At 40.7% G+C, this 115,725-nt stretch overlaps 12 protein-coding genes and 1 non-coding gene across 17 annotated transcripts; 4 read left to right on the top strand and 9 right to left on the bottom strand.

The window, feature by feature from the left end:
• The first annotated feature begins 885 nt into the window (after positions 1 to 885).
• On the top strand, positions 886 to 12,540 carry LOC116247174 (uncharacterized). 3 transcript variants are annotated; one of them, XR_004170827.2, is made up of 5 exons: positions 886 to 4,556; positions 5,105 to 5,379; positions 6,994 to 7,572; positions 8,490 to 11,337; positions 11,470 to 12,540. XR_004170827.2 is itself a non-coding variant. In XM_031619182.2 (4 exons), the coding sequence occupies exons 1-4, from the start codon at positions 1,131 to 1,133 to the stop codon at positions 11,038 to 11,040; spliced, it is 6,831 nt and encodes a 2,276-aa protein (XP_031475042.1). In that variant the 5' UTR covers positions 886 to 1,130; the 3' UTR covers positions 11,041 to 12,540. The 3 variants fall into 3 exon arrangements, 1 of the variants encoding a protein (XP_031475042.1); XR_004170826.2 differs by having other exon boundaries at positions 8,490 to 11,361; XM_031619182.2 differs by having other exon boundaries at positions 8,490 to 12,540.
• A 565-nt stretch (positions 12,541 to 13,105) lies between these two features.
• Positions 13,106 to 19,346, top strand: LOC116246788 (uncharacterized). Its single transcript, XM_031618651.2, has 13 exons — positions 13,106 to 13,453; positions 13,627 to 13,709; positions 14,476 to 14,533; positions 14,839 to 14,898; positions 14,989 to 15,118; positions 15,922 to 16,148; positions 16,691 to 16,783; positions 16,870 to 16,941; positions 17,240 to 17,272; positions 17,749 to 17,889; positions 18,015 to 18,071; positions 18,735 to 18,824; positions 18,900 to 19,346. The coding sequence occupies exons 1-13, from the start codon at positions 13,355 to 13,357 to the stop codon at positions 18,954 to 18,956; spliced, it is 1,200 nt and encodes a 399-aa protein (XP_031474511.1). The 5' UTR covers positions 13,106 to 13,354; the 3' UTR covers positions 18,957 to 19,346.
• A 2,189-nt stretch (positions 19,347 to 21,535) lies between these two features.
• On the bottom strand, positions 21,536 to 30,961 carry LOC116248148 (uncharacterized). Of its 2 annotated transcripts, XR_004170970.2 has the most exons (10): positions 30,844 to 30,912; positions 29,570 to 29,692; positions 28,875 to 29,072; positions 28,110 to 28,188; positions 26,604 to 26,749; positions 25,830 to 25,943; positions 23,993 to 24,124; positions 22,894 to 23,007; positions 21,919 to 22,089; positions 21,536 to 21,845 (listed from the first exon to the last, which is right to left on the bottom strand). XR_004170970.2 is itself a non-coding variant. In XM_031620770.2 (9 exons), the coding sequence occupies exons 1-9, from the start codon at positions 30,895 to 30,897 to the stop codon at positions 22,039 to 22,041; spliced, it is 1,011 nt and encodes a 336-aa protein (XP_031476630.1). In that variant the 5' UTR covers positions 30,898 to 30,961; the 3' UTR covers positions 21,536 to 22,038. The 2 variants fall into 2 exon arrangements, 1 of the variants encoding a protein (XP_031476630.1); XM_031620770.2 differs by having other exon boundaries at positions 21,536 to 22,089; positions 30,844 to 30,961.
• Positions 30,962 to 31,024: 63 nt separating this feature from the next.
• On the top strand, positions 31,025 to 31,098 carry TRNAE-UUC (transfer RNA glutamic acid (anticodon UUC)). Its single transcript has one exon. It is a non-coding gene; the product is annotated as a tRNA-Glu (tRNA).
• A 1,112-nt stretch (positions 31,099 to 32,210) lies between these two features.
• LOC116248595 (glutamyl-tRNA(Gln) amidotransferase subunit A, chloroplastic/mitochondrial) lies at positions 32,211 to 38,118 on the bottom strand. The gene is made up of 11 exons (XM_031621477.2): positions 37,400 to 38,118; positions 36,549 to 36,860; positions 36,082 to 36,261; positions 35,828 to 35,922; positions 35,566 to 35,641; positions 35,345 to 35,422; positions 35,127 to 35,220; positions 34,979 to 35,028; positions 34,007 to 34,120; positions 32,841 to 32,992; positions 32,211 to 32,706 (listed from the first exon to the last, which is right to left on the bottom strand). Exons 1-10 carry the CDS (start codon positions 38,033 to 38,035, stop codon positions 32,900 to 32,902), a joined length of 1,728 nt encoding a protein of 575 aa, XP_031477337.1. The 5' UTR covers positions 38,036 to 38,118; the 3' UTR covers positions 32,211 to 32,706; positions 32,841 to 32,899.
• A 2,303-nt stretch (positions 38,119 to 40,421) lies between these two features.
• LOC116247096 (protein PHYTOCHROME KINASE SUBSTRATE 4) lies at positions 40,422 to 41,996 on the top strand. Its single transcript, XM_031619055.2, has one exon. It carries the CDS (start codon positions 40,561 to 40,563, stop codon positions 41,839 to 41,841), a length of 1,281 nt encoding a protein of 426 aa, XP_031474915.1. The 5' UTR covers positions 40,422 to 40,560; the 3' UTR covers positions 41,842 to 41,996.
• An 8,657-nt stretch (positions 41,997 to 50,653) lies between these two features.
• Positions 50,654 to 54,823, bottom strand: LOC116248508 (sphinganine C4-monooxygenase 1). Its single transcript, XM_031621342.2, has 2 exons — positions 54,238 to 54,823; positions 50,654 to 51,368 (listed from the first exon to the last, which is right to left on the bottom strand). The coding sequence occupies exons 1-2, from the start codon at positions 54,457 to 54,459 to the stop codon at positions 50,829 to 50,831; spliced, it is 762 nt and encodes a 253-aa protein (XP_031477202.1). The 5' UTR covers positions 54,460 to 54,823; the 3' UTR covers positions 50,654 to 50,828.
• Positions 54,824 to 58,685: 3,862 nt separating this feature from the next.
• Positions 58,686 to 63,681, bottom strand: LOC116248763 (uncharacterized). The gene is made up of 2 exons (XM_031621728.2): positions 63,580 to 63,681; positions 58,686 to 62,721 (listed from the first exon to the last, which is right to left on the bottom strand). Exon 2 carries the CDS (start codon positions 62,665 to 62,667, stop codon positions 58,861 to 58,863), a length of 3,807 nt encoding a protein of 1,268 aa, XP_031477588.1. The 5' UTR covers positions 62,668 to 62,721; positions 63,580 to 63,681; the 3' UTR covers positions 58,686 to 58,860.
• A 2,219-nt stretch (positions 63,682 to 65,900) lies between these two features.
• On the bottom strand, positions 65,901 to 69,777 carry LOC116248764 (DExH-box ATP-dependent RNA helicase DExH18, mitochondrial). Its single transcript, XM_031621730.2, has 2 exons — positions 67,284 to 69,777; positions 65,901 to 66,652 (listed from the first exon to the last, which is right to left on the bottom strand). The coding sequence occupies exons 1-2, from the start codon at positions 69,494 to 69,496 to the stop codon at positions 66,598 to 66,600; spliced, it is 2,268 nt and encodes a 755-aa protein (XP_031477590.1). The 5' UTR covers positions 69,497 to 69,777; the 3' UTR covers positions 65,901 to 66,597.
• Positions 69,778 to 76,128: 6,351 nt separating this feature from the next.
• Positions 76,129 to 76,718, bottom strand: LOC126409766 (protein LATE FLOWERING-like). Its single transcript, XM_050075907.1, has 2 exons — positions 76,452 to 76,718; positions 76,129 to 76,404 (listed from the first exon to the last, which is right to left on the bottom strand). The coding sequence occupies exons 1-2, from the start codon at positions 76,716 to 76,718 to the stop codon at positions 76,129 to 76,131; spliced, it is 543 nt and encodes a 180-aa protein (XP_049931864.1).
• A 7-nt stretch (positions 76,719 to 76,725) lies between these two features.
• LOC116247535 (uncharacterized) lies at positions 76,726 to 84,150 on the bottom strand. Its single transcript, XM_050075946.1, has 6 exons — positions 83,643 to 84,150; positions 82,765 to 82,932; positions 82,551 to 82,640; positions 80,313 to 80,465; positions 78,906 to 78,970; positions 76,726 to 77,794 (listed from the first exon to the last, which is right to left on the bottom strand). The coding sequence occupies exons 1-4, from the start codon at positions 83,817 to 83,819 to the stop codon at positions 80,415 to 80,417; spliced, it is 486 nt and encodes a 161-aa protein (XP_049931903.1). The 5' UTR covers positions 83,820 to 84,150; the 3' UTR covers positions 76,726 to 77,794; positions 78,906 to 78,970; positions 80,313 to 80,414.
• A 108-nt stretch (positions 84,151 to 84,258) lies between these two features.
• Positions 84,259 to 103,155, bottom strand: LOC126409189 (uncharacterized). Its single transcript, XM_050075906.1, has 3 exons — positions 103,144 to 103,155; positions 102,525 to 103,059; positions 84,259 to 84,931 (listed from the first exon to the last, which is right to left on the bottom strand). The coding sequence occupies exons 1-3, from the start codon at positions 103,153 to 103,155 to the stop codon at positions 84,411 to 84,413; spliced, it is 1,068 nt and encodes a 355-aa protein (XP_049931863.1). The 3' UTR covers positions 84,259 to 84,410.
• A 1,188-nt stretch (positions 103,156 to 104,343) lies between these two features.
• LOC116247694 (probable methyltransferase PMT2) lies at positions 104,344 to 111,952 on the bottom strand. 2 transcript variants are annotated; one of them, XM_031619951.2, is made up of 7 exons: positions 111,502 to 111,952; positions 108,994 to 109,663; positions 108,405 to 108,615; positions 107,869 to 108,163; positions 105,944 to 106,333; positions 105,722 to 105,799; positions 104,344 to 104,925 (listed from the first exon to the last, which is right to left on the bottom strand). In XM_031619951.2, exons 2-7 carry the CDS (start codon positions 109,615 to 109,617, stop codon positions 104,700 to 104,702), a joined length of 1,824 nt encoding a protein of 607 aa, XP_031475811.1. In that variant the 5' UTR covers positions 109,618 to 109,663; positions 111,502 to 111,952; the 3' UTR covers positions 104,344 to 104,699. The 2 variants fall into 2 exon arrangements, with proteins under 2 accessions (XP_031475811.1, XP_031475810.1); XM_031619950.2 differs by having other exon boundaries at positions 108,994 to 109,635; positions 111,502 to 111,951.
• Positions 111,953 to 115,725: the final 3,773 nt, after the last annotated feature.

Raw genomic sequence — 115,725 nt, 5'->3', positions numbered from 1 at the left:
AAAAATAAAAAGACTAAAAACATTGTTCTTGAAAAACTGCTAAAATGTCGATATGCACTTTAAGGCGTATATGAGTTGCATGCCCAGCGCAAACATAATGGCTCACACAACTCACTCTCGTTTTAAGTGATCGATGCGGTACTTGAGTTGAAAGGCGCATCGCTGTCATTGTTGATATTTGATAATAATACAATCAAATGTCCCATAGACAGGGAAAACGAGAAGAAGGAGGGCATGCGGACTTGAGACTTATTTCCTCGAAGAATGAATCATAATCCTCTCTTCTTGGACATGAACTAATCTGCCAAACAAAGCACCACATAATGCACCCAAGTTAAAAAGAGACATTTTTAAGAGCTTTGATGGTTTGCATGGAGATTGAAACAGTGAAACTAAAAATGTTCAGTAACTTTTTGGATGATACACTAAAAATAATGGTCTTGCAAAAAATTCATTTTTCCAAAAGTTCATTTTTAATCAATTCTATAAATTGGTTTTTATGATTAAATAATGAAACCAAAACACTTTTTTTTTGTGTGAATAACTTTAGGGTGAGGGGTTATTCACACCCTTCTGCAAAAAAATAAAAATAAAAATGAGTTTATGTAATAGTGTCTCGTTTTTTATTTTTTTTGTTTTTATAATTTTAACGATTGTGGTTCATTTAACAACCCTGACCCATCCCCATTCAGCCGATAAAACTCGTTGTTTGGCTGGGTGTGGCAAAGCAATATCCAGAAAGTGTATGATATTATTATTGTTATATAAGTGCTTACATGTAAATATTTTGAATTCAAGTGCGTTTGTGAAAATATTCATTATTTTCAAACCCTAACCGTTCTTTCTGTCTCTTGGAGGGAGTTTTTTTCCCTCCGTTGCTAAAACCCTAAACCCAAAGCTCTTTGGCGTTCGGTTGGTAATTCCATCTGAATTCGTGGTTACACAGACTACCGATCCAACATTGGCTTCTTCTTCTTCCCCCTCCTTGAATTTTTCTTAGATTTAGGTCGAAGCGCTCATTTTATTTGTTGTAGCAAGAACAGGTAGAAAATTGAGCTCCTGAGCGGATTTGCTCGCCGGATTGCTGGAGTTTTCTTCTTTCTTTTCTGATCGTTTCCTGATTAGATGCGATGTCGGCGAAATGGAGGGCGATGCAGCATCGCCATAAATGGACTTACGGCGTTGTGAATTTCCCATCTCGCATACTGGAAATACTCCGGGATTCGGAATTCTCTGATTCGGCGTTCTTCCAGAGATTGAGGGAGTTCGCGTCTCTGAACTCCACTTATCTTCAGGTGAATGCGGCGAAAGACGTCGCTTCGGCGTTCCTTGAGCTTGTCTCCGGTGGCGGAAATCATCCTGCGGGTCTCGTTGATTTGGCCATCCGCTTGTATCTTGAGATCCTGTTTTTAGATAATTCTCTTCCCGTGCATCGAGCTCTCATTTCTGTCCTAGCGAAGAACCGCTCGTTGTCGAGCCATCGACCAGCTATCGGGCGGTGTTTTAAGTTGCTCTGTGGTGAATATGGTGTTGCGGGCAGGCGGTTCTCGATTGCCCGGGCATCGTTGTCGCTGATTAGTTACCCAGGAGTTGGGTTTCTCGCAGAGACGGTCGGAAATTGTTGCGGGGAAGTGGCGTCCGATATCTGTAACGGGTTGAAATCGGTTTTTCAAGAGATTAGAGATGGTTCCAGACCGTCGCCGGTGGTCATGGAGCAATGCCAAGATGCCATGTCTTGCTTGTATTATGTACTCCAACGCTTTCCATCACAATTTGCTAGTTTGGAAGGAGCCGAAGAATCCTCAGGGGTTTTTGATGTTGTAGTTAATGCTGTTTTCAATGTTCTCAAATCGTCTGAGTTCTCGAGAGATTGTTTGGTGGGTGCGGGGGTGAGTTTATGTGCTGCTTTGCAAGCTTGTATGAGCCATTGGGAGCTAGCCATCTGTATATCCTCTGGGGTTTTTGGTCGCCCTGGTTACAGTTTTAATGCCGTCTCCAAGCAGGAGACTTTGGAGAATAACCATTCTGATAGTGCGAAATTGGTGGGTTATGGTCGTAAAATGAAGGAGAGGTTGACTTCTGACATCCAATCTCTATCTGTTTTAAGTAGGATGTGTTTGCTTAGAGGCATTCTTACCACCGTTCCTCGACCTGTTCTCAATATGCAATTTATTCTCTCTGCTGATGGCTATGGATCAAATGATGCGGTAGTGTGGACTATCCTTTTTGATGGTGTTCTCTCCGAACTTTGCGAGTATTGTGAGAACCCAAGCGATAGTCATTTCAATTTCCATGCTCTAACCGTGACGCAGATAGCTTTGCAGCAGGTAAAAACTTCTTTCATCTCAGGCCTTCTAAACACATCGTCCGACTATGTTCCATTTTCGGATTCGTTGGCTAATCGTATGCTGAGGATAATCTGGAACAATTTAGAGGACCCCCTGAATCAGACGGTAAAACAGGTTCATCTCATATTCGATCTTTTCTTGGATATCCAATCGGTGGTTTTTAGTCGTTTGAAGCTGGATATAAAATCGTTTTACTCCAAGATTGCTGGTGATCTATTGAATCTAAGTGGTCGTTGCAAGGGAAGATACGTGCCCTTAGCATCCCTTACGAAGCGTTTGGGTGCAAAAGCTCTCCTTAACATGTCTCCAAAAGAACTACTCTCTGAGACAATTCAAGCTTATATAGATGACGATGTATGTTGTGCTGCGACTTCATTCTTGAAATGCTTCCTTGAGTTGCTGAGAGATGAATGCTGGCAGAGTGATGGTATAGAGGGAGGATACATGTCTTTTAGGCGGTTTTCGTTGCCTCCTATTTTACGGGGGCTTGTATCTGGTTTGCGTAAGTTGCGATCTAATTTGAACACCTACGCACTTCCCTTGATACTTGATGTTGATGTGGACAGCATATTCCCCATGCTGGACTTTGTGTGTGATGGACGCAGCACGCAGGAGCACGGAATTGTTACGCACGGTGAACTTCTGGCTGAACTCCCCTTACATCTTAATGAAGACCAGCGCGTAACTTCATTAGTCTCTCTGCTGAAGGTAGCTAGGTCACTTGCTTTAATTGAAGGAGACATAAATTGGTGGTGCAACTCTCTATCAAATGGTACGGAAGAAGAAAACGAGCATGAATTTGCAGTCATTCACATTAAAGGAATAGAAATCAAGGTTCTGGTGAAGTGGCTTGAGTCTGCACTCTCTCATGTTGATGACATCCTCCGTATAGATGCTGCAGAATCTTTGTTTCTAAATCCTAAAACTTCCAGTTTACCATCTCCATTAGAACTGAGCCTCATGAGGAAAACGATTCCTTTGAATATGCGATGTTCTTCAACTGCTTTTCAGATGAAATGGACAAGTCTGTTTAGGAAGTTCTTCTCTCGTGTGAAAACTGCCCTAGAGAAGCAGGTAAAGATAGGTTGCTGGAAACCTCTTTTACAATTGAAAGTTAAATCAGACACATTAGAATCAGAGTCTTCTATAGTCTGTCACATCAATGGCAGTACAGAAATGGTAGAGCAAAAAGCTTATGATCTGTTTTGCTTTATGAAGTGGTTGAGCCGCTTCCTGTTCTTCTCATGCTATCCCTCTGCTCCATATGAGAGGAAGATGATGGCAATGGATCTGCTTGTTATAATGATGAACGTTTGGCCTATTACGCCTTCAGGAAATTCTCTTAATGATCCTTCCTCAACTTGCACCAACTCTCTTTATCCATATAGTGGGGAGCTTGTTTGGTCAGATTCAACTTTGTCATTAGTTGGGTCAATAGTTGATAGCTGGGATAGATTACGGGAGAGTTCCTTTCACATCCTTCTGGATTTTCCAACACCTCTACCTGGGATTTCCAATGAAGATAAAGTCAAGGAAGTGATTGTGTGGGCGAAGAGACTTGTGTGTAGTCCACGTGTTAGGGAGAGTGATGCTGGGGCTTTGACCCTGAGGCTTATTTTTAAGAAGTATGTTTTGGATCTTGGATGGGTCGTAAAGGTTTCAGATAATGTTGTTGTTTCGCAGAATCACTTTGCAGATGGTTTCACAAAAGCTTCTATTCCTGACAGGTCTGTTCACTGGAGTCATACTTGCAAATCTAAGAGTCCTCTGTCAGAATATGTCCTGTCACTTGTTGAATGGTTGCAAATTGGTGTTGAGGCAGGTGAAAAAGATCTATCTGAAGCATGCCAGAGTAGTTTTGTCCATGGAATACTGCTTTCTCTACGTTACACCTTTGAGGAGCTAGATTGGAATTCAGAAGTGGTAACAGGGATTAATTCTGACATGAAGGTAGCGTTGGAGAAGCTCCTAAAATTGGTTACGAGGATAACTTCCTTGTCACTCTGGGTAGTATCTTCAGATGCATGGTATATGGCTGATGACCTCGATGATCAAGTTGAAGATGGCTCTCTTCTTTTGGATTTGACAGGTAAGGTTGGGTCAGGTGAGTCATTGTCAGTAATGCAGAATGAGGAGTTGAAACATGTAGATGACTCCGGGCCAGCAGAACACATTGTTATGGTGGGGTGTTGGCTTGCTATGAAAGAGGTACGCTTATTTTTTTGTCCTCCTTGGTGGTAGTTTATTTCTTTACTTATATTGCTCCTTACATAAATCTTGTACATTGATTTTTTAATCCTTCTTTTAGTGCAATATGTCTACTTGGCTTTGACAGTATACACGTTTTGGGTCCTCTGCAAACTCATAGTATTTCTGTTTCTTTTATGGTTTTCTAGTTTCATTACCCTTTGGTAAAGAAGGGTCCTGCCACATTTTTCACATTTGTATGCTGATTGTGTTATAATATGATATGATTAAAAAGTTGAGGAAAGGGCACCATACTTGTTTTCCTTTGAAGATTGTAATTATCCTTAGCTGTGTCATTTATCCACATATACAATATGATATGGTAAAAATTGTCATGGCCGTGTGTTAAGACTTGAGACTTAAGAGACCACAGAAGCTAAAGGGTGATTCCACCTTAGTATGAAACCCACCAAAGGTCCGTGGTAGAATTGTACTGAACATAATTTTCTTAAGAATCTTGTTTTCATTTGAGTGTCCATATTTTTGAGTTATAATGCTGTGGTTCACAGGTCAGTCTTCTTCTGGGAACCATCACAAGGAAGATCCCACTGCCAAGCTGTGTTTCTTGTTTTTCAGATGCATCTGATAGGACAGACAAGTTTTCTGTAGCTGTTGACATGAAGGAGACATCATTCGATGGGATTCTTGATGCGAAACAACTAGAGAGCATAGGCATGAATTTCTTGCAGGTTCTTTTGAAGATGAAACACAATGGTGCCATTGATAAGACCAGGGCTGGATTTACAGCACTTTGTAATAGACTTCTTTGTTCAAATAATCCAAGGTAGGTCCCAGTTTAGACCTGTCTTTTGGTTGTGCTGCCTTTAGGGCTTCAATTTTTTTTACAGTCTAGGTTGTTGGTTTCCCCAACAAAATTGAATAGTGTTGATTACTCGCCTTTGCATAACCAAATTGTTTTTGAATATCTATATGAAGTTATCTACAGGATCATTTTTCACGGAAGATGCAAATTTTATTAGTGATAACTGCTACACCATATCTTCAGTTCATATTTGTCAGCTACTTTTCAAAGCGGAAAAATGCAGTTTGTCTCACATGCCATCTCAAGTGCATAGATGAATTGGTCCCACATCACAAACTCTCAAATTTGCCAATTGCAATGATAGAAGGATAATTTTTTTCTTAGTTTCTGTTAGGAAGTAGCTATCTGAAACATGACATCAACCACTGCCAGTGAAAAATGAAAAATAATGAGAATTAGTAAACTGGGGTACATGTGTACTTCACTAATCAACATCAGGGCAATCACAGCATTTATTGTGATCTGGCATACACACACACACACACACACACACAAATATCAGGTTTGGTGGTACTTTTATTTGTCTTTGAAGTTCATTTTTATCTGAACAACTGTACTAGCAGTCAGAGAAAAGAGCAGCTTTGTCTCTCTTCTCTCTCTCTAACACACAACAACTGTAAGAAACCAAAAAGGTAACTTGTTCTGTTACTTCTGTATAATCACTGTAATGGTAACTATGCCAATACATGTTTAGGTCCTACCATCACAATTTTACTTTCAAATGGTTGAAGCATGGGGACAAAATTATGAACCTTTGCATTTGACCACAATTTTCTTAACAGAACTACCTTCATTGAATAACATAGGGGAGGGGGGAAGTATCTTGTACCATCTCAAACTCTGATTTTTTGGATATTCTAATAATTTTTCTGGAGATCACTGTGAAATAAGAGTTTTATATGACTTCTAAAGGAACGAAATAGTTCATCATTGGACACGGGCAAAAAATGCATGATGAATAATTCATGAGCTTTCACCATGCGCTCTGGTGCAGCAGAATTGACAAGCTATGGCTGGTGGTTAAACATCTTTGCCCCTGTTCATGAATACCTGAATATTCATTGAACTAATTCCTATTACTAGGAAAAGTATCTGGCAGTCATTTCTGCCGTGGTGGGATAATTTGGGAACTCTTGTTATTCGAGAGATCCTCTGACAGCTGATCAGTTATTGAAACTACGTATGTTAAACATTCAGCACTTTGTTAGTCATTCATAGCTCTGGTTAAGCGGAGGTGTATATATTTGCGCCGGTCCTTTGTATACATAAGGATCTCTAGAAAATTGTCTACCTGAGTTTCATCATGTTAGCCTTAGTGCTTTCTTGGTCCAAAAGTTCTAATTAATACCTGGAGATGATACAGTATGTGGTCTGCATCAAATGTGTAACATGGCTCAGAATTGTGGAATATTAATTTGATTTTTTTTTTTTTGATATTTTGGATTCAAAGCGTATACTACTGGCTGTATCTGAATCACATGCACCATGGTTTTTGGTGTTGATCCTTGAATGAAGAATAATGAAATCAGTTATTGTGATTTGCCACTGATATTGAGGTTGCTTTTCTTTTTCTAGACTTTGCAAGATGACAGAGTGCTGGATGGAGCAGCTGATGCAAAGAACTATATCCAAGGGGCAAACTGTGGATGACTTGTTGAGGAGGAGTGCTGGGATTCCTGCTGCCTTTATTGCCCTTTTCCTTGCGGAGCCAGAAGGAACACCAAAGAAGCTTCTCCCTCGAGCACTTAGGTGGTTGACTGATGTGGCGAATACTTCACTTGCTGCTGTAGGTGAAGATAGTCACTTAAATGGGAACCCAAGAAATGTGTTTTGCATGGTGGATCAAGTCTCCTCTTCATCAGAAGAATGTGGAAGAGCCTCCAAGATCCGAGATGAGGGTGTGATCCCTACAGTTCACGCATTCAATGTCCTTAGAGCTGCATTTAATGATACAAACCTTGCAACTGATACTTCAGGCTTCTGTGCTGCAGCTTTGATTGCTTCTATATGTGCATTCTCTTCACCATACTGGGAGATTCGAAATAGTGCTTGTCTTGCATATACTGCCTTGGTTCGTCGGATGATTGGATTTCTTAATGTGCACAAACGTGAATCAGCAAGGCGTGCGCTAACTGGTTTGGAGTTTTTCCATAGGTAAGCTTCTTGTGCCACATTTGGCACCTTCTAGGTCTCCATTTTGCTGGCTTAGTAAGTAAAATATTTGTCTTTTTCTTTGGGCATTCCACAATGTTTGCCAGCACAAGATGTGCATATTTTTCATCCATTGTTCTGCCTGTTCTTTCATGTGAAAGTTTCCTGGCTACTCATCTCTTGCTCATGAGGAAGGTTTCCTGTCCTGTTGACCAAATGGCAAGGGATGCAGAAACAAATTTATCGAACTTGACATGTTCTTGAATATCATGGGCCAACTGCCTTTGCCTTCTATACAAAACCTTTCCGATGCAGTATTCTATTTATTCATAAAGACATACACTAAAAATGTTGTCTGCTTAAATTATGTAGGGACTACAACTCGCAGGTGAGCTTGTAGTTTGTGTGGCCATGGGTACCATTTCTGGAGGAACTGGAGCTATAGTGGAAGTTCTCCCACACAGACCTGCACATACCCTATAGGATGTTGCAGGGAAAGAAAAAACTTCGATCAAGGGAATGCATAAGGATCTGTATTTAGTGTACTCAAACACACACAGCACTCTTTAATAGTGTTCTATTAATTTTCAAAGCCAGAAACTGCTGGTGCATTTCCTTCTTAAAGGATGTAATTGTCTCTGCCAGTTTCTAGGCTCACACTGGTTGGGAACCTATGATGCCATGCACTTTGCACCCAAAAAAAAAAAAGAAGTCCTCATTTAAGTGCGCAAAAAAAATGGTCTCGTTACAACGTCCTTCTGGATGGGAGGATAAAAATGATAGTGTGGCTGCCTGCTCCAATAGTCAAATGACTGCAGATCATCTGTCATTCTAATTGATCTTTAATATTTCTTCATGTATTTGTAGCTTAGCAATTTCTTCTGAAGCTTACTAACTTGAGCATAATGTGGTTCTTGAAGGTACCCAATCTTGCATTCATTCATATTCGACAAACTAAAGGCTGCAACCGATTGGATTGGAGATGTTAACCAACAGCATCCAGGACATAATATGGCAGCGGTTGTGCACCCGAGCTTGTGCCCTATCTTGATTCTCTTATCCAGACTGAAGCCTTCTGTGATTGGATCTGATAGCAGTAGTTCATTAGATCCTTTTGTCTTTATGCCATTTGTCAGGCAGTGTGCAACTCAGAATAATCAGCGCATACGTGTTCTTGCATCAAAAGCTTTAAGTGGCTTGGTATCCAATGAGAGACTGCCTGCCGTACTCTTGTATGTTGCAAGTGGGCTACCTTGCGGGAAAAGTGTAACATCAGTGTCAGGATGCACCTGCATAGGTCCCGTTAGCTTTGGTATGAACAAATTGATTGAGGTTGGGAAGCCACACGTTGCTTCTGCAAATGCAATCCATGGGATACTTTTGCAGTTGTGTTCACTTATTAATGTTAATTGTAGGAACTTGACAGATGATAACAAGAAGGATCAGCTCCTAGGTGAGTTATTTGCAGTACTTGTCAATTGCGCATGGATTGGCAGGGTTAAGTCATGCTTATGCCCCACACTGACGGCAGCTTATTTGGAACTTTTAGCTCATATGCTTGATATTGCAAGAAATTGCCAGACAAGTAACCATTTGTTTATCCTCCAGAGGCTTTTGACAGAGTTAAGTAGTCAGTGCTTGGGAGCATGGGCTCAGTGCCAGGCTGGTTCAACATTTTTTGATCCCACATTAGCAGAATTGCATCGAAAAGCAACTGGTTTCTATTTTGACTGTGTGCTTGGAAGTTGTCCAGGGGCCCCAGATGATGGTCTGTCCTTAAAATTGAATGGAGATGCCCTGAATTCTTTAAGTTTGCCAGGGATTTTGGAGAGGGAGATATCTGACATATTTTGTGTTAGATTTGAATTTTGTATTTCAAATGCATCACATGAGGTTAGGCTTGCAGCCTTGAAAGGGCTTCTGCGCTTCTTGAAATCAATAGCATCTAAGATTATCCATATCGATCATGGAGACCATATTGACAATATTGTTAATTGGTTTAATATCAATCTTCATCCTACATTGATGCGGCTTTTAGATGTTGAAGATAATCCAAAGTGTGTCTGCTACATTCTTAAGATTATTTTCTGCTGGAGCTGCTTGCAGTTTCTAAAGTCAAATGAGTTCTACTACCAACAAAGCACTGGTATTGACAATATGAACTTGGGATCTTTGTCACAGTTATGGGACAAACTGATATCTATCAAGGAAACTGCAAAACATATCAAGACTCAGGAAATCTTAATATGTTGTATGGGTGTATGTGTGAAGAAATGGACAATGTTGTTCAGGAACTTGATGCAATTTAATGGTGCGGAACTGATCGACTCTTCTATTGCTGATAAGGATGAAGCCTGTACAATAATTTTCAATGCCATTCATTATTTTGTAATGCAAGTGAAACATTGTAGTTCATCATCCAAGCCTGTAAACATGAGGAAGGCAGCAGCTGATGCCTTGGTGGCTTCTGGGCTGCTCGAGGAAGCTGTATGGGTCAGTTCTGTCATCTCCAACAACCAAATGGTTACAAAAGTACATGAGCGAGCCACTTGTGATGATAGAACTTTGATGGAGCAATCAAATGCTTTAAATCTTTATGCCATCGATATTTTGGATTCATGGTTCACATGCGTTGCATTACTTGAGGATGAGGATGTTGGCCTTAGGCAGACACTTGCCATGGCAGTCCAAAAGTGTGTCCAGCCCAGGGGTACTGTAGAAAGTGACCAAACTGAGGCTGTTCCGATACAAGTTGAAAAAGTGATTGAATTAAGTTTTCATTTTCTGTCTTCCATTTTTGGTCACTGGCTTCCTTATATTGATTGTTTGTTAAAATGGGCTTCAGTTGACCCAGGAAGCTACCCTCTAGGATGTGGAAATCTTGTTCGTCGTGTATTTGACAAGGAGATTGATAATCACCATGAAGAAAAGCTTCTGGTATGTCAGATTTGCTTCTTTCATTTGGAAAGGCTCTTGGGTCACAAGTCTGTTCTGAAGGCAAATGAGGGAATTGAGGAAAGTTGCATGCATGCTCATTCTTGTACAGCCATTCCGAGCTTCTTGTGTAAGCGAAGGATGGAAATACTTGATCAGACATTGTCTTTAATAAACGATCTCATTAAAACTGAGACTGGTGCTAACTGGATTGGTGGCATAGGTAATCACAAAGATGTGTTTATACCACTGTATTCAAGTTTACTTGGCCTTTATGCTTTGTCCCATGTGAAAGGGAAAGGCCAAGGCCAATTGGATGGAGAAACGGACCAGCAATCTCCTCTAATGGCTGGCATAATAGCACTCGACGAGATTATTTCTCCATTGCTAAGGAATCCATTGATAGCTAACATGTACCTTTTAGTGCATCAGTCATATGAAAAATTGTTAGGCATTGCATTGGATACCTCAGAATACAAAAAGAAGGTCGGACACTTGGCTTGGGAAGGGTTTGATCCTTACTTTTTGTTGAGATGATATTCATATTTTATGGTCAAAAGCTACGATGATGGGGGCTAACCTGTGGAGATGGGGAGGGCGGCTGCTGATGACGGCTGCTTGAGAAAGCTGTATGGATTAGTTCTATCGTCTCCAACAACCAAATCCTTGCAGAAGAAATGCATCAGTGAGCCAATAGTGATGATAGAACTCTAACAGAGCCATCAAATGCTTTGAATCTCTATGCTGTTGATATTCTGGATTCACGGTTCACATGTACTTGAGGATGATGAGGTTGGCCTCCAGGAAGCGACTAGCCATGGCAGTCCAAAGGAGGTAACAAAACTGTGTTGTTCTACTGTAAGTTGAACGACTGAATTGATCTTTCGAGTTTTGGTTGCTGGCTTCCTTATATTGATTGTTTCCAAAATGGGCTTCAGTTGATCTGGATAACTACTCTATACGCAGTGTAAATCTTCTTTCTCGTATCTTTGACAAGGAGGTTGATTGAAGAAAAAGCTTCTGGTGTACAAGATACACTTCTTCCGTTTGGAAAGGCTCCGGGGTCACCGCCTTTACCGTAGGAGGATAAGAAAACTGAGGAATGCTGTATATCTATTTAATCAGGCACGATAATTCTATATTATTACGTAATTGAGCGGCGAGTATGGGACGGAAGACTCAACTCTGCCTGAAGATTAAAGATGGTCATGTCTGCGGGGGCAGCTGAGACCTCGCTTTGCATCTTGCCGCAACAGTGTGGACCATTCCTGTCATGGTGATCCATCCACGTCCACCATCACTTTCAACTTCAAGGCGGTGACAGGCCAACGGCATCAGCCATGCACCACTCTCTATTTCACCGTGTTCAAGAACAACTGTAACGACAATCAGGGCCAGGGTAAATGCAGAATTACTAGGAGCATCAGATAGTCTAAAGGCACCATCTTCCTCTGAGCTATGAAGGCCCCTCATCAATTCTTCGGAGATATTCTTAGTGCGTCCATGTGATCCATCGCCATAAAAAGGATTGCGGATTTTGGTCTCCTTTTAAATTCAAGTGCACTAATGTAAGCATTACGTTTCCTACCTTCCTAGTGAGCGGAACGACGAGGCCCTGTGGCCCAAAGCTATATTGGTATTAGGGTAAGTTTAAGTTTACGGTACACCTGTCAAATGGGAATGCTGTGTCTACCACCATTTGCAGTTCAAGAAGTAGCACTTATGAAAATTGAATTGGCGATGTGCGACTGTCCACTTTACCAGATATACTATACTCTTCATGACAATGGCTGCCTATATCAAAATGTTGAAGAAAACCATCTGTTGTAAGGGCTTCACGGCTTAGAAACCTAAGGCCACTTCCTGTAGGGGCATCTTTGTTATTCCAAAAAGTTTTTGTATACATTAAGTTAAGTCGGATCTTCCTAGGTCTGACTGAAAGCCCAAGCAAACCCTTGGCAGCTGCGCTCAATTCAGAAAGGAGATTTAAGATGTTTTAATTATATTTGAATGGGTATTGTGGAGGCAAGTTGGTTATATGCTCAGCTGGAACACGTTCGGTGCTCGAATTTACAAATGACCTTGCTCTACGAGTAAGGATGGATGTGAACAGATCAAATACGAATTAGATATACTTTAATCATATTTGTTTTTTAAATGTTTATATATTCAAAATTTGAATATGAACAAACATAATTCATTTTATGTTTGAATTTGTATACATATTCATGATCTGAGTCCGTTATGGTTTGTAATCTATCTTTTAAATTGAGTTGAGAACCGATTTTCAAAGTGTATATGAACATTAGATATAGACTATTTAGCTGAATCCACATCTTAATCCAATCGGTTATTTATTTATATCTGAATTCAAATTTGATCGGATTTTATTTCTAAACTCTGAATTCGATCCAATTCTACAATCGGATGTTAAATTGATTTTGTTTGAAGCAGGTCAGTGGGATATCAGATCCAAATTGTATTTATTCACATCATTGTTTACAAGGACAAAAAATAAGAATACGAAGTTGTTTTTCATTTTGACCTCACGGGGGGCCAATTTAGTCACTTGAATTATGAATATATAACGAAAATAAATGGCAGATCTCAGACTTCTCTCTCCGGCATCGAGGACTCTCTGCGCGCAACTTTCAAACTTCTAGACACCCTTCAAACTTCACGACACTCCGGCTTAGGCTGGGTAAGCTACCATGTCCGGGTTCAGAGGGGTCCGTCCGAACTTGGCGCCCGCACACTCGAGAAAGTTCCGCGAGGAAATTTGATGTAGGAAGGAGAAGGAGTGGCTCAAGTACTCGCCGTTGCCGGAGTTCTCCCTCTCTCCGATTGAGAAATGATGGATGCTGAGACGGCGATGGAGCTGGTGAAGAAGGGAGCGACGCTGCTGCTCCTCAACGTTCCTCAGCACACCCTTATCGGCGTCGATACTCAGGCATGTATGAAGTACCCACCACTCCTCTTCAGTCCCTCCCTTTTCAGTCTGATTGTCGATATGGTGCCCTCATATATTTGCTTTTGTTTGCTTCTCTTATTCAGTAACCACTAGAAATGGAAAACCCATTTATTCCCTCTCTCTCTCTCTCTGATGTACGTTGATGAATCCAGGTTTTCACTGCGGGGCCTAAGTTCTGTGGGATAAAAATGATACCACCTGGGCCTCACTTCATATATTACAGTGCTGCGGACAGGTCAGGCTTTTCTCTGTAACATCTGCTTTTTCTGTCAAACTGTTCGTTTTATTCAGACTGTTCGGCTGTCAAATCCACTGATACTTATAGTGTACGTCTTATGTTTGCACTTGCGCACAGTTCTGAATTAGCAGGCTTGTATCAATGAACGTAAACCGCTCGTTAAGGATTCAATGACCTTTTTCCGTTGGCAAAAATTGCGACATAGATATTTCAGTTTTTAGAAAGTTATCTTCTCTGTTAATAGCATATGCGTCGTCTAAAGGCCAATTCGTATTTGATCACCGTTGCTGATTCTAAACATTGTTATGTTCTGTGAACTTTATAAACGAAAAAGCGGTAAAATATTGTTTTCTCGGGTGACGTAATTCGAACAACTGTAAGATACACCTTTCGATATGTGCTCCTGCTTTTGAATTTTGAAGTTTATTAGCGTATTTTACTAGTCAGAGCCAATGCAATTTATTTATTTATTTTTTTTTTAAGAACGACTTGAGCTATTGCAAGAGAATATGAAGTAAACAATGTCTTATAAGGTTTTCGGGATTTTTTAAATAATAATTAGTGTGGAGTACTAAAAAATAATTAAACAGTGGCTACTGATTGACTCACCCAGAACACCGTTTTCTAATCAATTATTTAGAGCGGTTTGAAATGATGACACTGGTTAGAACTCCCCGTTTGTTGTCTTAATTGATCTAAGGATCTTTTTTTTTTTTTTTTGTTTACATTCATTACCACTTGGAACATTCTGTTTCTTGTGCAGAGCTGGCAATACTTTCTCGCCAATAACTGGATTCTTTATTGATGCTTCTGCATCCCAGGTATACAAGTGTCATAAGCCACCTTTCTTCCATACATACTTCTAAATGTACCTTGAATCTTGCATCATTTCTCATAAATACAAATTTAAGGAGAAAGAGAAAGAACTAGGGGAAGGATTCTGTAAGCCGGAACTCCAGATTTGTTTTATTGGAGGCAATTTCTCCTGACAATCTACTATTTCTTTTACACCATGTGTCATTCATCTTCGTTTTTCTAATTGTTAACAATGGCTTCACATGATTCAGAATCTTTGGTTTGTGATGCTGGCTTACATGTTAACTTAATCATCTGGTTTCATCCTTAGGTTATTGTTCGTAAATGGAATGGAACAGAAGAAAAGCTTGTCAAGCTTTTGGAAGACGAGGTTTGTGTCTTTACTACTTATTTTGAACATGGCTTGAATAATCTATTCGCTTAACAGTAGGGGCTAGTTGATAAACTTTAATTATTTTAGGAGGAGAGATATTACACGGCTGTGAAAAAATTTGAATTTGATCAGCAACTTGGACCTTATGCCTTGGAACATTTCCGTGAATGGAAGCAGATATCAGGTTATATTAACAAAGATGTCATCAAACGTATTGGTAAGTTAAGGATAATGATCACTCTGTTCATCTGGTGTATCTGAGACTCTGAATAGGGTTCTTGTTCAATTTCCTTTTGTGCTACTGTCAGGTTCTTGTTTATATGGCATATTTGGCCTCCTTGTACATCACATCTGTGGATGCTTGCACAACTCATGCTTGTGTACTTAAAAGTCCGAGATTAAAATGTCAGCATGCAGCAAACACCGAATAGTCTGATCTGAACATGTCACTGACTCACTATGAATGAAAAGTGTTATGAAGTAAACTGGAACCACTAGGGGGTGCTTAGGTTTTAAATGGCTGTGATGGTCTGGAAGCATATTCTCATGGGACTACACTTCTCATTATGAGCCTTCAGCAAAATCTTGTTGAAGGTATAGCATGGTCCAATTGTAAATGATTAACCTTGTCACACATATTAAAATGCTTCTGGGAGCTTTAGGAGAGGAGAATTTTTGTACCATGTATGTGAATAGAACTTCTTATTAGGTTGATTAAATCAAACTCTCAAGTTCTGCATCAATGAAGGACTGTTAACTTAGTTATTCATGTAGTTGGAGATCACTTGCCGAACAAAGAATATTCTGCAGCACAAGTGACTACTGTAAGAATTTAGAAATTATCCTTCGAGTTAATTGCAAAGTTGACCTAAGAGATGCACGTTGCCTTTCATTATCCGTTCTCTAGAAATGATCTAATTCTCATGCATGTTAGGTTAAAATTTCGTGCAAGAATGAGGCCATGCTATTTCATGAGACCTGATAGAAACACATTTGACTTTGAACCTTTATGAATCGTAGAGCCAGTCGGAGGTGAAATATCAATAATATATGAATCTGAGCTGCTTGACACCAATCCTAAGACAACCATGGAAAAGCGCTTGCTAGAACAGCTAAAATATGATGGAAAATTTCGTTGTTCTGTTGAAGAATCCTGCAAGAGGAGATGTTACTACACTTCAATTCCCTCTGCTGTGAAGCGTAAGGGTATTTCAGGTGAAGAACTGACTGCTATGAACCTTGACAAGGTATATCTCTTCTATTTATTTCTTTGCATGATTATAAATATAGTATCTTATGAACTCATTAGGCTGTTTTTGATTTCTTTTAGTTTTAGGTTATTGCACTTGGTTGTGCAATTCATGTGAAGAATTTGATTTATCTAGTTCTCTGTTACTAGTTTCTTCTAGGAAACGTAATATTTCTTCCACAAGGAATATTTTAGTTTGATGTCTTTTTCTTTTGTTGTTTCCATCAGTGGGCACATCAAACTTGCAAGAGAAAATAGATGCGACACCATGTCTCTAACATCCATCTTTGTGTTTTCTCTTGAAACCTAATGCTTGATCGTACATTCAACTGCACATCTTCTGCAGTCATGGTAACGGCTCGAGCTTGAGTCCAAGTAGTTCTGAGTCAAGTGCAAGATTTTGACATGTTTTAGCTTGATTTCATATAGCAGATTGGAGCAGGCTAGATCTTGGCCATCTTAGCGTTTGTCACAGGAGATTTTTCATTCATCAATGGTACTTCATTTTTACAGTGGAGTTACTTATGCTCATTTTCGCAGACGAAACTCTTAGAAAGTATTCTATTTAAGGATTTTGGAGGTGCTGAAGATATGCTTCTTGGGGAGCTACAATTTGCCTTTATTGCTTTCTTGGTATGAGGATCTTATGACAATTACTTGACTAGTTTTTTCTGTTCTCTCCTTTGGCAAATTATATCTTTTCAAACGGAACTGTGCAGATGGGCCAGTCACTCGAGGCATTTTTCCAGTGGAAAGCATTAGTTACTCTTCTGCTTGGCTGTACAGACGCAGTATGTGTCCATCACTCTATTGTTGTAAAAGTGCAGTTTCTGTGCTTTATTTTGGTAGTGTTTGTTTGAAATAGTAATTTCTATTTCCAAGTTCTTAATTACTAAAGAGCTTTGGTCGGTCATTTTTTCTGGTTTTAGTAGGCTTCCCATTTTTGGGTGCATATTGGAGTAAAGCTTTCCATTGTTAGGATATCGGTCATCCCATGCGGATCATTTTGCCTTGATTACCGTTACTGGCAAAATCTTCTCTTTTACACCTTCTATTGTGTTGTCTAAACATGCTATTCTACATTTGCAGCCATTCCACACGAGGAGTCAACTTTATGTGAAGGTAAATGTTTCAGTTGGACTAATTCTTGTGTGTGAAAGATTTGATGCATACCTATGCGTATAAAAGCATGCTTTGCATTCGAGATTTCCTTAAATTATGACCTGAAATTCAGTCATGTTCTGCAAACAATAAACTGATACTGGCTACATCTGTTTGTCATCAATTGCTATTAGCTTTTGAATGGGTGTGTTTCACTTGAAATTTTTTGTTTAGAACCATTCTGTGCATACAAGTTATTCTCTATATTACTGTAATCTACCTTTTTCCTGTATTACCGGCAAAGATGATTGTTTAGGACCATCTTGTATGTTTTGTATTACTGCCATGTACACTCTTGCTGTATTATAGAGATTGTTCTTAAACTTCTTGATGCTTATGTTGCTGCAATATTTATAGCTTTTTCTGCAAATAGTTGTTTATGTATATTCACAATATAATCTATGTATACATATTCATGGAAGTAATGTATTGTGTAGTTCATCAAGGTTCTCTATTTCCAATTAAAGCATGGCTTCTGCAAGAAAGATGGAAGTGCAACTAGTTCTGAAAGGGGGGCTTCTGTACTTTTAGATGATTCATGGCTTTCGATGAACAATTTTCTGTACCATCTTTGCAAGGTAAAACATGATGGCTTGCTGACTGTAACTCTCTCTCTCTCTCTCTATATATATATATATATATATATAGACACGTACACACTAACTCGCCCGCTCCCACTAATGATGTTTTGCCATGACTGCAGGATTTTTTCTCCATTGTAGAGGAAGCATCTGTTGTTGATGGCGATCTTCTTACATGGGTATGCCAGAAAGTATTTGCTGTTATATTCAGTTTGAGGATTTCCCTTTTCTGATATTAATCCTAACTTTATATCCAAGAACAGTGATTCATCTTGTATGAAATTTGCAGAGAACGGTGAAAGTATAATCCTTTTATAATCTGGGCTCAATATTCGTTGAATACCCTGCCGTTTCACCTATTAGCATTCAATAAAAACAAGAACTTATAACTTTGAGAATTGGTGTGCGTTAAAGTCAGATTTGCATTTTTAATCCTGTTAGTCAAATTTATATTAATCACATGATCGTAGCCCTTCTCCCATGTACTTAGAGGTCAGTAATCAGCGCCAACCAAGGTGACCAATACATGCTCCAACCAAGCTGGTTCCGGTTTTTTAATGCAACTATCCTACTGAATCTGGAAATTTTTTTTGAAAACTCAGTGAGGTCTCGTTTGGATCCTACTGAAGTTGCTGACAGATTCTGCTAACCAGTCCCGAGTATGTTAAGGCTGTAACCTGTGTTCCTTTTGCCCGTCCCATTTTTGCACACATCAACGTACGTCAACTAAATGGTTCTCATAGTATTGGTTTAGATTTTTAGCATAGCTAATGATGAGTCTATGTTACTGTTCAGAATGCGTACACAACCATGTTCTAAAGTGACCTGGATTTCTTTTTCAGGTGAAGAAGGCAAAGGAACTGCTTGAAACTAATCTTGGATGGAATTTTGAGACCAAATATTCAGCTGGGATGGATATGGGAGATGACGAGGTCAGTTGGGGTCACGAGTTTCTTGAATTGCTTCTTTTACAACACTTATAATCTACATACGGAACTCTTCTGCAGTATGCACCTGTCATTGAGATGATCGAGGAGCCAAGTGCCAGTAACGATAAATTTTGAAAGCTTCATGCGACAAGCACAAAAGAAACCATACAAGTTTTGCTCCCCAACCTTTCCAGTGATGAGATGTAGAATAAGTTTATCAAGAGGATAATTCTTCTAACTCTCCTATTTGTCAATAGCAGCAATGTCTTGGGAAAATTAGATCCGATTCTGTTTCTTGGAGTTGTTTCATGCCACAGTTGCAGAATCCGGTACCTTGGCAGGAAAGGGATCTTCTCTAAGACTTTTGCTTTCAGAGAAAAACGAAATGTACTGCTTCTGTAAAAAAGTCTTCAGCGTGAAGAAACATTTGGTCATTGATGAAAATCTGTTAATTTCTCTCTGTATCGTTCCAATTTTATCGGATATCTCCGAAGAGACAATGAAAAGCTGTTAATTTGCATCTTAGATGCAGAGTGCACCCTGTATAAATCACTTGACTTTCTTTGGAACAGTATAAAGCTTCACAAACCGCTAAAATTGACTGAGATAACTGGATTGGATTATTCGGTTAGATATCTTTCAAAAAGAAACTTCGAATTCAAAATCAGAAATTTCGGTGTATACTTCAGGAATCAAGCCCCATAAAATCGACCTCTAATTCGCCATAGTTAGTCTTATAATTGAATACTCTCAAACACTGGAAAAATAAACTTCTGTAAATAGAATACAAGGATATTTCATTTTGAACAATTTGATCCAAGAATGCCATCTACTAAAGACCAATAATAGCACAAGATAAATTACTTTTAAGCAAAATATTTCGGCAGCCTTGAAACTTGAAGCCACAATGAAACTGAGTAGGACAGGGTAACAGCAATACGTGTGTGCGTGCGTGCTACGTGTGTGTATATACGGAGAGAGAAAACTTTCATGTTTGTATATATACACGGGAGAGAGAAAGCTTTCATGTTTCATGGAGTTGCACCATGTTATCTGGGAGTCACTCTCATCACATCTGGTGAACCCTGAAACTACATACATATGACGTTTAGCATTCTTCGAAGGAGAAGAACAGCAAAGTAACATATGGTAATCAATGCATGGCTCTGCTGCACTCCTTGCACCCTTTAGAGAACGTAGTTGCAAAGCAACCATCAAATATGAGCTCATTTGTCCAAGACAAGGTGCCCAAGTCCAGACACCATGGCTACTTTTCCGAATCACAGAGCCGCTGTATTCCATGAAAACTTATTCAGAAAAGCAGAGAGGCAATATAAAGAACAAACCCAGCAAACCTTTCCAGTCGTTGCTTCATCTCCGCCACTTCGGAAGCGGAAACGTCAGGCCTGCTTTCACGCTTAACTCGAGAATGTCAACATCTCCTATGCTCGTGTCCGCCTCATCGAAGAGCAAGCCCATTAAATCTGCGAGTCCCTCAGCGCGTGCTTCCTCAGGGCTCTCCTCGGCCAACTCCTTTCCCTTATCCACGATCGACGCAGGCAATCTTCTGCTTCTCTTCGACCCTACAGCAGAACCTCTCTTTTCGGTCGTCTCGCGGGCTGTCTTGAGTCCTAGGGTTGCATTAGCGACCTGGAGAGGCGATCCACTCGCGCGGCCGCCGGAAGTCGCAGCGGGGCGAGCCTTAGAGGTAGACTTTGGCCAACTGAGCTCCACCTCCTGTTCTCTGCCTTCCCAGAAGGACCTGATGAGGTTAACAATCGGGCGAACCCTCGGGTCGCGGGGAGGATCATCGTTTGTGGAGGGGGAATCTACGGCCACGGGAGGGGGAACGCTCTGTGGCGGGGTGGCGTGGGGGGTGTCAGGAGGTGAGCACATGAAGATTCCATCGACGGGCTGGGATTGAACGGAAGGCGAACGGTCGGATGGCGAGGAGAAGCCGAGGCAGTCCGGCGGTACCGGCGGGGGATCACCGAGAAGCTTACGCTGAGAGTCGGAGATGACGCAATGGGCTGCGATGGAGGCGTATGGATCTTCCATGGCGTCGAATTGCGGGAAAGCAAAGGGAGGAAGGGAGGGAGGAGAGCGCCCTTTTCTTAGGCCTCCGGTGGCGAGGGGATTCGATTCGAACCTTTAAACGGCAGTTGTTTGGGTCGAGTCCGACGAGCCTTTAAACACTCGCCCTTTGGCCATAACTCAAAAATGGGCATATCATGATTTTCAATTTCCCTATAGAAGAGCTTAGTTTGTTGCTGGCAACATAAGAGTTTTAGTGAAACGCAGCTGAATTGAAGTGAAATATTATTAATTTTTTTGCATCAAAGTAAATTAAAAACTTTGACAATATTACAAAGACCCGCCCAACAAATGGCCTAACCTTTTCATTAAGAAAACAAACTATGGAAACTATAACTTTCACATGTTTTCAAGGTGACAATCTTAAGATCAGCTGGCATCAAACATTTTAGCAACAACGTAGATAGAGTTTTGTGATTATGGTAACAAAAAAAAAAGCCTACAAAGTGGATTTATGATTAGCAAATATAATCGACCCGCACTAAAAAATAGACTTATTCATTTTGAAATATTATACTCATTTGGGAAGTCATAGACACTTTAGGCTTGGATCCAACATAAATGGGATATTGCGCAAACAGATTAGGATGGAGCATGCTCATGCCAAATCGTAGTACACGTTTAAATAGTTAACCAAGCAATCGATTTGACACGGATTTGAAGATAAAACAGTGTACTAAATCAATATACATATTTACTTCGAATTCTCTACCAGGCTCGAACCAAATTCAAAAATGAAAGTAGAACTTCAAACAAGTCCACCTGCAACCAGATTCTACTTGCCCACATGAATTCAGAGCCAGACAACATACACCTGACCAATGTTTTATTGTAAAATTGAATATGAAGTTCAGCGTCCTCCAGATCCAGCATCAACCCTTGATGAAGCAAGCTGATGACTGGTGTTGGTACACCGAAGTTCCTCATAACCTATTTAAAATGGCAAGCCTCTTCTCTTCATTTGAATTTCTAAAACAACGAGAAAAGCAACGGCCATTTTTACCGGTTGAAGTCAGCAGCCAATCCACTTCCACCTGGTTCTCTGTTCTGATTTCACAGCTATAGAACTATGAGCCTCCTGCATGCATTCGTTTTGGTTTCCGAGAGCTTTCACGCGTCTGTGCTAGGTCGACGCCTGTGTATCCAACTCAGAATCGGTGTTCCCATGAACAAGCTGTCAAAAGGGGGGCAACAAAAGGAAAATATATGAGCTCGTTGTTTAATAAGGGGAAACACAGTTTATTTATTCTTCTTCAAATGCAGATACACATTACTGCTTGTCAATACCGCTTGAAAATCAGGGACACTCTATCTAGGAATGGAGATCAGACAAACCAGAGTTATATGCAAAATACCATCTGAACCATGTTTCCCTGGTCGGTTGGGTTATTGTGTTAATGGAGATCAGACAAACCGGTGTTATATGTGAAATACCGTATGAAATCATGTTTCCATGGTCGGTTTGTTATTGTGCTGCTGATTGTACACCAACCAGGAATTGTGTGGTCCTGGAGGCCTTGCTTAATCACAAGGTAAAACTTCCATCAGGTGACCTGATCTGCACTCTCTTACTCAAAAACTAGCTCTCCATTCTCTCTCCCCCCACCATGTACAGATGTATGTGTAAACACGCATGCTGTTACTTCATCTGAATGTACCACGTTTTCAAAGCTTTTTCTCATGAATATCAAACTGAGTACTTAGCACTTACACAATACAAATTGTAAATCGAAGATAAATCCTCTAAAAGATAAACCACAAGACTATTCCTAAAAGCATTTAAAAGGCCATTGAACCTCCTAAAGGGGAAAACAGAAAAAGAAAAAGGATGTGACTGTCAAGGTCCACATATTGACTTTTGAAATACTTGAAGATAAGAAAACAAAAGAAAGTTTGAGCAGAACCAGTAGAGGACGGATTTAACTAGATTGAATAACATGTAACAGATATCATGCAAAAGAACAGGGATGGTACACACCAAGGCACCTAATCTTTCATATGCTTCCATGACCTTTGGGTCTTCTTCATCTTCATACCCTACTTGTAGTATGCGCGGACCATTGACAGACCAAAGAGCTCTTAGGCCTGCTTCCTGCAAGAAGAAAATGGCAACTTAGTTTGTAATTTGTGCATACTTGAATGAATGGGCACAGCTGTATGCTTGCAGAGAAAACAATTGATTAATTATAAATACTTAAGATAGGTGACCCAGTGTTACATATCTCTGTTAGACAATCTCAATATCTTAAAATTGTTCTCTAGGAGTCTAGATGTACACCATCTCATCTGTATAGGCATCAGTATATGAAATTCTTCTATTTTTTTGTTTGGGCTACAGAAGTGTTTAGTTTTCACGATTGGATCATCAATTGTGTCTACTGGTATAATCCCTCAACAGAATGTACATGACCTCTAACAAGCGGACATCTTAATGCCAATTATCCCTTAAGGAACATCTTACGACGTTGAAACTAATTATAGCTAAGGCAGTCTATCTGAGGCTTGCCATATGCCACCAAGGTGGTTAAGTTTGGCGCATTTCAGCCAAGGATGCACGGTGGCATGTAGAAGGATCGGAAACCGTCCTAAACCCAGCCCAAGATGGGATGGATTGGCCATGCTCATCCCTATCAACTTGTCACAAAAGCTGGACCTTGTTCCTTCTGTGCCTCACTGTGACCCAATGCAAGCACAACCCAACTTTAATTTCACATCCGCCTTCAAGCTTAGAGTTATATGCTAATAGTTCCTTTTAATACAAAAATTATATTAATAGTTTTTACCACTTAATTCATTCATTTACACTTTTTTCGTTTGAAACACCTCAAGGCCTATCTGTCAACTCCAAATTACTGAGACCTCTATATCTGGACCCTTGAAACTCCCTCACACGGACCTTCAATTATATACTCCTCCGTCCGTAATATATCCGTCATTCAAGTCACTGGTCACAATTGATGACTGCCTCATGTGTCTGATGACAGTATATCATTTTGCTGATGCTTGACGTGAAGATAACACAATCAAAAGTCTAAACAACTCTATTTGCAATATGAGCAAAAAGTACATCCTCCGACCTGAACTGCTATCATGTAAATGGCTTCTGCAGCCTCTAAACGAATTTCTGGATCATCAACTGGTTCTCGTTCATGGGAAAGTGCACTTGCAAGTTCAGGTGGCATTTTGGATGTGTCTGCTTCATTATACAACTGTTGCATCTCAACCAGAATAATAGAATAAGAAGGCTAAAAAAAAGTAGCATGAGATAAACAGAGAATCAATTATATTACTGAAAAATCTCAGTTCACAAGACAACTGAAGCCTGAAAGCAGGGTATACCTCAACCATTGAAAAAATACATCTTGATGCGTGAACTTTTGAGAAGTACAAGAAAGGTTACTATCTATCACTTCAAGAGCAATAGGTCCCACTTAATAGACAAGGAAACTAAGCATGAGTACAATACGTGCCAATTGTGCATGGATGTTCTATATCTTGCAAAAAACAAGACCGCTGCACTGTTAAGAGCTCATTCAGAAGTACTGAACAATCTGAGTTGTTGTTTGGACCTCAAACCACAGTTCAGTTCCCTCAATTTTTTATGGGAAAACACTAAACCAGAAGGTAAAGTATTAAATTTCAATAAACCATATTGACAGATTTATTCTCTCGGTTTTTATTAAGTTTTGAAAGACTCGAAACTTGGTCATTACTAGTGGATTTTCCAGACACAGACCTGGTTTGCAGGTACCATATCCAACCTGCCATGGGCCATAGTTGATCAAAAGGACCTGAGAAACTGGGTCTACATCAACCCTGCTCAAAATGGTCAGGTAAAGCAACCCATCTTTTTGTCCCAGACCCATCTTGGGTACCTGGGATAGTTTTAACTTTTAAGAAGAAAACCCCAGGTTTTCTAAAAAGTACTAGTGTCAGTCCCTTATCTTTGAACGCAACTTCCTCCAGTGAGGCTGTGAATGAGCGAAACATCCTCAACCAAATTTGCTGCCAGCCATCCCGAGATTGGAATGGGTCAAAAGCCTCTCTCTCTCTCTCTCTCTTTCTCTCTCTCTAACTGGTCAAACTGGGTCAAAGAAAGCTGCCTGCACCTGAGAAATGGATCTCAACCCAACCTGGTTATAAATGGATTAGGTCCAAGACCTAAACGTGTTTACCAGGTGCTTACAGATCTTTCGTTTTGGCGGACCTTGCCTCACCCATTGTCCAGGTCTAACCAAACCCTTCTATCTTGGAAAAAGTCCCAGAATTTCAGGTTCAACTACACAAATAACTCCACAAGCAAGACATAGTAGAACAATATATCAGAATGGTCAAATTATCCTCACACAAATAGCTATAGCCTATTCTTCTCCTACTACATGACTTGTTTTAGTTTATCTCAGATGACAGAAACTATCAGTAAATAATAACAAAAAATATATATATATCATTATCATATAAATTTTTTATATGAGGACAAGAAGTTCAGGCATAAGATAATTGGCCGCTAATGCTCCTCATACACTAGAGAATAGGTGAATCAAACAGGGTAGTGTATGGAACCATTGTCAGTTGATCACTCTTTCCACTTCCTTTGACACTTACTCAATACCCTCCTTGTTTCCTTATTGGGTGTCAACTTCTCTCTTTGGGATCTAAACTTTAACCCAAAGGAAACCCCCAAAATAAGCATGATGGGGTAAGTGGGTAAATTTAGATCCAAATAAAGGGGTGAGATTCAACAAGGAAACAAGCAATATCATCTGAAAGAAGGTTTGGCAAGCATCTGAAATATTCCCAGGGTAGATAGTACTACTCCAAACTATTTGCTGTTGCTCCAGCGTTCAGGAAAGACATTAATATCCAGAAGCTTCAGCAGTGATGTACATCTTGGGTACAAATTCAACCAATCACCTTCTTTCCAGCAACAGGAAGGAGAAGAGCCGGCCAAAGAAATTCAGATATCAAAAGCAAATTTTGCAGTTGATTTTCTGCATCAAAACAACAATTCCGAATTGTCCCCAAAACCTGTCAACAAGGTATTATAGCATGAAATGAAATTCATTAGAAGAAAAACAAGGGAAAAATACACAAAATCATGACGAATTCTATACATAATATAAATGCAACAGCATTTTAAAGGTACAGCTTCAAAGATTTTCAGATTCAGAGACAAAGAAATGTTTTTACAAATCAATGTGCATTCTCACAAAATTTGTTACCAAATTAATGTGGTTAATTGAAGATTGCATGCTGTACAAAAGAGTTGCACAAGTTCACCGATTATGCCTTTACAGCTTAAAAACTGTAATTGTTTTCAAAGCAATTGTTGAGAAGTGCATTAAAGGTAAATTCAATTACAAAAAATGAAAAATGCCAAGCTAACTAAATAAAATAGAGAATATTAGCATTTATAGAGAGGTTTTAGGTGGAAGAAGACAATAACCATCCAGGAGACTTTTAAGAAAACCTCAATTTCCAACAGAAGAAAGAAAATATTACTGGAAAACAAAAGTACTTTATAAGTACATAGACCACTCAGCAAAGGAAGATAGAACAAATAGGCCATCACAATGTAATCCCCTTGTTATCCTAGAAAATCAGCATAGTGCATAAGCAAGACTTTTTCCATAGTGCCTAAAAGGAGGATTCTTCAGAAATATTAAGAAAATCCTCTCTTGACCTTACCCCTTTCTTGCGCAACAAACTTGTTGAATCAAACTGTGGAATGATTTGCTTTAGAAGTCTTCTCTTAGGGTCCAATAACAGATTTCTTCCAGCTTCTGTCCTTGATACATTAACAAGAATGGAACTAACATGCTCAAAGGGATCATCTGTCAGCAAAAGAAGTAACAATTTACTGACCTTTCTAGAATAGTAAAGCTTGATTTACCTGTATTTTGTAGCCACTTACATTTATACTTGCGGGTCATTATGGCATTCCTGAACAATCATTACCTTCGGTAGCTTATAATCTACATGTATATCATATTCACATTTGTGTAGACACCTATTTTATGTAGGAAAATCAACCACAAACTAATCCAAGGCAACTTGAATATTTGATGAAATTTAAAGCAAAGTGCGTTCATATTTTCTATACACTTCAACATTCATTCTGTTTTTCATCTTCACTTCCAAAATTTATTTCCTTGAATTCCCGCTTCCTACTTCAGACAAACTTATAGAAGTTTTGTTTCTTGCCGCCACTTTAACCTTGCAGCAGAACCATCTCCTTTAGGAGAACTACTACAATGCTTATGGTCAAATATTGAAATCATTTTGAACCATCCATCTCTCTTGAGATGAGAAAATGCAGACTGGATACAAATGCATATTGGGCATTTGATTGGTAACTAATCAAGGGGTAACAAAAAGCAGATTAACTACTTGATGATTTTCATGAAAAAATGTAACCAATAGAAGATGAAAAATCTTGTCAACTTTTACACCCATTTCCAGTTTACTGAAAGTGGAAGATAAACAATTCATACTGCAGTCAGATCACATACAATTTCAGATCCACATGAATAAGAATGTCTGGATACAAATGTATATTGGGCACTTGATTGGTAACTAATCAAGGGGTAACAAAAAGCAGATTAACTACTTGATGATTTTCTTGAAAAAATGTAACCAATAGAAGATGAAAAATCTTGTCAACTTTCTCACCATTTCCAGTTTACTGAAAGTGGAAGATAAACAATTCATATTGCAGTCATATCACACACAATTTCAGATCCACATGAATAAGAATGTCAGATTCATTCAGATAATTTGTCACTGTTCAACACATTGTCACATATATCGTGTATGGGTATCATACAGCGAGGAATTTCTCGGGTATAATACGGTAAAATTGTATACCTCAGGAATATCTCGGGAAAATCTCAGCAAATTTTTAAAAATCTAAACCATTTAATAAATCTTGAAAATTATAAAACATAAAAAATAATAAACAATACAAAAAAACGCGAAAAAACGGATATAATTTGTGAGTTTTCTTCACGTTTTTTTATTTTCCAGCGTTTTTTTAAAGAAAGACGCGTCTAATTGCCGTTTTATACAGCTGACTTATTGTTCAGGTATTATACGCGTTTTTTTCGAATAATACACGTTTTATGTGACCATGCAACACATACTGCATCTTCATAGATCAATCATTGTACAGGCAGTGGGATGATATTCAAATACCTTTTGTGTCGTTATGTGATTGACAGAAAGACCTAACAAGCTTTAAAAGATTTAGCCCTTCAATTTTTGCATCCCCAATCTGCAAAAAATTGCAATCCTTGTAAGTTATAACTACTATAACTATAAAAAGCTCAATCGTCTTAACATGATTTTACAAACTCGATGAATAAGAAAAAAAAACAATACTTCAAATGAACAATTTTCAGAAAGCAAAAAGCATCTAAGTTAAGGTCCTGCAAACCAACAATAAAATGATGCTTGGAGTCAATTCAAAAGAGGCTTTCTGGTTTAGCCCCTGTGGCGCTGGATTCAGAGGGTCAAAACTGGTTGTCTGTGGCAAGCAAATCTATAGAGCAATAGCACAAGTTTGGCCTTTTTTCTCCTACTATAGAAATGACAAAGACCTGACAAAGGTTCCTGCATATTGATGGCATGTTTCTTTTTAACACACTATGGCTAGGTGTCAACCAAAAGCATGCTGGTCTCAAAGATGACCTTTCCTTGCACTCACGTTTATGAATTTAGCTCTTGGAAAAAGCCAATTTTACCCTTATGCAGGTTTTGCTATTCTTGGTTTCCTATTTCCCTTTTCTCTGTCCATCCAGAATGACTCATGTTCCATTTTCCTGGACAGCAGGATCTTCCATTTTCTCCCACTAAAAGGGATGATGCCTTAGGAACCCCATTTTGACCACTAACAACGAAGGTTCATGCTGAGGGATGTGTGGCTCTGCGTGTGTGTGGAGAGAAAGAGAGAGAGAGCACCTGGAGCAATGAAGAGATACCAGCATCCAATCGTGTAAGGTTAGCAAGCAACATCACTGATAACCGTGAGAGAGATGGATCTTTTCTAGATAGCATCTCCATAGCTTTTCCAACCATACCTGCCACAACCATCTTTTCTGAAAGTTCCGAGTTTTGTGACATATTTACAAGTGCTTCAGCTGCAGGCTCTGCAACCTCCTATCACAAAGTATTGGGCTACAACTTAAAAAAGGGTTCATCCATAAGAAGTGAAAACAACAAAATGCCAGATTAAGTAAAACAAAAGTTCACTAATGCCTAGTACTTAATTTTCAAGTTCTAAGAACTAGAAACAAGAATGGACCCAGTGGTTGAAACTAACAGTTGTTTATGCAGAAATAAAAGTCCATAGCCATCATAGAATACTAACAGGCACAGCAAGTGGTGCACACAGCAAAACATTATCATCAAGCTTGTTCTGGTTTTCTGTTTTTGGATAGTCCTAAATTTGCATAATTGTGGTTGTCTTATACAATGGAAGCAACAGGAGAAGAAAGCCTACTCCTACTGTCAGTTAACGAGTATACCGTATACATATAATATATATATATATATATATATATTCATCTCCTGTTGCATCATTCAACATCATTAATAGAAGAAAATTAGGAAACAACTCCAGAAACAAATAGAAATACCGTACAAATTGTCCAGACCTTATTTTCTACTAAAAGCCGGGAAAGAGCAGCCACGGCTTTGTCTGAATTTTGAGCAAAAGTTTGCAATCCATCATCTGTACCAGTCAAGCCTCGAACAATATCAACAGCTGCTCTCCTTAACTGAATTTGCAACAGCAAAAAGAAACAAGTTAATGATAGCTTGTTACAGGAATCAATATTACACGCTCATTGGCAAGAGCAAAAAAAATAATTAAATAAGCAAATGAAAACAGGTACGTGAGCTTCATCATGCACAAGGGAACCATAACGACATTATCTAACCTCCTAGTTCACTTTACGCGCTCCGAGTTACTAGCAGATTCTTGTGATTTGAAACAAGTGTAGTCACAGAAACGCGATGTGATAATCTTTGTACTTAAAACGTCACAAGATCATCAAAATGCGTGATATAGAATATAGTAAAGTTCTACTGCAATAAAACAAGTCGTGAACGGCGACAGTCCTTAAGAAAAAACGTCTTTGGGTATTCTATTGAGAAAGATAAAAACGTGCATTCTTGATTGACCACCCATCCGAGCGAAATTCACGAGAACAATAACGACTATGCACTAAGCCCTCCAACATCCGTATTATGATAAAAAAAAAATGCACCGTGGTCGTCGAGACAAGTCCTCACAATACCACATCAACAAGCTATTCTCCTAACTTATTCATTCCTTACTTCTGCTACAAGGTCTGCAATTCTAGTTTTCCACTGTTGAGCTCACAACCTGATCTTCATAACTTCAGTTCAAATGGTGCAGCTACAACATCGTCGTCGAAATTTCGTCGTCTTCCGACCGAAGTTATGCAACAACTTCCTAGTCTGGCCACCAACAAGAAGATAACATGTCCACGGTGTCCAGCGAGACTCCGTGCTTCTGGTTGGAACTGCCAAATACCAATAAGGGGAAGTACAGATATGATGAGGGCACACAAGAAGGATTGGTGACCACCATCAAGACAAATCCTCGTTTATATTTCACTAGAAATAAGGGCTGAGAGGGTTCCCATCATATTATTAGTGGCTCGAACTCATCTTCCAGCCATAAATAACGATCCCCTACAATAGGATTTTTAGCCATGGACCTTGTCTTTCCTACCTGCAAGACTTTTTTTTTTTTCCTTGTTCTGATACCATAGATTTGTGGCAGAAAGAAAATGTTCAACGAGAGAAAGAAAGAGGGAGAAGTCAAGAGTAGACGATGGTAATGAATTGGGTAAGAAACAGAGAAAAAAGAAGACAACAGATGAAGTTCGAGAAAGCTCACTTGGGGAGATGGGGAGGATAAAAACCCAAAAAGTTCTTCGAGTTCGCTGGCCATTGCCGCAGAGGGATCACCGAAGTTTCTGAAACGGCAGCGCTACCCGGGAACGGGTGAATAAAACCGAGGGAAGACAGAATCCGTAGACACATAATATCAAGAATGTGTTTCGGCCTTAGCTCAACAATCCATTGTCGTCTAGTCCGGTTAGGATACCTGGCTTTCACCCAGGCGACCCGGGTTCAAATCCCGGCAATGGAACCTTTTTATCTTTGCCTTAACCTTTTTTTTCTTTGCCTTATTCAACTCTTCTCATTTCTTCCCAATAAAACGTTCCTTCATCATCGTGCTTTGTAGGTGACGGAAGTTTCCTTTTGTTCTTGCTTTTTGGTGAAGCCAAACGGGCTGGATTTAGTTTGTGTAGTTACTGAACTTTGTGACTTCCTATAGCTGGATTACGTCGTAGAAGATAAAACGTAAGAAAATAGTTTCATGAGCAAAGACATACAAAGTGGCCTTTGTTCTTATTCTCCTCTTAGCAACAAAATGTAAAATACTATAAATATATATATATATATATATATATATATATATATATATATATATATATATATATATATATATATACACACACATGTGAGACCATGTTATTGTACTATACAGCTAAATTTTCATTGACTTTAATTTTACTTTTTTGTTGAGTTATTGAAATTTTGTGTTTTACCACTTCCACTTACATCCTATTTTACTTATATAACTGTTTTATAAACATTTTTCTCTTGTCACTTCCTATCAAATTTTTCGAGGCTCTTTCCTTGTCCTCTTTCCTTCATTTGGCACCCAACCATGCTTGTCCCCTTTCTTCTTCACTAGCATTAGAACAACAACTTAGCATTAGGGATTTGGATGAATTATCTTAAAGAATGACTACCAGAGACTAGCTCCTCAAAATTCCTTACGGTTACTTCATTGGAATCACCCGAAGAAAGGGAGGAAAAAAAGTGTTCCAAGCAGTTCCTCAAAATTCCTGACGGTTACTTCATTGAATTCAAATCTGTAGAGCCTCAAGCGAGAATTAAGTTGTCTCAACGTTAATTAGTAGCATCAAAACATTTAGCATCTAAGCCTGAGCATTCCTGATTGGAGACTTCATGAGAACGAAGAGTGTTCGGCCTCATTGTAGCCGTTGCTGCAGAGACCTCTAAAGACACACACGACCCCACAAAGTGCCCTTACAAGTTACTTTCACCTGAAATGTTACTAAGAACTCCGAAACCTCACTGCACTTAGTGATTTAAAAAATTAACTTCAAGTTTACAGGATTTATTTGTGGAAGTACCTGGCATGTAATACAGTAGATGGACATGGAGAAATGCCAAATTTACCCTCTCAATTTCAACTCCAAATAAAATCATACACTGGCCTTATACGGCAAAGTTAAGGCGTACAGAAAGAATTTCGAAAATGGCAACAAGAATCTGAATCAACCTACTGAGTATGGCATCTCCTAATCTTAACCTCAACCCACCACAAAAAGGTGGTAATTCTAGCGCTTCATGACTCAAAACCATGGCCATTTCCCTTATTGCGCAGGAAGAGCTTACACTGTTAGGTTGATATAACTAAAACCGATCAAGGCATCATAAAAGCAATAGCTGATCAAATGCAGAAATGAAGACTAAACTAAATAAGCCACTAAAATGGCACCTGCCTAACGAGACCCTGTACAATCTTAACGAAAATGCTGAATCTCTAGTTTGAGCAGCTTCCTGAAGTAGGTTCATTCAAACAGGTGTTCAGCCAAAAGTCCATCTTCGAGCACTTTTGGTTTCCATTCTTTGGATAATAAGGTGCCAGTAGATGACAGACCTGATAAAACCAATGAAGTGGCAAACTTTCAGGGTTGAAGAGGATGGTACAAGTTATTGAGGAATTAGGGTTGAAGAGCATGCAAGTCCACCGAGGAATTCTTAGAAAGCCAAAAAAAAAAAAAAAAAACTCACCTTCGCCAAAGTTTCATTATGGTGTATCAGGCTTCGCCACCCTTCTAGACATGCAGGTGTTAGGATACAAAATCATCTGCCAACATAGGCGGGATAAATTGTGAGCTCTGACGTGTCTGTTCGAATATGTGTCCAACTCTCAATAATGTTGCCTGGAACAACAATGTAATTGGTTTAGACTTTAGAGTAGATAAGCGTACATAGAACCCGACTCAGTTCATCAAACAAAAAAATCATCTAATCGGCTAGGCAAGCTACTTCTTAAACTCCACTGCAACTTTCTTTCCTTCTTGACAAGAAGGAACGGCATAGCAAGAAAGCCCATACAGGAAGAGACCAGAACACTAGGCAAGGCAATACAACACCCACTCATGACTTAACTGCAGTAAGCCTTGCATATACATCAAAAGCTTCACTTTTCACATGCACATATGAGCCAGAGATTATGCAATTTCTGGTCATAGTGTTTAGCATTAGCATTTCTTTCCTTCCAAATACCCATCCAGCCACCAATAACAGACCGTCTTTGGAATAACAGTGGTCCTGTATAAAACCCAAACTACCAGTCCTACTTATATTTAATCTAGCTTGCAGTGCTCCAAAAAAAATATAAACGGACAGGATAATTGGAAGAAAATGGAAGCATTTATTGCATTTGTTATGGTTTGAAGTCAGAAATACGGTGCCATAAGTAGCCTTTTGATGTTCGAACAACAAAGAACCATCGAGTTTCAGCAAAGGGTGCATCATCCAACCTCATATAAGCTCCAATACTATGTGACTTTGCTAAACTGAAAGCATGATTTCCAGGTGAGCGGGGTCATCCACTGCCCGGACGAGGTCCCTCCCCCTGCCTTTGGGGTCCTAGACTGCATCAGAGCCTGGGTGAAGGCAACATTTACAGGTAAAGTTTTCTGATAATAACTCTGACATATTCATGCTGGTCCACTTTATCCCCCTTGCCTTTGGGGTCCAGGACCACGTCGGAGCCTGGGTGAAGTGAAGGCATGATTTACAGGTAAAGTTTCTAATAATAACTCTGACATATTCGTGCTGCTCCACTTTAAAAATCAAACATACTACATACCATCACAAAGATCCTTTCTTCTTCCAGGCCATAATAAAAAGGTTTCACTTAAGCATAAAAAACTTAAAAAAGATGTTACCTCATCAAATCCTGCACCAATCATCTGAAGACCTACAGGAAGACTTGTGTTGTTGACTTCAACCAGCCCACATGGCAGGACCAAAGCAGGCAATCCAGCCAAATTCACATTTACCTGATTGAAAAAAGTCAAGTCAGAAGACACCAGATGTACTCAGAATGTAAGGAAGGTGCAGTCAGATCCCATTAGGCACCATAAATAAATTCATGAATGATATTTTCACAAGGCATAACTTCATCAGTTATACCATTCCTATTCCCAGCACATGATATATAAGAAAAGACTGACCCTAATCTGCTTGTTCATCTTTAGATGGGAAAATTGAAAGATTCTTGGCATTAGAGTGGATTCCCTTATGCTAACGAGTAGCTCTCTCACCATACTCATGATCCACGTGTCCAAAACTTGGCTAGTGGTAACAGGAGCTGGCATTTCCATTTTTCAGAAAAGAAACCATAAAGAGGCTGCTTGAGCGCAGAAAATTAATTTTGGAGTGAACTCGGGTCATCAAGCAGACTATGGGTTCAAGGTTAGTAGATTACTATGGAAGCTCAAGCTCAACAGGGTACTAATTGAAACTCCGGCAATAAAACAAGTTGGATCACAAAGAAGTGGAAAAAAGAAAACAAACAGGAAGTCTGGCTATCTAACATGTAAGCACTTTGTACCATTAGATGTACCATTAAGTGATCAAAATTTCTATTAAGAAATCTGGAGCAGACTAAATTTTAGAAGCAGAAAAGCTAACACCTTTTATTCTTCTTGAATTAAAAACTGAAAATTACAAGAGACTGCAAGTTCCACCTAAATTTGTGGTAAAGAACAACCCACTGAAATCGGTGACTTGTACTGCTCTTTTCAGAATATAATCATCTTAGACCAGCCAATCCCATTCATACCATATACTAGCATAGATACATTGCAGCACATATCTGAATACGAAGACTGCTAAGAGCGTCTAAAAGAACTTACTGTCATGATATCACCAGCATACATTGCCAAAGGGTCATTCGCTTTTTCACCTGTCAAAACATTACAATATGACTTCCAGTTTGGCACATAAGGATGAACCGCACACAGCTAGAACTTCATGCAAAGGAACAGAAAGATCGTCTGCTACCTATTTTATATGCAACTGTTGGAGCAGCAGGGGAAACAAGTAGGTCATTTTCATCTAACGCTGCCTTGAAGCTTTTCTGGACGAGAGTCCTTACCTAAGACACCAATGAGTTCATGAATTCTTCTTCACGCACATAAAAATGAAGGAGAACTAATCCAAGGTTAATATCTATATCCAAGCATCTCAATATGTTAGACAACACAGACAGTATCTCATACCTTCTGTGCCCGTTTGTAGTATGCATCAAAATATCCAGCAGAAAGAGCATATGTTCCCATCAATATTCGCCTTTTGACCTGAAGAAACATCATAAACTCATTTCAAGACATGGTGCAAAACCTAGAGATAAGCATTATCTGATGTCAATACATAAGACATTACAAGGAACAAAGTTGATTCTCAAATATGTCTTGATGACAGATATCTAAACGAAACTCACCTCAGGACCAAATCCATTGGCCCGTGAATTTCCATAGACAGAACGAAGCTCACCAGCTGAAACCTGATTTCCATATCTGCCACAATGAAACACTACAGAACATTCAGATATACAGGTGTGAAAATCTTGTCAACTACCAGAATCATTCTATCTGACAAGCTGAATTTTGCAGCTTTATTAGACCAGCACAATCGTTGCACAAGTAAAAGGATAGAACCATGAAATTCAGAACAAGTATATCTCAAGCTTCCTAGGCAAGCACCTTACACCATCATAACGTGACAAATTAGAAGAAGCTTCAGATGATGCCAAGATGTAATATGCCGGTAACCCAAGATCAAAAGAGGGCACAGATACCTGCACATTGTTTGAAGAAGCCACAAAATGTAATACTTGCTTGAATTGTCTCTAAAATACATCATAAGGACATTGAATCAGATCCAGGAAACGAATAACAAAATAAAGGTAGATCTGGACAAGATGTGTAAGCAATGATGGTGCAGGATAGAAGTAAACCTCCCTTACTGCAGCTCCAAGCTCTTCCAAGTGTGAAACAGCACCCTGAACTGAGGATGCTACACTTAAATCCACACCCTCCCCTAACGTTTCACGGATGACACCAACTCTTAATCCCTTCAAAGGTTTCGATTCCAGGTACTCTTTAGGTGAAAGCTCAGATGCATATTTGGGAACATCCTGAAGCAGTCATGCAACGACAAGACAAAGAATAATCAAATTTTGATGCCCTATGAGTTTGTCCATGTCATATTTGCCTACCTAAGAAATCTTGTAATGCAAATTGAAATATGAAGAAAGTGACGCAGTTAACTAGGAACAAAGGAACAATCAAACAAGCAAGACTGACTATCTGAAATCCAACAATTTCCTATGAAACTTTGAAGAACGGTCTCTGTTAAAGCATGCATTTCCTTAATTGGTGCAGTCGTGAAAAGAAAAGGGAAGTCAAGCACAAGACCACCCACATGCTTACTACTCGTGGCATCCATCTTGTCATGGCCAGATATCACCTGGAGAAGGATTGCACTGTCAACAACTGAAGAACCAAAACACCCAACAACATCCAGTGACGATGCATATGCCATGAGCCCAAAGCGAGAAACTCGTCCATACGTTGGTTTTATTCCCACAACGCCACAAAAGGATGCAGGCTGTCTGACACTTCCACCAGTGTCACTTCCCAAAGAAATGACACATTGTCGTGCAGCAACAGCAGCAGCAGATCCACCGGATGATCCGCCAGGAACACGAGATGTATCCCAAGGGTTCAGAGTTGCCTATCAGGAAACAACGGAACCAAACAAGAACAAGAAGAGATTAAGCTGAGATCAAATTAGACATTACTTAATCAAAAAACTTTCCCATCAAGAGTATAAGTTGATTTACGGCATGTACAGTAAATTGCTTTCAATTAATCATACAGTGATCAAATTAGCATTAGAAGGGAGAAAAGAAAGAACATGGAGAACGCAGTTGCTTTTCCAATTGTAAGTGAAAAACAGTGTAGTTGCAGAAGAAGGATTCTGACTTACGAACTGGGAGAGCAGCTCCATTCGAAAAAGGACAGGACCTCTCAAATTTGTTGTTTCCGTTGCATTTTCACTATTCGCCATTTTTTATGTAAAATACGAGACAACTTTAGTCACTATGGAAACTACGATGGTCTGAACAATTCAACTCAAGTAAACAAATTTATGACAAACTGATGCAGCCCCAGATGCATATCTCCTCATTCGTTTAGTTTCACATTTCTGGTGAATTCACACCCAAATTCAAAATCCAATTCTTGAAGGGAGGAAAGGTGAACAAACAAGACCTGGAAAGCGGAGCCCTCTGTGCTGCTCCCCATCCCGAACTCATCCATATTCGTCTTTCCAACCACAATAGCTCCGCGCTCCCGCATCCTCCGCACAGCAGTAGCATCGAAAGGGGGGCGGTAACCCTCAAGGATCCTCGACCCTGCCGTGGACGGCATATTCGCAGTGCAGAGGTTGTCCTTCACAGCGACGACAACGCCGGCCAGCTCCCCGACCTCCTCGCCCCCGGCGATTCTCCGGTCGAGGTCCTCCGCCTCCCGGAGGGCGGCCTCGGTGGCGACGTGGAGGAAGCATCGGAGAAGGGGCTCCGTCCGCCGCAGCCTGTCCAGGTACTCCTCCACGACCTCGACGGCCGTCTTCTGGCGGGAGACGAGGGCTTCCCTGGTCCGAAGAATCTCGGAGGAGGGGTGGGGGCTAGAGCTCGCGCTTGAGGAGGAAGAGACGAGTGTTTGAGTGTCGGGCAGGGAGTGAGACGCCCTGACCCAAGAGTGGGAGGGAGGAGGCCTTCTGGGGAGACGACGGCGGGAGTGGAGAGCGTCTGAAGCGGAGGGGAGTGGGAAACGCCATTGGTGGCGGTGGTGGTGATGATGGTGGTGGAGGAGGAATCGGGGCGTTTGGATAACGGAAGGAGGCATTCGGATTGCCTCTCTCAGAGACGCAGAGGAGAGAGGGAGGCCGCCACAGGTTTGCCGCCGCTTACGAAATGATCCAATCGAGCCAACCAATGGCAGGTTCATCTGGATCCCTGTCAGAATAGTAAGCTCGCTGGCTGGATCGTAGGCGTCCAATTGTGAGATCGCTGGTAATGAGATCCAACATGTGTTTGTTTCATTATCATTGGGTTGTGTTTGTTTGGTTAGTATTTTGGGTTGTGTTCGTGGATCTTCTGAGATTCTTATGGATTTAAGTTTGAATTTTCTACCGACCTTAAATCTGCATATTGGATTTAAAATCTTTGTTGTCTATCAAAATATACTTTTTAATGTAGCTTTGAATCTGAGATCCAAACTATCAAACACAACTGCAAGAGCAACAAAAACAAATGTGCTAGATAGATTTTTGAAATCCTATATTAGATATGAAAGAAAAAAAATTAGTTTTTTTTTTTTTTTTTTTGGAAATGAACTGTTACCAGCTTGCATATTAAAAAGTTGGAGTTAAAATAACACAAAATTGCCTTAAAGTTTTAAAAAAAATTACAAATGACTACTTAACTTTTTAGGTATTCACAAATATTGATGTAATGTATAAGAAATTACAAATAACCACCGAGAAAATAATTCAGAAACACTCAGAAAAAATAGAGTCTATCTATGAAGGCCATCTAAAGCTTTTTCCACAACAAAGTAACTGCAATAAAAGTTTATATAGACAAAAAAGAAAGAGGGAGAAATTGTCTTTAAAATGTTAAAAATGTTGTACCAATTAGGCGTTATATATATTAGAGAGAGAGAGAGAGAGAGAGAGAGAGCCGATAAAATGGGAATATATAACAAAATTTAAGGACAAGAGGTCTCCTACATACAAAAACAAGAGAGAGAGAGAGAAAGAGAAACAAAAAGAGAGGATCTTTTGGCACACATATAGTATGAAAGAAAGCATTATATGAAGTGAAATGTGGAGTGTTTGTTACATAGGTATTAACGGAAGTGAAAGGGAAATGTGGGGCAGCTAACTAGCAGCATAAGTGATGAAAATGGCTGGTCGAGGACGCCAACCCTCGCTCTCATGCATTGATGCGGTGGCCGTGACTGCGTCCAACCAACCACGCCCTTTCCTTCACCAAGCTACCGTGAACCCACTTTTTTAAGGACCACCCTCCCAGCCCTTGCACGTTAATATCGGGGAAAAATTCCCCTCATTCATAATCACCTTTTCCATTTCATTAAAGTGTGGAAAGTGCTTGGTGGTTTATATAATGTCACATCTGCTTCATGGTCCCCTTTTCTTTTTTCACACATCCGAAAACATTATTTTAATATCAAGTAACTTGATATTAAGAAATACTGGAGGGGGATGAGGAACATTAAGCATTTTTTATTTTATTAAATATTGTATAGTGCTTCTTGATTAATTTTCATACACAAAATAGAAAGTCGCCCAAATAGAGAACAATGGGAACACTATTGGTGGTGTATATCATGTTTTGTAAATTTTACCTAAACATTAATCAGAGCAGAGTCAGTAGTAAACTGAAATTATCGCAGTTTGGTACCTGCAACTTGCAAATATCATTAAGTTGAGACGTCGGTCAGGGTGTCCAGAACTTACTTTTTGATTTATTACCGTGGAAACATCCAGTTTTTTGGTTGTATAACAAGAAAGACCTAATTTAACAACTTCTTTGATGTGTAAATCAGGCAGTCAAATTTAACATATTCAAAATGTGAACATGCTTTTGGATGCCCTTTCAGAAATCAAAGCGTGTTCTTGTAAAATTATCTTCTCAACATTTACAGTAAAAAATTAGGAAAAATCAAAGTTCTTGGCATCTGACTACATAGCCAAAAATTGGTCTTCAACATGTTTACTTTGTTCTTATCATTTTGTGGAGTTTATCATTATGTGGAATGCTGATGGGGAAACCAGCTGGAATAACTCGAGATTTCAAGGTTAGTTGCCTCTTTACCTTGAGATCAATCTGACTTGATCTAATTTCAGCAATACAAATTATATATATATATATATATGCACACACATGACATGACAGCAATTTGAATCCAAAATGTAGACAACAAAAATGCAAAATAACAAATTTTAACTGATTAAAATTTCAAAAGCAAAACCCACGTCCTAGATCGGGGGCGAACAGCACGAATCCAACCCATTTTACAGGAGCTCGATCAAGACCATGAATATTGAATGGGCTCTACATTTTCACCCTGTGCGCTCCCCTTCTGTCTCGTAACTCAGCGCCATTAAATCTTCTCCTAATCGCTTCCCTAATGTTCCATGCAACGTCACTCTTCTATTTATATCTCTCCCACTGTGTTGTTCCATCACCTCCTCTCTCTCCCTCCCTCCCTCCCTCTCTCTCTAGCTGTGAATCACTGAGTTGTGCCATCAGACTACAATCTCTCTGATCTCTCTCTCTCTGTGCGAGGAACTGTGTTGTGCCATCAAACTAAATTCTCGTTGTCTGTCTTTCTCTATAAAAACTATGACCACCCTCAGGATCACAGCCGACGGCAACGGAACTCTGGTTCCGAGTTACAGCAAGGCCATCACGCCCGGCATCTCCCAGTTGCACCTCCGAGACTCGCCCGCCTTCCGGCATCGCCAGCACCATCGAGTCGACGGCCCTGCTGTCGTCTTGAAGCTTGCCGACTCGGTCGGCATCGCCGGCACATCTCCGAGTCTCTTCAGCCCTGGCAACCCCTTCCTTCCCAGCCTCAAGCCCAAGGACGAGGAGATCGGCGTCTTCGGCGCCGAGAAGTACTTCAAAGGGGAGGACGACGGCCAGTTGCGTCTCGGGATTCTGAGTCCGCGGGTCTACAAACCGGTGACCCCCAGTCGCAGCTCCGAGTCGAGCGCCAACAGCCAGGCCGCGCTCCTTCGGAGCCACCAGCCGAGGACCGAACCGCGACCCAACGGGAAGCGTCAGAAGAACAGAATAGTGTTCATGGGATGCCCTTGCTCTGGGATGAAATCGGTTCGGACCGACGACGTGAAGGTCCAAGAAACTCGAAAACCGATCTTCGACATCCGATCCGGTTACACTGAGTCGTTGTCGAAACGTATCGTCTTAGGCATATCGGATCCTGCGGACCGGATCCTCAAGCTCCCTCCAGAACTCCTGCTGAGATCCGGCAGGTTCGAGAGGGCAAGGAAAGAGACCGGTACATTTCCGACCGCTAATTTGCCGGGAAAGATCCCCGCTAAAGTCGGGTCTGATGTTCAGAAGCCTCGAATATCCATAGAGGTATTCAGGTCAGAGGACGTGGGCCCTAGAGTTTCCAGCGGCCGGAGGTTGTCCTCACGCCGTGCGGACGTGGTGTCGCCGGGCGCCGGACCGCGCGACGATGATGCAGCCAGCGATGCGAGCTCGGACCTGTTTGAGCTCGACGTGGTGTCGAGCCAAGTCGGGTCATACCTGCGGCGCGCCATGTCCAGCACTGCGTCGCCGTCTTGCTACGAGCCCAGCGAGGCTAGCATCGAGTGGAGCGTAGCGACTGCAAGCATGGCCGACGGGTCAGAGTTGGTCGGCCGGCTGTCAGGCGCTGATGGTAGGGGCATGGGCTTGGGCTTGGGTTCGGGTCCGGGACTGCCGATACCAGAAGGCGCGAACAAGAGGAGGCCGAGCCTTCTAGGTTGCCGGAGCGAAAGGGCGGTCAACATCGCGGCCGACTCGTTGATCAAACCGCCGGCCGATAAATGTGGGCCGTGCCTGGAACCTTTACAGGCGCAGCCCTATCACCCCAAGCCCGTAAACGTGCTTTAGTTCCCCTGTTGTGAACATATGATAGTTGTCTCAATTTCAAGATTTTACAAGTTTGTGGTGGATTTCACGATTCAGTTTGTGTATTCGTGTAAGAACTGGTGTTCTGTTTCATTAATTGTATCACTTTTTTGTGTCATAAACGCGATTGTTGTCAAGCAATTATTCTGCTGATCAGCTGATGTTATTCAGAATCTTACGAGCAAATTTCATTCCGGGAATCCTTGTGATAGCTTTATAATTTGCAGAAAAATTAGGGAAAAGTTTGCTTGTGTGAAATATATCTATGATTACAAGTAAATAAATGTAAGTTATCATTATTTTTCGGTTGACGTTGTAATAAGAATATGAAAGGGTTAACAACGAACTTGGTTTTAGCAGCCCACATTATTTTTTCTTTTTTAGATGCTTTTAGCTTCGTGGAAGCCTGTGCAGCAAGGTATTGCTACATTTTAAACATCTTTAACAACTTCATCCACTCCCCAATGACTGAGCGAATATGTATGAAGTCCTTTTTGGGTGAAAGAGTGCTACTATCCACCGCCGGAAAAGAGTTCAAGCCTTCCCTTTTTGTCACCGGAAGATTGAGGGCTACATCGGTGCTTGGTTACCTTCATCTTGAGACCACACTCCCATCTTTTTCGTCGCCGGAAGGTTGAGGGCTACGTCGGTGCTTGGTCGGGGCCGGATATTGTACCTTCAACTTGATATCATGCTTTCCCAGCCAGATGAACTATCTTACGCCTCTCAGCAACAAAAACTTAGTTATGTCAGTTAATCATACACGTTGGGCTGAACCTTTTTACTGACGAAGCACAAGTGGATCCACAAGTTGCTCCTTTCGTAACATTAGGTGTGTTTTAAGTACTATAGATAATTTAGTTTAGGGTCTCAACCACGACAAGGACCGGACCACCAAACAGTTGTGTCTGTAAGAGGTCAACTCAGCTCAGTGAGTTGAGCGCCGCCCACAATCTTGTAAGGACAACGCCATGGAAGAGCTCAAGTTACAAGGTTTCAGCCCCAACTCTTAACACCTTTAAGTGGGCAATGAACATCTTTAAAATTAGATGACCAAACCAGGACGCCATGTTTGAAGCTGCCAGTGCTGGCCTCGGTTTTATCATCCATCTTAATCTAAAACAGATGCGTACTTTGTGGACCCATAATCATAATTTACATTAAATGGATAAATTCTTCTGCAGGAATGAATGGCTACAGAGTTCTAATGCTTGTTGTAGCAGAAACTCTGTGTCTGTCTGTCGGTGTGTGCGTGCACACACCCACCTGCGCTGCTAGCATGCCACATGTGTGTGTGCGTGTGAGCGCGAACGAGAGCGAGAGAGAGAGAGAGCTGTAATCTCTTGAGCATTTGAATGTCCCCATCATATGAGCAGGCCAAGCTCCCCCACATTCATTTTGATTTATTTTCAGCTTGACTCCCATCATTATAAAACACATGCACCACACAAAATCAAGCAAGCGAAGGAATAAATGAATAAATCATTTATGCATAGGAAGGAATGATCATATTCCTCCTCTGTAATGGATGCCAACATCTTGCTACCTCGTAGTGACATCACAACTGTATTGGCAACTCGGCTTTAAATTCTTGCTTATCAACTTGAGCCTTAGTCTCCCTTTCTTGAAAGGAACCCCAATGGCTGAAATGAAACGGGTGTCCTGCAGCTGCAGTATATGGGGCCATGCCCCTGTAGCTAATCATCAATGCCATTCAATAGGAAAGGAAGATATGATCACAGAATCTGCAAGAATGTCGCTCATGACTGAAAGTGATTACTAGAGTGATTGAATTTGGGCCATCGTTTCCGACGATCGAGCCATCTGCGTTCACACACGTTTACGTGGACCAACGATCATAAGAGCAAGCCGCGATTGCTGACTTCGAAGTTGAGAGCCAGTTGATCCATTGTGGGGGCAACTGTATATCTCAGGGTATCATCCGCCACAAGATGCAAGTGAGTTGCCTGGCAAGATGCAGGAGCTGTTTGAGCTTCATCCACTTCAGTGGTTCAGGATATGAGGCAAGGTCAGATCAAATTCAACACAGACGATGGCTGATATGATGTGATGGATCTTGCCCATTGGCTAGTTGGCCCAAATTTTGAACACTGATCAGATGAAGATATGAAGAAATGTAACTGCGAGTGGCTCCACATTTTGTTGTAAGATGACATATGGTGAAAGGAGGTTTGCCACAAGGGCTTTCAAGTAGTCTGTACACACGCATACAGGGAAGATCAGATTTATCTCAGTACCACACAGGATCTGCTGAAATATTAGTTAAACTGAATATAAACCAGTGGTGGAAATTGTGGAGAAGCTCAATTAAATAAACATAATATGATTCTTCTCTGAATAGACATGTTTCTTACTCTATGTTCAGTCAGATAAAAGGGTTCTCTAGGCAGTAATTCTGACCAAACCCTTTCTTCTTTCACGTTTTGATTCTTAACGTGAACAACCAAGTTCATGAACTAAAAGTGTTGCGTCCACAATCATGACGCAAGTTGATGAACACTTGTTAGTTGTTTAGCAGGCGAAGGTCATGAACTTCAAGGTTCTTATTACTAGAAAAGAAAAAGGTTTGCAGAATCGGATCGTTAGCTTTTTTACTACAACAGCAAGATCAAGATGTCCTCTAGATAGAGTCCACCCATTCATTCAGTAGTGCAGGCTTATTACATTAGTAATGGGTTAGCGCTTCGATTTTAACCAAGTGTTGAAAAAAAAAAAAAAAGGCAAAAACAGAGACACTAGCAGGGAAATTTATTTGAAGGCCACAACTATAAGCATTCTACAAAAAAATCAACCCAACTTCCATGATCTGGCTAGATCTAGCTTCATCTGCCCATTTGATCGAAGGAAATAAAGGCCTTTCAAGATATTCTTCAAGATGGGGACAATGCTTTTAGCATTTACAAGGGGACTTGTCATGGTCCCTTATTTAATAGGCAAATAATTACGAACGGAAAAGTAGAATGATAAATGGGTAGAGCTAGCTGTAGAAACCCTGGAATTAATGGGGGTTGGTCGGAAAAACAGCTAGAACTGTGTCCCAAGTCTTTGCACAACAGCCAGCCACTAAGAGATTAACTTAAATTCAAGCATTGCAGCAAACTACAATCACCGTTGGTAGTGGCTTTGCAGGCAGACACTTTGTTGGTGAAAGCTAGATATGGTTTCGAATCACCTCAACTTGATTCCTGCCTTTTACAAATAATCGAGCTCAAAGAACAACCCACCAATCTGTTAATGAGGTGGGTCTCAGCATGGCTGGTGATCATGTCAATGCAAAACACACAGAGAAGAGGAAAATAAATTAGGCGTTGATGAACAGACATTAAGAATGGTTAGTTTGTGAGACTCTACCAAAAAACGCCATTAATTGTAATGAAAATTCTACGCAGTGTTTGTACCAGTGATATGAGCCATAACTCTTGATCAGTTACTGCAAGCAAGTATTCTTGAAGGAGTTTCAAGGGAAACCAGGACCTGTACCCCTTCAACATGCCAGTCTAGCTCCAAGCCATTGTGGAACGAGGGAGGCGCACGTACCAGTCGAAATATATCACATAAAAAGAAAGAGGAAGAGAGTGAGGCCCGTTTAAATCGAACCATGATTGCTCGCATGACAACTTCCAATGAAGAATGTTGGGAGGTAGGCTCCCCACCATTTATTGAGAAGGAATTATATGTACATGAAGAAAGATGTACAAGATTGACAAGAATGCCATGCATCAAACGGTAAGTAGAGACGTCAAAAAAAAAAAAAAAACAGAGCTGCTAACACAGCAACCCCTCACAAGTAATACAAAACCAGGCTAAAACGCCTCACCCAAAAAAACAAAATTGAGCATATAAGATGATCAACTAGTAGAGTATCTGTCAAAAGGGTCAGAGCAGTCCCTTATCAAAGAGCCGATGTTGAAGGGAATTGTATCATCTGTGAGCCTCCAGTGGCCACTGTGTTTAGATAAAAAACGTCATTTCTCAGGCCAATTCCTTCTACCTTCAATAATAGACTTGAGGCGTCTGATCTATCCTTTGTTGTTGGAATAAATGGCAAGGGGGATCGGGTTGGTGGAGCGCACAGTTTCCTCCCACTTGAGTATGTTAAATTCTGCATCATCTAACCATAACATGCTTCTAGGGACAAAGTGCCTTTAATGTTAGCATCTGAGTCTTGTAGGCACCCAACCACAATTCTTTTGCATTTAATGATGACAGTGATGACATACAACTTATCTAAGATGCCTACATCTTCCACTACATTTGAACAAATGAGACCATGGCTCCCCCAAAGTTCAACCAGATTTGTATCCATGTCATTCCATTGAAAGGCTTTATAGGCCTCTTTGCATTTCTGCCAAATGATGTGGTAAAGGGATTGAGCCCCATTCGCAAGCCAACCTTCATGGTAGGCCATATTCCTGACCGCCCAGCTGCCAGCAAACTATATGAAAGGTGACAGACCAACATTTGGTCATCCAATGGTGCTTGAAACGATTATTCATCCAGATTTGGAGCTCCTGGTTAATATCCTCTCAGGGCACTCTAGACTTTCCAAACTTCTTAACTATCCATTGCCAAGTTTTACGGGCCTGGTCACATTGAATGAGGATATGGCAGTTGGATTCCTGGGCTTTGCGACATAAGGCACATCTGTTAACTAGAGTGATTCCTCTTCGTTGAATACAGTCCAAAGTGGGTAGCCTATTGTCGCATGCCATGTAGACGAACCAACAAGCCCTTGGGGGAGCAGTGTTATTCCAAATTAATTTACGCCAGGGCTCCTTATTAGCTTTGTGTCTGAGAGCTTCATAGAACATAGTTGATGACAACTTCATGTTGGGATCAGATTTCCACCCAAGCGAGTCCCTATTGTCAGTCAAGGTGATTTTACTAACCTGAGTCATGGCAAGAGGAATGTTGATCGACTGCTGCAGATATTTGTTTCGAGCCATAACAACATTGAGGTGGAAGTTCTTACTGACAGTATATAGTCATTAGCTTGAATACAGTTTTTGAGCAGAACATCTCCCCACTTGTCCAACCAAAAGAGGGCAGATTGACCATCTTCGATTGTCCAAACAATCTTGTCTTCGATCTTTGTCCAAGCCCAACCTAGACTTTTCCAAAAGTAAAAACCAGTCCATGGTCTTTTAAGGAACCACAGGCTCTTGACTGATCCCAAACATCTATTCTTACACCAATTCCATGCAAGGGAGTTGCTATTGACAAGCTGGCAGACCCTTTTCGCGAGAAGAGAAGCATTCATTGCCTCCAACTTCTTGAGACCTACTCTGCCTTCTTCTTTAGGCCTGCAGAGAGTGCTCCATGCCTTCCATCTATATTTGTGCGTACCAATTGGATTATCAGCTCATATGAATCTGGCCATTGAAGCTTCCAATTTTTGTAGAGATTGAAGGTTGTGCTTGATGAGACAAAGCCTGCCACTATAAGAAAGGGAGGTCATTTTCCAGTTTGAAAGTTTTTTGTCAAATTTATCAGTCAAATCTCTACAAATTTCCTCTGTTAGGCACCTGAGAGGAGGGAAAGACCAAGATACTTTAGGGGTAAATTGGTAATTTTTCAGTTAAGAATTGCTGCCAAGCTAGGTTGATCACTCTAGTGAACATTACAAAAGATAATTTTAGATTTGGGGGGTTGATCTTTAACCCTGGAGTGCTTTCCATCTCCACAAAGAAAAATTTTATTCTTTGTAAAGAGTGACTGGTGGCTTTGCAAAAGATCAGAACATCGTCAGCAAACATGATGGAGCTGATTTTCTCCATCGCTCTAGGAGCTCTCGGGAGGGCGATCTTTGTGTGCATCACTTGACTTTTCCAACCTCTAGAAACCATTTCCATTGCCATAATGAAAAGGTAGAGGGATAGAGGATCCCCTTATCTGACTCCTCTTTTACTACCAAAACGTCTCCCTTCATGACCATTGATCGGTAAGGAATATGATGTGGTTCTCACAGTGGTCATTAGCTTGGAGATCCAATCCTGACTGAAACCAAGACATTGCATACTCTTCTCAAGAAAGTCCTAGGAGATGTGGTCATAAGCTTTAGAGAGGTCCAATTTGAGGCAAGCAACTCGTTGTTTACCATTCAGACACCAGTCCATGATATCTTGTGCAAGAAGAAGCTGGTCGTGGATCACTCGATTCTTCAAAAAAGCCCCTTGGGATGGATCAATGATTCGCGCTAAGATACTTTGCATGCGAGCAACCATTACTTTTGATATGATTTTATATAGCGTGTTGCAAAAGGCAATTGGCCTAAAGTCATCAATTCTTTCTGCTCCCTGAAATTTAGCAATGAGCATGATATTGGTGTGATTTACCTCCTTACACAGTCTTCCTGAATTAAAGAAATAGGTGACAGCTTTACATGTATCATCTCCAACCACTGCCCACATGTCTTGAAAGAAATAGTTGGGGAACCTGTCTGGACCTGCTGCATTATCCCCGATCGAGGCTGAAAACAACATCTTTAATTTCCTGCTTGGTCACTGGAGCTTCTAAAAATTGATTTTCCATATAAGAGACAGTATTACCCTGCATCATATGCTCAAACAATTCACCATTAGCAAAATCTGAGCTCATAAATGTTTCAAAATAGAGAGTGGCAGCGTTGTTGATGTTGTCATCTCCTTCAATCATCTCATCGCCAATCATGAGTTTAGTAATTTTGTTTTTCCGTTCTCTATTCTTGGCAACTGATTGGAAAAATTTGGTGTTACGGTCACCATTGCGAAGCCAGCGGGTCTTGGCTTTGTCTCTCCAGAGGACTTCCTCCCAATCCAGAGCTCGTTGAAGATCATGTCTCACTTCTGCTTCTTTTGTAATATCTGCTAGGTGACCGTCTTCAATACTTTTGGATAACCTGTCCAACTCACCATAGAGGGATTGAATTCTGAGGCCGATGTTTCCAAATTGGAGTCTGTTCCAGACTTTTAGTCGCTGGCTGACTGTTTTAAGCTTCATTGTAAAGTTCTGCATGGGACAATTACTACTGGGTTGTTGCCATGCTTGCTGGATTATGTTTCTGGCCTCATGAACCATAAGCCAAGGCCTAACAAAATGAAAATGGCTTAGAGGTCTGATTTGTGATAGACATGATCAAAGCTTTATGGTCAGACGTGGGCCGGCACTTTGTAGTTAACGTCCAACTGTAGGAAAACATGTCCTCCCAGCTAGGACTGACAAGGCACCAGTCAAGTTTACATTGGACTAGATTGGTATTGTCTCTACGGTTGGAGTAGGTGTAAGTATTGGTGGGGTCGCTGATTTCTTTGAGTCGCTCGCATGATAGCTTACCGCGCCAACTTATCCTGTCTAAAGCTACTCAAAAGACCTGGCTGCATTTTCCAGCAGAAATATTTTTATATGCGTAACCAATCATGTTTCCACTTTACATGTTAGAAACACACACTGATTTTTACATTTATATCCGAACACAAATCGTTTTTTACATTTGCTTCCAAATCTGAACCTGAATTTTGAATGCGAGTCTAATCGATTTTCAAAAAATGTATGTGTATGAATTTGAATCCGATCAAATAACTATGTATATCTGAATCTGAATATGATCGGATGTCATTTTTTAAATCCGAATTTCACCTCATGTTTTAATCAGAAAGTAATTTTTTTTTTCATATCCAATTTTTTTGGAATGGTTCAGTTCAATATCTGATGCAGATTGGATATATTGACATCCCTAAATTGATAATGACCTATCCTTTTGGCTTCTGGTTCATACTCTAAAACCCCGACCGGAGCCTTTCACGAGATATGTTGACTTGGCTGTTGTGGTTCCGGATGCATTGTTAGACTCCATGTAGATCTGAGAGACCAACACAGTAACACCCATCGATAATTGCACGGATGCTTACACATGCATAGACATACTTAAAGCAATTAAACGAGACATTTACAAAAAGTTTGACCCCGTGGCATCAAAAATACCAATATTGTAGTTTTTTGTAGCAGTCTGGAAACTGGTTCGGACATTCTTTAGCTGTGAAAATGCTCAAAGGCATTTCATGTAATACGAAATATGCAAGTGCACGGCAGCACGAGTATCATCAGTCGACTTGGACGAACCACAGGAAATTTCCAAGGCATGTTTTCTTGAAGCAATTTCATGGCAATACGGACATTTCATTAATATTATGCTGCACCAAACGTAGAAATGGAAAAAGACTACCAGTAAGCTAAGATATTACGTGTCTTTCCTAGTAACAGTAGGGGAATTCCACCTACGTTACAAGGTCAAGGGTGCAGGAAACCCAAATACCTCCTGCCCACCAGGAAACAAAATCTTGAGCCTGATCGGCCCATTCATCTGCAGATTTTGACTTGGTTACATTCCAGTTCGTTGACATCCACAAGTTGCTCACACCAAATAAGCAGAGAACTTGCAGGCAAAAGTTGGACCATGATGTTAAATATAAGGATTTTTTTTTAGAAAGGGTTCAGGTCGCAGATTACATATGAAAAAATGAAGCTTTGTATCTAAGTGTCCAAACCTTATTTCAGATTTAACAACTTTCAGGAATACAGCAACGGTTCACATGGTTGAATGTACATCAAGACACATCGGGAGGGCAATCAATAAATGTCATCGAGCTTGCACTAAATCACATCACTGAAGGGCACACCAAGTTATGGTCTATCGCGCACAAAAATCATGTTCAAGTTACTGAACATCAGAATATTTCATTTATTTCCTGTAGTTCAATACTCTTCTCAGAAGAACCATCAGACAGCTGTGGAGGGATTTATATGCAATAATGTCATTAAATACTAAAGACCATTCAGGTACACATAAGAGCTGATAATTCTCTGTTTAAAAGAAAGAAGAAAAAGTAGATTACAATAACGCTGTTCACCAATATATTTATATGCATGTCCTATAAGTGCAACTCTACATGAACAGAATATTACCATCTGCCTCAGTCTTTGGTTCGATAAGCTTCTAAACCACCATCTTTTCTTTGCTTAAGAGTGTAAGGCATGTATGTCCCAAGGACCTTATCCCACACAACAAAGAATGGCTGTGAGAAATTGTATTTGTTTCCATAAAGTTGATGGTGAATATCATGATATGCAGTATTATTTTGGAAAAAAATGTGGAACAAGTTTCCGGGCAACCATAGTCCACAATGATCATCAACTGTTTTGATGGTAGCAAAAGAGAAAAATAAAATGGAAGCACGAGGTGACATCCCTGAGATGAGGAATGATAAAGCACCACCAACAGTATCCATAAGCAGACCCTCCACTGGATGATTATATAGGGCGCCAAAGGCATAAGGGACCACAAGCCTATGATGATAGGAGTGAATATGCTTGTACAGGAACTTGTTGTGATGCATGTATCTATGCATTAAATACTGCCATGTGTCCATCACAAACATTGCAATAATGAACCGCTTCACGTGTGTAAAGGTTGAGAGTTGAGCAGAGGAAGCATTTCCACTGTTCCCACTGACCTGCACATTGAAAAGATTTATCATGAAACTGAAATTGAAAGACATAAAGCCACGACCGAGAGCACATGAAAAAGTTTCATTGAAGCTGGATAGGAAAATGCATGACAGTTCAAGTCTACCAGTACTTACTAGAATTGCAATATCAAGTAGATTAAGTTCCATGTGTTTTGAAGCTTTTATAAGGAAGCTTCAACATCAACAAAAGCCATGCCCTCAGCTTAGTTTCTTCTCTCTAGAAACCCTAGTCAAGCATAGCTATTCGACCTTAAAAAGCAAAGTATGACAACTAGTTACTGAAAAGCAAAGCATAGCTATTCGACCTTAAAAAAAGACCATAAAACACTACTTCAGTTAAACACATGCAGGATGCTTGTATCCAATAAGGTAAAAACTTCGTCTATCTGGTAATTGACCTACAAAGAGATTTCCAATAGCTAAAAGAATGCTAATTTATATTCATGTTGAAAGAAATCCTAAATTTGTAAACTTAAAGAGAAACTTATTGAATTCCCAGTCAACATCCAGCGCGCGCACACACGAGAGAGAGAGAGAGAGAGAGAGGGAGAGAGAGAGAGAGAGAGAGAGAGAGAGAGGGAGAGAGAGAGAGAGAGAGAGAGAGAGAGAGAAGATTAGCTGACAACACCAGCTTCAAAAGTTTGTCCTAAAAAAAAACTTGGTCAAATCCAATTTCTTGAGAATCTAAGGTTATCCTACAGTATATCTTACTGCAACTTGAGCTGCTTATACATTCATGATAAAGTGCTAAATTGACTGGTCAAAACACCACAATTAAAATCTTCCCAATTTCTTAGCAAGGAAAAGATGAAAGGTCTTTGATTCCTCACAACAAGAATAAGTATTTATAGTATCCATAGATGTGCGTGCATGCATGCATGTGAAAATTCAAAGGCAGTGCCCAATCTTGACTAGTGGTCAGTTGTTGTCACTGTGCCCTAGATGAGTAATAGGGAGCCTGAACATATGTAAGATCGAAAGCACAGGGCAACTCTTGAGTAGAAAGAAGGTGACATAGAATGCAAGTTGTGAGTAAACGATGATGATACATGAGTATGTGTGTGTGTGTTTGACTAGGTCTTCTAGAACTTTAAGGAAAAAATATAATAAATTGTTGGTTTGCTATCATTGTTCAAAATGACATCCTTGTTAAAAATCTTCCTGTATTTCCGTAGCTTGTATGTTTGCTTAAAATATATACGAAACTATTAGGTTAATAACATAGACTTGTTGTTATTGTGAATGTGCAAATATATTTGCTTTTCAAAAATTGAAGGACAACACACGCTAAATTATTTGGCTTCCATGTACATCTAGAATCATTGTTAGAAACGACATCTTTGTTAGAAAATCCTCCCATTCTACTTAGATTTGTCTGGTTCTTTTCAAATATATAAGAATCTATAAGTTCATATTTCATAACATTGCAAGGTTTGCTGCCTTTGTAAATGTGAACACATTTATTTGAGGTCTAATCTGAGATTCATAATACATGTTGTTTTTGTCTAGCCATCTTTATTCTAAACCGGATGCTGTGTTCAAATTTTAGTTTAAGCAATCATGTGTTTATTCACGAACCTCTCAGCACTTCTGGAAACCAACAAATTGGGATGCACAGGTGACTATTTTATCTATCTGTCGCTAGAACGTCTGTATCATTCTATAAATGGGAACAGTATCGTATCAACCAGTTTTTTAGTGAAATGATGTCCATATATGTCTGCATCTAATTATGACTTTGTGTCCTAGTCTGTAGTGCTTTTGGATGCTAAAATGGAGGCCATAGGATGGATGGGATCTGCCAATGAGCTGAAATACCTTTCTTCTGGCTTAGCTCATTAAAATGTTACAAATCGACAAAGAAACCATGTATTCAGGCTAATGTGCCAAAGAGAACAGATCCAAGTAGCATGCCCAGTTCATTCACCAACCTTAATATTGTGCCTAGATTATTTCTTGACACAGCAGCTTCCTAATTCCTAGAGAGAGAGAGCATCAAGAATGTGAACAACAAAATTTCCTACGTAAATTGCAACAAGAATTTAAAGACAAACCGTTGGTAGAGGGTCAAAAGCTAGAGACATATGACAGAAATGAGATGGAAATTGTCCTCAATCGAAAGAAGTCCATCTTTTGTTTCAAAATTTCTAGCACGAATGGACCACATATACACTTTGTACAGACGGTGGTGCCCGTGAAATCTGCACTTAGGATGCTTTTACGACAGCCAAAGCACACGTACCGCGTTGTGGCCTAACCGGAAGAATTCAACCTGAAGCCTCCGTACCATCCCCCTGAATCAAAACTTCTACAGTATACAGCAGGTTTGATTCAAAGACGTAAACTAAAATAAGGGATTGGACTTATCTACAACGAGTACAACCAGTTACCATGGCATCCATGAACTGTAAGCTGCCCTTCAAAGAATCCAGAACACAAAATCCAACACAAAAAACAAGGCCCTTGAAAAATTCTCTCTTTCAAAATATCCTAAATACAGATGCTAGAAAGAGATTCAGAAAAATGAAGTCTTCTCACCACTAGTACACACAATCTGGAAAGCAGACTACTAAAAAGCACATAAGCCAATCGTGGGATTGACTGAATTCAACCTCCCCAAGTCCATAAAAACAGCCACAGGACAAGAAGACCAAGATAAACATAAAGAACACAACATTCCAACAAAGTAAATCCATAAACCCAAAAACAATTAAACCCCCCAAAACTGATTCCATTCGTTTGGTAAGTGCTGCAAGCCAAACAAAGACTTACATCCTAACCATGCAACCTGAAAAAGAAAGAAATAAACTTCACTTGTTCTCAGAAGCAACCGGAAAGATTGAAAAAAACATACCGCAAACAAGGCGGTGGCGACGACGGCTTGAATTGCTTGTTGGAGTAGAACGCCTCTCACGACCGTCCGCTTGGAAACAAGATTCTTAGTATCCTCTTCAGCTCTCGTGTGCAACCTATAATCCTCGAACCTATCCAACAAGACGTAAATCCCAGAGTATACCCAATAGACCAGGATGGGCACAAAGGTACCCAACAATTCGTCGGAGACAAATCCAACCATCCCCGGCGGCCAAGAAGACTGCAAATGAACCTTGATCCTTCTCGCAAAAAACCAAGCTTTGTCTCACGAATATGGGGAAAGGCTTGGTGGGGAGTCTTTATCTTGCAGTAGAATGAGCACGAGATTGACGGTTTCGACGAATTTGGAGGAAAAAAGGTCGCGAGTAACGCAGAAGCGAGGAAACGGGGACTCTGCCAGGGCGAAGTTGTCCACGGGAGAAGGAGAAGACCATGGAATCCATAAGAAGGAAGGAGCGATCAAACTCTCAGACAGCGACGTTGTTTTTGTCAAGGTGGGGCTATTGTTGACGTTGCCGAATTCACAGGAAGCCCGTCCTGGTTGGAGATGATTCAAACCGACTGTAGCTGGATCGACAGAGATCGGTTGGAAGAGTTTTAACAATAGGGCGAGATTTTTTTTCAATTTTGCAAGGGAAGTACAGACTTTCGCCCTAATTTCCAGTACGGACTGGTGCAGTGGAAAAAAAAACTGAAATACGTTAAAAATATATAATTTAACTCTTGATAAAAATAAATAACTTTAATAACAGAAAACATTTTTCCTTCCATCATTCAAAGTCACCATTAGTCTTCTCCATGATTGATGACCCAAGATCCAAATTGCCAACTTGACCAAAGACTACGACCAAGTCAACCAAAGTAACTGGACTATTCTTCGAGTGACAGCCGAATTCCTTTCTTCCCCATTTAAGCTTGTGTAGGAATCACAAGGAAGTTGATGCTCATGCCACTCCACATCTTCAAAACTTTTAAGTTTTACTGGAGATTCAAAGGTTTTCATCAAAATCTAGAATATTTAGATCTGAATTTTTTCACTAATGTGGTACCAAACTTGTTTTCTGTGTGTCTGAGGATAGATGTGTCAATATATTTTTTTAGTACGAAAATGAAAACTGACCGCCTGCCGGTGGTTGTCTCGTCTATTGAACCAATGTCTTCGGGATTGATTTGTAATTGTTTTTCATTCAGATCAACTTACAACTTTCCTATTATTTTTAAACTAAAATTTTTAAAATAAGGCTATATATAAAAGGCGAGCCTTGGTGTTTTTTTTTTCTCTTGTTAAAAACTCCCAAAAGAATTTGTGTAACGCCAAATTAGCTGCAATTAAAAAAAAAAAAGAAATAACAGAAATTAGGTCTTAGGACATTTCATCTAAGACATTTTCCACCATATTCAAACGGGTTTCACCTTTAACCAAGAGAAAATTTTTAAAAATGAGATGGAACAAGAAGTTGATATCTCACTTGGTGTCTAAATAACATGTGCCTTCTCCACATTAGCGGCCACAGACATGCATTTACTTCCTAATCGATGTTATCTTAATCTTTTTTATCTTCTTAAACATAAATTTTCTGACTACGTTCGATCCATATAAGACGTAATCATGGAACCGAAAAAAAAAAATGTAAAATATTATTTAAGAACAACCATAAAAAATCACGAGAGACATATCATAATAAACGACTGATGTCACTAAACCCTGTCCGGCCCGGCTTTATAAATGAGTACTTTCCAACAACCCGCCAACCTCGGGTTCATAGCTTAAAGGATCCCAACATATCTCCTAGCAGCTTCGATCTAAATACCAAACTATTCGATCTAAATGCCAAACTATTAGAAAAAAGAACAACTAACCATTTAACCATCTCTCTAGATGGGCTCTTGAAGATTTTCCAATAATATGACATTTAGCAGCTTTGGCTGTAGCACAAAGAAAATGTTAGGGTTAAGATAACTGAGCAATTAATTACCTCCCTTATAAGTTCTTGAAGATTTTCAACAATCTTCCACTTAAAACTATACTTTTCATTGAAAGCTTAACACTAGGCAGATCAGGTTCAACGTCGGAGTCCAAACCAGATTATAGATATTGAATATAGGATATTTATTTAAAACTATATCCTATTTATTTAGATCAGAATCTGATGGTGAATCCACGTTTTTTTTTTTATGGATACACCTCAAGGTTGAGTAGAGGGTTTTCATAAATGTTCCAAAAAGTTTTTGTAATCTACATTTTCTTGATGCGGTTGAAAGACTGCAAATGAATAACGGACTGAGGCAGACCATTTGTTACGCTCCTTCAACAGGCATGGACCGCATGCCGTAGATCTGGGCCTGTGGCTCCCTCTTGGATTTTAAAAACTATAAAGTTTTTATTTATAAATTTTCAAAATTTTAATTTAATCTATATAAAAATTTTGAAAATCATATTTTGGTTTATGTTAAAATTTTAAAAACTATAGTTAACAAGGAAAGAAGAGAAAAAAAAAGGCGTGTCAAATTATAAAGAAATCAGCTTAAAAATACTGGTTTGTGAAATTTACTGTTTTTAAGAAACTATATTTTTGTCAAAATAATTTCCGTAGCGGAGGCATGGATGTAAATTGTAATGCAGATTAATGAAAATGTAAAATTATATTTCAGTGCAAGTTAGTGCTGTTTATCTCTCCATCACGTCCTGATCTAATTGTAGGATGTTATCTTGTTGCATGCAACCATGAGCTCTACATTCATAATGTTTCAGATTTTCTTATTAGTTTTAAAGTAAGAAATTTTTATGAGGGACATTGCTGTTTCATTTAAATTAGTTCACCATCGAGTACTTCTGCTCTTTTGAGATTTTATCTCCTTCTTCCTTGTTTTCTTCTTTACTTAAAATCTGATCATCCTTGTACATTTATATTAACTTGATGTGACGCCAATGCTTAACGCATTATAGCTTATAAGAACGTCTTTAATTAAGAGAAAAATTTTAAGAATGAGATCGAACAAGAAATTTTTTTTTTCTTCGTTTCGATCCCCTTTTAACTAATTCAAGAAGAGAAAACTGCGCCAATGTATATTCGAACAAGAGAAAGATCAATCCTCACAAGATCATTCCTCACTTCCCCTTGGCATTCACAAAAGAATGGAGATTAGCCCTTCCTTCCTCTTAAGATGAAAAGAGATGGAGGGTATCAAACCAAAGGTGTGTTGGTTGTTACTACTTAAGGGTGAGGTGAAACGTTTAAGGGTCAGGTGAAACGTCTGTGGAGAGTGAATAAACTAATAGAGAGGCAAAAATGAAGAGATCAAGAGGGATGAAGCACATGTGCGATCAGTCTAGAGGATGGAACTCCAACAAAGAAGCCCATGTATGCTTTTATAAACAAGAATGGGAATCAAATTCAAAGGGTGGTGGGACACTGGACGAGTTTTAGAGTGGTTACTGTCACGTTACAATGCGCTTTGCCTCTAGCTCATAAAAGAGCCTGAAGCATGCTCTCTAAAAACCCAGAAAGATGGGCACATGAAGAGGTTAATGGCCTCTCTTAAGAGCGGTGGAATGTGATAATTCTACCAAACAGTTAATCAATGGTGAATCTTAAAAAGAAAAAGTTACTATATTTATGCCCTAAAATAGGGCATTAGGGCATGTGTAAACAAATAAAAATAAGAAAAAATAAGAAAATATGAAATAACAGATTTGAACAAGGGACACTGATTTGTTTTTATTACCCCTTTGTCTCTTCGGAGACATCCGATGAACTTGGAAGTCGAGTATTACATTTGGAGGATCGAAAGATTAAATATTTCTTACCACCTCGCAAAGGAAAAGAGATTAGCCCTTACCTATCCTTTGGATTGACAAAGGACAAAAGAGATGGCATCAAGCACATACTGGGTACGATGCGAAGTAATGATATAATGATATAAACATATTGCGCTTCTGCTTGCTTATTTGTCCCTGTGGGTTCAAAGTAGGACTTGAAAACTTTTTATGAACCGGGTCAAGCTGGCTTGTTTGTAAAAGTCGCAGCCTATTATTATCTCAAGTTGCCGAACAAGGACGTTCAAACAATTTTGGATCAAACACAATCGACTTCAAAGATGAGTTCTTAGATCAAGTTCAGAGGCTCACTAAATCACAAATACTACCATTTGATATGGAGCCTTTATTAACACAGATGATAAACTATTGAACATGCATAAGGAGAAACTACATCTCTTCATTTGCTCCGCCTTGTTAGGGTACTGCAGAACCAGTGTTAAAACAAGAAAATAAAAGATTCTTATATGCAGCCCCTGAAAGCCAAACACTTGATGTTCCGCCAGGACCTGGACCTTTCATCTTTTCGGCATTTACTAGTCGCACTTGCTATGTGTGAACCTTAACATCCAAAACTCTACCTGTGTCACCATACAATTGCATACATAATAGAAGCAAACACCCACAATAAATAAAGATGAGAAGGTTAACGGTGGCAGAGATTCCATCGTAAAATATGTCAACAAAATGTGGAACTGGCGCCTTGTGCTGCAGAAGGAAAGGCAAACAGTTCCTATAGTTTCTCAGATAGAAATTACAATTACTACAACGAGACAAATCATGTACCTAAATCCACATCGATAACTCTGATCTGCAGAAAGCGTTAGTCCCTTCGTCTTCCAGAACCGGGTAGGCAGCCACAAGACCATCTTGAGAACCTATATACAAGGAGTTGTAGATCTTCCAGTAGACCTCCCGCACCTTCCTCGCCGGATGGAATAGACCCTGAAGACAGTAGTTCAGGACAACAGCTGGACCCAGGGCCACCCTCATGCCTTCTATGGCCTCCATCACTGCGTTTATCACGTGAGGGGAAGTCTCAAAGATGTTCGGCCACACGTAGTTCATCAGATGCACGAGCGCGTCCTCACAACCTAAACCAGCCACGCCCAGTGCCATGTGCTTAACAGCTGAAGCGGCAGTCTGCCTGTGGACCAGGTCCCTGTCCATGAGTGCATCCTCCAGAAGTGGGGTCACAGCATAGATGTAGTCCTTGCCCATCTCCCCGATATACTCGAAGAGGAAAGAAAGAGATTTAAGAACACCATTCTGCACATTTAGCTCCGGGACACGGTATTCGTTCATCAGAGCAGGCAAAACAGTAAAAGGCGAGCACGTTTCCGCAACAATGGCAATGGCAACTGTTGTACAGACCCGGTTTTGTCGCTCTTGAACTTTCAGATTGTTTAGGAGAGTTGCCAAGACATCCTGTGGCCCGATTGCCTTTGCAATGTACCCAAACGTGTTGACGGTTGCCCTCCTGATTCCTTTCTTGTGGGCCTTCAACATTTCCAGCAGCTCGAAACAGATCCTCATCCATTCCCTTGCTGGCACAAACTCGGCTCCACGATCAGCGATCCTACCAACAAGATCTATGCAATTCTCCTGCACCTTCTCATGCCTGTTCTTCAAAATAGGAGTCAACCGAGGCAGCAAATCCTTGATTGGAGGCGTCATCTTTGTCATACCAATCACGTTGACGATTGCCTTTAGCGCTCCCAATATGGACCCAAGGACTTCGGGATATTCTTCTCCCAGGTACTCGTAGAGCACAACGCCAAGGTGACCCATAAGCTGTTCTTCGTGACACTGCTTCATAACAACGGCAATTCGAGAAATGAGATCGGCAGCTTGTTGCCTCACCTTCGCACTCTTGTTATTCAAGCGCCACTTGATGGTACCACATATCTGGGGCAGATAAGGCTTCACCCTCTGCCCAAGAGAATTGACAACAGCACCAAAACCATTCAGCATAACATTGGCGTCATCACTCGTTTGCTCTTGGAAAGCGTACAGTATACCGTCTATAAGAAGCTCCTCCAAGCGCGCATCAATATCTGAAGCACCAAGATTTGCAACTACTTTTTCTATGGTCTCCATTACCATACGCCTGTATGGTTCACTCTCATCTTTCAGATCCTCAACGATCCTGCCCACTATATCTGCGACACCAACTTTATTTGCTATTTCCACCGTGGTGTCCACTAGTTGCCTATAGTTCCTCCGGTCAAGAGCCATTCTTCTAACCCAGAAATTGCGGAAGAATTCAGGCAGGATCTCAGTACGAATATAGTCTGCTTCTACTCCCTCAGTACTAACACATTGTTTGACAACTTTCAATACTATCTTCTTCATTTCTTCATCAGGCGATTGGAACTCACGAATCAGTATCACCATCACTTCCTTTGTGTAATAGCTTGCATACATGGCATCCATGAGAGGAATGATGAACCCAATGGCTTTCAGAAACGCAGCCAACACCTTGCCCCTGTGTGAACGAATACCCTTCCACAAAGGCTTGAGTACCGAGTCAAAACTCTCTATTCCATATGGTGCAGCAGCTTCAGCAAGAGCAGCAAGTGAAAGAGCAGTAATGGTTCTCACCTTCTGGTTTTCATCATTCAGACCATGTTCTATGATTTCAACCAAAGATCTTAGATGTGGAAGCACAGCACAGCCCATGAGAATAGCAATTTGCTGCACAATCTTAATGCCAGTGTGCCTGGCTTGCCAAGACTTTTTACTCTGACAAACGGCCTTCAGAAATGGAAGAAGTGCTGGGATTCCCAGAGCTGATGCAACAACACTAAATGCTCTTGCAGTTGTATTCCTAACATATTCATCGATGTTATCAATATCAGGCCTCATTGCTGCAATCATGGTGGCCAAACCAGCAGCCTTGCTGAGGTTTGATATAATTTCTCTCCCTTCTACTCGTGCATAGTAGTCTTCATCAATCAACAATGGCTCGATCACCACCAAAATTTTGTGAACAAAAGGACGAACCAGCTCATCTAGTTTGTAAAGAACCCTATCAATGACTTTGACTAGAAGGTGCCTCTCCTGATCTTCCAGAGTAGGCGACATGAGCAATGGAAGTATCCGATTGAAGAGAGGGCCGGCACCAAATTCACGGGCTTTATCTGTCAATTGCCTTAAAGCTGTTTTCCGCTGTGGTGGTGTCCCGTTCTTAACCTTAAGCAGCAGCTTCATAATTTTCCGCTCTTTCTGCTCTTCAGGTGAGAGCTCTTCTTCATCTTCCTCATTCAGAAGTGCGCCAAAATGCTGATAGTCCTCTGGCTTCATAAAAGGCAACCCTCCAGGAGCTTCTTTAGGAACATCAAACTGCTGCCCACGGTTCTCCTCGGGAATAGCATACAAAGGAGTCCCGATAGGCGTAGGGGTTGCAAGAAGCTTCCGTGCAGGAGTCCTGATAGGTACGTAAGATGCAGGAGGTTCCAAAATCTTGTAACCTTCCTGCGGAAACATGGCATCCAGTTCTTCATCTGTTAAGGGACGGTTCCGTTCTTCAATGTCCTTCTCCCATCTAAGCAGGTTATACTGCTCAGGCGTAAGAGAACCTCGTAAATTGATAGCCCCAGGGGTTGGAGTTGCAAGATCCACACCACCAACAGGTGTCACACCTGGCGTATATGCAGCAGCTGGTGTTGCCGCGCCAGTCATTGGTGTTGCACTTCCCATCGTTGCCGGTGTCTCATCCCAACGAGATCTTTGCCGCTTGGGTGTTGGAGTGGCCAGTCCACCAAGCTTAGGGGTGGCATCCCATGTCATACCAGCAGGAGTAGCACCAGGGGTAACACCTCCTAAAGGTGTAGCATCTGAATCCGCCAGACGACCAGGTGTAGGAGTCTCATCCCAGCGATTGCGCCTTGCAACAGATGGTGTAGCTGCATCTAATCTCCCAGGTGTTGGTGTTGCATCCCAACGACTTATTCCAGGAGTAGAGTCGGGCAAGTCCCAATCAGAAGTTTTGGCTTTCTTGTTGCTTTCTGATTCTTGCGACTGATCCCACCTGTTCCTCCTTTTTTGGGCCGGTGCAGTCACCGTGGATTCTTTTTCCTTCTCTGAATTCCTCCTTTCCTCTTCCTCCTGCTTATTCTTTGCAATCCTCCGCAAAGTTTCCTCCCTCTCTCTCTTGAGAACCTCCTCTTTCATGACCTCAGCGTAACTCCTCTTGTTCGGATCCGGGGTACTATCAGCAAAAGGGTCATTACGGTCAGGTGAGATGACCCTGTTTAGCCTTCTCTGTCTATACTCGTCTTCTCGATCAGTAATTCTCTGTGGTTTTTTAAAACCAAAGCCATCATCATCCTCTCCAGTCCCTCGAGGTATTTCTTTCATTATGGACTTCGGTGCAGTGTAAGAAGGCAACTTCCTAGCAATTTCTCTCTCCATAACATCCTGATCTTCATCTTCTTCATTAACAGGGATAGACTGCACATAACCTTCAAAACGATTTCCACCGCCATAGAGATCAGCATCAAACGTGACCTCAGTCAGAGAGGCAAGTTCCTGCTCTTTCTTCCTTCTCTCTTCCTGAACCCTAGCCACATCTGCATCTAGAGTTTCCATTTCGCCTTGAGGAAAGGCCAAAAACCTCGCCTCCTAGGAACTTCCAAACTCAATCTGAAAGAGAAACAAAGAAAACATGATGGGAACAGTAAAATTCAGTAACCAAGACAAAATTTCGTAATATAAAAGAAGAATAGAAAGCAAAACATGACTTTTACAAAACTGGAATTAGGAAAACTAAATCGGACGGAGCCAGTAAACCTATCAAGTCGCATGTATCCTACCTCTCCAAAATATATATGAACTTCAGGAACACTCCCAGAAAAAATATAAAAAATGAAAACACGGACGGAAGGACGACAAGAAAAGTCTTAAGACGGAAAAAGAAATAATGCACAATCGATCGACAACTAACCATGGAGAACTGCAAGATAGCGAAGCTAACTTGCAGGAAGAAACAAAAAAAATAGCAACAAAAACAATGAAGGTTTGAAGGACACAATGGTCTACAAACATCCCAGATTTTAGAATCGTGAAACCATGCATCATGAACCCTAGTCGTCGTTCAACCACACGATTAAAAATTCACAGCCTCAAGCACGGCAATCAAAGACGGCACTGAAGCTAAGGCATAACGTAGTAATCGAAATCGCCAAGCAAAGCTTGAAAAACACAAGGGGACAAAAAGCTCCAATCGAGAGAAAAAAGGATGTTACTACCTAAACGCTACGATATGATCGACACAGTTCCTCAAAAAAAGGGGGGGCCGAAAGGCGAAAACGAGTCTGTTAATCAATAAATGCCTAAAAACATCATCAACAAAGTTACAAAAGGAAAACGATCAGACCGCCCAGACCCAAAGGCCTAATTCCTTGCAGAGAATTCTCCAAGAACCCTAACCACGATCACAGCGGCACGATCAGGAAGAAATCGAACCAAAAAAAAAGGGGCATAGTCGAAAGAAAGACCCACCGGAGGCCGCCAAGGTCGCCCGACAGATCGCCTTCCGACGAGGATGGAGCAGGCAAATGGCTAGGGTTAACACTGCCGACTCGACAAAAAACCCAACGAAAGGAAAGCGCTGGGCTTCTTATATAGTTAGGCGGAACCGCCCCTATCCTGGGAGGAGGCTGGGTGGGCGAGACGCGGGAGGGGTTTAACCGGGTCCCACTTTTCGGGTTTGGATTCGTGTCATTGTTTCAAAAGGTCCAAGGAACTTTAATTGTGGATACCGATCAACTCGTCAAACCAAAGGAGTCCGACCCGAACCATAAACCAGCGGCTTCTTCTTAATCCAATCCGTCGATATCATAATCCGATGTGTATATATGGTCCAAGTCTTATCTTGTGGAACTCGATAAATATCTGATTTTCATGGACATCCGAATCCAGTCACATGTAAAAGCTCGACTATGAAAAACTTTTTCTTTTGAAAGCATACATTTGGGTTCAACCAACAACAACCAAGCATATATATATATATATATATATATATATATATATATATATATATATATGGTGTATAATTCGTTCTCTATCATTCGTTTATATAAGATCAGATCTTAACCCGACCTCTAGTGAATCGATGGTCGTAAATTCGACCCATTTGCAATCCTTCCTAAGTAGATGAATTAAGGATGGCTAACAAGTGGGATCACATGTACCAGGAGATGTTGATGTTTACATCACAGTTGATTGTAGATTTTGCTTCTTCTTGTTCTTTTCTCCTTCTCTCTCTCTCTCTCTCTATATATATATATATATAGATATATATATATATATATATATATATATATATATATATATATATATATATATATATATATATATATATATATATATATATATATATATATATATATATATATCTCTGTATGTTTATAGCCTTAGGTGTTCAATCTGTCATTTTTTAAGTGAAAATCCTAAGCCCAACTTCTCGTTTCCTACTAATCGCGAAGGTTTTTGTTGATTAAAACTCGTCTGAAATGTTTAAGGTCTAAATCGTCTATTGCATGTTGGCTGGAGAAATTTCATGTCCCACCTGTTTCCTGTTGTACCTTTAACAACTCAACTAAACCTTGAAAAACTCAACTAAATATCATTTGCTTACTGACATTAGCGCCTGAGAAGTATGTTTTGTGCAATTTGTCTAACCATGGAGTTCTTTTCTTGTTATTGACAGATGTCTAATAACAAAGGTAACTTCAAGGACGAGGCATGCCAATGCATCACTGAAGAGCTTTCAAAGTATGATGCTTTTGGAGGGAGTTTGTGCGTGTTAGCGCCCTATAAATTTTGTCCCAACTGCCCTCCATTACTTCATAAGCGCACTCAAAGTTTTCACCTGCAGTTGGGTTAAAATTGTTGAACAAGATCAATGGGTTTCCCATACCATGTGGATATTGCCTGCTGCAATCATGGTTTATGCAGCTCGACTTGGCTGTCTCTTGTTACCATTTTGAGTTGCAATTTGGTTTGTCTGATTACAGATTACCACTTCGATCGCCATGTATAATTGCTTGTTCAACGGCTTTGACTTAACCTTGTGAGCATGAGTACATATTTTTTCTATGTAAAGCATGTGGCTATTACGATAGGACTCAACAACTGGGAATTGGCGTTGCAAATCATCAACCTGGAAGTTGTGGTTGGCTTCCGCTTGAACTGCTTATCATGGAAGAGTAGACGCAGATATTGCCAGAGAATCAAGTTGGTATAATTTCACGAAGGGACTTCATCATATGTCTGGGTGTTCCGTAACCCTTTTTGAGTTCCTACGCGGAAGATCCATTTCTGCAAATGGAGTAACCATTCTTGGTGTTCCTAGCAGCTCACAGCTGTGACAAATTTAACTGCCTTGGTGGATAAGTATGCAAATTTAATTGAGATGGTTGGCCCTCTGGTTTGTGTGCTTAGAGGATTTCTAGATCAACAATCAACCACCAAGTCTGCACCTCCAAAAGTGCAACATGCTGTTGATGAGGAAGCAACGCTGCTCCCGATACTGCTCATAGTCTAGTTCGCAAAGAAACACTGGGAGCTGAGATGCAATCCTTAACTCTAGGTGGCGAAGTTCCAATCTTAGTTTCAGATTATTCACAGAGAGATAAATCTTGGAAAGATTTTTCTTTTGTTTCACATTGACGATAGCAATTTTTAACTTCCTGCGGACCGTATTTTATCTTTTCCTTATGAAAATGAAGGTTTAACTCCATCCATGTCCATTCCCTTTGACATGCATGATGGCATTAACTGAAAAATCCCCATGAAGACAGGCCATGTGCATATTGTCAGATAAAACATATCATGTATTGCACCCAATGCAACCTAATACAGTCAAGCCACAAGTACACGCGCACACATACGTGCAAAAGCGCACACACAGGCAACATTAGCATTTTGCACTTCTTAGGAAAACATAAATTGCTAGCAGGGAGCATCTGATGGAGCAGGTGGAAAAGAGTTGTTTAAAGTTCCGCACCATCATTCCAACACCTCAGTGCAATACATTTTATGACACTTTATTGGATGGTTAAAAAGAATATCCAACTGAAACAAGAGAAGGCGATTGTCAGTGGTTGCTGCAAGATATCAACTAAAGGGCATCCTGCCTCCTCTCTGTCTCCATATGGATGGTAAAAGCTTCATTTTTCATTAGCTCTAAGCCTCTAACCAAATAACTAAGATACAATTACACAAGCATATAATATGGAAACAATCAAAGTTCCCCATGCCAATATTCTCTGCCTGTGGATTCCCAATGTCTGCCTAATGCGGAAGAGCAATACAAACTCCAGAAACCAGATGAGAACAGGTAAAGTTGTATCTATCAGAAACTGCTATTGGCCCAGGCAGTAATTGCACATGAGAAGGCAGCGGATGCACCACCAACTGCTGAAACTTTAGGTTTTAGCACTGGGACTAAAGCTTGAGAGAACGACAAAATAAACAGCGGCTTCATCAAAGAAGTTAGAATGGCAATCCTGTATATTATGCAGCAACCTTTTCAGCAGAGAAACTGTCGGAGGATTTCTCCTCTCTTTTCCTGTCATTCGAAGTAACAAAAAGCAGGGTCAGCAAAAATTTCAAGCACACATGAACATTTTATACACTGGCAGCGATCTGCATTATAAGCCTAAAGAACTCGGCCATGAAAATGCAAGCATATCCGGACAAGTACCTTATATAAAGGCAGTGGGACGTACATATGATACACAAAGTAAGGCAATATCATGGACGCCAATTCAATGGTTGCTTTTTAAAGTTGAACATATGAGTCAAATTAACATGCTTTATATCGATATTTATATTTATTTATTTGCTGTGCCCCAGTCGCTTGTGAGGATACAAGGTGAAGGTGGTGAAAATCCAGAAGCTACATGTAAGATAGAAACTAATCAAGATAGCAATGTGTTTGTCAGACTAGGTAGATAAGAAACTCCAAGATGGATTAGTACATAAAAATAGTTTGTCGGAAAATGGTAGGAGTACATCCCAAAAGTTCTTCCACCAACCATTTCAAGGACCAAGCAAAATCATGTATCTGAATAACAAGGCGTATTAAAGGAACTTTTTAACTGCAAAAGTGCTTCAACCAAATTTGCAAAAAATGTCATTGAGAAATGGGTGAAGCTGGCGACAAACTTTAGCAAGAAAACATAAACATGTAAACTTACTTGATGTACTCCTTGACAAGTGATCTTGGTCTTTCATGTCCTTCTTCTCCGGTGTTAGTTTTCCTCTGAGCAACATGTCTAGCCTGAGGCTTCCAACGAGCATTAGCAAGAGATCTAGCAAGCAGCTCCGCTATGTCGGTTGCCATTGTTTCAGCTTTCTTGGCAAACGGAAAAGTCTCTTGCTTGAAATGATACGACAGCCAAAGGTACATGGACAAAACTTGATGTCTGGTCTCGAGGTCCAAGAGTTCAGAATCATTTGTAGCAGAGCCCTTGGGCATCCCCATAGATAGACCAACTAAACGGTTTTGGCTGTAAGATGACGCATATTTCAGGAGATGAAACATGGCCTTAGGGTCCCTAACGTTGACCGGTGCGAAGCAGAAATTGAACCGATCTTCCAACGACAGCCCCTCGACCTTCTCCAACATCTGAGCCACCTTCTTGACGTGGTCATGCTTACAGAGAAAGTAAGAACCATCCAACCGGCAGTTCTCGCCAAACTTCTCAAGAAGTTCACAAAAGGTTAAGTTGGGTGCCTGCCCAGCAAACAGCTCCAGCTGCTCGTAGAACGGAAAGAGCCCAATCTGTTTTACTTCATCAAATGGCTGCTGCAGGCATTCGATCAAATATCTAAGGTCGTCCAAGTGAAGAGTTGTCGTTAACCCATCCGGATATATACTCCCTCTCCTTCCTGCTCTCCCTGCTATCTGCTTCACTTGTGAAGCAGCAACAGGAACTATCTTGTCTCCGTTATATTTTGACAAACCATAGAAGACCACCCTCCTAATATTAAGATTTAACCCCATTCCCACGGCATCACTGGCCACAAGCACATCATATTCATTATCCTGATCATTGAACAGACTGGCCTGAAGACGCCTCGTCTCCGGAGGCAGAGCTCCATAGATGACACAGCACCTATGATTCGTAAACTTCTCAATAGCCAATTTAACCTCAAATATCTCTCTCCGGGAGAATGCAACTACACAATCTCCGGACCGCACGTTTCGAAGGTCTCCTTGAAGGGTCCTTGCCTCCACCACCAAAGGCTTAAACCGCGCGTAATGGTTCTCAATTAGTTCATCTCCTGTCTCTGAACAAATATTCCTAACTATGCCAAGAACGCTAGGATCCCCACATAAGTGAATCTCATCTGCTTTCAATCCCAACAACGCTCTCGTCCAAGCATACCCTCTATAAGGGTCGGACATCATCTGAATTTCATCAATTACAGCGACGTCATAGAGCTCATCAGTGGACACCATTTCTACTGTACATGCTACATGGTTCGAGAACGGGACGTTTTTCTTCTCCTGACCAGTATGAAGACTACAATACACGCCTAAAGTGTTTACCTTGTCGAAGACCTCCATGGCAAGGAGACGCAGAGGACTGCAGTATACTCCCTTGTTCGCCTCCATGAATCTCTGCAACGCATTGTACGTCTTGCCGCTGTTGGTCGGTCCGCAATGGTAGATTATCTTCCTCCGCATTGCCCGCGCAAAGGGGAACCATGTGTGCGGCTTCGTGAGGTCTGCGGATTGAACCAGGGTCCGGAAGCGCTTAATCTCATCAGAGAACTGATCGATGCAGAAGTCAACAAAGATGGGGAAGAGGAATCGATGGGATTCATCGGAAGGGCCGAGAGAAATGAGGTGCTTCGCGATGTCGTCCGGGCATCTGCTCAAGAAGAAGGCCCTAAACTTTTTAGCAGCAGTCGGAAAGAAGGACCTGCTGATGTAGAGGGCAAGGGCCTGGTCGCACGTCCAAGGGGACTTCGCGAACGAGCGGAAGATCTCAACCAATGCTTGCCAATCCGACTTCGTCTGCTTATCGCCCTTCTCCAAATCGCGGAGGTCACGATATAGCTCTGAGGGATCGATCGAGCTGACGTCTTTGAAGCTCGAATCCGCCGCCTCCGGAGTCGACGAGAAATGCCTCCTCAAAACCGTAGAATCCAAATCCCGAAGATGGTAGTTGAAATCAAGAGCCAGCAACCTGTAAGAAACTCGACTAAACAATGCACACGAAGCATCTGCAAGATTTAAACAAGGGCATCCACGATTAGATAAAGAATTGGTGAAAATTTGCTGCTTTCCGGAAGTTCCAGCAGGGACACCATTTGAGGAAGGAGGAGGAAACACCCTAGCTAGGAACCGTCGGCTCCAGAAAGGAATCTTAGAGAGTAAAATAGAAGGACCCCTAGCCATTAAAGGAGTCTAACGGCCATGAAAGAATGAGTACTCAGATTTTGGCAGAAGAACAAGAAGAAGCACTATTATGGGCAACTGCCGTGAGCATTTGTGGTGCGGAGAGGAGGCAAAGAACACGAGGTTTAGGTCGAGGCCTTCGGAGACCAGAGGAGAAGCGGGTAATGAGGGATTTTCATGGCGTATCTTGTCTCAACCCTTCCTCTCCATTAGAACCCTAAACCCCACAGGAAGTATTGCCGGTTAGCATACTGAAAATACGTCGATAACTTGGCGATATTTTGACAATAACAAAAACGGGGGATTAGGGCAATATCGTTGCAGCGAACTGGCCTTTGCATTGATTTTTTCAATATGATGCAATATTGTAAAATGACCACGCCGGAACTTAGGGTCCGTTTGATGGGCAGGTGAAAGTGGGCGGGGGAGGAAAAATTTGTACGGGCGGGTGAAATTTCACCCGTCCGGTTGAGACGCCATCAAACGGGGTGGAATTCCACCCGTTTAACCAAAGAGGGAGCGGGTGAAATTCCACCCGCTCGAAAGTCCGAGCTCCGAGCTCGGACTTTCGAGCGGGTGAAATTTCACCCGCTCGAAATATACCCATCAATGCTTTTCTGCTGCCGCGCTCGAAGTCCCTCCGCAACGCTCGAAGTCCCTCCGCAACGCTCGACTTCCATGAACATCCATGTAGTGAGAAATTGCTGCAATGTATTTGCAGGTTAGTCGAAATGATTGATTTTGTTATTCAAGTACCTTACATGTATATGCAGTTTAGTCGAAATGATTGATTTTGTTATTCAAGTACCTTACATGTATATGCAGTTTAGTTGAAATGATTGATTTTGTTATTCAAGTACCTTACATGTATATGCAGTTTAGTCGAAATGATTGATTTTGACATGTTCGATGACGACGATGAACGAGTGCTTTTCATCATTCGAATGGTTTTTGTCTTCATCTTCTTTTGGTTGAAAGACCGACCATCGTCTAGGAGGATTGTTCATCCATTTCGAGATGCTGGTACATCTTTTGTCCAACTAATGCTTCGAGGATTGATAACTTCGTCTTAAGCGAACCTGAAATTGCAAGCCAAACACATCAGCGAGGAAGCAACAATGCTTTGAGAGCAGCTATATCATCTCAAATGTTTACAGATTATCAATTGACTAGTAAGTTTGTTTATAAATGTTGACTACTTCTTCAGTTTGATTGTCTGACATTTGTTTTCTTTTCAACAGGACAACGAAGATGATGCCCCGCCAAAAGTACTATGTGGTTTTCGAAGGACGTGAGCGAGGCATATATGACAGCTGGGAGCGGTGCCAACCATTAGTCTATCGGTACAAGGGTGCCGTTTTCAGATCGTTTAATTCATTACAAGTAGCAGAAAATCACATGCATGAGTATCTCCAGAACAAGTATGGTGTGCAAGCAAGCAGGTCTCCACTCATTGAAGATGTCATCGCAAAGCAAGATATAGAAGACACGAAGTTTGAAGAACGAAAGTGCAGCCAGAAATGTTGGATTACTTGTTTTGTGATTACATGTTTTCTTTGTTGGATATGTACTCATTGAACTTTGTTTTTTCTTCTTAGTAGAAAGTACACCCTTTTGTGGATTCGTACTCATGTTACTTTTGTGGACAATTTCTGTTTAATGTTTTTGGGAACAAATATATAACTTTTGCAGTTATAGATTAAGTTAAGAAGGTGTTTTCTGTTGTAATGTGTTGCTAGATATTTTTTTTTGCTTTTTGTTATATATATCGTGTGAATGGCCGTGTCTTTTAATGAACTGGTTGTATGGTGATTTGTTTTGGGATGATTGATGAAGAAATATATGGGTTCTGCTCCTTCCAAAGTGGAATTGGGAAGGAAAAAAAAAAACAACATTTTCCATGTTAAATTTTCCATGTGCATCAAACAGGGTTAAATTTACCACGTTAAATTCTTCATGTTCATCAAACTGGGTTAAATTTACCACGTTAAATTTCACCCGACAATCAAACAGGGTCTCGTTTTGGAAGAGGGTAAAATTTCATCCACTAAATTTTTCTAGAAAAATTTACCTTGGTAAACTTACCGTGTTAAATTTCACCCGCCCATCAAACGGGCCCTTAACGTTAAAATTGGAACTTAGGTAAACCGATGAAGCTGTGGAGACCGAGTTCGTTCTTCACTAGGCCGGTAAGTTTGAATGGGGTCCCTACCCAGAAAACCCATGAATTGTCAACTTCCGTCTTCATAAAGTTCAGATCCACCAAACCTATGTCACATGGGTGCGGATGCGATACAGGTGCGGATACGATAATTTTCAAAATTTTAAAATAAGTAGATACAGCTACATTAAATATCTTAAAAAAACATCAAATTAATAGTTCACTTTTACAATCTTGTGAGAAAATGTGTTTTATACCGAATATGTGAAAGGATTGTTAATGCATCAAAAAAAGTTGATTGATAAAATGAAAAAAAAAAAACCATTAAATTTTTATTTTTTATTTTTTGTCGTGTCCTAGCCGAGTCCCGCGTCGGCGAGTCGACACGGGTACGCGGCCTCTTTAGCCGTGTCCATATGACATAGGTCTTTAACATTAGTAAGCCCATGCCCTAATTTCTGGTAGTATCTCCATCTCCAACTACTGGAGACTTGATTGACTATAATGAAAGGATGTGCTGAATTATTTCTAACTAAAGAGGTTTATTGCAATACAAATCCACTCGAACTCACAGCCTCTCCATGTGCTTGTAGTGTCAAAATTATACAAACGCTTCAGCTAATAATATGCCACATAAAAAGTTTGGTCCATAACATTCAGAGAATGCACTATGAGAGCCAGCAAGTAAAATGGACTAAGTAAGTAAGGTGAGAAAATGAAGGGGAGAAAAGGAGCAAAATATTAGGTCCAGCAAACAAAAAAGGCTAAATCACCTTTGTTCACCAAACATAATCTAACAACTACAGAAATTCAATCATTAGCTAGACCAATTCCACCTACAGTAATTTAAAATAAAACCCAACTAAATGGCCTAGTATTAACTTAACATATTACTGTTCATGAGCGAGTTCGATCTCGGTGTAGTCAGTTTGAAATCGGCTCAAGTGTCTCGAATGAAACTAGATCTTGACTCGAACTCGGCTCGTGTTCTTAAAACTCGAACTCGGCTCTATTCGAGCTCGAGGTTCGCCGAGCCAAACATTTAATTGAAAAAGTATTTTAGATAATTTTAGCAATCTAATCACTTGCATAGCTATTTGAGCAATCTACATTTTTAGATGATTTTATGAAACATATTTTATATAATTTCTTTCACAAGCTTAACCGACTTTAACAAGCTGAACCCACTTAACTCGAGCTTGACTTGTTTAGGTATCTAGTTCTAGCCAAATTTACGAGTGAGTTCAGCTCAAGTTAGCTCGATTCGTTGAACAACACTTAGCTTGATAGTTGGTTCCATCGGCCCATTTGCATCCTTGTCTTCAAGACTTATTATGGTGGAACTAATTTGTATCTTAACTAGTCGGACTGATTGTATTACGAAGGCCTATTATATATTTAGAGAGTGTCGTCATATTATAGACAATAACGACTCTTTTCTTTTTTTCCAAGAAATGAGACCGGAACTTTATATTGAAAATAATAGTGTTCAAGACTTAATGTAGACGAAATGAATTCTGGGTAAATCATGGGCCAAATTTTTTATCAATGGTAAATTGTCTTTATATATATATATATATATATATATATATATATATATATATATATATATATATATATATATATATATATATATATATATATATATATATATAACAAATATTACATGCCATGAATCGGCCTTTAAGAGCGCATCTCAATATCTGTCATTTATGTAAATAGTACAAGCACAATTAGCAGAATTGTTTGTAATGATTGACTACGTTTAAGTTATCTAGACCTACTAATTTCAAAGGTACCCCATATAGTAGATATTGTTATTGCATTGAAATAATTAAGATTGAATTAATGATTGTCCATCAATATGGCAGGCACTAACTCAATGGAGATTGACTTGCTCGTATTGTAGAGTTTGAGTAAAGGCACGGTGTCATTGGCCTTTTGCTTGTTCCAACCACACACATACACACACATATATATATATATATATATATATGTATGTATGTATGTATGTATGTATGTCATGCCACTTGGATAAAAGAAAAAAATTAGATCTATTAAAATTAATTATTCAAATGTTGTTTTACAACTCAAGGCCTTTTAGACAAGCAACTTGAGGGTGAAAGAATCGTTATTTTCTATGTATATATAAAGCCGGAGTGTAAAAGAATCTGTATCTTCTATAAAAAATATGGATTCCTCCATCCTCGGGCTTGGGTTGCGTGTATAGTAGGCCGGATGGCTACATGGGTGGAAAAATCTTTACACAACTCCATGTATTTGTAGTGGCCCAATAGTTGGAGGACTCCAATGGCTTATATATATCTATATCGGTATGCATATTTGTGTATGTGTATGGTGGTTGAGAGTTTTTACTAGACAGAGGGTTATGTCTCATTCAGTGACGTCCACAGCTCAATCCGCCAAAAAATGTCCATTGGTCCTCGCCCTAGGCCAAGCATGTACTGTTTTGCAATGTTTTGTTCATTGACAGACTCAACTAAGTTTTAAGCTTCTCATTCATTAATTCTTTTTATTGTGGCTGTTTGATTAAGCTTTCTTCATTAACTGATTGAATTTTCATAATATGCATTGTGAAGATTTTAGGCATTTGTTTGTGTGTACACACAAACAGGGGGAGAGAGAGAGAGAGAGAGAGTTTAACATAGACGATATAGTGTGGATCATTTGTTGGCCATGTCTTGTATGTCCGATACTGAACCCCAAGATCGCACTTTGATCGGATCCATCCTAAGATTGGATCTGATTATCCAGACCAAAGTCCAATCGAAACGCATTGCTGCAATATGGATGTTCGGCATGTGGATTTCCTCCTGATCATGTTTCCTTAGATCCGTGGCTAAGTTGTCAAAACAGTAAAATGGATACTAGGCAACGCAACTACTTTTAGTTCATACACTAGACCGTAGACCTGATCCGATCGTACACTTGAGCATCGGGTTTTTCCCGATCCAGTAAGAACCGAGTCCAGACCTATCCTGAACAATATTAGGTAAAATATTCATCATTGATGTGTTAATAATATGTCCGAAAAATGAGAACTCGGTTTATACCATAGTAAGAAAACACGAGTTATTTTCGAAAAAAACGTGAGAAAATTAAATACTGTTTAAAACTTAAAAAAGATACTCTCTTTTGTTTTGAAAAAAAAAACATTAAAAATGAAAGAAACACGTTTTCACGTTTTTTTTCGTTTTTTTCATTTTCTAATGCCAAACAGTTTTTTTTTTGTTGTAATTTTTTTTATCTTTTGATGTTTGTGTTATTAGTTTCTCACTTATTTTATTTTTTTCATTTTTAGTTTTTTAAAATTTTTAAAAAATAACCATATTTTGTCTTTTTTTTTTTAAGCTCGTTGTATTTTTATTTGTTATAATTTTTTTTTATCTTTTGATGTTTGTGTTATTAGTTTCTTACTTATTTTATTTTTTCTATTTTTAAATTTTTAAATTTTTTAAAAAATAACTATATTTTGTCTATTTTTTGTAAGCTCGATGCTTGAGAAAAACATCGCCATCCAAAATTCCAAAAACTTATTTGTGACTATGCTAGTAGTGGTGGTGTTGGATGCTATAAGCGTATGCCTCTATGGGAAATTCTTCTTCAACAAGCGAAACCTATATTTCAAAGGGAATAAAAAAAGAAACCTCATGGGCTTTTGAGCAGGGAGACCGTCAGTCTTTGTGTTCCTTCTTAGTTCAAGTAAAATGTCTTTTCCCAACTAGCTTTTTCTTTTTTTTTTTTTTACCTGAGATCATTCTTTGTCCCTCCCTTTTAAGTAAATTTAGCTTACTTCCACCACCGTCGTTGCTAATGAGCTAAAGTAAGGAAAAAAAAAAAAAAGAACCATTTTAAAAGTCGCTGAACATTTAAAGAAGGGTCCTCCCCAACTACCAGTATGCAAGCTCGTTAGTTTATTTGAATCGGATATTTGACGGAACCGATCCAAATAACCGATTTCAACGTATATATTTAATCTTTGCTGTTATTGTTTATGGGAAAAAAAAAGGGGGGGGGGGGGGGAATTGTTCTTCAAATTAAAAATAGAACAATTTGACGGAACCGATCCAAAAAATGAAAAAGTATCAAGTCTTTTCATTTGTTCATGTGTCCTCATCAGATCTTTTATCTCCTTGTGCTGTTATCATGGCTAACACTTTTAAGTTTTAAGTACTTTTAAGTTTTTCGTTTTTCGATGACGAGGGAAACTGCCATGTTTTTTTTTTTTGGCACGTCGAACTTGGGGAGCCAGGAAGCAATCAGTCACCATGAAAGAGATCGAACAAGAAAGAGTGAAAGTTCAGCCCAAAAGAAAGGAAAAAAAGAAATAAAAAGGATATAAACTAATAACCAAAGCTAAGAAGCAAGAAAAAAGCCATGGCCGCGATAGGTGCAATGATGTGCACTTTCTCCCGCACAAATGTTTTTGCTGCTCATGACACTCAATCATCTATAAATGCAGCGTGAGATCCAGCTTTGGCTCCCCAGAAGGAAAACCGGGAGCGTCGTCTTCGATTTCAAGGACACCTGGGGTATTGTTTGATCCCTTCCTTGAAGATGGTCCCTCTAAAGGAGCCTCCCCGTCCTTTGCCACCATCTGCCCGCACTTCCTCTGCCAGGTGAGGAAGTTTACATCTTCGTCTGCATGGGCTCCCTCGAGAGCTCTCGGCCTCTTGGGAGGGACGTTGGGCCTAGTGGCAACCCCGGCGGATCCGAGAGACATATTCTGAGAGGAGAAAAAGCCTGCAGGTTGGTAGAGAGCAGGGGGCTTACATGAGAGTTGAGGTAGAAGGAAGCTGGGTTGAAGACGAAGGGGCGGGGGTTCAGCGCAGGGGCCGAGTAATCATTTGGCTTCTGCTGCCTCTTTGCTTCAGACCTCTCCCTCTTGTGAGCATTCTGATGACCACCCAAGGCTTGAGACGTCTGGAATTTCTTGTTGCAGAACTGACAGGGAAGCTCCTTGGGCTCAGGAAGTTTATCAGGCTTTGGGGTCGCCATGGCCTCCTTCGTCGTCACACTCTTCTCCTCCTGATCAGCCATGCATGCCAAGCAACCGAACAAACGGGGAAACTTTATAGACACCCAAGAATAATTGAATCCCCTGCATGCTTGCTTAAATATACACGTTAGTTTATTTGGATCGGTTCCGTCAAATATCCGATTCAAATAAACTGACGAGCTTGCATACCGGTAGTTGGGGAAGACCCTTCTTTAAATTTTCAGCGACTTTTTAAAGGCTTCTTCTTTTTTTTTCCCTACTTTAGCTCATTAGCAACGATGGTGGTGGAAGTAAGCTAAATTTACTTAAAGGGAGGGACAAAGAATGATCTCAGGTCAAAAGAAAAAGAAAAAGCTAGTTGGGAAAAGACATTTTACTTGAACTAGGAAAGAACAAAACCTTACAGTGCAATCACGTTGCTACCACTCCCTGATCGGAGAAGCTGCCTTCAGGGAATAGCAGTACTATGTCACAGCCAGGAAGAGTTTGGGTGTTCTGGACGATGGGAGGTCAGAGGGATGAATGGGCAGTCTTTCCTGTCTTTGGCCTTTATCATGGCTCAGATCAAAGATTGATGGTGGCAGTGGCAGACTGAAGAATTCCTTGCCGGGTCGACTCGATTAAGTCGTGGTATCTGTCTCTTGAAAATGGGAAGTTCTGGTTCCCCGCCCAAGTCTATAATCGAGAGGTAATCTTTTGGATTTGCTGTCTGCAACTCTGTTTTCACATTTCCTAATTCATATGGACTTGCTTATTTGTACAGGTTGAGTAGCTCTGAGTTATTGGACTTTTTTTTTTTCAATGGCTGGATTATCTGTTGATCAATGTTTTCATGAGACGAAAAGTGTTTAGTTCAACCAAAAAGAAAATGTAAATGGACCAGATGTCATCTACTAGCCACATAATCCTTAGTCCTTAAAAAGTAATCTGAATTTTTCCAAGAGCATCAACCTTATATCTTGATGGGGTGAGAAAAAGAAATGCAATTTAAGAAGTGAGAAAGACAAACCGTAGATATAACAGTGATCATATTTGCATACTTACATCTGGTCTTCCAGCTCTACATTGAGCAACAACATACCCAAGTGCACATATTTCTCCATGAAAACTTTCAAACCTGGACAAACATGATAATGTCAAAACCATAATCCCTTAGGAACCCCAGGACATAAAAATTAAGACAAAAATTTATGCTCATCTAGTATCAACAAACCTTCGCAACTCAGTTCCCTTCAAATGAGAGCAAAGATCAGATATAAGAGCAGAAAGTTTCAGATGAAGAGAGTTCAGAACATGCTATTCCCATCAAAAGGTCATACTACTTAAAGTTGGCTAGATTCAAGTAGCATTTTTGCTTATAAGGCAGGGTAATAGCACATAGGTAATAGGTTACTCATACCGGCACCCGTACCCGTAATCTGTGTGTGTGTACGGCTGTACCCTCGTACCCAAATTTTTTGAAAATGGTTCGTACCCGTACCCATACCGGCACCCGTACCCGTACCTATGTGACATAGGTCATAACCATAGTCACTAGTATCATTTTGTAATTTTTCAAAAAGTCATTCCCTTGGAATTCCATCTCAAAATCCTTTTTCCAGAAAAATGTAAAGAATATCTCAAGACTCCTGAAATTTAGAAGTAGAAAACCTAAAGAAATCGGGATTCATAAGATTTTTAACAATTTTATTGAAAAAGAATACACACAATTATTAAATTAGTTTTAAAATATAAATGAAATGAGAAAGAAAGAAAGCGGATACTTATAAGAGTATAGAGACAGATTTTCAAAAAACATAAAAAATATCCAAAAAATACCTCAATTTTTTGCAATACTCAATAACACGATATTTCGACGACATTATCAGGATATTTTCAAATTTTTTGAGATATTTGTGTCCATGGCTACAACACCAGCTATGGTTGTGTGTCGCTTCTACAGGGAATTGACCAGCACAAAGATTTCAAATGTGCAATGACCAAACGTAATTTGCACCTTCCACATATCCAACGGTGGATGTCTTGTACTTTCAACAGTAACCAGATGCATGTGTTACTTAATGAAAATATGCAGCTAACGCCAACTGCATGCTTGTCAACATTGATACTTCATTTGCAAACAAATACAGGATTGATGTTCATCAAAAAGTTCAAAAGATCGACTACTTGATATAAAGGCAAAACAAGATGGAAATAGATGCAAATATCTTCAAATGACAATGACTCACATGTTTGAAAACCCAAACAGTAAACTCCATGCCCAATTGTTTCAACTTTGAAGTAGAGTCACTTCCTGAAAATGAAAACACATACAATGTGAAGCTATAGACAACCAGGTAAAAAATCAACTTCAAGAGCACATTTAATAGACATAGGTTTGTACAAACTTGACATCAGAAATTTCTTCTAAACTGAAACTCGATAAATAAGAAAGGAAAATAATTTCCACCACGAACCATATCACATACAAACTTTTTACCATGCAAATAAGTGACAATGCCTGTGTAACTCCACTGCATGTCTAAGAAGATCAATGTTAAAGAAAGGAAACACAGAGAATTTTACTCAGAATATGATACATCATTTGCGCTTTAGGAGAGAAACAAGTTCCCGAAACCCATGAATGATGTATGCTGTGCCATGTAAGACCTTGTTTTGGATAGCAAAAGAATAAAAATCATTAATATGGAGATGCTTTTCTGATACTGTTTACCCAAACCAGCCAAGGAAAACAGTGAAATGCACTAAAAGTCAGTGCACTTTGGATATAAACTGTTTATCACAAATGCTGAAGAGAATATTGTGAACATGATCCATTAGCAAGGCAAGTGTAATGGGTAAAAATACCACAGAGTCATGGTATAAAACTTGTGGAAGAGCATAAATGGATGGAAAAGTGGAAAAATTCTTTTTTACAGCTGCATTCTTTTCAAAGTGGCAAGAAATCTTTATTGGAAAGATTTAGTAACCACACTTGCAAATTGCAAATTATCCAATACGCGCTTCCAAGTTCAAAGGAGGTATAAACTACAAACATTAATTCCTAAAGATGAGAAGGATAATCTTGAGAAAAATTTAACTTCGAAAAAGTTTACATGGGATCAAACTGATATATTGATTGTTCATGATGGGTGGACAGACATCCAAAGGCATCCACTAGCTAACTTTATTGCCCTTGCATATGATGTGTCAATGGTGGGTAAAAACACCATAGAGGCATGTTATAGTACCTGTGGAAGAGCAGAAATGGAATGAAAAGTAGGAAGCTTTTTTTTTTTTAGTTGCATTCCTTTCAATGTAGCAAGAAACCCTTATTGGAAAAATTTAGCAACTGCACTTGCAAACAGCAAATTACCTAAACATGTACCTCCTGGTTCAGAGGGCCTATGAACATCAGTCCTTAAAGATGAGAAGAATGATGTTGAAAAAAAAACATAACTTTGAAAAAGTTTGCATGGAATTGAACTGATCTATCAATGATTGAAAGAAACCGAGACTAGAGAAAATTACATGTTCCGAAAGTGGGAGAAAAGCCAAAAAAATGAAGCAAGTGATAACTATATTCTAGAAGCTTAACAAAAGGGAAACCTCGAACGCTATATGTTAGACAATAAAATGAGAACTAAGAAAGATACCAAAAATACAGTTGAAGATGCACTGCAGCGTCAAAGGAAAAGTGTTTGCAGCAGTGATGGAGCAGCAGAAGATGGACAACAGTCGAAGTCTGAATGCGGGGTTCACAGGATGAATCCTTGATTCTGGAGGAGTACTTCCACCTGCAACTGTACCTGACAACCAGAATTAAGGTGTTACTTGTGTATGAGCCAGAGGAAGAAAAAAACATGCAAATGGAGAACCAATTCTGGGAACAAGATGACCTGGCCAGTGGCCATGTCATACATGAAAATGATACTTTAAAAGAACAGCCTCACCTCATCCACTCTGATGAACAAAGAACAAACATGCCCACTTTATGCATGGCATGGCGAAAAAGGAAAAGGAGCACAGAAAGACAGACAGACAGACTCTTACAAATTAAAAGGGAAATTTTTGAAGAGATTTGATTGGTCATAACTTCATGTTACAGATACATGAAACAACAAAAGGAAGATCAGCCACACACGTCAAGATTGGCAAACAAAAATAAGATCCTATAGTGGTTTGTTTAAAATATGAGAAGGTGTACAGTGAAAAGTCATCAATTGAACTGGTGAATTTGCTACCAGAGAAGATGCAATAGGGTTACAATCTTTGACAAGGAAAAGAAAATTCAGAAGCAGATTCACAAGATAGAAAAACCAGAAGGATGAAAGCTGATACTCGAAAAAAGTGAGTTCATGCGACAAAAGGCAGTAATCTACAGTCAAGTGAAGGCATCAAGTACATGAATACTTTCACAAAGCTAATCAAACGTTTTTTGCTTACCAGTCAAGAGCAAGGAAAGCTTATTGATTAATTTTGGATCTTCCAGGTTAACTTTAGATGCAAGTTTCTTCAAAAGTTCTACTCCTCTCTTTATAACCAGCTCTTGACTAGAACATGTCAACCAAACGATAACATGAAACTGAAGCAAATTACAAAATAAAAAGTTCCTACATCTAAAGATTGACATCACAAGAGGTCCAGAACTCCTGTCGGCACTTGCAGCCAAATAAAGTGGATAAATAAGCTGAGGATCCAAGTTCAAAGCATCTATCACGTTAAGAATTCCCAACTGCCCAGTGTAAAAAAGTTCATAAAATAACGCATCAGCTTAGTCTCAAATTTAGATTGTAAAGTGAATAGTGCAAGAAAATATATTCTCAATGTTGAAGATAATTAGTTATTATCACCTTTCTTGATAAAAGTTCATCTCCTTTAAGTGGAAGTTTGCCAGTAACTTGATTGGTTTGAGAAACTGAAAGACCAGTAAGTGAATGCAGCCATTAATACCACCAAAGTATCCATAAAGTAGTTCTTTAAAATGATATGCACAACACAGACTCCCCAGAGCTTGGTGATGTAGGCTGGTACAAAACTGTCAGTAAGCAGAACTCAACAAACAACCCTCTGCCATCATCACTCCCTAGTTTATACTTCAAAGCAATGCTTTCATCAATTTGAAATTTATGGCATTCACCAATGACCTAGTAACAAGAAAAATCAAGAGAACGTAAACCACAAGCAGAAAAGTTGCAAACAATAAAAGAAAGAAGGAAGGAAGGAGAAAAGATGAGAAAGATCCTTAAGTGACATAGTAGACAAAGAATAACTGCTTTTAGCTGAAATTAGTGCACCCCAGCATTGCATAATGGAACACTGGCCAAGGTTAAGTTGCGAGCAGAAAATACAAGAATGACAGAACTCAGCTCAAGAATTGACTTAAACCAGTTTTAAGCCAGTTTTTATAGGTCCAAAGTCACTTGAAAATCAATTAATGAAAGGTAGATAGTTGGTCTATCACTCCAGAAGATCTAAGAAGGTGATGAATTCAGTCATGCAAAGTTCGAGACTCATGCAAGCAGACTGAGGATCCAAGGCCACATTGAGTAGACGCACCAACTAATAAGAATGTTTTTACAATTTCAGACATCACTCAAGCAGAACATTCTGCATATAAATAAAATATCTCCTCTTCCCTCAATAATGTATTGGCAAGAAATAAACAGTAATTCACTATTACAATTTGTCACAAAGTTCCAACTAATGAGTATTTTGGTTTGTAGCCCTTTTTCTTCCTCAATATAATATCATAGCCAGTACATAACCCTCGCACATTGTACAGCAAAAATGATTTCCACTAGAAACAAAATCAGCACAACGACATGAACTAGACAGCACATGTTTCAAGTCCCTTAAACATCATTCAATATTTCAATCCATTTATGCATCACCTTCATAACTATTCTCAGTAATATATCTTGATGTTGCAAAGGAAACTTGGAAATATTAGCAATCAACATTGGAGCCATATCTGCTTTCTCCTGCACATGAACAGTTGCGTAAAGTGAGCAAAGACAAATGGTGATATCTGAATCCACGAGACACAAGTATAAATAAGACTTAAAGTAAAATTATGAGAGGGTAGATTTCTTGTGTTGGACATACCTCTGCAGTCAAGCGATCAAAGGCCATCTCAATATATATCATACAGAAGTTCCTGACTATAAGAGAAGCACCAACTTCCACGTATTCCTTCCACAGCTCCATCACTGGTAATCTAATTGACTTTTGATGTTTCACTCGCTTGTTTAAATGAGTCAAAATCTCCATGACCTAGTTTTATGATCCCAAATGAACGAACTCTAAATAAGCCCAACAATGTGACGAAAGGAACAAAATGATATCCCATGCAAATTTTTAGGAGCTACATTTTTCAGCTTTGTGGCTTGTTTTGGCTCGTGACCTAGGCTTAAGAAGCGAATGAGAGAGCAGATTTACATTGAAGAGTTAACTACGAGGAAACATTCTCTGGTGGTTACTTCTTATATAAGGTCATGTATGTAGAGTTGATTGCTTAATGCAAACTACTACATCGTAAAACAAATTGTTGAACATGCTTCGTAAAGCAGAAGTAACGAATTCAATCTTTTTAGTTATAAAAGCTAAGGTAGCTAAATTTCATATCACCTTATGGGAACCGAGCTTCTAGCCAACATCATAACACCTCTACCGCAACGCAGGATGCCCTAATTAATCCACGCTCCTAGAAATGGCCAGAAAGTCGAGAAACCGATCGTAGGAAACCAAGAAAGCAAGTGTGCTCAAAAGACCAGGAAAACAGGAAGACTAACGAACAAAATGAAATGCAGCACCAAAGTCTCGTGCAGTGTTGAATTCATATAGCAAGATAAATTCTCAATGCAAGATGTGGAATCCATATATGATCTACGAGGAAAGCGAAAAGCAAGAAACTAATCTGTGGCGAAAGGAATTCCGTGCAAACAAAAACAACTAGCCAGAAGCAGCTTCTTCGGATGCTGTACCTTCTTTCTGATCGCGTGCGAACCGGAGGAAAGACTAGAAATGGAATATGGAAGTATCTTGGGGAGCACGGTTTCCAGTTTGGGATAATCTGTGAGAGCCAACCGAGTCAGCATTCGGTCCCATACCTCCTCCTTCTCCAAGTCGCTGGAGCCAGAAGAGTTCGCGGATTCTTCCATGCTTTCTGGTCCGACCCCGTCGGAATTCCGGCGCAGTCGGAGTTGAGTCTTGAGTTCCTGCGTCGTCGGGGCACCGGTTTGAAGAACCAAGAATTGATATATAATTCGATCGAAAGGCAAACCGCGTCCCCGTGTCGCTTGCCGTGTTTGTTAGGCAGGGATCTTGGATCCGATGACATCCGCTCCACGAGTCTGAGGTCCGACGTTATGGATTTCGTCCACCGTGAATTTTATTTATCCACGTCCGAGCTGAACCCCCACGATGCATTTAGAGTTAGGGGCTTTCTTTTCAAATATTTTCAAGACAGGCAGCGCTTTTAGTTGGCAAAATGTGCTAAGGGAGGCACTATTCCACAGTTAAGCCATTCATGCCTGATCTACTATGTATGTTGCTTAACTAAAAGGTTTTCAATGACAAATTTAATTCATGGGCAACCACTGAAGATATAAACGCTCATGTTCTATAAAGTAAAGGAAATAAATTCCCAAAATGATGTCCGCCAGTTTCCCAGCATAACATTATTTCCTCCTAAAAAGTACTATCAATCCTGAAAATACATATTCACAAGTACACATTTAATATATATCATCCTAGAAAATGAACCAAATAGAAAAAACAAACAAAATAAGCACCAAATTCAGCAAACCCAAAGCGCCTAACAGAATAGCTCCCAACGCGGTCGATTTAATGGGGCTGGCACTTGCCCCTGCTGCCTGCTTCACATCCTCGGAAGAAGAAGGGACCGGTTTGTTGAAATTTCCAGGGATATTGGCGGTGTCAGGAGTGGAGGTATCATAATCTTGCTGGGGTTGGGGCGATGGGGAAGATGCATCGACGGGGTTCTCGAGGCTGTCAGGCAGGCCCTGGCCATGGACGACGTTGATCCTGAACCTCTGCCCGTTCTTGCACTGGTCTCCATCGTAGAAGCTGGAGAAGAAGTAGTTCATGCCCTCTTTCTTGAGGGGGATTGCGATGCTCCATGGGCCTGCTGCTTGGTTATAGTCTCCTTGGGATGAATAATCTCTCGAGTCTGCATCATTGAAGTCGCACCTCTTGTATATTGTGAAGTTGTAGGTCTGAACTACGGAGTGGTTGGTATTTGTGTTGAAAACTGCAGGAGAGAGAGAGAGATGGTTTAGATAGAATCATGTCATAACCAAGGAAAACTCCAAAAGATCTCATCATACTATAAAATCTTTGGCTTTTTCCATTTAAATATCATAAATATGTGTCATCAATTCATTCCAACATGGATATATGATACAAAAAACAACGGCTGATTTCTCTACTCGGTCAATAATTAAACTCAAGATTTTCAAGGTGGTGGACATTGAGAATTTGATGTGCAGAGTGCATCTACGATTCTATCTCTTGGCGGACTCTACCAGAATTCTAGCAAAACCTGCTTGCCGTTTCAGAAATAAACGTCTGTAACTTATGCTACTCAAAATACATATACTACGACAGGAATCTTCATGTATTTGTCATCATTCACTTGCCCGTCCAAATTCTGTAATGTCGAAATTAAAAGTTCAAAAAAGAATGCGCTCAATGTCGGTGACTCTGGCCTATTGCCTATTGACAGGTGAAAGTGGATAGGAACACCACCAGAGCCTACATACACTTCTTAGCTTTTTGATTCTGTATCAAGAGCCATCAGGTTGTCTGTTCCTTTCTGGACAATGGCGAACACATGAATTACAGTACACCCCAAGAAATCGATGACAAAAGCTTCACGGCGAAGAAGAATGATTCCTTGCTTGTGGTTTCTGTCAGGTTGGTACTGTCTGTCGATTACTATGCACACCCTTGCTCACTTAGGCAGAAGGGGTCAGAGGCAATTATCTGCAGCTTCCCACACATTTCATGATAAAGCACCACGACTTGGAACTTTTCACAAAAGAAAATGTTTCAAGTTATTATTCACAATCTAGATAACCAATGCCGGCAATGGCTCCGTTTATTCCACCGCAGCAAGGGTGAAGCCAAGGACCTTCAATTTGGAAGAGGTCAAAGCCATGACACCCGAGTTCATCCCGTTGCATAACCTGATTGCTATCTGTCACGACCCAATTTTTGACACAAAAAATTTTCTTTCATTTTTATGATAGCGGAAGCAATATTGAGTCATGACCAGAACATAAGACATTGTTTTATTTCAATAATAAAATACTTGGACCCAAACAAAAATAAACACAAGTCCTCAAAACCGACGTAGTGTCCAGATTGCCAATGCCCGTCCATCACAAGACCCAGGGTCGTCTCTCCAATGCCAAAATCTATCAAGGACTACCTGTAGATAGAAAGAAGGGTCAGAATTCCTCTGAGTATGAGAAAATCCAGCCATGAATGGAACATGACCCAAAATAATATTTAGTTTCGTAAAACGATTCCAAAAAGGCCTTATGAACTACGACCATAAGTTTTCCAAAACTTAACACATATCAGAGTTACATCACATCATCAAACACAGAACGAGGTGTGCACAACCTCCAAAATTTCGTAGGCTTCCAACCGTGGTTTTCTGACAATGTCATGGTCATCGTGCCGAGCAACAGAAATCCCCGTGAGCACTCACGGGCAGAACAGAACATATCTTCACCAGGCGATCCAACAGATCGAGGGTACCTGAAGTGAAGCCTCCTGAGATATCCCTGATCGCCGCTGCAGCAGCATGGCCCCTCTAGGAACCCGGTTTGAGGGACCAGGAGATGTCTCTCTCCCAACACAGCAGCAGTACCCCGGGCCCTTGTGCCGCCCAATACCCTGTGGGCCCTCCAGTACAGCCAGAGGAGTGTGACCACTACCTCCCGGGACGAAACTAAACACTGGGCAAAACAGAAAGCTCGCACTCGCATAAACCATCGCACAAAGTCCATGTTTCGCCTTCGAATTTCAAAAGTGAGGGTTTGCCAATGCTAGACATCGTCTAGTACCTCTCACAGAAACCGCCCTTAGGCTCGGTTTCCCAGACAGAAACAATAAACCATTTTTTTGATAATGGCCTCAAAACACAGAAACAACATACAGACTATCACGCCAAAATTTCTCAAATAAAATAACCATTCAAAAGTAAGAGAATTTATACTTTAAATTCTTACAACGTGACTTTCCTCTTCAACTTTTCGAAATTGATTTCAGGACCATCTTTCTGAAATTTTAAACACCATTAGGAGCATCAACGAGCAATAACACATAGCTTTTCATCTGTAATTTATAAAACTACCGTTTGGCAATTTATAAAAACTTAAAGGGTACCGAAACGAAATTTCATATTAAATATCTGTTTCCTTTTGAAAAACACTTTCGCAAGCCTCTTTTTGAAGAGGTTTTTAGCAAAAATGTTGCGGCATGGAAGTTATAAAATGTATAACAGCTTATCTGAATATTTTGCTAATTAGTGGACCCGTCTTGAAATTTTTCCAACTTGATATAAAAATGAACCACTCTCGTTTTTCTTTCATTTCACCGCTTCGTTTTCTCTCTCCTCACGAGCCTCCTTCCTTTCGTTCGACCGACGGTGGCTTCCACCGTTCTTCCTCACTCAAAACCAGCGAAAAGCGGGACCATGGGGAGAGATCTGTCCTCCTCCCGCAAGCTCCAACGCTCTGGTTTCCCACCGCCGTCCGATGCTCTCAACCACCACCTCCTCCTCTGCTGCTCTCGTTTTTCAGCCCTGCCACCGTGAGGGAGACGACCTCCCCAAACCAGGCATGTCTCTCTCTGCTCCTCCTTCCTTGCGACGAGAATGAACCGGCAGCAAGGAGGACCCTGCTCTTCCAGGCGACAGGGAGAAACCGACTACAATGGGGGACGACATGAGGAAACCTGCCACGTCAAGGTCGTGTTCTCCAATTTCCCCCAAATCACCTCTGCAACATTCCTTGTTTTCCTTATGTCGATCAGAGCAGGCGTTGCTCTCTGTCGACGACACTGAGCAGAGTCTGCTTCTCCTTTTCTGTTGTTGGTTCGGATTCTTTAACGCATCCTTATTACAACTATACGTACTTTGTTTAATGTTGGCTTAGTCTCGTTTTCTCACAAGTGAAATAAGCGAAATATAAGAAGAAGGGGAAAACAGCATGATACGAGTCATCGGAGAAGGTTCAATAACCCAACGAAGACTAACATACCTCACCCTTCATACCTCGCATGCTTCGATTTCTTTGAAATCAGAGAGAACCATAACTTATAACACTATATTTCCATCCCAACATACACTAACTCATGCATAGATTCATATTTATGCATAAAAATACAAAGGTCCAAGAAAATCGGAGACGAATCGAAGAACATTGTGTAACATTAACATCATACAACGCCTCATGCATATGTTCATGTCTAGGCGTATACATTCATAAATCCACATTGCATATGTATGTATAAGAACTCAAAATATACAAGCTTCATGCTGCATTCATAACTGAAATTTCCCATACCTGTTAATCGAGATGAGTTTCCAGCACCAACTCATTTCCTTGATCTCTTCTTCACTTCCTCCTTCTTTCTCTCAACTCTCTGTCGTTGAATCTCCTCCTCTAAGAATGCAATAAAGAATGGTCATGTTCTGAAAAATGGGGTTAAATAACCCTCTACAGGCCTTCCTAATTGTCATACGTTTTTTTCTTTTCAGTTTCTCACAAGAAAGGAAATGGCCTTTCAGTTTCTTTTCCCATTTCTTTCCATAATTATTCTCTTGACAGTTTTTTCAGCTATTCCTATTAATCATTTAATCTACTATTTATGATTCCTCTCCAAAATAACGTTTCAATTATTTAAGGAAGCAAAAGAAAAATCACGGGTCTTACATCCTTCCCCTCTAAAAAGAAATTTCGTCCTCGAAATTTGTGCGATGCACCAGAGTCAAATTAGAATATGATATTGTACAAGAAGGGTACCTTCATTGACATCAGTGGATCTCAAATCTTCAACCGTGGTCGCGTAAACTCTCCCAGGTACCTTCTTCTCTGCTGGTTGGTTGGCTACACCTCGCCCCTCTTCTGCCTCTTTCTTCTTCGGGCACTCACGAATAAAATGTCCTCGCCTTCCACAATAGAGACATGCACCGACCTCTCTGTAACATGGTTTGCTCGGGTGTTGGCGATGACATGTGGGACATTCATCGTCCTGCCTGGATGTTGATGGCCTCTGTCTCTTGAATCTATCCCCTTGGTTCACCTTGTCACTGCGCATGTCTGGCCTCGACTTGGATCGCAGAGATTCAATCTTCCTATCTGTCCCATGCATCATGTTCCAGCCCTCCTCAAGACGTGTGGCCATGTCGATAGCGTCGTCTAGATCTCTTGGACGACTACTAATTACTTGGTTCTGCAACCCGTCTTTAAGTCCTCTGATGAACTTATTTGCTCGGTCTGCATCAACAGTATACACATGGGGGCAATATTTTTTCCAGATGTCTGAATTTGACGACGTATTCGTGCAGACTCAAACTCCCTTGCTGAAGCTCCAAGAATTCTTGCATGTGTTTCTTCCGTGTGAAGGTTGGGATGTAGGCATGTGTGAAGGCTTCCTTGAATTCTCCCCAAGTCGCTTCGTGATTTGCGAACTTCACTTCACGTTGCGTCCGCCACCATTCCTTAGCATCTCCCTTTAGCATAAAGGTTCCATACCGAACCTTCTTGTTGTCGGGCACTTCCAGGGTGGTAAAGATCTCTTCAGTTTCTATTATCCACTGTTCAGCATCATCAGCAGTGCCCTTTCCATGAAACTTCGGAGGATGCAAGCTCATAAACTGTTCGTGAGTTACTCCCCTTGCCTCACCATTTGTCGTTCCGTTTGTGTCTGTACTAGTTCCTCCTGCAGAAGCATTCTGCACCAGACCCTGCATCAATCCTGTCATCATATGCAATGTGTTCATGATGAACGCTTGTTGTTGTTGATTATCTCCAACAGGTGTCCCAACTCTGGTAGAACGAGTCTCCACATTTCGACTCCTACTGCTGCGAGGTCCTCTGCCTCTGCCTTTAGCACTTCCTCCTCTAGTACGTGCCATTGAACTACACCGCACATAGGAACACAAAATACAACTATTGTATTCGTAAGTAACACAATTCGTTAAAACTACTCTAAAATTTTAACTCAATTTTCAGACTAAATAAAAAAAAACACATTCGTTAACAAGCTTGGATGACCTTTCCTCTGCTTGTGATCGACATTGGCATTGGACGTTGACTCTAGACACTGTGCTCTGATACCAAAGTTGTCACGACCCAATTTTTGACACAAAAAATTTTCTTTCATTTCTATGATAGCGGAAGCAATATTGAGTCATGACCAGAACACAAGACATTGTTTTATTTCAATAATAAAATACTTGGACCCAAACAAAAATAAACACAAGTCCCCAAAACCGATGCAGTGTCCAGATTGCCAATGCCCGTCCATCACAAGACCCAGGGTCGTCGCTCCAACGCCAAAATCTATCAAGGACTACCTGTAGATAGAAAGAAGGGTCAGAATTCCTCTGAGTATGAGAAAATCCAGCCATGAATGGAACATGGCCCAAAATAATATTTAGTTTCGTAAAACGATTCCAAAAAGGCCTTATGAACTACGACCATAAGTTTTCCAAAACTTAACACATATCAGAGTTACATCACATCATCAAACACAGAACGAGGTGTGCACAACCTCCAAAATTTCGTAGGCTTCCAACCGTGGTTCTCTGACAATGTCATGGTCATCGTGCCGAGCAACAGAAATCCCCGTGAGCACTCACGGGCAGAACAGAACATATCTTCACCAGGCGATCCAACAGATCGAGGGTACCTGAAGTGAAGTCTCCTGAGATATCCCTGATCGCCGCTGCAGCAGCATGGCCCCTCTAGGAACCCGGTTTGAGGGACCAGGAGATGTCTCTTTCCCAACACAGCAGCAGTACCCCGGGCCCTTGTGCCGCCCAATACCCTGTGGGCCCTCCAGTACAGCCAGAGGAGTGTGACCACTACCTCCCGGGATGAAACCAAACACTGGGCAAAACAGAAAGCTCGCACTCGCATAAACCATCGCACAAAGTCCACGTTTCACCTTCGAATTTCAAAAGTGAGGGTTTGCCAATGCTAGACATCGTCTAGTACCTCTCACAGAAACCGCCCTTAGGCTCGGTTTCCCAGACAGAAACAATAAACCATTTTTTTGATAATGGCCTCAAAACACAGAAACAACATACAGACTATCACGCCAAAATTTCTCAAATAAAATAACCATTCAAAAGTAAGAGAATTTATACTTTAAATTCTTACAACGTGACTTTCCTCTTCAACTTTTCGAAATTGATTTCAGGACCATCTTTCTGAAATTTTAAACACCATTAGGAGCATCAACGAGCAATAACACATAACTTTTCATCTGTAATTTATAAAACTACCCTTTGGCAATTTATAAAAACTTAAAGGGTACCGAAACGAAATTTCATATTAAATATTTGTTTCCTTTTGAAAAACACTTTCGCAAGCCTCTTTTTGAAGAGGTTTTTAGCAAAAATGTTGCGGCATGGAAGTTATAAAATGTATAACAGCTTATCTGAATATTTTGCTAATTAGTGGACCCGTCTTGAAATTTTTCCAACTTGATATAAAAATGAACCACTCTCGTTTTTCTTTCATTTCACCGCTTCGTTTTCTCTCTCCTCACGAGCCTCCTTCCTTTCGTTCGACCGACGGTGTGTCACACTAAAACGGTCCTAAATCTTCCCCACAACCTCACAAACTCTACCATGTCTCCCCTAATGCTTCGAAAATTAATCTATCATGCTTAAATGATCATCCAAAATATGAATCTTCGCTTCCCAACATAATCGCATGCTTTTCCCCAAAAACGAAATCACTAACATGTGTTCCAAATAATCAATTCAAAGCTCTAGCATGCTCAACCAATAATTATGCGCGTTCCAAAGAGAAATATATCATAAAATAGGTTCAATTTCGCCTTGCTCACCCCGATTGAAGGTCTAAACTGCTGTAATCCTCCCGGCAGCCACCTCACGCGTCCAAGTGGTCCCCAAACGGCTAAAATCCTCCAATGCCGCCACTACCAAGGCCTTCTCTAATTGCTGTTACGAGGGGGAAGACAAATCCCCAAGCTGAAAACGGATCCAACAGTGACAGCATAGTGAAAATCAGTGAGAGAAAGTGCTTGATTGGAGAAAAATAGAAAACGAGCAGAAAATGGGGAGAGGGTTCGGTCAAAAGGGGAAAAGAAGGCAGTGAGGGGAGAGGACGGGAGAGAAGAGAGAGACGGTGGAGAGTGAGACGAGTGACAGTGGGAGAGGGAGAGTCGTTCGGTGGAGAGGGGAGACGAGAGACAGTGGGAGAGGGAGGGTCGTTCGGTGGAGAGGGAGACGAGAGACAGTGGGAGAGGGAGAAGGGAAAGAAAACGGGAAGGAGAAGAAAAGAGAAGAGAGGAAGAGGCAGGGGACGACAGGGTTCACCTCAACGCCGCCGTCGTCGCCGCCGCCGCCGCCGTCGCCGCCGCCGTCGCCGCCGCCGCCGCCGCCGCCGTCGCCTTCTCGTCGCCGCCGCCGCCGCCGCCGCCGTCGCCGCCGTCGCCTTCTTCCCTGAGCTTCGGTCGTGGGTAAGGAAGAGACGGTAAGAGGAAAGCGAAGGAGAAGAGAATGCGAGGGAGGAGGGACAGCGTCGGGCTCCTCTCGCGTGGGGCTAGGGTCCGGGTCTGGACCCTGACCCGACCCGCTCCGCCCAATTGCCGCGCGTTACATCCTACCCTCCTAACAAAAAAAATTTCGTCCTCGAAATTAGATCATACCTCAATGCAAGAACAAGTGCGGATATCTCTTCCGCACGTCCTCCTCAAGTTCTCATGTGCTCTCCTTCAATCCATGGTACTGTCATTCCACCTTCACTAAAGGGATTCTCTTTGTGCGAAGCACTTGCTCTCTTCGATCCACAATCTAATAGGTTTTTCTTCCATTGTCAGATCATCTTGCACCTGAATACCTTGAAAATCAATCACATGTGTCGGATCTGGTACATACTTTCGAAGCATGGAAACATGAAAAACGTCATGAACATGACTCCAGTCTGGTGGTAGTGCCAATCTATAGGCCACCTCGCCAATCTTCTCTAATATCTCAAAAGGTCCTACGAACCTCGGGCTCAACTTTCCCTTCACACCAAAACGAAAAACACCTCTAGTAGGGGAAATCTTCAAAAACACATGATCACCCACCTCAAAAGTCAATTCTCTACGACGAATGTCGGCATAGCTTTTCTGTCTACTCTGAGCAGTCAACAACTGTTTCCTTATCAATTGCACTTGGTCGGTGTAGTGTTGCAAAACTAAAGGGTTTTCGATTTTTCCATCACCCAATTCGGTCCAACAAGCTGACGATCTGCACGGTCTTCCATACAAAGCCTCAAAAGGTGCCATCCCAATACTAGAGTGGTAACTGTTATTATATGCAAATTCTGCCAGTTTCACATGTTTGTCCCATTCTCCTTTCCACTCTAAGACACAAGCACGCAACATGTCCTCTAAGGTCTGAATGGTCCTCTCCGATTGCCCATCAGTTTGGGGGTGGAACGCTGTGCTTAGCTTAAGCTTGGTACCCAAAGCCTTCTGCAAATGCCCCCAAAATCTAGAGGTAAAACGTGGATCTCGATCCGAAATGATAGACCTTGGCACACCATGCAATCTCACTATCTCGCCAATATATAACTCTGCGAGACTTTCCAAAGACTGATTAATTCGAATAGACAGAAAATGAGCGGACTTCGTCAGTCGATCAACAATCACCCATATGGCATCATGCTGTCTTCGGGTGTGAGGCAATCCAACTACAAAATCCATTGTAATGTCTTCCCATTTCCACACCGGGATATCGATTCTCTGCAACAAGCCTCCGGGCCGTTGATGCTCTGCTTTTACTTGTTGGCAAACCAAGCACTTTGCCACATATTCTGCAATTTCACGCTTCATTCCAGGCCACCAAAAATTTCTCTTCATATCCTGAAACATCTTTGTACTGCCAGGGTGTATAGAAAACTTAGATTTATGAGCTTCATCAAGCAACCGTCGCTTCACCCCTTCATCTCTAGGGACCCACAATCTATGTCGAAACCACAATGAACCCTCTTCATCTTGATGCCAGAAAGCATCTACCTTCTTACACTCTTCCACGTTCTTAGCAAAATCAGGATCTTCCTTTTGCTTCAATACAAGCTCTTCCATCAAAGGGTGTTGTATCACGGCACTCATCGTTGCTTTGTTCTCGCCACAAAGGTAAGGTTGCCATGCTATCACATCTTGTAACAAATTCCAAGAACATGCTAACATACTATACATCGTTGCCTTGGCTTGCCTGCTCAAAGCATCAGCCACCACATTCGCCTTGCCTGGATGATATGATATCGTGAAATCATAATCTTTTAGGTATTCAATCCATCTTCTTTGCCTCAAATTAAGATCACTTTGGGAGAATATATATTTCAAAGATTTGTGATCTGTAAACACTTCAAATGTTGCCCCATAGAGATAATGTCTCCAAATCTTTAGTGCAAACACAACTGCTCCCAACTCCAAATCGTGAGTGGGATAGTGTTGTTCGTGTGTCTTCAACTGCCTTGATGCATAAGCCACCACACGGCCATTTTGCATCAGCACACAACCATAACCGATTCCTGATGCATCTGTGTACAGTACAAAACCCGAATGACCTGATGGAAGCGTCAGAATAGGAGCAGCAGTAAGCTTGTCCTTCAGAGTTTGAAAACTCCTCTCACACTCTTCATTCCAAATAAACTTCACTCCTTTTCTCAATAGCTTAGTCATTGGTGTAGCTATTTTCGAAAAGTCTTGTATGAACCTGCGATAATATCCTGCCAATCCCAAAAAGCTTCTAACCTCGGTTACACTGCATGGCGTCCTCCAGTCCTGCACAGCTGACACCTTAGCCGGATCGACGGATACTCCATCCTTAGAGATTACATGACCCAGAAAGTTTACCTTCTCTAGCCAAAATTCACATTTTGAATACTTGGCATACAACTTATGCTTGCGCAAAAGACCCAATACACTTCTCAAGTGATCTCTATGCTCTGTCACACTCTCTGAGTACACCAAAATATCATCCACAAAAACAATAACAAATCGGTCCAAGAACTCTTGGAAAACCCGATTCATGAGGTCCATGAACGCTGCGGGAGCATTGGTCAACCCAAAAGGCATGACCCTGAATTCATAGTGCCCATATCTGGTTCGAAATGCAGTCTTAGCAACATCTTCCTCCCGTATCAAGAGTTGATGATAACCTGTCCTCAGATCGATCTTGGAGAAAACCTTTGCATCCTTAAGCTGATCAAACAAGTCTTCAATTCTAGGAAGCGGATACTTATTCTTGATGGTGATTTGATTCAACATGCGGTAGTCGATACACAAACGCATTGTCCCATCTTTCTTCTTCACAAACAACACTGATGCTCCCCATGGTGACACACTAGGTCGGATGAAGCCCTTGTCTAAGAGCTCCTGCAATTGCTTCTTCAATTCTTCTAACTCTGCTGGTGCCATACGATAGGGTGCCTTAGAAATAGGAGCTGTCCCTAGTGACAACTCTATCTTGAACTCCACTTCTCGTGTTGGAGGCAAACTTGACAGTTCCTTCGGAAACACATCAGGGTACTCACTCACAATTGCCACATCCGGTAACCTCACCGGTTCCGGCTCATTGGTCAACACATTGACCAAGAAGGCAACACTTTCATTTTCTATCAATCGTTTAGCTTTCAATGCAGACACCATTATCTTATCAGTTCGACTGGCCTTACGAGCATGGAACTCCACAGGTTGCATTTCATCAATCAACAACTGTATCTGCTTCTTCCTGCAATCTATATTAGCATAATGTGCATATAACCAATCCATGCCCAAAATCACATCAAATTCGTTAAAACTCATGATCACCAACTGTGCAGGTAAGTGATGTTGATGGATCTCCACGTCCACATCAGATAGATATCCACTACACGACTCTTGAGCATGCATAGGGCTAACAACTTTCAGAACATACGGCATCTTCCTAGCAGGCACTTCTAGTGAAGTAGCAAATCTACTAGATATAAATGAATGGGTCGCCCCAGCATCAAACAACACTCTAGCAATATGAGAACCAACAAGTAAAGTACCTTCAACAAGGTCGTGTGCCTGAAGCTCCTCCACGGTAGTAGCATAGACACGTCCAGTCGTCTGTCGTGCGCTAGAAGGACCGGCCTCTGGCTTCTTCAACTCTCTTTCTTTCCTTAAGGGACAATCCTTGATAAAGTGCCCCATCCTTCCACAGTGTAAGCAAGCTCCGATCTCTCGATAGCACGGCTTTCCAGGGTGCACACGCGAACAAGTAGGGCACCTCTGAGAAGTCGGAGTAGCCACTGACCCCTGGGTGGCCTCACTACGGGTTGGCTGGTTCCGTCTGAAAGTTCGATCATCCCGCCTCTCATAAGGCCTTGTCCTGCCTGCAAAGTGGTGGCGCTTCACCTAGGTTCGTCCACCTTGTGAATGCTGGCTTGCTTTCTTCTGGTGATCCTTCTGTGTCCTCGCCCAGTCTTCTTCTATACATCTTGCCATAGTGACCGCCTCGTCCAAGTCACGAGGTCTGCTCGTCAAAACTTTGGTTCGCAGTCCCTCCCGCAGACCACGCACAAACTTGCCTGCCCTGGCTCCGTCTGTAGTGTAGAAGTGTGGGCAATACGCCTCCAAGTGTCGATATCTTGTAATATATTCCTCCAAGCTCATTTGATTTTGCTGTAGATCAAGAAACTCTTGCATGTTCTTGTCTCTAGCATGCACTGGGTAGTAGGTGTTGAGGAAGGAATCTCTAAACTGCTTCCAAGAAATTGACGGTTGGCCTGCATACCGAATCTCAAGAGTTGATTTCCACCAATCCATGGCATCACCTTTCAGCAGGTAAGTGCCATAGTTCACTTTGTCTTCCTCAGGCATCTTCAGAAGCACAAAGATGCGTTCAACTTCCTCAATCCACTGTTTTGCCTTATCGTGACTGCACCCTCCTGAAAAGATAGGCGGCTGCATCGCCATGAACTGTTGAAACGACACCGCTGATGCCTTCTCCTTAAGTGGCGCAGTGGTGTCTCCGGAAGGAGATGCATTACTCCTCTGGTTACTGACCATGGACTGCACAAGGGAGGTCAGTGTTTGCAACGTGGTCAGCAAAATAGACTGTTGATCCACAGGTGGAGTCTACCTCAGTGGGGTTTGAGCACCCCCACCCAATTGGGCATACTGGTGCCATGACGTACTGTCGTCGCGTGGGGTATGCGCATCAGAATGGGCCGGACTAGGCTCTCTCTGTGCCTCTGTGGACGGCCCAGCTCGCTTCTTACCCTTACGATGATATTCCATCTGTACAAACAAGAACCTTAATCTCAAATCCAGTCTATGACTAATCTCACAAATCAAATCACAACGTGCATTAGCACGAAGTTCAAAACATAGATCACATTACGTACTTATATGTGAAAAAGCATAACCACAATAACAATCTAATCAAATGAATGCGTACCTGGGCAACACGGCTTCACAAATAGGCTTTAACTCACATCCATAGTGGGGTTTGCCATGGCTCTGATACCAAAACTGTCACACCCAGACCTTTTTGACACTCAAACAGTTTTTTTTTTCTAACATCCAACATCGAGGTGTGACTACACAATAGTTCAAAAAGGAATGAGCCAAGCAATTCAAAACAATGGGGCAAGCTTTCCATTATATAGCATTTCAATTCAATTGTACATTTGACAAAAATGCCCCAAAATTACAACATCGATGCCTCATCAAAACAAGGCATCAGTAAAACCAAAAACCCGACGCGCCGGCACTACAAGAACAAAACAAAACCCAAAACCTCCCTAGTAGGACGTGAGTGTAGCCATCTGCTCAGCCTGCTGCCCCGGGTACACCAAAACCTGAAAAAAGAAAACAACTGAAGGCTTAGCCTTCGCAGTATGGCAACAAGCCAGGAAAAGTCCAAGCCCTCTTAGGTCGGGCTCAGTACACAAACAAACATCAGAACAATCTATCATTATGTCGTGTCAAGACACGACATGCAGACGCCACTCAATGGCTACAATAACATAATTTCAATCACATGCAAGGCATCATCAACATGTCACTTGCATTCATAAGCACAACAGTCACATGCACAACAATCCTATATATTTCAATCACATACATTGCAGTTTCATTACTATCAGTGAATTTACAGTTCCTGTGGGTGCAAACACAGGCACGTGCACACCGCGGGCGGCCCACAGCCGAGAGACAACCCCCGTGGTGGCCCAGAACAGTATGGATCCATCTATCCGCTGCAGCGGTAGAGCACTCATCCATGGATGTGTGAATTCCAAGGAGAGATACTCAGCCTTCCCTAGGACACCCAGGTTGGGAAGGCGGGAGCCTACGCTCCAAGCACATCACACAACAGTACCCTGGGGCCTTGCACCGCCTGCGCTCCGAACAGGCGAGACCAGTGGCGAAAGTGGGACAACTCCCATATACATAGTCACATCCCACTGGCCTCTCATCTCTTATTCTTTCATTCTTATACTTATACTTGCACAAACACATTTAACTGGCTAGCTCCTGAGGTTGGTTCACTTCACGAGTGAACCCACACCTCCAATTGCCTCCACACGAGGGTTACACATAACCACAACAGTTTTGGCTAGCCGTCATAACAATATGGGTACAACTACCCACTGTGCAAACATTTGCATCATTGCCCGCGGCAATGAGTATTCAATAAACATAACATTCACATTCATCATCATAACAATCACATCTTTGAAAACTTAGCCAAACCACAGAGAGTAGTCTCAATCTGTGGTGGGCTCGTAGCTGTCCTATGCAGTTATCATTCTAGAATGCTTTCTAATGCACAATTGGGGTCGAGGAGACACTCGACTCGATACCCCGCCTCATCTGTCCTAAACAGTTATCAATTCTAGCATGCACATACAATGCGTAACATTATCAAAACAATTACTATAAGCCTTTCAAAACAATTCATATCATATATCAATTTATGTACATGCATACACATATTCATTCACGGAATACTCAATCAATTCATATCACAATTCCTAGGATCCCATGATCCTAGGAACACACATTCATTCACTTGCCCAGGCAGGGATTTGCCTGGAATGTCGCCATACCTGTGGCGCGTTCACAAGAATCTTCAAAATGCCTCGAGCTTCGAATCCAGTAACTCAAGGTCGACGGGACGTACCCGGTGAACCTGCAGACACAATCACAAGATAAGATTCCTACTACAAACCTCAACAATTCAAACAAAAACAAAACAAGGTCATTGAGGCACGCGTCATCGCCTCAAGAGGGTGTCGACGGGTAGTGTCGACCCACAAGTTCTCCAATAGGGTCACTTCCCACTCCTAGCCGTGCCAATAGATGCCAAAACTCAAAGCCATCAATCCGTCTATCACTAACGCCTTTCTCAAAATTCCCTTTTTCTTAAATCAAGGCGTCTACCCCAAAGATACTTCCAACTTATGTACGTTATCCCTATTTAACTCCAAGATGCACCCGTTCACAAAAACGCGTGCTACAGGCTCACTAAAACGGTCCTAAATCTTCCCCACAACCTCACAAACTCTACCATGTCTCCCCTAATGCTTCGAAAATTAATCTATCATGCTTAAATGATCATCCAAAATATGAATCTTCGCTTCCCAACATAATCGCAAGCTTTTCCCCAAAAACGAAATCACTAACATGTGTTCCAAATAATCAATTCAAAGCTCTAGCATGCTCAACCAATAATTATGCGCGTTCCAAAGAGAAATATATCATAAAATAGGTTCAATTTCGCCTTGCTCACCCCGATTGAAGGTCTAAACTGCTGTAATCCTCCCGGCAGCCACCTCACGCGTTCAAGTGGTCCCCAAACGGCTAAAATCCTCCAATGCCGCCACTACCAAGGCCTTCTCTAATTGCTGTTACGAGGGGGAAGACAAATCCCCAAGCTGAAAACGGATCCAACAGTGATAGCATAGTGAAAATCAGTGAGAGAAAGTGCTTGATTGGAGAAAAATAGAAAACGAGCAGAAAATGGGGAGAGGGTTCGGTCAAAAGGGGAAAAGAAGGCAGTGAGGGGAGAGGACGGGAGAGAAGAGAGAGACGGTGGAGAGTGAGACGAGTGACAGTGGGAGAGGGAGAGTCGTTCGGTGGAGAGGGGAGACGAGAGACAGTGGGAGAGGGAGGGTCGTTCGGTGGAGAGGGGAGACGAGAGACAGTGGGAGAGGGAGAAGGGAAAGAAAACGGGAAGGAGAAGAAAAGAGAAGAGAGGAAGAGGCAGGGGACGACAGGGTTCACCTCAACGCCGCCGTCGTCGCCGCCGCCGCCGCCGTCACCGCCGCCGCCGCCTTCTTCCCTGAGCTTCGGTCGTGGGTAAGGAAGAGACGGTAAGAGGAAAGTGAAGGAGAAGAGAATGCGAGGGAGGAGGGACAGCGTCGGGCTCCTCTCGCGTGGGGCTAGGGTCCGAGTCTGGACCCTGACCCGACCCGCTCCGCCCAAACGCCGCGCGTTACACGGTGGCTTCCACCGTTCTTCCTCACTCAAAACCAGCGAAAAGCGGGACCATGGGGAGAGATCTGTCCTCCTCCCGCAAGCTCCAACGCTCTGGTTTCCCACCGCCGTCCGATGCTCTCAACCACCACCTCCTCCTCTGCTGCTCTCGTTTTTCAGCCCTGCCACCGTGAGGGAGACGACCTCCCCAAACCAGGCATGTCTCTCTCTGCTCCTCCTTCCTTGCGACGAGAATGAACCGGCAGCAAGGAGGACCCTGCTCTTCCAGGCGACAGGGAGAAACCGACTACAATGGGGGACGACATGAGGAAACCTGCCACGTCAAGGTCGTGTTCTCCAATTTCCCCCAAATCACCTCTGCAACATTCCTTGTTTTCCTTATGTCGATCAGAGCAGGCGTTGCTCTCTGTCGACGACACTGAGCAGAGTCTGCTTCTCCTTTTCTGTTGTTGGTTCGGATTCTTTAACGCATCCTTATTACAACTATACGTACTTTGTTTAATGTTGGCTTAGTCTCGTTTTCTCACAAGTGAAATAAGCGAAATATAAGAAGAAGGGGAAAACAGCATGATACGAGTCATCGGAGAAGGTTCAATAACCCAACGAAGACTAACATACCTCACCCTTCATACCTCGCATGCTTCGATTTCTTTGAAATCAGAGAGAACCATAACTTATAACACTATATTTCCATCCCAACATACACTAACTCATGCATAGATTCATATTTATGCATAAAAATACAAAGGTCCAAGAAAATCGGAGACGAATCGAAGAACATTGTGTAACATTAACATCATACAACGCCTCATGCATATGTTCATGTCTAGGCGTATACATTCATAAATCCACATTGCATATGTATGTATAAGAACTCAAAATATACAAGTTTCATGCTGCATTCATAACTGAAATTTCCCATACCTGTTAATCGAGATGAGTTTCCAGCACCAACTCATTTCCTTGATCTCTTCTTCACTTCCTCCTTCTTTCTCTCAACTCTCTGTCGTTGAGTCTCCTCCTCTAAAAATGCAATAAAGAATGGTCATGTTCTGAAAATTGGGGTTAAATAACCCTCTACAGGCCTTCTTAATTGTCATACGTTTTTTTCTTTTCAGTTTCTCACAAGAAAGTAAATGGCCTTTCAGTTTCTTTTCCCATTTCTTTCCATAACTGTTCTCTTGACAGTTTTTTCAGCTATTCCTATTAATCATTTAATCTACTATTTATGATTCCTCTCCAAAATAACGTTTCAATTATTTAAGGAAGCAAAAGAAAAATCACGGGTCTTACACTATCTCCCTAGACCGAGACCACCAGGGCCAAACATTCACAGAACTAATGGTACTCCCTTGGATACATAATTGGATGACAGCAATTCCGAGCACACCAAGGTCATTGGTTGTTGAGATTCATACGCGGAAATGGTTGGACAACATGTGAACATCCGTAGAAAATTATTCAAATGTCTGGCTCTGCCTTGGAGCCGAAGGAGGTTATTCTGATGGGATGGGAGGATGTAGATTTGATGAGCATGTAATGGTTGAGAACTTGAGAGTTATTGGACCGGAAATGGTCATTGAATCACCAGCTTACAGGTGGCGCCATGAAGCACATCATGGAAGTTATTTTGGTGTTGGCTTTAGTTACAGATCCAAGAAAGTTAAAGCAACTCAACAAAGAAAGAACAAAAATAACAAAGGAACAGAAGACAGAATAAAAAGACAAGGGAAATTTTTACATAGTATTACAGAACGCAAATTCATTTCCAATTTTATGCCATTTGTTCAGATAATTGGGTGCATCCAATTGAGCACTCCGCCTCAAAGCGTAAGAGCTTCCTTCACAAAATAAACTGTAATTACTGTAAATCATGAAGAGAAACTACGCGAAATCTGAGCTTGTAAACAAGGAATGACAGAAAAGAGCAAAAGCAAAGTCTAAATCTCTGTGCAATTCTTCTGGCGTAGAGAAGTTTGGCAGACAGAAAGCAAACCATCAATTCGGAGAAAAAGAACGATCGTTGTCCACAGAATCGGTTTCTATGACTTGGCTATAACGGAACAAATTGCTACTACCAGAAAAGAGAAACGTTTCTGATGTCTTACTGAGGAAATCTCCCAAAGAGAAGTTTTTGCCGGCTGCCCATTTTTGGTAGTTGATCTTCGAATTCTCAGTGTTGTCGTACCATCCCAAATCATCCCCAACCGTGCAATTCTTGTAAGCCTGAGCAGTGGACGAAGTTAGGAAGAACAAGGGGAAACAGAAGACAGAGAACAGTTCTGCAAATTCTGTCCTTTCTGAGGAGCATCTGGTCTCAATCCTCTTGCCGCAAACGAAAATACAGATGCAGAAGAGAAAATTTGCTTCTATATAAAGATGGAGAAGATAGTTATACTGAAACTTGAAATTACTGTAAGGCAAGTTATGGGATAAGTGATAAGTCCTTATTCTCCACAGTGAAAACAGGCTGGTCCTCTGTTGTTCTCTAGAATAAAAAACAGATATGTTGATGGGGGAGGGAGAGAGAACTACAGAGTTAGGATTACTAAGGTGGCACTTTTGGTGAGAGCGCAACAGACTTGTTGGGATTAGCAGGATGGCACTTTTGGTGGTTGACACTTCACATTCTGTACTTTTATTCTGAGAACAAGAACCAGATGTGGCAAAGGCACCATAATACAAAATTAGAAGGATAATCGATCATTCAGATGCAAAAAATCCTACTGCCAATTTCATCTCTAACTGCTTCACATTCTTGGAAATTGTTTTAAGGACAAAAACCTTACTTTTGAACTTGCCCAAATGGCCAGGAGAGTAACTCTCTATATTACTGCTCCTACTTACCCTTTTTTTAAAAGAATACTTTATTGCACTTTGCTTTAATAAATGATTGAATGCCACTTGCAGCTCATTGTTTTTGTAGCCGCATCAAGAAGTAAGTAAATGGTTCAACAAACTGAAGTTTTTTGTCGACATATATGAGAGCAAGGGCAAGAGAGAGAGAGAGAGAGAGAAAGACTTAAGAAAGGATGAAAATTTCACCCAAGTAAATCATCAAACGGTTGATCTCAAGTGAAAATTTATTGAGAGTTAGAGTTCTTTCTTGTTGGTAGAGCAAGCTTTACTGTCCAATGATGGAGATGGGATTGTCGGCACTGGAGGCACTGAAGAACAAGAAGAAGCTCTATTATGGGCAACTGCCATGAGCATTTGTGGTGCGGAGAGGAGGCAAAGAACACGAGGTTTAGGTCAAGGCCTTCGGAGACTAGCGGAGAAGCGGGTAACGAGGGATTTTCATGGCGAATCTTGTTTCAACCCTTCCTCTCCATTAGAACCCTAAACCCCACAGGAAGTGTTGCCGGTTAGCATACTGAAAATATGTCGAAAATAACTTATAATTTTTATTGGCGATATTTTGACAAGAACAAAAACGGGGATTAGGGCAGTATCGTCGCAGCGAACCGGCCTTTGCATAGATTCTTACATTGTCAAATGTCAATGTGCTGCGATATTATAAAATGACCACGCCGGAATTTAACGTTAAAATTGGCAACAACTACGGCTTTTAGGTAAACCTATGAAGCTGTGGAGACTGAGTTCGTTCTTAACTAGGCTAAAATTTGGGACAACAAAAAACCCATGAAGCAGAATCAAATTGTCAACTTCCGTCTTCGTAAGGTTCAGATCCACCAAACGTTTGAATTTTGATCAGTTTCGCTTGAGCAGAACGCCTAGAACAAATCGAATAGGCTCACAGTACACAAAGTGTTGCACAGTTTCCATAAGAAAAAAGCGCACGTAAATTCAATTAAAAACAAAGCCAAAATTGAAGAGCCCCGTCGTACATAAAATGTAATCCCCTCTTCCTCTCTCTCTCTCTCTCGCTCGCTCGCGTTGATACAAAGCAATAAATAAGCGTAGAGGGAAATAAAAGGATAAATAATAGCCTAATAAGAGAAATGTGAGTAGTTCTACAGAAGAGAAAATAGGAGCCCAAAATTTAAAAGGCTTACAGGCAGTAGGACAACAGAAAAGAAAAACCTAATAACACAATCAGCAAATAAACAACAGCCTCCAGCTGGGGCTTCGTATCAAAAACACCACAGCCCATCTCCAGAACCGTTGCGAAAATGTCATTCACGTCGGCCTGTCACACCCCCGGTCGCCCATGGGAGGAGAGCATTAGAGGATAACGAGATGCCAGTTACACTGCAACCATCTTATCTTCTTCTGCGCGAACATCTCCTTCTCTCTTTTCCTTTAGGCTGTGCCCCAAGCTCTTATTCTTGGGCAGTGCTGTTTCCTACCCAGTACCTCTTGACAGCTACCAGGATTTTTTCAGAGACCAAGGGACCATCCTCGTGATCAACCAACTTGGTGTTCCATCTCATGCCACTGACCATCGTCTTCACCTTGTGCAAGACATCTAAGTTGTCGCGGAATATGACTGCACCCTCAGGCCGCAGGATCCGGTCCATCTCCAGGACGATATCCTCCATATTGCACCTGGTTCAGTCATATACAATGGTGAATAACCAAATTCCTTGCAGTTTGACATAGAACCCCATATGATTGTCAAAATTGAGACAGGGATCATGATTCTAACAAACTCATACAAAACTGACATGCATTGGCATTCTAGGTTTCATAGAGGACCATAGGAAAGATAGAGAATAAAAAAATATATATGCAAGTTTGACTTGTTATTCATATCTGATAACCAGGCCTTGCAGATTATATGTCAGGACTTGTTTTAGGACAATTTGTGTTTCCAAGCTTTTGTAATGTTCTGAAAAATTAAGGCATGTGGAGTTCTTTTCAATTGTTATGTTTTGCTTTTTCTCAATTGTTTTCTAGTTTATAATGTTTTAAGCACAACTCTTCTGGGATCGTTTTTCTTATACTTCTTCATTTGTCCACTAAAAAAGCTGTTAATCCTACCTAGGCATTAAGATAGCCAAGCATTTATTGCTAAGGACCGTGAACACACAACAATTGCCAAATTGTGGATGAGTTGCACAGAACTGAGTAAGGACTACCCAGAGAAAATATCGAGAGAATTTCCAGAATGCAGTTCATGAGAAAAACACAAATCAGAAACGCTACAGAATCTTGATACTAAAGCTCAAAAATTTTTTGGTTTGCAATATTATCGGCACTCAGAATGACAGCAGCAACACCTCTGAACACTGTCAGTCAATTGTGACAGCAGTCAAAAGTATTTAGTAATTGCATCATATCAGCTGAGCCGCAAATCAGTTCATGTAATCAACCACCGATGTGGAATGGTAAATAAACTTACTTGTCCTTGTACATTGTGAAAAGGTCATTGGCATGGATTAGGTCATATGTCCTGGGATATGTAGAAAAGGCTTCGCACCTGATAAAGATTGAAATTTCAATATCAGAACAGAAAACATAAGTCTTTTATGTTGAGGAAAGTTTGAGTTGAAAAGCAAGGGACTAATGCACGATCAGATCACCTTAGCAGCATAAAGCTAGAAAGAGTCAAAGAGAACCATACCAATCATGATATATGCCAATTAAACCCCGTTCATATATGACACCCAATGTATTTTTCTCAGCAATTGTAGGCACAACATTCATCACCCATGACTTTGGAGACTCCAAAGCTGCAGCAAAACTACCAAATCCAGCATTCATATCCATTATATTCCGGTATCTCTCGGTGCCAATGAATTTATTGATTCTCTTATATGCATTTACGTGTTTCCTCCATAACTTAACATCTTCGTTAAACAAGTTTGGAGTGACCCCAGAAACAGACCCACTAGCAATCCTTGGAGGCACAGCATTGAGCCGATCAGGGAACTTCTTCAATGCACCTCCTGCAACCTCATCAGCACTACTGACATCAGGGAAAGGTGTTATGCATGCAGTCATCTTCTTGTACCTGAAATGCACATATACACAAAAACACAGAAGGTTAGACACTTTTTGATGCAGTAATTAGAGTTCTTCGCTCTAATCCCCATGGGAAAACACCAGAAAGTAATGAATGAAAAGGAAAGCACGGAAAAAGAGAGGGAGTTCAATAACAAAAGGAATTATTTTTTTATCATCAATTATCCTAAAGCACAAGAACAGGAGTTTTTTTAAGAGGACTAAACCCTAGATTCGAATTGAATCCTGGATCCACTAAACGAAAAGGGTCGAAATCCAAATAACATCAATGTTAAACAAAACCAAATCTAAAGCCTAACAGGATCCAAATCTGGGATCCGATCTGTCACTAAACCACAACACTACATCAAAAGCTATATACAGATGTTGTGGCCTACTCACGAACAGAGTCAATTAGCAAAGGTCTAGTTTAAGAAGTAACTGACGGAGCCACCATTGGAGGCTTCTTGAAGGTTACCAATGCATGTTTCAAGGTTCTAATTCCACTGAAAGCTAGTGTAACGCCAGTGAGGGTGCCTATTTCAGTAGGGCAAGATCATCAAAGTTTGGGTTCCAGCAGCCAGAGTGATCTTTCTACTGATGCACCAACTTTCAAGCCATACACAGAATATCACATAAGACTTTAGTAAGCTATAATTTCCTATAAAGTAGTCTTCATCTTTGTTGTCTTCAGCAGGGAATCAATCTTGAAGAAGCACAGATAACATAGCCCTCACACAGTAAAGCATCCATCAGCTTGGCCCTTTTTTGTAGTAATCACACCCTCGACAAGGGAGAGGGGTTGCATGTCCAGCTAAACACATGTTCCTCTGCGCCCTTTCCTCCAGGTTGTCCAATAGCAACGATGAAAAAGAAAAAAAAAATACTCCCCACCCCACCCAAAACAAAAAAAAGGGAGGCAGGGGGCTCATGGCATGCAGGGGGGCCATCAAACGTGTTCGGTCGAACATATGACCTGCACCCATGGACAAGACAAGGTGCACCAGATGCACCGTCCCACTCTAGTAATGAAGCCTGTCATGTTGCAGATGCTTATGCTACAAATGCTGCTGAACCAACAACAACAAGCTCTGGTTTGAATAGGTCTTAACATTAGTAAGTCCATGCCCTAAAGGGCTGCTTTCTCCCTGGCTCCTTTTTCTGGTGGTACCTCCATCTCCAACTACTAGATTATTTCTAACTAAAGAGGTTTATTACAATACAAATCCAATCGCATGTGCTTGTAGTGTCAAAATTATACAAAATCTTCAGCTAATAATATGCCACATAAAAGGTTTGGTCCATAACATTCAGAGAATGCACTATGAGAGCCAGCAAGTAAAATGGACTAAGCAAGTAAGGTGAGAAAATGAAAGGGAGAAAAGGAGCAAAATATTAGGTCCAGCAAACAAAAAAGGCTAAATCACCTTTGTTCACCAAACATAATCTAACAACTACAGAAACTCAATCATTAGCTAGACCAAGTCCACCTACAGTAATTTAAAATAAAACCCAAAGAAAGAAGTTAAAATCCTGGAAAATTACCAGACATCATCAGGACTGTCATTCTGACAAACATAAGTTTGACGATTGCTTTGTTTCGTCTTGCAAGAATCAGAATTGATTTTCTTCCTCCAGATGGCAATTTCTCCCTTTTCATGTGTCTTCTCCCAGCAGAGGAGTTCAGCAATCTCTTCAATCTTTCTCTGTTCTTCCTCAAGTTCCTCTTTAGGCCTCTGCCATGCTTGATAATTGACCCTCCAATTGATTGGAGGACCAGAGAGTACCCAATAACCACCTGGTCTGAGAACTCTGTCTACTTCCATCAAGTATGTGCCATCTGTGAACAAAAATGAAGTAGAACAATTAAAAACTCATTGAATGTACAAATTCCTTCAACTAGTGGATATAGCATTTTTCTACACTAGCAGTTTTGGAAGCTCAGAATTGCAAAAAGGAAAAGGCATCCATTAAGGGCTTCATGTTCTGCATATTTTAGGCAACCAAGAAAAAATTGAATGACCCTGCTCAAGTCAACAAATCCAAAAACAAGAAGTAGAAAAATTTCTATTAGATCATACCATTTGCTCCCCAAGGGATCAAACATCGTGAGCAGTGAGCCATGTCAAATGCTCTTGATGGGTATGGAAGCCGAATGGTGCCAAGTACACCAATAACTGCAGGTACACCTCTTTCCAAAGCAAACTGAACCTGAGCCTCATGTGAGTCCCTTGGTGCAAACGACATTGCTATCACATTTCTTTTTAATAGGTAGGCACCCCAGCTGGCAACCTAGACCATGACTCCAAAGTCAAGCAATCACATCATTTAAAACCAAATAAGGAGAAACAGGCAGAATGCTAAAAAGGACTAAGCAAGTAAAATGTACATTTTAATTGCACAATAATCAGGAACAAGAAGAAATATTAAAACAGAAATACAAAGAGAATACGTGTTAGGCTAGGCTTGAGAGCGTTAAAGAAACTATCATGTTTTTGAAATTTGGACCTTAACATCTTGCCAATCATAAGGCAGAGAAGAACACTTGTACAAAAAAAAAGTGAATGCAACATGAATGATAACTGCATGTCAGCTGACTGATTCCAGGACAAAGGCATGCTGATGCATAGACATGCATAAAAATCAAGAGATACTGAGCATCTGACATACCCCGCATCCTGTGTCAAGTGCCGTACGAACAGTTCCGTCAGCAATTGGGATGACAGCAGCAAGTGAATCAATATAAGCATCTGCTCCATGCGGAAACTGAGTCCCTCCACCTGGAAATCTGAATACGTTGCCCTCAAACTGAACCCAGTTCTGAACGGCCTTCTCAACTGTGAGACTCTTGTGAGGAACATTTGCATAGGCTACATAATCACGACTTTTTGGCCATGGGAATGGGTTAACATATCCTTCAGGAGCTGGTATAAGGCATCTTAGTTTCTCATTCTGTGATGGGCAATGTCTCTCCCTGTAATTCATATTTTCTCTTGGGAAAGTCATTGCACGTGTTTGATCATGGCAAGGAGTATAATCAGTGAATTTAACTTTACAGGGCTTATATTGCTTAATCTTAGATTCGGAGATATTGATACTTCCTGTATGTGACTCAAAGTTCAAATTTGGTAAGACACTGCAGTCAGTCAGCCTAGTGATCTCTGCAGCTATGCTGTCTCCCTTCCCAAAACCGCTCTTCTGCCATGCACCCAAAGTGTAGAAGAAACAGCACAAACCAATAACGACGAGTATAGAAACAGAACTTCGTGTCTTTTGATTTGTTTTAGACCCCATGACGACTGAAACAGTTTCCTGAAGATCATAATATTTGTGTCACGAACTGGAAAAAGAACATGAAAATATGAACACCAGCAAAACACAGTTGTCGGATGATTCTTTTTCTTTTATTCAATAAAAGGAAATCAGTAAAAAGTCACAAAAACATTTGGTTCATAAGCAACAGAAACTACAAATAGAGTTCATGCAGAATAATCAATAAGTAGTTTAAACTAGGAAGAAATCCTGTAATATTGAACCCCACCACACAACAGCATCTAATACTAGTGTTCAAACGGAACGAGAAGGGATTTTTTTTTTCCCTTGTTCTCAGTTGTCTGCCTTTAGACCAAGGCACATTAAAAAAATGTTTCTGCAGCTTTAAGATGCAACGCCGTAGAAACACAGAGCATTAGCCAAAAAAGCTATATTCCAGTCAAGTATTTAACCGTTAAGGAGAAATCGATTCAAGAACGTTAAGTACATTAATTTTTTAGGAGCCCGTCTTCCTGAAAAAGAAAAATTAATGAAAATGCATAACTCGAAGAAGTATATGGTTCCATAAACAAGAAAGTTACTTTCTAGCGCATCCCAAAGACATTAATTTCCTGATGTTTCAGAAGCTCAGCGTAAGTGTGAAATTCGGGAAAGATAAAATATTCACGATATGACAAAAAGAGCATGATAACGTTAACGTGTGAAGATCCATTAAGGAAAAAAAAAAAGGAAAGAAAACTCGTCGTCTGTTTCGTCCCAGAAAAATGTAGGAACCTTCTTTTCAAAGATTCCTTTCTTGACAAGTAAAACAAGGCAGAAAGTGACCGCAACAATTTAGAGCATGTCTAGATTGAGTTGCAGCTTGTAATGACAGGAAAATGAAGCAAATACATGCGTTAAAGGCTGACTTGGTACATGTCGAAGATATAGGAGAGGCAAAACGCAACAAAGCTTTAGCGGAAGGAAACAAGAGGTTGAGCATGACCATTTCAGGAAGATGGCGATGATCACAAACGAACATTTAAATGAAGACAAAAAGAACAAAAAAGAGAAGCACTTTTAGAAAATTTGTTTTAGTGAAATAATAGGGTACCAGGTACCAAAGGCAGGGACTGTGGTATCCTCCTGAACCTTTCAGATCTTCCAGTCAAATGACCACCACCGATGTGAATAGCAGAACCAGATAATAGAGCAAACAATGCTCTAACGGAGATTTAGCTAGTCACAAACCAAACAGAGGAGTGAGTAGTGCTTATATCATAGAAGAGAAAAACACTGTAGTTTTAATCTTGCCCAATTAAGGTACGAAAATAACTCAAAGATCTGTCCACCAATGGAGATTTGAGTCATGAACTAAGTATAGGCAGAGATTTCTGCAGTATCGAATTAGATCACTGCAGTAACATATCTCCAGCGGGATGACGTAATTATATATAACGAAGTCCGATTTCTGAACTTCTCACCACAGGGACAAATGGGACCTAGCTTGAACGAAAAAAGCAGTCCTTCTCACCACAGGGACAAATGGAACCTAGCTTGAACGAAAAAAGCAGTCAGGTAGCTGAAACGACCATCCAATCCAGAAATCACCAAAAATGACGACACAACACAAAATCCAGCCGGATTCCAGGGCGCATTAAGCCGTCGCAATTAAGAAAACCTCTTCGTCAATAACGACAGTAAACCTCAAACACATAAATCAGATCATTAAAAAATGCTTCGACCTCCTCCTAAAAAGAAAATACCGGACTTTTCCAAGATGAAAGATCCAAAACCGGACAAAAGAAGAAAACTAGCAAAAATCTTTTCGTTCCCATCTTTCTTCCTGCTGTGAAAAACACTCGGATCCGGCGAAGAATGCGTCGGAGGCAAAAGATCTCGGTGAAAAGTACGAGGATTTCGTACCTTGGACGCCGATGCAGGCCGTGGCGAGGCAAGGATAGATCTTTAAGCCTCAAAAACTCCCATCAAACGCCACAAAGATCGGATCCACCGCCGCACACAGACAGAAACAAAGAGAGATGAACTTGTTTCTCCTTTGCACAATGAATTATCTGTTCCCTGTGGCTGGGAGAGGGAGAGAGAGAGATGCTCCCCTCAAGAATGAAAACTTTCTCTCCTGCGGCTTCCCTGGTTGTATTTCAAAGGAACGTGCGCTCCATTGCCTCCAAACTACAAAGAGGGGAAAGCGAGGCAACCAAAGGGAGAGCGGCCGCGGCCACACCTAAAAGGCAAACAAACAAAGGCGAAGGCAGACCGACGATCCGAATCGGTCTCTCGATCCACAGAGCGGATGAGAGAGGGTCTCCCCGCGCGTGGAATTTGATGGCCACAGAGTCCCGACTCCCCCATAAATGGCGGACATTAGGATTTTTACATATACGTATAATATATATATATATATATATGAAAGAAAAAAAAAAAAAAGGCTTTCCCTCGCTTTTTTCTGCCGCTTACTTAGCCGTCGCTCTCGTGGGTACCATACTATTGATTTAAATGAAATTAAAAATGATTTTTCGAATCGGCACGGTTTTGATAAACGAATATATTTACGATCAACCAAGTAAGGTCTAAGGAGGCACATCTCATCGAATCAGGTAATCGAAATCGAGACGACTCGGTGAGGCCGATTCAGACGGATCTTCGGCTTCCAACTTCTTATTTAAAGCCGAGGTCTCACCACTGGCTCCTCCACGCGCGACAACGATCCCTCCGTCGTTCCTAAAAATTATTTTTTTTAAAAAAAAATCTCCTGAATTTAATGTACCCTATTATAGGTGATGCATTAGTGAAAATAGATTAATTTGTACATATTAGATACAAGAGTAGTTTAAATTTTGATGTTGTTGGATGGTAAAAATTAAGATTCTACCATTTAAAAAATGATCATGTGTTTTTAATAATAGATTATGGTGCATTTTTTATTTTCAACCGTCCAACAATTATTCGGATACGATAGATTTGAATTTAGTTTTATTTATTGACTACACTTTTTTTTAGTGATGAAAACAAAATAAAAAGATAATGAAACTCGGAATAATAATAAAGTGTTAAAAACATCCAATCCAAGGGCATTAATTATTATGTTTCTCCGCAGTGGCCGACCGTACGATGGGACTTGAATGCGGGAGCGACTCCCTGGCTCAGTGTTTACCCAAAAGGGCTGTCGGTGGGCGGGGAACTTTCGGGAGTGCCACCCCCACCGACCGCAAGTGCAGTGCCAAATTATTGCCGGACTTTCTGAATGCACCGGGAAAATAGAATCTGAATCTCCCTATTTTATGCACTTAGCTTGTGTTTCAGATTTTAAATCTCAGCTGCATAAAAATGCGTTGCGTTCGATAATCTCATATCTTAAATCTGAAGTTACACAAAAAAAATGGATTTTAAAAGATCTTATAAAAGTGTATCTTGAAAGATCCTCAGTTTGTTATGTGTGGAAGATCTTGATAGTTTCAAATATGTTAAAAACCATATATTTAAATGATGATCTGATTTTTAAAACTATATATATGAAGTCTCGAACCACCGTAGATTTTAGATCCACAGTAAAATAAACACAATCTTATTGCTTTTTTTTTGTTACTTTTCCTGATAATAATATGCATTTTTAATGAAATCTGAGGCAATCTTAGCGTTGTTTTAATGGTGGCACGTGTAACCGTTTGATTCTAAATTGAGTTGGATATATCAACTCGTCATAATTTTAAAACCATAATTTGGTCGAGGGGTGGAGTCAGCTCCCTCCCCCTTTAAAAAATGATTTTTATTATATAAAAAAATTAATATTTTCGTATCTATCGAAATTTGGTCTTTCCACCGTTAAATAAATAATAATGGAAACGGTTCCAAGTCAGGTCTGATCCACCATTTACTAAACCTGACTTAATTGAGCTTTTCTTGTTTAGATTTGGAATCTGGCTCGAATAGCAATGTACTATTTTTAATATAGACAAAGATTTTAATGAGTTGTTAGACAAGAGTAATAGTATGTTTCTGGAATATATCTAACATTATGTATCTATCTGATTCAATCTTTAATGTAGGTTCATGAGACAGTAACAAACTATTTAGGCTGCCAAATAACCCCGAATAATGTGTTTGACTGATGTTTTCAAATTGTGTTTTTACATCTAAATGATATTTTAAGCGACAGTTAAAACTAGGTTTGGAAGCCCCGTTTTGATGAATCGAAATTGTCTATGGAAAACATTGTTTTGGTTTCATCACCGAACACGCAAACTAGATGTTGGAAATTGGTTAAGAACTCACGAAACCTAAAAGCTGTGTTCTTGAAGGTATCATCTAAACATATCTTAAAGGCTTTTATCTTTTTCAAATTACCCTAAAGTTGAACGTCCATTGGAACCTATAATTTGACTTTGACTAAGCTCAACCCATTAAGTATACAAACCCGGTTGACCTTTTGTGTTGTGTCTACATGCACAGAAGAAGAAGATATTTTAAGTAAGAGACATTCCAAGCGTCGGTAAAGGTGGACAACTAACTGTACACATTTTGGCTCTTCTAAGGTATATGTCCAAACAGAAATGTGAGTGGACAGATGGTGCGACTCTTTTGCCCAATGACATTTACTTTACGAGGAAGATATACCAAAGAGGTCGAAGCCCCTCTTATCCTTATTTTTCTAGTTTCTAAAGTCTAAGGCTGCTCTGGGGATCTGCTTTCTTTAATTTGAGAGTAGCAACTTTTACTGTTTGCAGTCCAAAGAAATAGCAGCGGGGGCGGAGACAGAATTTTTTTCTGGAGAGTGCCAAAGAGTCCAACCTCGAATTGGGTAGGGCTAAACTGAACCCGAATATAAAAAAAATACATTGCACAACTTTTTTTTTTATTTTTCAATGTATTTTTCCCTTTCCTTCGCCCCCGAATAGCGGTCACAATGCGGTCGGCAAGAAGTTGCTCGACCGCAAGTGTCCAATCTATCCCGTTCGTTCCATGAAAGGAAGTTGGGTGCACCTTTTGATCCCAATAAGAGTCGAACCAGGACCACTTCCTTGAGAGCTAAGGCAATTCTTATCTCACTATGGATATTACGGGGTTACAGATATAGAGATTCCAGTATGTTTTAAAAGCGTGGGCATGCATTTATATAGCTATATACATACATGTCTACAAAAATCTACTAAAAAATGCAAAAAAATTATAAAAAACATACAAAATTAATCAAAACCGCGTGTTGTGTGTGTATAACAGCTTTCTAGCCATGTCTGTTAGACTTTCGTGAACTTGGTAGAACCTAAATATATATTTTAAAAATAAAACATATACAGTCTTCAATTATTGAGTTTCGTGTCTTTGGTTTTTGCATGGTTTCTCCACCAACCAAAGCCATGAAACTCCAAAGCAAGACAATGATGGGTCCTTTGGAAAAAAAAAAAAAATCTCTGAATAATTGTGTGGCTCCTAAGATGGTTCGACTTTATCAATGTGACTATATAATGTGATGTTGACATGTTAGTAATTCAATGGTTCCTTTTACCATACATTGCCAAGAAGCCTACTGTGCCCAACTTTTTGTCCTCGCCTAAAATTTGAGTGTTTCAAGGCCCCAACCTATATATAATAATATCATCTCATACTTGATCTAAGATTGAATTGATGGTTGATTTGATTGGTACTTAACTATCTTTTTGAGATTATGATATTATTTTGTATATGTTTGACCAGTTTCTTTTTTTCCTTTTTAGAAGTTTATATTTGGAATTATAGAATGGTTGTTTTCAAGTGTGCATCCTTTCTAGGCATCAAAGCATTCATTGTTTTTAGTTCAAAAGGGTAATATCTGTCAGAATACACATACAAAACTTCCATCGAACCCACCAACTTAACCAATTATACTATGTTCCTGAGACAAGTGTGATAAGAAGTTATGGTTTGGTTAAAATAGCTAAAGAATAAAATCTCTTAATAATTATAAACCGGATCTCAATTCCTTGTTTCTTTCTTTCTGAAATCCATATTTTTTTTCTTTTTTCTTTGGGGTTTCCGACCTCAATTTGGATCTACGATCCTCAATTATCTCAAATTCACATAAACAAAAACGGCAAGAGATTACACTCAAAACTGATTTGCCTCTTGTAACTTTGCTTTAGGTATGAATGAATG

The sequence above is a fragment of the Nymphaea colorata genome, chromosome 2 (genome assembly GCF_008831285.2).
Source record: "Nymphaea colorata isolate Beijing-Zhang1983 chromosome 2, ASM883128v2, whole genome shotgun sequence".
Classification (NCBI taxonomy): domain Eukaryota; kingdom Viridiplantae; phylum Streptophyta; class Magnoliopsida; order Nymphaeales; family Nymphaeaceae; genus Nymphaea; species Nymphaea colorata.
This window is presented reverse-complemented; position numbering and strand designations above follow the sequence as displayed.

What these genes read in the sequence shown, in the direction of transcription:
- LOC116248508 (XM_031621342.2), bottom strand. Translation starts at nt 54,459, where the DNA reads ATGGTTGGATTTGTCTCCGACGAATTGTTGGGTACCTTTGTGCCCATC. An exon ending in TCGCCACCGCCTTGTTTGCG is followed by an intron (nt 51,369 to 54,237) that starts GTATGTTTTTTT and finishes TTCAATGTGCAG; the next exon opens with GTCAGTGGGAACAGTGGAAA.
- LOC116248148 (XM_031620770.2), bottom strand. Translation starts at nt 30,897, where the DNA reads ATGGCCAGCGAACTCGAAGAACTTTTTGGGTTTTTATCCTCCCCATCT. An exon ending in GTTTGTTGCGCAAGAAAGGG is followed by an intron (nt 25,944 to 26,603) that starts GTAAGGTCAAGA and finishes CCTTGTTGACAG; the next exon opens with GTTTTGGGGACAATTCGGAA. An exon ending in TTTACATGATAGCAGTTCAG is followed by an intron (nt 23,008 to 23,992) that starts GTCGGAGGATGT and finishes TTCTTCTTGCAG; the next exon opens with GAAGCAGGCCTAAGAGCTCT.
- LOC116247174 (XM_031619182.2), top strand. Translation starts at nt 1,131, where the DNA reads ATGTCGGCGAAATGGAGGGCGATGCAGCATCGCCATAAATGGACTTAC. An exon ending in GTTGGCTTGCTATGAAAGAG is followed by an intron (nt 4,557 to 5,104) that starts GTACGCTTATTT and finishes TGTGGTTCACAG; the next exon opens with GTCAGTCTTCTTCTGGGAAC. An exon ending in GGTTTGGAGTTTTTCCATAG is followed by an intron (nt 7,573 to 8,489) that starts GTAAGCTTCTTG and finishes TGGTTCTTGAAG; the next exon opens with GTACCCAATCTTGCATTCAT.
- LOC116246788 (XM_031618651.2), top strand. Translation starts at nt 13,355, where the DNA reads ATGATGGATGCTGAGACGGCGATGGAGCTGGTGAAGAAGGGAGCGACG. An exon ending in TATTACAGTGCTGCGGACAG is followed by an intron (nt 13,710 to 14,475) that starts GTCAGGCTTTTC and finishes TTTCTTGTGCAG; the next exon opens with AGCTGGCAATACTTTCTCGC. An exon ending in AGATGTCATCAAACGTATTG is followed by an intron (nt 15,119 to 15,921) that starts GTAAGTTAAGGA and finishes TATGAATCGTAG; the next exon opens with AGCCAGTCGGAGGTGAAATA.
- LOC126409766 (XM_050075907.1), bottom strand. Translation starts at nt 76,718, where the DNA reads ATGGCTGATCAGGAGGAGAAGAGTGTGACGACGAAGGAGGCCATGGCG. An exon ending in CCTTCTACCTCAACTCTCAT is followed by an intron (nt 76,405 to 76,451) that starts GTAAGCCCCCTG and finishes TTCTCCTCTCAG; the next exon opens with AATATGTCTCTCGGATCCGC.
- LOC116248595 (XM_031621477.2), bottom strand. Translation starts at nt 38,035, where the DNA reads ATGCCTCCTTCCGTTATCCAAACGCCCCGATTCCTCCTCCACCACCAT. An exon ending in CCAATGGATTTGGTCCTGAG is followed by an intron (nt 35,423 to 35,565) that starts GTGAGTTTCGTT and finishes ATGTTTCTTCAG; the next exon opens with GTCAAAAGGCGAATATTGAT. An exon ending in AACAGTTGCATATAAAATAG is followed by an intron (nt 35,029 to 35,126) that starts GTAGCAGACGAT and finishes ATGTTTTGACAG; the next exon opens with GTGAAAAAGCGAATGACCCT.
- LOC116247535 (XM_050075946.1), bottom strand. Translation starts at nt 83,819, where the DNA reads ATGGAAGAATCCGCGAACTCTTCTGGCTCCAGCGACTTGGAGAAGGAG. An exon ending in CGCACGCGATCAGAAAGAAG is followed by an intron (nt 82,933 to 83,642) that starts GTACAGCATCCG and finishes TCATAAAACTAG; the next exon opens with GTCATGGAGATTTTGACTCA. An exon ending in TTGATCGCTTGACTGCAGAG is followed by an intron (nt 82,641 to 82,764) that starts GTATGTCCAACA and finishes GTTCATGTGCAG; the next exon opens with GAGAAAGCAGATATGGCTCC.
- LOC116247096 (XM_031619055.2), top strand. Translation starts at nt 40,561, where the DNA reads ATGACCACCCTCAGGATCACAGCCGACGGCAACGGAACTCTGGTTCCG.
- LOC116248763 (XM_031621728.2), bottom strand. Translation starts at nt 62,667, where the DNA reads ATGGAAACTCTAGATGCAGATGTGGCTAGGGTTCAGGAAGAGAGAAGG.
- LOC116247694 (XM_031619951.2), bottom strand. Translation starts at nt 109,617, where the DNA reads ATGGGGTCTAAAACAAATCAAAAGACACGAAGTTCTGTTTCTATACTC. An exon ending in GATCCCTTGGGGAGCAAATG is followed by an intron (nt 108,164 to 108,404) that starts GTATGATCTAAT and finishes TTTTGTTCACAG; the next exon opens with ATGGCACATACTTGATGGAA. An exon ending in TTCACAATGTACAAGGACAA is followed by an intron (nt 104,926 to 105,721) that starts GTAAGTTTATTT and finishes TGACTGAACCAG; the next exon opens with GTGCAATATGGAGGATATCG.
- LOC126409189 (XM_050075906.1), bottom strand. An exon ending in CTCTTTGGGAGATTTCCTCA is followed by an intron (nt 84,932 to 102,524) that starts GTAAGACATCAG and finishes TCTCTCCTGCAG; the next exon opens with TTTTCAACACAAATACCAAC.
- LOC116248764 (XM_031621730.2), bottom strand. Translation starts at nt 69,496, where the DNA reads ATGGCTAGGGGTCCTTCTATTTTACTCTCTAAGATTCCTTTCTGGAGC. An exon ending in CTTGTCAAGGAGTACATCAA is followed by an intron (nt 66,653 to 67,283) that starts GTAAGTTTACAT and finishes TTCGAATGACAG; the next exon opens with GAAAAGAGAGGAGAAATCCT.